A 144,179-nucleotide genomic window follows, 5' to 3' on the forward strand; every position below is an offset into this window, starting at 1 on the left:
AAATAAAACTTTACATAGTTTACTCATAGTTATAGAACAGATATGGCATACGTGCAGAGCAGAGGTATCCAGCCTCAGTTCACAAGTAACCCCAACAGGGTCATTTTTCAGTCCCCCCTCACTCAAGAAGAAGTCTATTAATTAATGTAATTCTATATTTTGAAATATTACCCTTCTGGGAGAACTCGAGAGTAAGAGTTTGGTCACAACAAGAGTAGCTTCTGTTATTGCATGCATTTAGATGAAAGGATTAATCATTGTGAACTGCTCAGCAATGACCACCAGTGATCACCATTTGCAAATTCGAGGCTTGAAATAAAACCTCATTGAAGAGAGCTACAGTTAATTATTAGGCTAGGGCTACTCCATTGCCTGAACTTCAGTTTAGTCCACCAAGAGAGCCATACTTAAAGACCACACAACCAAGACACTTGGAAGTAGACATAGCTTACAACACTTTCAGCAACAGTTGAGTCCAGGATGACCCAGACCAATGGAGAGTGGCCCTCTTGCTGAACAACCACTGCAATCTGCGGATTGTGTGGGCGATTTTCCTGTAGCCCCAGCCTTACAATAAACACATAGAATAATTAGTTATTAAGTGTCTTTCTTTACTTACTCAGGGAAGAAAGAAACCAAGAAAAATAAAATGACTCTTTAATATAATTTATCCTTTTTTTCCACCATCTCGCAATGATCAATCAAGAACAAACAGTAAAAAAATGTGCAGAAACAGCCAGGAATATGTTTGCAAGCATGAAATTAATCTGGCCAGGAAGTCATATAGTACATGCACATACAACACAAGATGCTCATTTCATGAAAGTGAGATTGGTTCATTACTGAGGGTCTCATTTTACGCCAGAAGCAGGAGAGACTACTACCAGAATTTGCATAGAAGAAGTTGCATACAGGAAGAATTCATTACCTTTCACCCAAAAATATATTCTCTTCCTGGATTGTATTACATCTTAGTCCTATAATGAAATAATAAATCTCCTTGTCAGTATAGACATCGGGTAGCAAGTATTGCTGCCCAGTAATTCATTTGGGGCGATAAATAAATGTATGGGAGTCATGCAGGCAAATAATGGATTTAGTCTTGTCCGTAACAAGAATTCAGATTGTGATTCTCATTTTCTAATCTGCAAGAGAAAGAAAAACTAGAATTTGACTTCCTGCTATGGGCAACTGCTTTACTGTTTATGCATTCTCTACCAGCTTTTATCCGTGTGGCAAGGTGGTTCTTGAACACCTTAAGGTTAGATACGTTAACAGGCACAAGAAGCTTGAGCCTAACGCAGGAGAGCTGGAACGTAATCCACAAATAATTTATAATGAAAATGTATATGTAGCACTGTAGTAAATATGTATACTGCCTATGAGTACAAAATAAAAAAAGGGAAAATAAGCAATTAAATAATTAAAAAAAAAAATAAAAACATAATTTGAGACCAATTTTAGAGATCAAATATAATTTTACTTGTGGCCTTCATTTAGTTTTCCTGCAATGACAATGGGCCATATACAGCCACATGACCACTGCACCCAATGACTGATGTCAGCAATAACGTGCCATACATGCTAGCATCACCGCTGAGACCAATGACTGGTTGGAGTGGTTATGTGTATGCATGGCATGTCATTGCTGGAAGAAAAGTAAAAACTGCGGGGAGCAGCAGAGCATCGGTGCTGGAGTAGCAGGGAACTTTACAGGTGAGTAACTTTTAGTTTGTTTTTTATACTATTTTGTGCAGCTGTTCTAAAATCTGATACCTTTTTACATTTTCGTCCTCATGTAAACCGCAACCTTCCATTGCAGTTTGGAAAATAAAAACTGAATTGGGTGCAATTGCCAAAGTCAGCAGTGAGATATTTTTTGTTCTCTGAGAACTTCGTGTGTTTTGTAGAATCTTAAGAGTATATCCACATGGGACATAATTTGTAGCAGATATTACATGCGAATTTCACCCCACTCATTGAAAGAGGTGAAAGCCACAGTGACAATCAGCCACACAAATTGACATTCTGTGAATTTAAAATCAGCATTGCTTGTTATATTCCAAACAGAGTGTAGAAACGTTTTGTTGAAAATCTCATCCGCTTTGCTACTATTGTATAGATTGTGTTATTTCCACACACAAATCAGTTGCTGAAAATTCACGGTGTGTTCATCCTTTGTGGTTGTACTCTACACCAAGGCCTAACCGCTATGGCAAATGCAGAATGGGGCTTGTGCGCCAAAATGAAAGAAAATATTGGTATAATCAGGGTCACAATTTTTGCAAGCTGATGGCTAAAACTGGATTTGATGCGAACACTTATTGACAGCAGCACACCATTCTTACACTTTCTCACGCAGAAATGGAATGTAATTGGAAAAGTAAATGCTTGTAGTATAGAACTCATTGCACTTTTCACTTTCTTTCCTTCATAGTCACATAAGGGTCAGTAAAATAATGTGTAAGGTGAACACAGGTCATGCCATTAAAATGGTCATTTTATGATGATAGAAAGAACAGATAAAAGGACAGAGTTTTCCGTTTTTAGCATGATGGGGTGACATTCATATAAAGCTCAACTACAACTAAAAAAATGCCAAAAAATTAAATAAAAACTAAGACTAAAAGAGGAAAAAAATAAAATAATTCCGATGGAGATGTGCAATTTGGTCTATGCTATAATGATAGAAATGATCAATCCATGTAGATATTAGCAATAATGTCCCAAGAATACTAAGAACAGCTGAGCACTTTAATCTATAGCAGCTATATACCGTAATTACTAGCTTATCCTGTATGACTGATGAATGTTTTCCTTATCTAACACCCACGTGTTACAATTTTCATGCACTGTGAATGAATTAACGTTTTCAAATCCAAAAGTGTATAATAATGGGGCTAGTAGCAGCCAATGTATTTTATTGTATATTTTGTTTCATTCTTGCGGGTTGTAAATGTGTTTCAGAAAATATCTAAATTTAGCAGGGAAGCATGGAAACGAGACTAAGTGTTGCTTGCAGGCATCACATGAAGTGTACGGTTCACCTAATTAGTTTATATTTTTAGCCAAAGCCAGAAAGTTATCTAGAGCAAAAGAATGTCCTTTTACTGTGCATCTTCATGTGCATCAATGGAGTTGCCTGTTTTTTGAGCTGATATATAAAACTGTAGCTTTGTAAAAAAAAATATAATAATAATAATAATAAATTGGGAAAACTGAAGATTTGCTAATTTTTAAATTCATCATTATAATAAAACTCAACAAAAATAGAAAACAAACAACAAAAACCAAATGATACATTTTCTATTTCTAAGGACAGCACGTTCGAAAAAATGTATGTAAATTGTCCAAAGCTTTAACATGACATGATTCATTCATTTCCCATAATAAAATTTGTCAGAGTAGTAAAAATGTAAAAAAATATAGCAAAAAAAGGAAAATAATAGCAACAAGATGTTCAGTTTTATCCTTCTGTCCATAATGTTTGTATGTATTGATCCTCTCTTTAGTGTGTTAGGAACTACAATACATGTGGCTCTTGATCCCCTACATGTGACTTCCCAGTTTTGGGTAGCTATATATATTAGTGGCACCAGGGATATTATAGCATTACTAGAACTTGGTTCAAGGATGAAAATCATGTCACTGGTCATATCTGTTCCAGACTTTTTCTCTTTCAACACTCGATGTGGCTCAACACCCTCTTTCGTATTTGGAACAACGCTCACAACCTACGAAAGATGTTGGACTGCTGGTTTACATGTAAAATCATATAGGACTCTAAAGAGTATTTGTGCATAAAGTGGAGATGTTGTCCATGGCTACAATCAGATTAGAGGCTTCTTCCAGTGCAGATGAGAAAATAAGACCAATAATTTGATTGTTTGCTACTGGCAACTCCTCGGATTTTTGCCTGCGCTAGCTCTCATGACTGGTGAGACCCAACTGAATTGCAAAAACAATTCTAAATCTTCCTTCGTTTTCTTCTCTCCTTCTTCTGTCAACCATGTAAGACATATAAAATTAAACCAACAGTGAACCAACTCCCTTTCATAGCCATCCTTTGTGAATAAGAAACAAAGGGCGAGTTAAAAATACGCACTGGAACCAGTAAATCTTCATCATCATCCCAACAAACATACATTTAGCACCAGGGCCTCTGGCGCGCTCAATTAGAAATGCATCTTTGAAGTATTACTTTGATTTAAAGAGCAGAGTATTCACACAGAAAAGCACCTTCGGAATACTCCTCTCATGGAAAAGAGCCCCTTTCATAGATCCCTCCAATTTATGTAGTGTCTTTAAGGTACTCATCATCATCATCGAATGGCTGGCTAAATTTGTACATTTTCAGATTTTGAAGTCTGGAAGGAAAATATACCTTTTTTTGCATATAACATTAAATATCATTGTTACAGTATATCATGCAAACACATGCTGGCTAGGAAAATGCAATCTTTAAATAGTATTTTTGAACTTTTTTTGTTTTGTTTTATCTTTCTAGTTCCTTTTCCTTGTATTGTTAAATTTCTTGTTGATGCATGATCACACCCGTGGCAGAGAACTGCCTTGCAAATAGTCAAAGTGATGAACACATTCTTCTCATCATTCCAGTGCAATCCACATGTATAGAACCTCAATTTAAAAAATAGAAGTATCCAGTTTTTTTTTTATATATTTTTTTTCAGTTCCTTCTTTCTTCCACGTCTTCTTCTTCATTGCAGCTGATTTTATTCCAGGACCAATTTCTCATAGGCATTAACAATGACCATTGATTTCCATCCCTCGTTGTTTGAATTGATTTTCTCTAATATTTTGTCACACTTTTTTCATTTTTTTAAATTTTTGTTTCTTTTCATTACCTTCTATGTTCTGTAGTTGATGTTTTGTTTTAGTATTTCAATTTTTTTTTTTTTTGAAATTAGTATTATTTGGAAATCATGGTGTTGGAAGGAGATAGTGTACATGGGAGGAAATCAATTAATTCACAGTGACAGCTTCCGCCTGCATATATCGAACAAGGACAGGACTCTCCTTATAATTTTCTGCGTGAGGACAAGAGAAAAAAAAAAAAAAGAGAAGGAGGAAGGAGACAGAAGGGAGTGTAACACAGGTAAAGATAGTGGAAGGGAGGTAAAAAAAAAAGAGAAAAAGAGAGAAAGAAAGGAGAAGTGGACTCAGCTTTCTGACAAAAAAACAAAAACACCAGTCAACAGAGCCATGCACCAAAAATGATTAGATAGGTATGGGAATGTCATCATGTTAAACTACAATATATACATATTTGAATTAATTAGGTATCTTTTAATTCAGGAACATGCAGTCAGGCAGACTTGTTATTGCTTGCAACAGTAGATCATGCACAGAAGTTGTAAGGAGGTGTGAGGGTAGCAAAACACATACGTTCATACTTACACACACTCATACACAGACTCACACACACATATACAAACGCACGGACACACAAAATACACACACATATATATACACATATATATATAGTTAGTATATACATATGTATATATTCACATATACATATATTAATATATGATATATGGCTCATAAAATCCTGAGTATGGTGGTGAGGGGTGATCAGGAAGCACAAAGCAGCGCCATAGGAATAAGATCAAGGTTTAATAAAAAAGGAAAGAAAGGGAAATAAATCAGAAGGACGATCCCCTCCCCCACCAAAAAGATAAAAAAAAGTTAATGTATTGGAGAATCATAAATATAAGTATGTATATATTTAAACAACTTTTCTGTAGGATTGTTAACAAATGTCTTCTGTATGTAATTATATATATATATTAACATTTTTTAAACTTTGCCTTCATATTTCAAGAAGGAAATTCTTAAGAACAATAAATATTCATAGCATTAAAAAAGTTATACCCTTGTATCCCTCTCCTCCCTAAAGAAACCTCCTTTGGCTTGTGCCTCCTTAGCGGAAGAGCATTTCCTACTCCACAACAGTGTCTTCCTGGAGCACAGCTATTCGATTCAGTAGGGGGAGTCATGAAAATTGTTTTGTTTTTGTTTTTTAATTATATAGTTCTCAGCAAAGTGCAAAATGTTTTTGTTTTTTTTTTGTTTTTTGTTCTTTTTCTTTTTTGTCTTTTTTTTCCCTTATATTAAAAGCCAAACTTGATTTTTTTTTAAATATATTTGCATATAATCTATAATTTTTTTTTCATCCTCTTAAAAAATAACACGATTTGTTAAAGTCTCTGTCTTATTTTGTTCTTTTGCCAGTGTTGATGTTTTGTTTTTGTAGTTATTACTAGTTAAGGTTCCCCTTATGAGTTGATTGAGTCCATGCTATAAGATGGAGGGAATGGGAGACCGAGTGCGTCTCACTGCCGATGGTGACCCAAATGGGGTAGAGATAGGAGACAGTCTGAGCGTATTTCCACTCATGCCAGCTATGCTGTTTAGACTCCGGGATTTTTCATAACCTTGATATCCATGAGATAAATAAAAAAGAAAAAAAAAAGATTATGAAGCACAACTTATTTTGCCCAGAATCATGGACAGGGAAACTTCATACAATGAAAAGCTCGAATTGTGGCTACCCAGAAATAAAACAAACCTCATATGTGCCCATTTTCATGTTCAGATTGCATCGATACAGTTTAACAAACATTTTTAGTATATTTCTATAAATATGTGCATAATGTCTGTTTAAGAAAGTTCATCTTTGGCCATGATTATTATACTTATTTGCAGTAAATAAGCACATTTCTAATTTGTTGAATTAGAATTGCAAAACTAAGCAATGTAATACAGTGTATTCTTGCTTCACTTATATTGAATTTATGCACATTTCATTTAGTGCCTGACAGTTTGCATTCTTCCTTGCCATGCATTTTAATACTTATTGATTATTCTAGCCTGAGAATCAACATTGTCAGCAGACCATGATACCTCAACTACCAAAGCCATTCAAACTACAAGGATCTAGATTTTTCTTACAATATGCTCGGGTACAATGTGAATTTTACTTGAGACCTGATACTATATTATTGACTGTCTGTCCAGTAAATATGGTAAATACATGCCTTTTCATTGGTCGTTTTCTGGTATAATGACTGAGACAAGAATCGCTAGCTAATATATGCTCAACATTGCAAAATAAGTCGTTCTCATTTAACATCATTAAATTTCCATTAGAGAAGAGCGAGCATACTTGCTAAGGACAATTGCTCGATCGAGCATTGTCCTTAGTGAGTACCTGCCCGCTCGGAAGAAAAGATTCGGCTGCCGGCGCGGGGGAGCGGTGAGTTGCAGCAGTGAGCAGGGTGGAGCAGGGGGAGAGAGAGATCTCCCCTCCATTCCTCCCCGCTCTCCCCCGCCGCTCACCCACGCCGGCAGCCGAACCTTTTCTTCCGAGCGGGCAGGTACTCGCTAAGGACAATACTCGATCGAGTGATTGTCCTTAGCGAGTATGCTCGCTCATCTCTAATCTCCATGCAATGAAAATGACCTTTGACTCTTCCATATATCATATGAAAGAAAGGTGCACACGACTCTAAGAATTTTCACTGATTATGGGTAAATCACCTGCTTTTATATTGCCACCTTTATTCATGGTACAGAAGGCAATACTAATCATACAATATAATAAGAAAGGGAACTTTAATCACTGACCTAGTCCAGAGTTTACTTCTTTAGGGTCTGTGGTTCAAGGGGTTCAATAAGTTCCTCAACACGGCCACTGTCTTGTGTCCTACATTCTCAAAAACCAAACTTGAGGACTGCAATATGTTTTCGTGCAATATACACTACCTGTCCTACTATACAGTCAGTGTGAGACAAAAGGACTTGCTAGACTCTGTTAGACTCTTCTGATTTTTATCAGTCTTGACATTTGGAGACAGTGTGTGCTCCATCAATTCATTTTAGCTCATTGGGGCTACCAAAAACCTAGAAAAATGATATCAGTCTTCTCTAGGTCTATTGGACCTTAGTAAACCTTGTGGAAGCCAAACTTTAATGGAGTAGACCTGCAGACTTTCTACCAAACCTGGAACTATCCTTTAAAGTAAACCTGCATTATTGGCTAGTTGGGTCTATTGACTAGCAACTAGAGCAGGGAAGAAACGCTATTACAGTAACTGATCTAACTGGACCAGCCATTGTATTCCACTATAATCGAGGCAAGGGTCTTCATTTTTCAGTAATGAAGGAGTTTTATGGCTTTCTTTTCACTTTCTTTTGCACATGATGGGACATATATTTGTCTGCGATACTTCTGAGTAGACACTTTATTGGCAAATTACATACACAGCTCCAAGCACAAACATTTAAGGTAGCGACACAAGCAAGTTACAATGTGACCATTTCCCATTATTAAAATCATTGGGTGACATCTTGAAAGCTGATGCAAAGCAATAATACTGCATGTGGTGGCCTATAAAAGCCAGTCAGATCCAATTGATATGTGCAACTAAAAGTATTTCCTTTGCATAAGCTTTCAGAAATGCACCACCAAATCATAAAAAAAGCCAATTTTCTGTATCGACCTTCAGTTACACGTAGTATTGCTTCCAGAGTAGTAGTTGTAGTTCATGTAAAGTGCAATTGTCATTTCATGAAATGTCTGACTGATCATAGTCATGACAAAAGTTAATGACAATTACACTTTAATTCCAGGTTTTCAGGTTGCTTCCTTACAATCACATTGCCCTACACTGCAGATCTTACCTCTAACGTGTGCCTCTACAGCTGTTGTCAGACTATGACTCCTAGCATGCGTTGACAGCTACAGGCTGTAAGAGCATGTAGTAAATAGTAGTACTGTAGCAGCTGTAGAGCCACAGATTGGAGACCATCGAGTCTAACTATTGTCATGTAAATTTAGTGGAGTTGATTTGCTAAGAGAATGATATTTCCTAGGTTGCTGAGAGCATAGGGCGTGTTATTGACATGTAGCAAACCCCCTTGATAAGCTGTTTTCTGTGACCATGATGTAAATTCTCATCTCTGAAGCATTACAGGGCATCCATTGAAACCAGTGGGCATCCATTGAGTCAACTGACACCCTTCATTTAACTAAATATGCTGTAGATAGACCTATAAAGAACATAAATTTACTCTTTTAAACATATCTACACAAAAAGTTCAGTAAGGGCTCATGCACATGGCCATGCAAACAGACCTTGCACAGCGACATATGAATCCTTACTGGTCAATATTATGGATCTGTAATGTATGGAGGTCTGTGAGGCAGCGAATTTCCCCTGGAAGCAATGTCTCTACAGGAGAATAATTCTGTAATACAACATGTATCTTTGTGTGCCTTCCTATAAAATCGAAAACACAGGGAGGTACAGTATAGGCCCATAGCAAGCTACAGATCCATACATGAGGTTAAAGTTTGTAAATACCCTTTACTTAGGGTACTTTACATGGGATGACTGTCAGGCATGGAAGTACCCAACAGTCGTCCCAACAACTATTGCTTCTGTGCTTTCACACAGGAGGGGTAGGGGTTCAGTGAATGGAGGCAAAGCACACTAGAGATCTCTTACAGTTGCCCGACTCCATTCACTGTGAACAGGCAGTCATTCAAAGATGAGTGAATGCTTGTTTATACTGAGCGAGAAGACGCTTACTATTTGCTAAATTTCAGTAGTTCAAACAAAGTGAATAGTGACTAATGAGCAATTAATCATCAGTACCCTATCGGGTCCCGCTTTTACATGGGATATTTCCACTTTGAATCGCTTATTTGAGCCAATTTTCGGTCAATAATTGGATCATGTAAAAGTACCCTTATCTTCTACTAATTTCCTTCAAAAAAGTGAAAGTTCTGCTGATTCTTTCTTTGAATCTTGAATTAACTGTTATGAGCATACTTCTCAATATTGAAAACCCATTTTTAAGGCATTTTCAGCCCTCCTCGATCTATCCAGGACCACTCATGAATCCTGCCAGAAATGCCCATTTTGTATGTAGGGGTACATTTGCATACATCGACCCCTTGAGGTCTATTTCACGGGACAATCCCTCAAAAAATGAGCTGAATGGAAGGGATAGCAGCTAACAGCTGTCCCATTCAGGGTTTATGAATCAGCATAGTACTTTGGTTGAGATGTCAATATCTAAAGAAACAAGAAGCAGTAATGCTAGTGCCACTACACAGCTCTATATATCATTCAGCCTAACCACACTACTATGAAAGACTAATTATAAAATCTTTAAAAACAGAATAGTTCCCAGGGACTAGTGATGAGTGAACTCTACAAAAGTTCTGTTCAGCTGGTTTGCAAAAATTAGTTTGGTTCGGGCTGATTTAGTTCCAGACCGGAAAAAAACCCATAAAACTGGAGTATGACACTGTCTAAGCCATAAAAGCCCAGTATAACATTCCTAGGTCACCTAGAAATGTATCTAAATACTTTTGAGCTGTTTCTAAGGAAAGGTTAATAAAGAAGAAGAAAATCAAAAAGGAAGAGGAAGAAGAGGAGAAAGGGGAAGAAAAGAAAGAGGAAGAAGAGATTTTATGGGGTTCATTCGAGAAAAAACGCCCAAGGTTTGGGTTCATGCCGAACTGAACTTTTAGAAAGGTTTGACTGTTTCAATTCACTCAACACTTCCAAGGACTATGGAAAATTGTCTTCAGTCACCCAGTCACAGAAATTGCATATAATTATATCCAAGCAGTTCTATTCTCTGTCTGTGACTTTCCACATCCCTGTGTCTTTGTACCCGCTTAAACAAGCGCATAAGGGTAAAGCACCCCTACATCTATGTCTACATGACTGTCCACATTCAACCTGAGAGCTACCAATGCAAACGTCCGCTCTTAAAAAGGTTGATTTAAAAGACTCATTGTTAATTTCTGAATTAATAGCAGAGTGGTCCCCATCCAGGACTGTCTTCTGTAAGCCAAAGAGAAGAGCAGCTGCAAATAGCATATCTATCTCTCTGGTTTCAATGAGCCCTGTGTAATGCTTCGTAGGTCCCGCAGATGAATTGAACACTTGTTTCTAGGTTCCCACATTGGGAAGAAATTTCATAATTGTCTTAGCAAACCAGTCCTGGTGAATTGACCAACTTTACTACCCACAATTAATCCTTCAATGACATCCAAATAATATATTAGCTCCTACTATATATGGTTTTCTCTATGGGTTTGCCTAAAGGGGTTGTATGTGATTAGAACAACACTGCTGTTTTCTTCCACGAACAGTACCTCAAGTGAATGGGTTTAAGCTTTAATACCAGTTGCAGCCTATGGAGTGGCGCTGTTCCTGGAAATATTCAGCAAAGTTTTTTTTAATCACCTAGAGCCCTTGTGCACTGTATTCTTATGAATATTGGTTCAGCCGACAAAAATGACTACCTTCATGGCAAGCAGAAGATAGCCAAGCTTTCAATCTTGGATTAGGTGATAGATTTGCTTAGCGCTACCTCAATAGCCATTATAAAGCATGGAGTATAAGCAGGCATGCAGCAATCTAGCCAAGACACACAGCTAACAACATCATACACACAGTCTAACAAGACATGGACCCAGCAGCAGGGGAATAGTCGAGGTTGATGGATCTTGATCACTTTACTGTGGACACATGCAACTTTCTACTGATAAGAGTTCCAGTGCTTTTTGCTTGTTTTATATCTCAGTGATTGAATACGATCTATGATCATAAGATTTTGGTCCTATGTACTGTATATCCAGTACTGTCTTTTGCATTGTGTGTGTCCATATATCAGTGGTTGCATCAGATTCTGCTGTTTGTTGGTCACGGGTCATGATAAGTATTTGGTTGATGTTCAGCACAGAAAGAAAGCACAATTCTCACAGTAATGACATCTCCGCCAACCTTACCCACTACACTTATTCACTATTAACAGTGGGCACCACACCGCTAGAAGCATGAATTATTTACACTTGTACTGTAGTTATTGGACCTGACTTGCCTCAAAAGTTGGCACTGAATAAATCAGCTTCAAGGTTTTATTAGAGCTAAGAGGGAACAAAATAAAACACACACACATACACACATAAAAAAAAAGAAAAAAAGGACTCAATATCAGAATTTAAAGGAAAAACTATTGTTTGGGTCAAAAAACAAAATATTTAACCGTTATCTCTACATTTAGTCACTTGGTTAAGTTTAGGTTACTTTTGTTTATAAGTAAGGTATTAAATGGATTGCACAAGATTGGAAAAACATAGTAAGTCTTCTTCCGAAAAAAAGCTCCACAGCTGTCCATGGGTTGTGCCTGTTATTGCAGCTTAGCTCCATTGAAGTGAATGGGACTGAGCTGCCATGTCATACACAACCCATAGGCAGGTAGGGCATTGCTTTTGGAAGAAAGGAGCCATGTCTTTTTTTTAATCCTGTAAAACCCCTTTAAGAGGAAACATTTCAATATAGTGAAAGCAGCCATTTTGTGTGCCTTACCAATATTCAAAGGATTGCAACCTTCAAATTTACAATTGATAATATTAGTCCCTTGCTAGTTTATAGAGAATTGCTAGTCTTCATTGTAAAATGAACACAAGTCAGTCACAGCATCAGACCATATGATCCATATATGGGAGCATGCCCAATATCATTTCAGCGCTGGGTGCCAACATGATCACTTCTCAGTGGGTATGTGCAGGGATCGGTCGACTGGGAGTCGTGTATCTCAGGCAGCCAATCAGCACCAGTCTGTGTACATTTATTCCAGCTCCGCCTCATGGAGGACGCTGGTTATACTTCTTGTCATCAGTTGTATCAAGTGGTTGGCTCCTATCCTGCTCCATCAATCAGATAAGTCTGTTTGGTTTATTTGGTTACTCTTGGGTGTTATTACATCTTTCTCCTGACTAGTTTTCTACTGTGGTTCATCCTTTGCTAAGGTTACTGATATTCATTCTTGTTTTATACATGGTTATTTTCAGTAGCAAATAGCATTCCTATCTTCCATCTATGGAGAGTCAGGGATTTCCAAGATTCCTGGGCGAGTCCTCTACTTTTAGGTAGGGTTTCCGCGCATTAGCAGGTTAGGGTCAGATTTCCCATTTCCCCACTTTTTGGTTTTGTTAATCATATTTTTGTTCTCTGCTTTTAAATTGTGGATAGAACCATCCTCTTAAGGACATCAGAATATGTCCGATGCAGATGAGCTAATAATTTCATTCAAGAGATCCTGTAGCTTCTCTCTGCCTAAATCCTGGAGTTCATAACACCCATTGGGTCTACATGCACCAGTGTCATGATCCATATCTCTATCCAGATTATGAATTATCCAGAAAAGGGAGTATTACTTTAGATGGGGAATGGAATGAATTGTGGCACCACTCTGTGCTGCTGTTGCTAATAGAGTCATGTACTGAAGGACACATAAAGAGAGTAAATATGATTTTGGGTATAAGACTGACCCATCTGTGGGCAGAAACTGGAAGTTCAATTAATAACAATGTGGCGCCTATATGGTCTGATGCAGAGTATCTTTCTTATCTCATAGATTAGGCCACAGGCAACAAACAAAAAGTTTTCCTGTAATATTTTAGGATTGCCCTCATGTGGTCTGAATAAATTCAATAACTTTTTGATCTTGCTATTACATATATCCAGCTACCACACAAGAACATTTTAATATCCGAAATGAACATTTTGGAGGAAAATGGGATAAAGCATCACTGAAATGATTTGGGCTTCCAAAAATTGAGGCAAAACAAGTAAGCAAGTAACATTTGTCATGAACCTCCTTACTTAGGGTGTCTGTACTGGGTATCCTATCAACATTGGTCTGGATTGAAGATGCAAATTTTCAAGAACCCCAAGGGGTTCATGTAAGTGACTTTTCCGAAACTACCCTTTACATTGTCCCATGGTAGATGTTGAAGGCTGGCATCAACTTTGATTACCCAATTCTGTTATTCTTGGCCATCACTGTGGATGACTAAATCTGTTACTGCCAGTTGGCAAAAGACTTGGTGGCCTCAACTATTCATTTATGGGAAGATTTTAGGAGCTCAACTTCTTTTTAACATCCCTCTAGTTAATCATGTATATACTTTATGAATTTTAGGTTTTCTGTGTTTTGTACTTATTTGAGCTTATTATTATTAGTTTTATTAGTAAGGACTTGCTAAATAATCGTTTCACAGCCATGTCAGGTGTAAGTCTGGTAATCCTGGTAAGAGTCTTCTCATAAGGGCTTGTTCAGATGTCAGTAGTTTTTGCGCTGCTAGCAGCGCACTGAACACGCTTTTAATAGGAACCAATAAGTTCCTATAGAAGCGTTCACATGGAGGATTGTTAAACTTGTACGTCGGTTCCGAGGTGGGGGCAAAGATAGGAGATGTCCTATATTTCCTGCATGCTTTCCATAAGCCCCTATGGGAGCCTTGAAAGCACGCAGCCTGCACCTCAGAAGGTGTGAACGGGCTACTTCAGGGAGCTTGAAGCAGCCCGTTCACGTGATCTTCACAGCGCTGTTAGAAGCGCTGACAACTACGCTTGTCTGCATGAGCCCTAAAAGACCATCATGTTGAGTGAACAAGATCATCTTATAAAAGTCTGAGTTGCATAGATCCTGATTCTGTTTTTGGGCTTAGTCACACAGGCGCATCCGGGCGCCAATGCGCCCGTCTTCCTGCATGAAGAAGATGGCCACACTGCAGGTACTGACAACTCTGTGCAATGGAGCCGGTCATGTGTTCTTTCTCCGCACCTACAGTGCGGCCGTCTTATCCTGCAGGAAGACGGGCGCATCCGATGCGCCCATGTGACTAAGCCCTTTAGCGGACTTGTGGCCATGTGTGTGTGTAGTTCCTCTACATGGATATAGATGGGCTTTACGGAAATCTATGAGTGAAATTACTAAATACTTTCATTAATTTCAGTAGGAGGTCACTTCTCCACTTATTAGAAACCTACCACCTGTTCACTTTTGGGATAGGAGATGCATCTAGTTTCTGTATTCTAGTGCCTTGACTTGTCCAAGTCCTTGTCCAAAATCTTTTATGGGAAACCTCCTTAATATTAATGTTTCAGGATTTTACTGATGAAATGTTAATTATGATGATAAAATATCCAACATACCATATGTATTTGCGTGTATATATTGATATAAACTATCTGTATGTATATATATAAAATTAGAAGTACAGGGTCATTCAAATATTCAATATACATTCAATATAGTTTGCTGGGCATGTAGCTGCAAGCAAACTATAAAGAAGAGGTACATAAATCCCACATTACTGAAAAGAGGGAGGTTCAAAGTTTTTTATGACATATCATTAAGTTCCATTTTCTGCCACACCGCAGCTCTGTTTCTTGTGGTTTACAGGGAAATGGTGACACCATAGGAGAAATCGCTTAGTTACTAAACGTGAATCCATTTTTCAAGTGCAATGGCAATTCCAGCGTCAATTCCAAAAATAGCCGCCTTGTCAAAAGGAAATTTACGAGTGGCACAGAAAATTTGTTGAACTTGGTTGTATATGCATACGCACCTCAGGAACCATAAAACTGTAAACGAGACACCCAACACTGCGGCAGAAAATGGAACTTACTGGTATGTCTGTAAAAACTTTGAACATTCCTCTTTTCAGGGAAGTACAGGTTGTGTACCTATCTTTTGTAGTTTGTTTGTAATTACACCCCAAATCTGCTCCTTCTTTTTGAATAACCCTGTATATATAGTGTTTATATAATCAATCATAATTGAATGATTGCCATCATCGGCAGTGATCAGTTTCCAATAATAACTTTGATCACGTTTAATAACATTAGAGCCTTAATATTATATATATAAAAGAGAGTTGCAAAAAACAGTGAGCCCTTTAGCATTACTTGGATTTCTCCACTGATTATGAGGAAAGTGTGGTCTATTTGCTATCTAAGTCACAATTATAGATAAATACAGGCTAATAACACATAAACAGTTCTACAGTTCATGTCTTTTATTTAGCACTTTCAGTAAACATCCGCAGTGCAGGAAGAAAAAGGCTGAGCGCTGCCTGTGATTGGCTGAGCGCTCAGCCAATCAGACCAGCTTTTTCTGTAGGCAGGGATTTTTAAATCCCGGGCCATCAGAAAGTGCTCCAGAGCAGTCACGGCATAGAAGATAGAACACGCTCCAGAGCCCGACAGCGGCGGAAGGTGATGTATATATATTTTTTATTTTTTACACCAGCTAGGAATGATTTTCACGGAAGGACTTATATTTCCAGCCCTTCCCTGAAAATCACTGCTGAGGTTGCCTGCATCCTATTGCTTCCAATGGGGCCGGCTGCAGTAGCACTGGCCCAATTGAAAGCAATGGGCATTGAGCTTCAGTCAAGCGCATTTTTAACATGCGTAGAACTGGGTTTTATTTGTGCACATAGGTGCGCAAAACAAAAAGCTCATCTGGCTCAGCCCTTAGAAAACCACCCAACAAAAATGGTGTCCATAGAAAGATACCATAAAGGCAAAACACTGTGGCCCATCTCAAGTTTGCTCATGACCACCTGGATAACTTGATGTTCCACTAAGCTTCTGGTAAGATGTTCTATAAACAGATCAGACAAAGGTAGAACCTTTAGCGTAAATGCACAAATCTGTTTAGAAGAAAAAGAACACTGCACATCAACACCAAAACATAATCCCAACTGTGAAGCCTGGGGCTGCGTTGCTGCCTCAGGGCCTGGGCACCTTGCAATTATTGAGGAAACAATGAATTCTAAGTTGTAGCAAAACATTTTACATGAGAATATTAGGGCAGCACTTCATGACTTCAAGCTGAAGAGATGCTGGGTAATGCTACAAGACAACGATCCAAAGTACAGAAGTAAATCAACTAACGATTGTTTATAAAGAAGATCTATGTTTTTAAAGGGCCAAAGAGTCCTGCATTAACTCTGCTGAGATGTTATGGCCTGACCTAAAGAGGCGCTATATACACAAGGCATCCCAGAAATATTGATGAACTAAAACACATTTGCAGGAAAAAGGCTTCAAAGTTCTTCCTCAAAACAGCACAAATGTTATTTGTTGTAACAGGAAACAACTGATAAAGGTGATATTACTAAAGTGGGATCTAAAGGTTCATTTACTTTTTCTCCCTTCACTGTAGATGTTTACTCAATGAGCTCGATAAAAGGCATGAACAGTACAATCATTTGCGTGTTATTAGCTTAACTAGATTGCCTTTGTCTATAATTGTGACTTGAATAACAATCAGATCAAATTGTATTCGCTCTTAATACAGGAATCTAGTTAACTCCAAAGGGTTCACTTACTTCTTCTTGCAACTGTATATTTTTTAATTTAACTTCACAATGGAATGACGCTTCCAATTAATAGCATTAAGCAACCTTAAAGAGGTGGTATGGGATTAGAAAAACATGGCTGGGATGGCTGGGATCATTGGGCTATGATACCAGACATGAACAAGAGGGATGCTGTATCTGAAAGACAGTTGCCATAGTTTTCAAAATCCATACAACCCACCCTTGCAATTCTTCTGCTTCATTATTAGATTTGCTCAAGTATATTCTAACTATATTTATATTGTGAATTAGCATTTTATAAGATTATTATACCATGTACAAGTACAAGCTATCAGTCACATTTTCCTGTTGGCAGAAATATGTAAAACCCAACTTTAGGATTTTTATCAGGCAACTACAGGCTTCATATTTGATGTGGTTTTATACCAGCAGCTGACTGATTGCACTTGTATAGCCATGTATGAAGTACATGCTGAGCAAAAGTTTCTAACTAAATCTAATTTATATATTATGTTCCTTTGGTTATATAATGGGAAAATTAGTAGGCGCTATAAACGTTTGATATTATTTTACTGCCATTTTCAGAGCTGACGTTTTCCATGAAATGCTGATGAAATTACACCAATGGAGAGGGCTCAAAGTACCTCAAGCTGGTTGCCAATTAGAACATATTAAACTAGTATAATATATATCCTTCCTCATAGAAATAATATGAGAAAGGGTTAGAAATCCAATACCGTTGACCAAATCCTTGTCACAGCAATGATGTCTTAAAGTGAATGTTCACCCTTTAACATCATGTTGTTTTTGGGTGTAACATGTTGGGGCTATTATTACTTTTTTCAAATATTTTTTAGCTGGCGCTCTATTTTTTCTATTATAAAGCACCAAATATCTTCAAAGACATAGAATTAAATGATAAAAATTCTATCCGTCTTCAGCCGTTACTACTGGGGAGCTTTCTGCATTCTAATTTATTCTTAAGCTCAATGTTTAAATGATTGCGTATGCAGAAATCTCTATAGTTCTAGTAATAGCAGCGAGAAGACAGAATTTACCTATATAGTATGTCTATGCAGGAGATTTTGTGTTCCGTTGCGGAGCTCTTACCCGTATATAGATATATTAAGAAATTAGACAGAATTTTAGATTTATGAATTAATGTAAAAAAAAGGTACATTCTTTTCAAAGGTGGACATTCACTTTCAATTGACCACAGTCTTCAAATAATGGTCAGCTCCTCATTAATGTACATATGTGACTTGACTTAGGGATTTGAGAGTGAAACATGATCTCTCTAACGATTTGCCCAGAAAGGATACCTAAGGGTTTCTTAAAGCCCCCATATTCCTCAGATCAGCCTCTAGAGCAGCTGGATCCAATAACATGAATCTATTATGTATGGGTGATGATAGGCATGTGGATTTTCCAGATTTGACCAAATGTGACCAAATCTATTCACTATCCATTCAACTGTAAGACCAAGGGAATGGATCAAACTTTATGTTTTTCATAATTCTCATAATCTGGCATAAAATGTAATTCTTCTTACCTTGATGGCTGTCTATTAGGTCCCCTGATTAAGCATATACATGTACATTGCATTTATTGTAATCATCTGAGATTTAAGTGCTGGTCTCCAGGAGATGCTAGGTGCAGCTTGTCGATGCTATCAAACGAGCTTTGTTTAGATATTATCGAATGGTGACTTAGCCATTGTGTGATGTCAACTTGAATCAAGAAGACAGATGGTGCAATACTGCATCTGTTTCCATCTACCACTTGTCAATAGTGAGGGTTATAAAGGAATGATCTGAACAAGTCAGACTGCATCCAAAGGCTTGGTTGATACTCTGCTTACAAGACAGCTCAACATGCATTGATGTAAAGCCTTTGGGTATCAGATCATTTGATAACCTGAATTTAGTAAATGAAACATGAATAAAATGAAGTAGGATCCATACTTGGCTGGTGGTACATTGTTTATATGGTATCTTAGGAAGCTTAGGCATTTCTGGCCAAGACAAAAATCACCATAAATATGGATCTGGAGCTTATGAGTAGGATTACTTGGTGCATTGCAGAAACAAAAATGAGCAAGGTTTGTAGTTAATGAGGGTGAGAAAAGGGACTCCCCTTTCATGCTACTCACCCCTAAGGCATCATGCATCCTACTGCTTGATCCATGTGGCTGCATTGGCATTGAGGTCATGCAGGAGATCAACGTCTTGTTTGTACCAGTCGTCGTGCTGAGGTGATGGAGTGCAGGCGTTGACAGCTGAAGAGCGAAGGGCGCAGGCAATGACAATGAAACATGGATGGCAATGAAAATAAACAAACAAACAAAAAAAAAGATATGTTTAAATGTAGATGGTTTTATAGAGATGCACTGCCCCCATACTCCCAGCAGGTGTGTCAGCCTGTTTAATAGACCTTACATTCTGTAGGATACAGGAGATCACACCTTTTTATTAGCATTACATAACAATATACAGAAGGACTAGAGCAGCTGTCTTAGACTCGGTAAAGAATTGCTTATAATTAAAAAACATGATGGCATAGAAAGTCCTATAGCTGTACCTCAGTCTTAGTTTTTGGCTAGATTTGAAGATTACTTCAAGCCAACAATCTAAACCTATAGTCAATAGAGTTGTAAGTCAGTGTTCCAAAGGTGCTATGCCCAAACAGCCAAGGATGACTAAGACTCTAATATCTCTCCGACTGCATGTTAGGATAGGTCATCAATGTTTGATAATTAGGGGTCCCACCCATGGTACCGTCACAATGATCAGCACAAAAAAGGGGCATTGGTTACCTAGCTAGACCGCCATAGCCCCTTCATTGCAGTGCTCAGCACAGCAATGTCCATATGAGTGTGGCTCTACTTGGTGATATAACTCAGGCACACAGTCCTGTTCACTTGAAAGGGCTGAGCTGCAGTACGAAACACAATCACACTCATATATACAATGCTGTGCTGGGTCCAGTGAAGGTGCCATTGTCCAGCCTGTTGTCTTTTCGTTGTGCTGATTGGTAGAGCTCCCAGGAGTCGGCCACTTACTGATCATACACCAATGGCCTTTTCATATACCTCTGAAAAACCTGTTTAATACTTCTTTGATGTGAAGGTCAGGCTAAACCAACTATTAGGCGTAGAATTTAGAATATGAAATTGTTAACAAATGACTGTAAGTAAATGGAAGTGTTAATGTAGGCTGCGTTAGTAGGTGACTAATTAGAAGACTCCTCTGTGATTTCAGAGAATGTTAGTATTTCCAGTGAAGAAGGCATTCACTTATGATTGGGCTTCCTTGTGTAACTCTTATTCCAAGTAGCAACATTAAGCATTATCTGTGAGTTCATGTGGTAATCACACATCCTTGTTGGCCATTATTCTGCTCTGGTTATCACATTTAACTGAGCAGTTATACTACAGTATGGCATGGGGGAAAGATTAACACCCTAATATTAAAGTTCAGATTTGCTATCTTGAATCATTTGATTTGGTAGGATTAACTTACTATTGAGCCAGCCCATGAGGCCCATGTTGGCCTCATCCATTATTTTTATGAGTGGTGGGAACCTGTTCAGGAAAGCCCGGTAAACAGAAGGTGCAACGTAAGCAGTTTTGGGTAATCAGCCTCATGGAAAGGAGATGGGGCATGCAAGTATTAAATCCTTATCTCTCAGGTGTTAGAGACATGGTTGGCTGAACCAGCACCAGAAAGGGCTCCCATGTAAATCTTTGCTAATGAGGTCTCTCTTTCTTCTGTGCATATAAATTGTGTGTGTATATAAACTTGCAGTTAAAATTCTTCAGCCTCCATTACAAATTAGGTTGATTTGCCAGATTTACAAAACTTTCAACTTATGCAAATATTCATTCAAACAAGAACATTTGAAATAGTTCAACACAATTAATATTGTGGGTTTCTCTAAATTCAGCACAAAATGCTACTTTTAATGACTTCTGCAGTCTCAGACTTTTTTAATCCCCTCTATTGAATCCCTAATAAGGGCATATATTTGCAAATCAGGAGTTGTCTCGAGCACACCTGATGCAACTAATCAAGGGCTTCATTAGTTCCATCAAGTGTGCTTGAGTTAAAAGACCTCAAATCACCAGACTAGCTAGGGCTTTTTAGACTGTGATGTTTGAGTGCATGTTAGGAATATAGCTGTCAAGAGAGTGGTCCAAAAAGTTAAGGGAAAGGTGAGAGGTGTGGGCAGAATGGCCCATATATTGTGTTAGTATTGGTAATATTTTTCTTTGTAGTGGCCTTTATTCAGAGTCAGTTTGTCCGTATTAATCTCTATGTGATGGTAATATATGTTCATGGTGTGGTCGAATTATTTGGCCTTCTATAGTGCTATTTTTGGTAATGTTGGTCTTGGTATAGTGGGTTTTGTTCAGTGATAGTACCGAGAGAATTATATGGGTCATGATGACTGCAGTGATACTTTGTGTTTTTTTGTTCACCCTCTTTTCTCCTTAGGGAGAGCAACTATATACTATAAACTAAGTGAGGAGACTCAAATGGCCACGCACGCTCCTCTGGGTAATATGCAAATAAGGGAGATGGAATAAATCCTCCACAGTGCCACCTATTGAAAGGCAGCATTCCTTCGAGTCAAAGTGGGACTTTTTATACAAGTCTTAATTAACTTGTATAAAAAGTCCCACTTTGACTCGAAGGAATGCTGCCTTTCAATAGGTGGCACTGTGGAGGATTTATTCCATCTCCCTTATTTGTTCACCCTTACACAATAAATCAATTTAAAAAAAAATTTTTTTAATGATGTACATTTTTAAAAATAAACTTTATTAACATTTATTTTGTTACTTACGTATTCTACCCCAGGCCATCACAAGGCATTAGACCTTTAGACCAGTCTATGATGTTCGTTTACATCACGGAGGCTTAACAGTTGAACATAGGTGGCACCCTAATGTACACATCCAGATCTAATGCACGTTCTGTACTTTGTAGAAAATTTGGTACTGTGAAATATACACATAACTATTTCCCTTTTACTGCCAACATGGCTGCAGCTAGCAGCTTGCTAACCCCTGCCTGGTTTAGTTGTATTTGCCCCACTTGCAGCTGCTTTGGACCCACCTACAGCATGGGGCCACTTTGTAATTTTTTTGCAGGGCCACTTTAGGTTCCCAGTCTACTCCTGTCTGCTGGTAAGATGCATACTAAATGCTGAAGGTCTTAATATCCAAACTCCAAGATATACACCTCTACTGACTCAGAAGGACACGCAAAGTCAACTCCAATATACTGAAACCATATAAATGAGCAACAGAAGTTTTGGGATTCTGTTCTTTGAAATGATCAAACAAAACTAAAACTTTCTGGGCCTACAGATTAGCAGTATGTCTGGAGAAGGAAGAGTGAAGCATGAACTGAAAAGAAAGCCCTGCCTACAGTGAAACATGGATGCTCTGGCTGCATCCTCTGGCACTGGAAACCTGCAATGTGTGAAGAGTAAGACGGATTCAACCAAGTGTCAGGAAATCCTAGGAGAAAAGGACATGCCTTCTGTGAGGATGCTAAAGCTTGGGTGTCATTGACCTTCCAACAGGACAGTGACCCTAAGCACACCTCAGAGTCCACCAAGGTCTGGTTTCAGAAGGAGTCCTGGAAGATTCTGGAGTGACGGTCACAGTCACCTTACTTGAACCCCATAGAAAATCTCTAATAAGATTTGAAGAAGGTGATTGCAGCACACAAACCTAAGAATATTAGTGAACTGGAGGCCATTGCCCATGAGGATCGGGCTGAGATTCGTCAGGATAGCTCTCAGTAGCTTTTGTCTGGCTATGAATCACGTCTACAGCAGGTCGTAACAGCAAAAGTGTGCTCTGCTAAGTACTGAAGACACCTGTTAGAAAGAGGCTGAATAATTCTGAGACTGCAGTAGTCATTAAAAGTGGTATTTTGTGTCGAATTTGCAGAAAACATTAGCTAAATCAGTTTTGTTGAGTTATTTAAATTGTCCTTGTTTAATTGCTCTTTGCAAGCAGCTGTAAGTTTGTCAATTTTGCAAATAAACGTAATTTGCAATGAGGGCTAAATGCTTTTGATTGCAATATATTATATATATATCGTTTAATTGAGGTCATCTTTGAAGCAAAATCGGTAAATCAATCAATGTGGTACATACTATCTTTACATGGTGCTTATACCACATTTATCTATAGGGTAAAGTGGATGGTGAATGGTTAGCAACTGCATGGGCAATAATATGTTTGTTTGGACTCATCGATATGACCATATCCGTAAAACATCGCGGGAGCTGGCAGAGACCGCGAATGGCAGCAAGTGCACTGCGCATGACCGCGTATATCAGTCATGCGCAGTGTGATTTTGTCTTTTTTCTAATTCCCCGCTCTGTTTCATAGCGGGGTTGTGTATGAATCGCCGCCCGTACACAATGTATTGCCTACAGACAGAGTTGTATACGCTGCCCATACAAAAATATAAGGCTCACGCTGCGTGGTATGTGGAGAAATAGAGCATGCTGCGATTTTTTTCCTCGCGGATATATACATGTAGTGTTTATACGCGAATGGGAACAGATCAATGAAAATCCATTTACTTTCATTGACTCTATTCACTGTGTGTCATGCGGCCGTAATACCTGCCGAAATCACAGTCGTATGAATGAGCCTTTTGGTTTATGAATACAGTGGTTGGTATTGCTTATGTTGACATATACCCACAGGACGTAGAGCGTCTCCAACTGTTGCCATTTCGGTTAACCTTGTGTGTTGACATAATGCATAAAACAGGCACCGCCTTCTCTATCATTTCATTAATGACCTGTCCAACACAGAAATGTCTATTTCAATTTAAGACTGATACCTTCTTTAAATATATTGCCCCAAAGCAAAACAATAGCTGCAGTATGCATAGGAGATAAGTAGACGCACACTGACACATATGTACTGTAACTATATGCGGCAGCCCTTTTAGCAGGCAATTCATCAAATACAGGTCACCATAAACTGCAGCTGTACTATGCAAATGTTTTATTATGGGAGGTGATAGGTATTTGATTTCCTTAAAAAACCTGCAATCTTATTATTGTACTAATTCAGAAGCAGTTCTGAAAGTAATTCATTTATATGGTAAGAATTCTGTAAAAAGTGGCTCTAAACTTGAGCCCCCATTTTTACCCTTTGTTCCCCATTCACTAATTTGTCTAAATCAAGGTTGTACAACCTGTGACCCAGGAGCCCTATGCAGCCCCTTATGCCATTCTGTGTGACCCCCAACTACATGGACACAGAAATGCTTATCTGTATGTGGCTTTTCACATGTAGCTTCAATACCAAAGAGAATAGAAGTAGCACACAGGAAAGAGAAAGACAAGTACTAATGGTGTACTGTGTAGCGATCTCTGGTTACTCCATATATCAGGAGAATAGAGTCTCTGGACTCCTGTTTTGCTAGTGTGGCAATGCGAAACTATACATGACCAGCCTGAACAGATCTACCTGCCGATCCTTCTCAAGAAATATCAAAACTCTGCTTCTCCAACCCTTATGTGTTCCTTACCACTGATTCCTAGTTTTTCAATATGCCGACCAACACCTCTCTCTGTTTTCCTATGTGCCAGGTCACTCCTTGCTTAGTCCACCCTCCGTAGGCCACTCCTTTCCTATTTTGTCTACATACAGGCCACTCCTTCTACAGCTTTCCCGTCTGGCACGCCAGTCTTTCCCAGGTCTCCTATGTACCAGGCCGCTTCTCCCTTGGCTTTGCTAAAGCATTGGTGGTTGTAGATACAACTTTACTTTTTTAATCTACCGTATATACCGGCGTATAAGACGACTTTTGAACCCCGAAAAATCTGCTCTGCAGTCGGGGGTCGTCTTATGCGCCGGTAATACAAAAAAAAAAAAGTGTAAAAAAAAAAAATGTTATTACTCACCTCCCACGGCGTTCTGTCGCGCTCCGGCAGGATGTCGCTCGCTCCGGCAGGCTGTCGCTCGCTCCTCGTCCCCGCCGCAGCATAGCTTTCTGAATGCGGGGCTTGAAATCCCCGCTTCCAGAAAGCTAATACACACGCCGGCAGCCATGACAGCATTGAATGGCTGTGATTGGCTAAAGCACACGTGGCTTCAGCCAATCACACTATTCAATGACATCATTGAATGGCTGTGATTGGCTGAAGGCGCACGTGTTAGCAATCACACCCATTCAATGATGTCATTGAATAGTGTGATTGGCTGAAGCCACGTGTGCTTTAGCCAATCACAGCCATTCAATGATGTCATGGCTGCCGGCGTGTGTATTAGCTTTCTGGAAGCGGGGATTTCAAGCCCCACATTCAGAAAGCTATGCTGCGGCGGGGACGAGGAGCGAGCGACAGCCTGCCGGAGCGAGCGACATCCTGCCGGAGCGCGACAGAACGCCGTGGGAGGTGAGTAATAAAATTTTTTTTTTTTCCTCCACTGAATACCGGCGTATAAGGTGACAGTTGGGGGGTCGTCTTATACGCCCCGTCGCCTTATACGCCGGTATATACGGTATGTCTGGAGTGTTCACTTACAAGAAATCATGTCAATGGAATGGAATTTCTCACTAATATGAATGAAAGAATTTTTAACTATGCTTAGCTTGTGAAAATGGAAAAAAAAGTAGAAACCGGTCACATAACTTGTCATCAAAATTGTTGACTATTCCTATTGAAGTTACCTAAGAAACTTTATGATCAGCATAAAAAAATTAACCAGTTAACTTGGAAAGGGGGAAATGGCACCATGAAACTGCCTAATAGAGTAATATTCAAAACTTGTGAAGATACAAAAGATCACAGTACTGCTTGAGTACTGGTCCAGGTTGAAAATAGTCTTTGTCGATTAGCGTCTCGTATGGTAGGACATCAACATACAGGACTCTCACCCAGGCAAACATACAGTAATATGGACACATACTCACTCTATAATCTACAACCAACCCTGGACACACAGTGTCGCAATTGCATACAATACATTATGGTCATGTATGCACTGGTCTCTTGCATGACAGCTCGACCCACCATGCCAGTAACAGCATGACAAGGATATGGGTATGCTGACTAATGTAGCTGCAGTAGTGCTTTTATAAGATTTTGGTACAAGTAGCAAAATCTATTGGGATATGTAGGTAATGACAGTAATAAACTTGTATAGCAATAAAACCTCAGTCAGATATCGGGCCATTATGATCTGTCACATGAGCTGAAAAACAAAAGAGCAACAAAAGACACAAGAGTCGAAGGACATAACATATAACATGAGAACATGGTTGCTACTAGCCTAGCATTTCTAGACTTTCCAACATATAGACATTGAAACAACATCACATATGAGCATGCTGAGATAACATTGGGGTGTCCCATAATGCCTACATTCTTCCATGGATCATGCTTACATACTGGGCTTTGTTTGTACCCCGACCTTCACCCATCACCTCAGGTTCCTAATTCTGGAGAGTTCTGAGGTACAAGAATGTATGACCCAGAGGTGATGTGGTAATTTTTTTGTACTGCTGGAGGAGAGTAACCCTTGATACGGATGTTTTTGTTTCAATTGTATATGGAGTGCACCCATGTTTTCAATTTCTAATATCTTCTTCTTATGGTACAAAAAAAGGTGGTATTGCATTTTCGCATTTGTAGCTGAGCTGCTTCTTGATTTCCCAGACTCCTCAGTATTTTTTCTGACCACCATGGCACATACACAGTTCAATTAAAATAGAGACTAAAATGTACTATTCCTAATAAAGCAGCCTACAAGAAGCAAGATTGCAAGGGAAGACGTGGCTATTTTTTTTTAACTACGGGTAGCTCACATCTACGCATCCCACTTAAAGGAGACTGAGAGTGATCAGAACCAGCAAGATCTAAGTTGAAAGCAGATCAGAGACATTGGTCTTTGCATGGTAGTTTTTTTTTCGGGGCTATCATTTTCAAGCTTTTGCATTGCTGGCTGCAGTTTAGCTGCATAAATGAAAGTGAGCGATGAAGGTGGGGGAAGTATGCATCAGAGGTGAATACCTTTGCGGATGTTGCCGTCTGGAGAATGGGCAAAATCCCCCGTTGACAACAGGAAGCAAGCTCGATCACGATTGTATCTCTCTCTTCCACCAGGGGTGACGGGAGACTTTTCTTCTGGGGAAAGAGCCTGGTCTATTGTTGGGCAATCCTCATTGGCCAGTGCAGCGTTGGCAGCATCTCCGTTCTGCTTGGAGTCTTTAGAAACAAAGTAAAGCAAACAGATACATAACTGATGATAGACCAATGCTATATCTAATGGTCGGGGAAATCTATGTGCCCAGCTGCCTATAAATCATAGTAGTCCATTTAGCACGCAATGCTGTATTATATTATTAGGATATATCATAACAAGAACACTCATAATTGAACAGTCCTGCAACTCTAAAAACACTAAAATCTAAAAAATGCATGGTAAATATAAGCTGTAATGTAACCATTTCTTACACGTGAAAGCCATTATACTGTCACATGTGTTGTAACTTGGCCTACCCGGACACTTTAATGGCAAATCTATCCAGCTAGTTAGTACTACATTTTTCTGCTCCCATATTGTTACAAATAGGCAAATTTGGGCCATTACGAAGGCTTGATGACAATGTCGGAGCCTTAATGGCGACCATACTGGTCTGTAGTCTCCTTCCTCAAAAAAAGATATAACTTAGAGAGGTCTGAATAGAATTCAAGGGCCATTCACTTTAAATTGGTTATCCCCTCTAGAAAACCTCTCTCCCGGCTGATGGGACCCCCAGTGATAACAGCTGATAGGTCATATAGAAAAGGGTTGTTCAAACTGGACAACACCCTTAAATGAAGCTAAACAGCCCTTGTAAAGAGAATTTCACATTGTAATCATTCATTATGAAGTCTTCAAATACATTATTTGTCTGTGCTGTTTGTTAAGAGCTAGTAGAGTAAGTGACACCATTGCACCTTTATGTTCCTCCACGTTCATGTGGAAACTGATTATGGCATTGATAGACTGCAGAAGGACGCCATAGATACACATTGATACGTACCGGTGCCACAGAGAGGGAGATAGTGCCAGGGCTCAACACTGAATGTAAGTACTTAATATTTAATGTTGCAGTTTTGAAGAAGGCAGAGGAAGAACTAGTGATGTACTTGTTGTCTCTCTTACACATTTTTATTATATGTTAATATCATATATTGTGTACTCAGCAATTTTCCTGATATGATGAAAAAGAATAAGGAATCAGAAAAACTCTGTAATCATATACATTTTGCATCAATCCATTGCTTTGTGGTTTTCAAGTTGTCTCTGTCTGTGTACTGTAGGGTTCCTTCACACAGAAATCTCACATATACTGTAACTCCAACAACTTACATGAACCCCATTTTGAATGCATGGCGTTATTACAGTGGCATTGTTGAGTTGGTAAGGAGTGATGATGGAGCCATACAAGACTTACATAGTCGTAGACAAATAATTACTAAGAAAGTACTATGACCTCAAGTTGAGCTATGCGTTAAAAAGGGGCGATACAATATATGTTCTAATCATTAATAACTTCAAAAGGGTTGTTGATCCAGGGATTATTCCGATTTGACAGATTTTTCCCTTAAATGGGGAAAATTGGCTTCTACCTCATTGGGGTTTTTTGCCTTCCTCTGGATCAACATTTGGGGGTAATAGGCTGAACTGGATGGACATAGGTGTTTTCTTGGCCTTATATACTATGTTAGCTTTCTTGTCCTTATCCTTGGAAGGACCATTTCTTTAAGCCTGCATATTCTGCAGAAGTGGATATCTAACAGTTTAGTGTATTATCATAGAATGGTAGAGTTGGAAGGGACCTCCAGAGTCATCGGGTCCAACCCCCTGATCAGTGCAGAATTCACTAAACCATCCCACACAGATATTTGTCCAGCCTTTGTTTAAAGACTTCCATTGAAGGAGAACTCACCACCTCCCGTGGTATCCTGTTCCACTCATTCATCACCCTCACTGTCTAATATCTAATCTGTCTCCTCCCTTTCCGTTTCATCCCATTGCTTCTAGTCTTTCCTTGTGCAAATGAGAATAGGGCTGATCCCTCTGCACTGTGACAGCCCTTCAGATATTTGTAGATGGCTATTAAGTCTACTCTCAGCCTTCTTTTTTGCAAGCTAAACATTCCCAGATCCTTTACCAGTTCCTCATAGGACATGATTTGCAGACCGCTCACCATCTTGGTAACTCTTCTCTGAACTTGCTCCAGTTTGTCTATGTCTTTTTTAAAGTAGGGTGCCCAGAACTGGTCACAGTATTTCAGATGAGGTCTGACTAAGGAAGAGTAGAGGGGGATAATGACCTCACGGGATTTAGACTCCATGCTTCTCTTATTATGTAACAAACAGGGAGTCATAGATTAAGGTATGTTCATATCCACCTGCATTCAGGGATTTTGTATTCCTGTTCCATCATGGAAACAGAATAACGGAATAACATCCAGGTAAGATCTGTTCTATAATGGAACCGACCGGTTCCAGCCAGATACCAATGACTATGCTGGGTTGTACTGGGCTTCTGGCATACCCTTCAGCATTTTCCTGGATGAAGTAATGCAACATGCTATGCTATTTCATCCAGGACTTTTTGACAGACCTGCACTGGAGACTCCAAACGGAATCTCCGATACAAATGTGTAAAGACCTTTCTTTACCTGTTACCAGTTTCTAGATTTTATATTTTCAGTCTAAATTTGAAAATTAAAGTGAGTCTCCTCAGCTGCTGGTCCTTCGCTATGTCTGCTATCCTGGTAGTTACACCTTTAACTGCAGTGTTCTCCAACAACCATTCAGTTCTGTACTGTGGAAGTTCCGTACTATGAAGAGTAATATTAATGGAACACCAAGAACTTAAGGGTTGGGAAACCTTACATTAAGGATTTTTACATCTTGACATTTCAGAGCACCCCTTTACGAGCCATCAGCAACTCTCTCTCTCTTTGAATGGCTGCATGTAATAGTACATTTGCCCTGTAGAGGCTGCTGCAGGGGGTATAAGCAGTTCATGGCAACTTTTCGTAATAGAAGCCATTCTTGTACCAATCAGCTAATTGTGACTTCAGATCTCCTAATAATGGGGATGTCTGTGATAAGACAAGCATTTTCGGGTGATTTCAGATTTAAAAAGAACCCGTCATGTCCTCTCAGCAGTGGGACTGGCTGCATCTTGTCATAGTTGTGTCCTTGCTGATTCTTCCACTGGTTTTATTTTTCTTCTATCCCCATGAACCTCACTCACCCACCATTGCTCAAGTTACTTTGCAAGCCTGACTCTAGTCTACTGTCTTGTGGACAGTCTCTAACGCCAAGTGTTAGCCAAACATCACGCCATCTATTTACACTGGGCAACGGAAACTGCCAACTTGACATGTGACCGGTGTTGGGCTAGAAAAATAACCAGGACTATTGTAGTCAAAAGGGAGAGGGGGCAATGAAAGAAAAATAACACCATAGTAATGAGTAAGGGTGTAATTGTAGATGTGACGAGTTCTTATTAAGGTCGGTCTCACACGGATGGGTCAGATTCCGCATACAGGAGCCCACAGCAGAATCCGGCCCTGTCCACGGCTGGCAACCGCACGCACCTGGTATATCTTGTATTGTGGATGGCCGTGGCGAGCCGCTTTCGAACATGCGCAGTACAAATTCTTAAAAAATCTTTTTCCCTCGCCATTGCTAGGCGATAATGCAGGTACCCGCGACCTATCTGCAATGTCAATTGCGTGTGGGACGCAAGTTGAATTGTTCCCATTGACTTCTATGGAAGCCGTGTGTGAGGAATCTGCACTAAAATAGAACATGCTGCGATTTTATTTCCGCGAGTGAATGTGACATGCGAATCTTCTATTGTTTGAATGTGAGCGGAATGCCGTGGATTGTCCATGCCAGTGATGATCATGGATTCTGCAATTCAAACCCGGTCATATGAGACAAGGCTAAAGCTGTGTGACTTTGTAAATATATTGCATTTCTTAAAATATACTGATCGTGAGTTACATGCTATATTATGGGTAACACATTGTCTCATTGGTTAGCAATGTTGCTTTGCAGCGCTTGGGTCCTGGGTTCAACTCACACCAAGGGCAATATCTGCATGGAGTTGGCATTTTCTCCCCCTCTGAGTGTGCGTTTCCTCTAGGTTCTCTGGCCTCCTACAACCACACTCCAAAAACAAAATGCTATGGCTGGGTTCCCACGGTCTGGAAATCCTGCAGCTTGGCTGGACTGAAAAGCTGCAAGATTTCTGTGGGAGCGCCGCAGCTTCAAAACCTGTGGCATTTCGCCGCGGGTTTTGGAGCGGTTCGGCTGCCGGCATTCCATTGCAGATTTCTCTCCCCATAGAGAGGAGTGAGGCCGCAACGAAAAAAAAAAAGAATTGACATGCTGCGGCTGTCAATTCCACGCCGCATCACCGGTTCTGCCCGGCTTTGCCACAACGGATTGGCCCACCCTGTGTGGACGAGATTTGCAAAATCTCATCCATATGGCTGGCTAATCCCGGCATTAGGAGCCGCAAGCGGATTTGCCGCATGGAATTTCCATAGCAAATCCGGCCCGTGTGAACCCAGCCTGAGGGCTTCGACAGACGAGTGTATTTGCAAATACGCTCACCGCTATGGAATGTATTTGCGCATGAACAAGTCCAAAGTCTATTTTTTTTTTCTTTTTACAGTTCAAACTCTGCGCTATTGCACACGTTAAAAAAAAGCATAAAGATAGGGCAGGACCTATCTTTTCTTGCCCGTATAAAAACTACCAGCGGGAAAGCTAGAGCAAGGCCAAACTTTTCTCATGCGTAGGAATATTGCGCGAGAAACACGCTTGTGAGAACGAAACCATTGAAATCAATGGCTTCGCTTCGTCACATTTTCGCTCACCGAAGCACAGCATATTTGCACATGAATGAGGTTTGAAGAGGTACACAATCCGTGTGTTGTACACGTGTCTACGCATAGTACTGTACTTTTTACGCATGCAAGACCAGCTCACATGCACGTTCGACACCCCCTTTCTGTGGATTTCATAGCTAGACACATCCTTTCCATGGATTTCAAGGCTATTTAAAGCCTAATGAGCTCCAAATGTGTTGTCTTCCCTGTGTTTTATGCAGTGTTGCACACCTCCCCTTGCGTATTTTAGCACCTCCCACAGACTTCTATGGGACTTTTGCTATGCAAAACACAGGAAATTAGAGCAGGTCCTAATTTTTTACGTGTGCGCAAAACACGCTTAAGAGAATGAATCCAATGAGAGCAAATATTTCCTGTAGCCACTAATAAGATATGTGGACCATTCTTCATGACAAATGTTTTTCAGTAGTTTGGGGATGCCTTGTGTGCACAGCTCTCTTCAGGTCATGCCACAGCATCTCAGTAGGGTTAAGGTCAGGGTTCCGAGTTGGCCATTCCGAAATTCAAATTTTCTTTTTTCAACTTTTCTTCAGTTGATTTACTTGTGTGGTTTGGGTCATTGTTGCATCACCAAATGTCTCCTCAGCTTGAGTACAAACAAAAGGTAGGAAGATAGGAATAAACCGTATCATCAGAATTTGATTTGGGGAGATAAAGTCAGTGTGTCTTATAGAGCGATCGTGCTAACTAAATTGCGGTCGCTCAAACAAGCTTGCGATCGTGTGAACAAATGTGCGATCATTCACTAGTTCTCTCACCTATGCATTGCCGCCCCTTACGTACCGCTGATTGGTGGTGAGCGCCGGCAGAAACTGCTGCTGCTCCCCCACCTCCACCAATTGGATCCTTCCCTTCCATGGCACGTACACGAGTGCCACTGTCATGGAGCTCTGGTGTTTCAGAGCTTTGCTGCTCCTTCTGCTCCGTCGCCCGGCACTATCCCCTATACTGTCCCTGGGTGAGTTCAAATTATTTTTTCCCTATTTTCCACCTCTAAAATGTTGGTGCGTCTTATTGTCCGGTGCGGCCTATAGGGCGAAAAATATGGTAGTTCCACCACTGGAATGTACCGAAAGTAGGTGTATGTCCCAGCCCGTGAAATACAGCTGCCACACATAGTGCCCAATGGCTGGTTTGCTCTAAACCAGTGTATCTTATCTGCCTATAGAAATAGAAGCATGCAAAGAATATATGTGTATGATTGAACATCTCCTATAGGGTTCGTGAGCCTACATAGAATTTATTTGTACTTAAGAGACTCCAGAGATACACACGGGGCATATATGGATAAAGAATTTAAGCAACCCTCTGGTTCTGAACAGACAAAGATGGTTGCACTGACTAGCTGATGCACACTGTTCATTAGTAGACAATGGTAGTTTAAGACACTATGTGCTGCTCTGATTGGCCAGTGCTGCTCATGCAGGCAGGGTTGGCCAATCAAAGCAGCATGTGTAGTTTCTCAGACTAATGATGCATACTGCTGTTTTCCCTGAAAATAAGACCTCGCCCAATGATAAGCCCTACCCTGATGCTCTGGGGGTGGGGTTGAAATATAAGTCTTCCCCTGAAAATAAGACCTAGCTACACTACATGAAAAAAAAATACTCACCTCGCAGGTGGCATCCCCGTCCCTCTTGCTGCTCTCCAAGCGCTCTGGCAGTCTTCTATGTCGTCCTCAGCACTGAAAGAGAATTCTCTTCCTGGTAACGTGGGTTGAATACTCTGCCTCCAGCAAAAGAATGCTGTGATTGGCTCAGGACCGCAGCCTGGCGCTCGATGAGCCAATCACAGCCATCCAATGAAGTCATTCACTGAATGGCTGTGATTAGCTCCTCAAGTGACGACTGTGATTGGCTGAGGTTGCGGTCCTGAGCCAATCACAGCATTCTCTTGATGGAGGTGGGGTATTCAACACACGTTACCAGGAAGAGTATGCTCTTACAGCGCTGAGGACGACAAGGAAGATTGCTTCAGCGCCTGCACAGCAGCGAGAGGGACTTGGACGGAGCCAGCGATCTGAGTATTAAGACACCCCCCCTAAAACAAGACACTGTACCTTTTTGAGGCACAAATTAATATAAGACAGTGTCTTATTTTGGAGGAAGCACGGTAATACACAGTGTGCGTCAGGTAGTCAGAGAAGTTAGTGTGGTCATCTGTGTGTGTCCTAGACCAGAGGTTTTTAATATTACAACTTGTTATAATATATGAATGAGATCCTGAGATATGCACCAAGTAAGTATGATGAATTTGGGATTAGGGATGAAGTATATGTATTGCACAGTGTTGGTATATATCTTAGGATCCTGTTCATATATTAGTACAAGTTTTCATATTAACCCCTGGTCTATGGCGGGTGTCTGTCTATGGAGCAGGCTTGGGATTATTGTCTGTATGTTTTTCTTTTCTAAGCAAATGAGATTACCCTTAGGGCGGCTTCAGACGACGGTATGTGCAATTGCGCATGCTTCAGCGCAACATGTTTGCACATTGAGCGACTTTGATTTGCACACATATCGGTGCATAGTACTGCATGTGCGCAAAACAGCTCTGTCATTAATTTAAAAGGCTATTTAGACTAATGTGGCCCAGACGTGTTCTCTTTGTCATAGACTTCTATTGGGCTCTTAGTGTGCAAGTATGCAGGAAAAGAGAGCAGGTCCTTGCTTTTTCTGCACGTGTGAAATTTGCGCAAAATATGGAGATAAGAAAGGGCCTATTGAAATCAATAAGTTTTATTCTCTATTAGAGATGAGCGAGCATACTCGCTAAGGGCAATTGCTCGATCAAGCATTGCCCTTAGCGAGTACCTGTCTACTCGGGAGCAAAGATTCGGCTGCCGGCGGCGGGGGAGAGCGGGGAGGAATGGAGGGGAGATCTCTCTCTCCCTCTCTCCCCCGATTCCCCCTGCTCATGGTCGCAACTCACGTGTCACCCGCACCGGCAGATGAACCTTCGCTCCCGAGCGGGGAGATACTCGCTAAAGACAATGCTCGATCGAGTAATTGTCCTTAGCGAGTATGCTCACTCATCTCTATTCTCTATGTATTGTTTGGACAAATTTTGCGTGCAAATACGGTCACCTGAAGGACCAATTAATAAATAAATCTTACCTCACTAGTTCTATAGTTCATGTCATATACATTATATTCTATGTGTGTTTTATAGAATCTTTTTTGCTCTTTGATTGATTCATTGGTCCTTTATTTTATTTCATTTGATTCTATTCAATATTGAATTATATTTTATATATTATTTAATGCTATTTCTATACATTATGTATCTTTTTATATATTTGTATGTACCCCCCATCTATGCAGTACAACTGTTTTTACTGTAGGTCAGTCATGTACTGTATGTTACCATAACTTCCTTATATGGGTAGACTGGTGCATTCCCTCTTAGAGCTGAACTGTCATTGGGGACTATGTGTGGCAGCTGAGTTCCACAGGCTGGAATGCACACCTATTTCTGCTGGTTATGCCTGCTTCCGAGTTAAACGTATTCCATCTGTGAGCCCACTGACTGTTCCAGGTGGGAAGCTCACCAGGGAGCTGGCAACTTCTCAGATCTTGATCTGCTGGCATTTTGCTCCTCTATATATGTAAGTACTCTTGTAACAGCTTTGATTATATCCTGATGAAGGAGTACAAATTTGGTTCTCCTATATGTGAATAAAAACACATTGTATTCTTCTGCTACAGCATTTATCTGTTTACACTGCCTTCTTGGATCCTGTGGGGGTGAGTTAGGTTTTCTACCTAGGCTCCTGTCACATTCTGGCACTGGATTGGAGTCTCAGGTGGTAGCCAACAAGGGCGGGCAACGTCGCCAGGCAAGCCTGGGGTTGGTACACAGAGAGGGCGATGCAGTACAGAGGATTCAGCAGAGACGTAGTCAGGAACAAGCCAGTGGTTGGTACACAGAGAGGGCGATGCAGTACAGAGGATTCAGCAGAGATGTAGTCAGGAACAAGCCACTAGTTTGTACACAGAACAATCTTCTTTTAAAGGGAGCAGGTAGAGATAGGAGCTGGTTCTCAGGTTAGAGTCCTGACACTCGCACCCTCCTTCCAGGACAGCCTCCAGACGTCCCAGGAACTGGTTTCTTTGCATACCTATAATGGAACTCTCTGGCGAGGTCAGGGGCGTTCCCATTAGTTCTCTTCCCACCCATAACCTTTCCATTGAACCAAGTATTTTAATCTCTTCTATACATTCAAGAGTCCAGAATCCTCTCGACTTTGTACTCCTCCTTTTCTTGGACCTCCACTGGTGAGGGAGGTGGTTGAGTCCTTCTTGAAAAGAGATTTTCTTTGAATGGTTTGAGGAGTGACATGTGAAACACCGGATGGATTCTCAATTCACGAGGCAGATGAAATGCTATTTTGGCCTACCTTTTGCCGTGATTGGGAAAGGCCCAAAAAAAATTTGCCCGAGCTTGAGGTAAGGAACATGGTTTTTAAAATTTTTGATATTTGCTACTTGCCTGTAACTTTCCTGAACCTCCGATAGCACTTTTTTTTACTTCTCCTAAATTCCCTGCAACATTACAAGCCTGTGGGTAACAGTGGGGATGGGACTTGGGACAGGGAGACCAGGATTGAAGATGGGATGTAGCTCATAATTTGCAAAAAAAACAAACTCTGAGAGGTTGAACAATGTCTGACATTTGTTATAGGTGAATTCCACTGTCGGTAGGTAATCCACCCAATCATCCTGGAAGTGGGAAATAAAACATCGGAGATATTGTTCCAAAGTCTGATTTGTTCTTTCGGTCTGACTGTGGGACTGGGGGTGGAAAGCAGAAGATAGATTAATAAGGATGTCAAGGGCCATGCAAAAACTCTTCCAAGATGTAGATGTGAACTTAACTCCACTGTCAGACACTACATCATCAGGGATTTCATATAGTCTGAATATTTCTTTGATCACCAGTTCCACAGTATACCCAACTGTTGGAATTCCTTCGGTGGGAATAAAATGAGCCATCTTTGTAAGCTGGTCTACAACAACAAGGATGATGGTCAACTCTTTTGATGGAGGCAGGTCCACAATAAAGTCATAGATATGGATCCCCAAGGTACAACATAGCATTGGACATCTTTTAAGTTTTTCGGAACAGGCCAATTCACAACCGCCTTAATCTTGCTAGAATCCATACTCAGCCCATGTGGGGAGATGATATACCCCAGAAATTGCATCCGGGTCTCACATTCTCATTTCTCTAATTTGATATAGAGACAGTTCTTTCAGAGTTGCTCCAAGTCCAACCGGATGTGGCTACAATGTTCCTCCAAGTTATCAGAAAAATAAGGATGTCATCGAGGTAGGGCACCACAAATTGATCCAACAGATCCCGAAACATATCATTAATAAAATGTTGAAAGGTGTCAGGAGCATTGGAAAGGCAGAACAGCATGACTAGATATTAAAAATGTTCATATCTTGTTCTGAAAGCAGTCTTCCATTCATCCCGGAGCAGATCCGTATAAGATTATATGCTCCTCTGAGATCCAATTTGGTAAAGATTTTAGCTGCACGGAGCCTCTCCAGCAATTCTGGGATTAAAGTGAGAGGGTAGCGATTTGTAATAGTAATTTTATTTAGTTCACGGTAATCAATGCATCATCAAAGAGTGGAGTCTTTCTTATCAGAATATGTGCGCCCTAGCTGGGGAGGAAGAAGACCAAATGAAGCCTTTTTTAAGATTTTTATCCAAATATTCCTGTAGGACCTTCAACTCTGGTTCTGAAAGATTGTAGATATGCCCAAATGAAATAAAGGTTCCAGGAAGCAGCTTCTTGGGCAGTCATATGGTCAATGAGGGGGCAGTTGGTTGGCTTTCTTCTTGCTGCAGACATCGTTGAATGGCTGGTACTGCGATGGCAACTTCTCATTTGCTAGATGACCACTCTGACTGGAAGCGGATAGCTTTGATCGACAATTCACGCTACAATACTCTAAGGGGAAGGTAGTAGTTCTTGATCCCCAGTTGATGGCAGGGTTGTGAATGGAGAACCAAGGGATTCGTAATATAACTGAAATTTTGAAGAGAAGATGAGATGGAATCTAATCGATGGCCTGGTTCAGTGCGAACTTTTAGCTCAATTGTCTCCTGAGTGACAATTCAATTATCCAGAAGCTAAAGGGGATTCATCCACTATTTCTATATCAACGGGTTCAAGCTTAGCTCTGGTTGCAATATCAAATTCAAGAGCGTACTGACAGTCCATGAAATTCCCTCACGCTCCTGAATAGAACATTGCAGTGCATAGAATTTCACGGCTCACATTAGAGACTTCAATAGGAATAACAAAATGGCGGGATGGGTGATGCCTCTCAGTATCTTCTTGGGTGATAGATGGAACGGCTGACAGAGCAGGATCCGTCTGTTTAGGAACGGCAGGGTTAATTATGGTCTTAGCATGGGCGAGGGCAATGGTCCTCTGGAACTTATTGAGAAAGTTCATAGAATAGTCTCCTGAACCTCCAGAATACAGGTATAAATTATCTAAGCGTCGCCTCTCTTTCTCCCCATGGAGAGGGGTTTGCGGATGGCATCGATCTGCATTAGTTCAGGTAAGGTTCTGCTCTTTGTTGGGTGTTTATGGTGGATTGACTAAACAAATAGGGTGGGTTATTTCCGAAAGCCTGCAACTTCTCCTTTAGACGTTCAGTAAGCCTCTGATCGATTTGAATACTCAGTTGAATAAAGTCTTAAAAATTGTCTGGGGTCTCCACTCTGGCCAGCTCATCTTTAACACATTCCGAAAGTCCTCTTTGGAACTGACTCTGCTGTGCGGTGGGGTTCCACGTGATAGTAATGGCTCAATGACACAACTCTGCTCTATACTCGGTAACCAAACACTGTCCCTGTAGAAGCTTATGCAATTTTTCTTTGGCAGTTGCACAGTGATTGGGGCTATTGAATACTTGATCCATAGCTGTAATAAAGGTGGGGAGGTCATTAAAAAGGTTACTATTATTTTCCACATATGGAGAGGCCTAAGCAAGCACTTCATCTTCTAATAGGTTAATAATGAACATCACCTTTTTTCTGCCATTGATAAACGGAGCAGGTTTAATCTGGAAATAAATGCGACATTGATTCCGAAATCCTCGGTACTGGCAGCGGTCCCCACCAAACTTTGACTGTAAAGGCATGCAAACCTCTGCATCTGAACTGCGCAACTCAAATATCTGTTGCTGAAACATATCTACCTCTCTTTGTAAGGTAGAAACCTTCTGATAGCTGCCACAGAACTCTTGCAGTTCAGTGACTTGTATTTTCAGGATGGCTACTATGGATTCCATGTTTTGGGCACATTTATTCTGTCACATTCTGGCACTGGATTGGAGTCTTAGGTGGTAGCCAGCAAGGGCGGGCAACGTGGTCAGGCAAACTGGAGTACACAGAGAGGGTCATGCAATACAGAGGATTCAGCAAAGACATAGTCAGGAACAAGCCAGTGGTAGGTACACAGAACAATCTTCTTTTAAAGGGAGCAGGTAGAGGTAGGAGCTGGTTTAAAGGCTGAAGGCTCAGAGCACAGGAGTTCTCACGTTCGAGTCCTGATAGCTCCCCTACAGATCAGTGAATATGAATATCTGAATCGAATTCTGATGATACAATGTATACTCTTTATTATTTTAATGATTGATATTACCACTTCTCTCCATTGTTTGTTACTGGTCTAACCAATTTTGGGTGTGCATGGGAAGAGGCTGTTCTCCTAAGTGGAGCTAAGGATCGTGATTTGAAGGCCACATGTGGAATTATTCTGTGGTATATATTTGAAGGCCTTCTAGATCTCTGGGTGTTACCCTCTGCTACTACACACCTGGTGAGTCTCAGTTGGTTCTATTTATCTTCATTTGCTTAACCATTGTGACTGAGCACCACTGATTCTGATTCATTTGTGTCTTTTTCTGTTTTCAGCTTGAGGTCATAGACTACTGCCTCTACATTTACCTATAAAAAGTTTTGATTCCCTCAACAATCTCAAGATGTTCTTACCCTGAGACAGGAAAGCAGCTCCAAATCATGATGTTTCCTCCACCGGGCTTCTCGGTTTGGAGGAGGTTATGGTGATGTTGTGCAGTGTTTTCCTCCAAGTATAATGTTCCAGGTGGTCTGAGGCAAACATCAGAGGGGCCACAATGGTTTATTTGAATAGCAGTGACTTCCTTCTATGAACACCATCTTGTTCCATGTGTTTCTTATAGTGGACACATGAATGGGTTTTTTTCTGATTTGTAGAGTCATCAGTAAGTTTTTGCTGTTACATTTGGGTTCTTTCTCACCTCTTTCAGGACTGCCTGTTGTGCTCTTGGGGTGATTTTAAATGGGTTGTTCGGTTACTTTCCTAAAACTTAACAGCAGGTGCAGCTGTCCGAAAATAACAAATACAGCAATACTTACCCGTCCTCGGCTCCAGTGATCCAGCACTGCAGCCCTGCGGATCATCCAGTCTCTGATGATAGCGGAAGTCAGGTGACCACCACCTGCCAAACAGAGATCTCTTCCTGACATCATGGTGCCCAGGATGCGAGTACTGATGCCAGAAGAATAAGCAAACCACCAAAGCAATTTCTGTACGTACAAGCCTTGAATAAGCAGAAAGCGTTGGGAGATTTCAGCTAAAGCCTGCAGAATTGTGAATGCAGCTCTGTTCTATAATACATGCTGTGTAGATAAGTAATGTAATGTTTTGGCAAACCTAATTAACATTTTATCTACATTAATTAGATATATTATCTGTGAAATGAACATATGCTTGCAATCAGAGGCGTAACTTGAAGATTCTGGGCCCCAATGCAAAACTTGTAACAGGGCCCCCAACTATAACGCTTTATTCATAGTACTGGGCTCCCTATATGGAAAAGAGAGACCATTTGGCCCCTCCTAAAGCTCCTGGGCCCGGGTGCAACCGCATCTCCTGCATCCCCTATAGGTGTGCCCCGGCTTACAATAATCCGAGAGGGAAAATAGTGGATAATGTGTATGCGGCTCCGGTGATGTAAATCCTGGAAAAATTGCCTACCAGTAACAATAGGTTACTGAGTAGTTTCTATATTTAAGTGGGTCCAGGATCTAGGAATGACTTGTAAGTTGAATGGGAAGGTTGCTCCCATACTCCATTAAGGGTTTTTACATTGTTTAATAAGAGTGAAACTTAGGAAAAAGCTGCAGAGTAGTTGTGCAATGGAACAGGAACACTGAATCTGCCATTTGTGTGATTGTATAGGCTGGATGGGCACTATATTGCAGTCCTCGCTGGGAACAAACTCTGCATACTGATAAGCTCACCCTGCCTGACTATGAACTTTTGTTTGACTTACAGGGGTTCTCCTGTTTCTATTTTTATTCGGACAGCTCCATACAATTTGCAGTGGCCCAAGTTGGTACTGCATGCCGAGTCCAATTCACTTTAATAGAACTCAGCCTGCAGTACTATTTTAGACCTCTGTAAAATCTACAGAGCTGCCTGAAAACAACTAAAACTGGGAGAACCCCTTTGAAGAACTTTGTTTCATGTGTTATCTAACATACTGCTGGAGAGAGCTGAGTTAAACTGGACATTTTTGTTTTAATTTGCCCAAGAAACCAAGCTGTTGGATTCAGAAGCTAATCTGTGTCTGTATGGGAACTGTTACCAAGCTATAACCCTTAGGCCGGCTGTCCACGGGTGTTGCAAAGTCCTGTGGCATATCTCCGCCGCGGGAGCTGCCGCCCGGGAGCAGGAGTCACCGCCGAATCTCTGCCGGTCAGCCCTATCTGATAGATAGGCTGGCCGCGGAGAATCGGGGCAATTCGCAGCATGCTGCGAATTGCCCGCTGTGAACAGAGAATTGCAATGATTCTCCGCTCGTGGACAGGTGCCGGCTCTTTCCATAGCAATGCTATGGGAAGCGTCGGCTGGTGTGATTCGCCGGCGGTTTACCGCCAGCGAAATTTTTGTCGTGGACAGGGGGCCTTACACCCTAGGTTGACAGCAGGCTGCTATTCATTGCCAAGTTTTGTACTACTATCTTGCTTAAAAAAAAATAAAACTGTAGAGGAAAGGCTTTATGTTTTCGGCTTTACTGAATACAAAATTGCACTGAAAATGTTAACTTTTTTCTGACCTGGAATTACATATTACTTTGATAAAAGCATGCAGTTAAACTATCAAATGGCAAGAGGATAATTGAAGAGACTTTCAACCATACAACCTATAATTTATTTAAAGATTAGGGAACACTACTATTTAATCATACGTATAATAGGAAAAGTTCCAAGTATTTTGGACTATAAAATACATCATCATTTGCTCCATTATTCTATTGACGATGCAGTCCTGCTGGAGAAATTGAGTTTTGGTCCCAATGCAGCGCGCAAAGAACATGGACTCTTACACTTTGCATTGACCAATTATTCTCTTCCGTTCTGTGTTGATTTCTAAATGTAATTCCAATTTTAGGGTATGGTGGTGCAGGAACAGGGACTGTAATCAGCTCATATGCCAGGGGGCCTACTGGTATCCTTACAACAGAAAAATGATGGGCTCAAATGCTGTAATGTTACAGGCCTCTCACAAACTAAGCCAGAAGCCTGCTGCCCACTGAACACCCTGAAACAGCTATATGTGCATGGTTTTCTAGATTTGTTTCCTATTCCCAATCATTGCTAAGACTTGTTAGAAAGTCACATTGATTGGAAGGAATGGAAGGCTGCAGAGGTATTTTTCCATCTTCCTTGTTTGCATAAATTACCCAGAAGAGCTAGCATGGCCTTATAAGTTTCCTCTCTTGCTTTCTAAGTGTCCCCACACGCCTTTTAGGTGCTCTCCTTGGGGAGGGATAATGCCATCCCCTTACCCACTCACTCCAAGGTGTCTCTACACACTTTTTGGGTGCTCTCCTTAAGAAGACACGACACCCCTCTCAACCATTGAATGCCAGGAGATATCATTACCCCTGTGTTATTGATAAATAATCAATGTTATCTGACATTAGAGGCCCAAGTTCTTTTATGGTCCAATTCCAGGGCTCATATATCAATTTATCTGTGATAGAACAATTATGTCCCAAAACTAGAATTGGTGGGCACTACCCTCTTAAAAAACAGTATTGTAAATAAGAATAATATTCACATCAAAGGTAAAGTATAAACATACAGTATAGTGTACTCCAATACACACCAATCACTTTATGTATTAATAAGTGCCAAAGTAAAACCTCATGCACACAACCATACAGTATTTGGCACATGTGACATAGGTAGAGAATATGGGCCAAGTGACAGCATGTGATGTCCTTTATTGCATCAATGTTCTCTAAAAGCACTTAGGTTAACTTGCAACTTTGTGTTCCACAATATGGTGTGCAATATTGTTCTTGTATTATGGACTGCAATGCACATGATCATGTGCTTGAGGCCTTAAAAAACATGACAAGTAGTCTTTATTGGACAAAAACACAAACTTGTAAAATCTATTAAAAACCAATCAATCAAACAAACAAAAGACACAAATGATAACAAGTTTGGATTGTCCCAACAGAATAGTAGAAGATTTTCGGTTGGGTGCCAAAAGTTCCAAAGAAGACAACCCTATTTGGAGGTGACTTAGCAGCCAATCATTTGCTTTTAGGGTTTACTTTTTATTGGATGAAACACAAATAACTATTAGACCATGTTGATTTATGTCTTGTGTGTACAATAATAACAACAAATATTGTGATGCCATTAATAGTGGATATGTACATAGAGTTACAAGGTAGACCTCAAGATTAGAGATGAGGGAGCATACTCGCTAAGGACAATTACTCGATCGAGCATTGTCCTTAGCGAGTATCTCCCCGCTCGGAAGAAAAGGTTCGGCTGCCGGCGCGGGCGAGAGGTGAGTTGCGGCAGTGAGCAAAGGGGATCGGGGGGGAGAGAGGGAGAGAGAGATCTCCCCGCTCTCCCCCGCCGCTGGCAGCTGAACCTTTTCTTTTGAGCAGGCAGGTACTCGCTAAGGGCAATGCTCGCTTGAGTAATTGCCCTTAGCGAGTATGCTCGCTCATCTCTACTCAAGATCATTTCCTCTGGTGGTTCAAGAATCTCCACATGAGAATGTAATGTTCCATAACACCGGAGTTCAAGAAGAATTATCCAGCAAAAATGAAAAAGACCTACCCAGTGCAATGAATTGATTAATACAAAGTGCAGTGATGATAATAATATAGAAAATTAGAAAAGTATATAACATATTAATTAGGATCTGGCAAGCTAAGTAGACTTGACTGTATCTTATGACCCATATGGCTACCAGGATTTTTTTGTTGAAACAAGTTAAAAATCAAGAAGACATGACCTAAAAAACACCAGGTGGGGATTTTATTAAGACTGATGTTTTGAATGTCAGTCTTAATGCAAAATGTTCTGGAGTAAAGTGTGACAAGTTTATTAAGAGGTGCCAGCCTGTTAACAAACTTCTAGCATTTTTGTCTGTCGATGCGCCAGAAAAGCAAATCTATAAGCATGCATAGATTCAGGTAATTACAGTATCAACTCTAATTTCTGGCATAAATTATAGTAACTCTGTCAGGCCCTTCCCACCCTTCCCCCTAGAATACATCAACTTCTCTTGCGACAAGAGAAATGCAAAATGGGCAAAAGTTAAAAATCATTGTGCTGATGAGGCTTGTGCCAAAATCTTGGACTTTAGTATGCTGGCGTTTAATGAATTCCACTAACAGAGATTTAACCCAACCTCAGTGAGACATGTGCGTGAGTTACATGATGCGACTATTCCAGTAATAGTCATAACATTTGTTTCCTTGAGTTGCATTCCAAAAGAAGTCAACAGAAATATGGAGCAATCAGTGTACATCCATCTTGATCCAACATTGTGCAACCTAATATAAGTGAACAGCATATGACAACTTTAACTTGTAAGTAGAACCATGTAGCTTAAATTATCATATGACATGCAGTCTTGACGTTACATTCAGGGATACACATAGCAGCCAGAGTGTCCCAAAGCTCAAACTGGGCTCCCATTATGGTACTGGGTTTTGCTATACAGAACACAGGGGCCAGGAGTTTGTTTCCTCCTTCTAGGCCTTTTCAAGAGCCAATTGCCTATCCCTTTGCTTCCTACCAATGCAGTTCAACTAGAGAGAGGCCTAAACTGCGCAAGTCCTTGACACCCAACTGAAAAAGAGATAAGACCAAAGATGGCTAGGCCCCTCACTCCAAGAACTCTACAGTGGTTGCAGTAATGGTATGAGGAACATGACAAAGAGTTCATGATCTTGACTTAGCTTGCAAATTCCCTGGATCTTAATCCAATCAACAATTTGTTGGATGTGCTGAAAAAAAATGTCCGATTTATGGAGACCCCACCTCACAACTGAATAGATGTAAGGATCTGCTAGCAACAACACCTTTGTGTCACAGGCCACCTTCAGAGGTCTTGTGGAGTTAAAAATGCCTCATTGGTTCAGCATGGTTTTGGCAACACAAGGGTTTTTACTGTACACAAGATTAGGCAGGTAGTGTAAATGTTATGGCAGATCAATGTATGTCATAGTGTGTATCATTAAGTGGCTTTTTTTGCTTATTTCATATTGCAGATGCTATAATAGTACTAATAAGGCCGCCTGCACGCGGTCGGATTTGCATTGTGGAATCCGGAGCAGCCGTCTACCTCCGGATCTCGCAGCAAATACCGTCAATAGCATGCTATGGAAAAACGATTTTTTTTCTGGCCCACGAGTGGAAATCAATTGCAATTTTCCGCACATGGGGGAAAAATCGCTGCATGCTGTATTCCTCGGTGGATTCTGGGCAGACGGCTTCCATTGAAGTCAATTTTATCATTGCGGAAAGGTCACGGGATACGCCACACGCCAGCTGTCACATCCGCAATACGGATAAGAAGACTATAAACAAGTAAGCGAGGGTCACCAGCAAGGCACAGGGTCGAATTCAGCTGCAGGATGCCGCAGGCGGAATCCGACCTGTCCATATGCATGCGGCCTAAGAGATAAATTAAGCAATCTTTTTAACTTTGACAGAGACTGCTGAGGCCCGGCCAACATGAGGTTAATAAAATCTATTAAAATGTGGTCTGCTTGTGTTTGTCAAGGACTGTGACTTAGATAACAATCTAACTAAACTCATAAAAAACATTAATAGTTGGATTATTCATGCGTGTTATTGAGCACAGTAAAAACCCACTGTTTTGGGAGAAAAGGCAAGTGAACTCTTGAATTTGTTAAAATAGACTCATGAATTTGAATGACCCATAGATCCCCCTTTTTGCAGCAATCACCATCAACAAATGTTTTCCGTAGCTACTAATTAGATTTGCACAACATTAAGAAAGTTTGGACCATTCCTCCCTGCAAATGTGTTTCAGTTCATCAATATTTCTGGCATGCCTTGTTTGCACAGCCCTGTTCAGGTCAGGCCACAACATCTCAATAAGGTTAAGATCAGGACTCTTACTCGATCATTCCAAAACACAATTTTTTCTTGTTTTCAACCATTCTCTAGTTGATTTACTTGTGTGCTATGGGTCATTGTGTAGTTGCATCACCCAACATCTCTTCAGCTTGATTTCATGGATGGCTGCTCTTACATTCTCCTGTAAAATGTGCTGATGCACCATATAATTCATTGTTCCCTTAATGATGGCAATATATCCAAGTACTTAAGCAACAAACAACCCCAAAGCATGATGCTCCCTCCTCCATGCTTCACAGCTAGGATGAGGTTTTTATGTTGGTGTGCAGTGTTCTTTTTTCTCCAAGCATAGTCTTGTGTATTTTTGCTGAAAAGTTCAATTTTTGTCTAATTTGTCCATAGAACATTTTCCTAGAAGCATGGGCAATAATGTTTTGGGTTTACTTCTTTGTAGACAGCAGCAGCTTCATTTATGGTGTCCTTCAATGTACACCATTTTTGTACACTGTTTTTATAATAGTGGACATTACAGTTTGGAGTCTTCTGTAGGTCTCTTGCTGTTACCCTTCAGTAGTTTCTCACCTCTTTCAGCATTGCCGGTCATGGTCTTGGAGTCATCTTAACAGGATATCCACCCTTGGGAGAATAACATCAGTCTTGAATCTTCTCCATTTGTGGATAATTATCCAACCATAGATTGATGTAGTTTAGTATGCTTTTGTAGCCTTTTATGTTTGTATGCGTCTCCTATCACACATCTTCTGAGGTCTTTTGAAAGTTGTTTATACCAAGGCATGGTTCACACTAAGCAATATTTCTTGAGTAGAAAAGATTTGTCAATGACCAGTCTTTTAGTGCCTTTATTTAATGGGTAAAGCACCTGTGAAACCCACATTTGTAATCTCATCTTCTTAATTGAAAAACATGATGCCAATTAGCTCTTGGAGAAGTCATTAACGCTGAAATTCACTTAATTTTTTTTTCTCCCTGCATTGTGGATGTTTACTCTGTGTGCTGAATTAAAGACATGAACAGAACAACTCTTTGTGTTAATAGTTTAGTGAGATTGTGTTTATAATTGTGACTTAGATAACAATTAGACCACATTTTATTAGGATTAAATGCAAAAATGCAGGTAATTCTAAACAACTCGTTTACTTTTTCTTGAAACTGCATTTACACTACTGGTCAAATGTTTAAGAACACCTCGAATTTTCCAGTTATTTTGCACATTAACGAAGTTCAAGTCCAGCAGGTTACATGAAATGGTTCAAAGGTTCAAAAGGAAGTTTAAAAACATAAACATTTTATTAAACTTTAACCGGAACTGCAACAATAGTCTGAATGTATGATTTTAACCAAAGGGTTTTTTTTCAGAGGACACATCAAGTACAGCTGCTCTGCAGAACAGAAAGCAAATTATGTTTGGTAATTGGATGCAAATTATTCCTACTGGTGTCCATTTTTTTTCAGATTATTTTCAAACCCTTTGATTCTACAGTATATAACCAGTGTCGAAACAGACCTTCTAGGGCAGGATTTGGACAGTTTTGCTCTTCAGGACGGAGCGCATTGCTATTATAATAGCAAGAAAAAGGCAATTAACCAAGGAAGACAGACAGACAATTATAACTCTTAGAAGTGTAGAGGCCCATTTGGACACAACGATTATCACTCAAAATTCGCTCAAAAGCCGTCTTTTGAGCGATAATTGTTGTGTCTAAATGTGCCCATCTTTCACTGAAAACCAAAGAACGGTTTTCATTTCTGCTTGAAAACCGTCGTTCAGCTGAACATCTGATAAGCAGGACTGCACGCTGTGTTCTGCCTGCGGAGATCTGATAACAGCTGGTAACATTGTTACAGCTGTTCTCAGTTCTAACCCTCACCAGCAGAAGAGCTGATAAGCAGGACCGCATGCTGCGTCTGCTGTCCATAGTGCTGAATTCTCTACGGGGAGCCCGTGGCTGAACAATAGAGCTAATTACAAAGCTCAGAACTCCTGCTGAGTTCTGTAACAGCTCCCAGAAGCTCATGTGCATGCAAGTGATGCTAATAAACTACTACTAGCAATTAGTGCCTATTAGTACTTTATGCAAAATGATCCCTGATCTTTCAATCTTTTGAAAGATATCTGTGTGTGTAAATGGGCCTTAAGTCTGTCCTACAGATAAATTGCCACAAAAGCCAAAATGGCAGTCAGTGTGGTTTTCTATACCATTAAGAGGCACTTGGAAACTGGAGGAAACTCTGAGAGTAAGAAGTCTTGCAGACCAAAGGTCACTACAAAATTGGATGACAGATGCAGCAAAAAAAGAAAACAAGTTTCCATATCAACTGTGAAGTGAAGACTTCTATCTGCAGGTTTGACAGGTAGAGTATCAGTATGAAAAAACTGCTAAGATTGCAAAATGAAAAAAAAATACTTGCCTGGGCCAAATAGCACCTCCAGTGGTCTACTGAAGAGTAGAAGGTTTTATGCACTGATGAATCAAAATTTTACATCTTTGGTATATCACACAGGGTTTTTGTATGCCTTTGAGTAGGTGTAAGGATAGTTCCTGAGTGTGTGACACCAACTGTCAAATATAGAGGTGGAAGGGTGGTGGTCTGGGGCTCTTTTGCTGGATCCAGAGTTGTCGACTTGCACAGAGTGACTAAGATACTGAACAAAAAGGGCTGCCACAGCATTTTGATGGACCATACAATATCCTCTGATGTATGCCTAGTTGGTCAGGGGTTCATAATACAGCAAGACAATGATCCAAATCATACTTCTAACTTATGTCAGAACTACTTAAGAAGACAAGAAGCAGCTGGTAAACTTCAAAGAATGAAATGGCCTGCACAGTCTCCAGACTTAAACCCCATTGAGTTGTTAAGGATGAACTGGACAGATGGGTGAAAGCAAAGCAACCTACAAGTGCAGCACATTTGTGGGAACTTCTGCAACAATGTTGGGAAACCATTTCTGAACAATATCTGAATGCATTTGTAGAAAGAATACCTCAATGGTGTAAAGCTGTTATATCAGCTGGAGGGGGCAACCTTAAACATCGAAAATCTAGAATTAATTGGGTGAAACAAAGTTAAGCCATATTATCTTTATTGTATCTTAACTTGTTTACTTGTTCTATGCTTTAATTTCAAAGTATATTTGAGGCATTAAACTGTGTAAAAATGAATAACAACTGGAAAAAATGAGATATTCTAAAACTTTTGACCCGTAAGTAGTGTAGATGATGCCTAGGTCAGGCTACTATGCATTAAATTTAATTTACCATTAGTCGTGGATTAAAAGCCGACTTGCATTATACGCTGTGCTCACCCATGGGCTGATCACCTTCCGAGATGTTGTTGTTTGATACATATTTGAGGAGAATAATTTGTGGTTGCAACTATACTAACTTAAAGGTGGTTTCACATTTTTGTCATTTTCTTTCAGTGAAATACACCTGGCTAGATGTTAGATGTTGGCCAGTAGGGATTGATGAAACGAACTACAGATAGTGTGCTTTTTTTGTGGCATTTTTCCTCACTCTTGGTGCATTGTTTGGCTCCATGTTTTTTTCAAAACACACCATTCCCTAGGTGTGACATTTTTTCACACATTTAGGGCGGCTTAAGACAACTGTATATCGGCCGTGTTTTCACGCCCAGCCGATATACGGTGTCCCTCTCTGCTGGGGAAGGAGGCTGGAAGAGCCGGGAGCAGTGCTCTGAGCTCCCTCCCCCTCTCTGCCCCATGCCACTATTTGCTAAGTTCCGGAACTTAGCTCCGCCCTGACCCGCCCCCTCCCACTAAATAAGGCCTTTAGCCATAGACTTCTCTATATGGAGAAAAAAGCCTAAACAAAAACACCCAAGTGTATAAAAAAGGAAAAAAATATCACTGAAAAAGCTTGTCGAAAAAAGATAAGATACATTTGTTTTAACGTGCTAGAAAAAACAATGCACAAAAAATGTTTAAGGCTGGCAGCACATGAACGTAATTCACTGTGTGTCACCCACATGTGACCTTTGTACGGTATGCAGCAAGTACGCAATGACATTGCATACTTGCTACGGGCCGCCGATTGCCATACGCTGTCTTGGCATGTATGCACATGTAATACATGCCAAGATTGAACATGCCGCAATCTTTACTGCACGCTTATTTCACTTATGTGTGATCAGCAGCATGGAAGTCTATGGCAGACTGGTATATTATATTCCATGCACAAAACGTGGAATATGCTGTACCAATATGGTCGTGTAAGGGTGCCATCAGGCTATATTCGTAAGCTTGGAATCTGCCATTTCAAAAACCATCGCAGAAATCCACAGCAATATACCCAGGATCTGTATACAGATTTAGGCCCTTTTAATATGCAAATCCACCTCTGGATTCAATGCAGAATACTTGAAGAAGTGACGTCACCTCTTTTTTCTCTGCATGAGGATTTCAAAACCGTGTGCAGAAAAAAATCGGTGCTGTATAGACTACGATGTGGATTCCCATTAAAATTAATGGGTCGCAGAAATGTCACAGATCTGATGTAGAATGACACGGCAAGAAAATGCAGTGTGCAGTGCTAATTGTCTGGACATGTGTGCCGCTCCACTGATGCTGAATTGCAAATGTTTCTGTTAAATGAAAATTACAAATAAAGAATAAAAAAAAAAAAAGAAAATGCAGTGCGAATATACCCTAAGGCCTCATATCCACGGGGAAAATCAGGCCCGACGCGGATTCTTCATGCAGAATCCCGCAGCGGGTCCCTCCTTTCCCGCAGACATGAGGCTAAAAAGTAAGCATTGCTGACGTTGCGGATCTGCCCTCCGTCATGACCGGATCTTCTTTCTTCGGCCCGGTGGATGTGCTCGGCACGCCGGCAGCATGCCGTGCACTCCATTTTGTTTTTGAACTCCTGCTCTCTGGCGCGGAAATTCAGCTGCGGGTGTGCGGCGGATCCGGACGGCTTCCATAGGCTTCAATAGAAGCCTGCGGGAGACCCGCACTAAAATGGAGCATGCTGTGGGTGTTTTCCCTCACATGCAATCCGCACCTCAAGGGAAAATGACATCCGCAGGTATTTAACTACCTGCAGGTGTCCAATGCATCCCCATGGCACGCGGATCATGCGTGCGTGTGACGCGCTGCGGATCTGTCCCCGTGGACATGAGGCCTAAGGCCGCTTTCACACAGCCAAGGAAATCGTGCGGCACAAATCTCACACGAATATGAACCCCATTCTTTTGAATGGGCTCATATACATGAGTGATTTTTCTTCCCACATCACATGTTTGTTCATAATAGGTTTTATTTTAGGAGTCCAAAACAAAGTATAGACTACAGACTTCAACCTGCAGCAAAATGTTTATACAAGGTAAATCGTAATTAAATTGGGATGGCTATTTACACTATTGTCTCAGTATTTTCCTATTGGCTAAACTCCATGTATTAATCCTGAGTATCCTGCAGATTTACATATCATGTAGCCATGGAGTCATTCTTCAGTTTGAAGAGTAAAACGATGTACAAAACGTTTGTCTATAATGAACAAAAGAAAAGCAAAGTGCCATATATTGTGGTATATTGTGCTGCAATTTAGGGCTCCTTCAAACGGACCTATTTGCACGCATTTTTGCGAGCGTAAAACATATGCACACAATGCGTAGAGAATAGCATCTATTGATGTCAGTGTGTTCTTTTATATTACCATTATTTGGTTCTTTCAGAGATCTTGGAGAACTAACCACAGATTTTCTATGGATGTAGTCTTGCCCAAATTCTCCATTGTCTTTTCATGTAATCACTGACAGACTTGATGATGTTGAGATCAGGACTCTGTGAGGACCATATAATCACTTCCATTAGTTCTGATGGCATTGACTGTATGTTTGGGATCGTTGTTCTGAGGCAGAATAAATTTGAAGCCCTGATGGTACTGTATGGTGGATAAGTATCTGTCTGTATTTCCCAGCATTGAGGACACCGTTAATCTTGACCAAATCACAAACACCTTTTGCTGAAATGCAGCCACAAACTTGCAAGGAACCTCAACCATACTTCACTGTTGCTTGCAGTCACTCACTAGTGTAATGTTCTCCAGTACTTTAGTGAACAAACTACCTTCTACTGCAGTCAAATACGACCCTAATTCAAAAAAGTTGGGACGCTGGGTAAAATGTAAAGAAATGTAAAGAAAAAATGCAATGATTTGGAAATCTCATATAACCATATTTTATTAACAATAGAACATAGAACACATATCAGAAGGCGAAAGTGAGTCATTTTTCCATTTCATTAAAAAACATTAATTCACTTAGAAATTGATGGCAGCAACACATCTCACAAAATTGGGTCACATGGCTGTATAAAAGAGTATGTTAGAGAGGCAGAGTCTCTGAGAAGCAAAGACGGTCAGAGGTTCACGAATCTGTGAAAAACTGCTTCTAAACATTTTGGAACAATTTCAGAAAAATGTTCCTCAACATAAAAGTGTGAAGACTTTGAGTATTCCACCATCTGCAGTATGTAATATCATCAAAAGTGTCAGAGAATCTGGAGAAATTCATGTGCACAAGGGACAAGGCCGACAGTCAATACTGGATGTTTGAGATCTAGGGGCTCTCAGGCGGCACTGCATTAAAAACAGGCATAATTCTGTAATGCAAATCACTGCATAGGCTCAAGAATACTTCCAGAAATCATTGTCTGTGCAATCCACAAATGCAAGTTAAAGCTGTATCATACATCGAAGAAACCGTATATCAACACAATCCAGAAATGCTGGCTTCTTCTCTGGGCCAAAGCTCATTTAAAATAGACTGAGGCAAAATTGAAAACTGTTCAGTGGTCAGATGAATCAAAATTTGAAATTATTTTTATAACCTACGGACGCTGTGTCCTGCAGACTCAAGAGGAGAAGGATTATCCAGCTTGTTATCAGACCACAGTTCAAACGCCGGTATCTCTGGTGGTATGGAGTTGCATTAGTGCCTATGGCATGGGCAGCTTACACATTGTGAAAGTCACTATCAATGTTGAGCAGTATATGGACGTATACAACATATGCTCCCATCCAGACGCCTTTTTCAGGGAAGGTCTTGCATATTTCAGCAAGACAATGCTAAACCACATACTACATCTATCACAACAGCAGGGCTTCGCAGAAGAAGAGTCCGGGTGCTGAACTGACCGCCTGCAGTCCAGACCTTTCACCAATAGAAAACATTTGGTACATTATGAAACAAAAGATCCAGCAAAGACGTCCCAGGACTGTTGAGCAGCAAGAATCCTACTTCAGACAAGAATGGGACAACATTCCTCTCCCAAAACTCCAGTAATTGGTCTCCTCACTTCCCAGACGTTTACAGATGTTGTAAAAAGAAGAGGGGATGGTAGACATGGCCCTGGCCCAACTTTTTTGAGATGTGCCACTGCCATCAATATCTAAATTAGTTATTTTTTTTAAAATAATTGTGAATAAAATATGGTTATATGAGATTTTCAAATCTTTGCATTCTTTTTTCTTTACATTTCTTAACATTTTACGCAGCTTCCCAAATTTCTTGGAAATGGGGTTGTCTTTCAAATTTTGACTCATCAGTCCAGAGCACCTGGTGCAATTTTTCTGCTCCCCAGTTTCTATATTTTCTTGCATAGTTGAGTTGCTTGGCTTAGTTTCTACATCTAAGATATTTTGGTTGCAATTCATCCCCGAAGACAACCCCTGGGCAGACATCTCGAAACAGTAGATGGATGTACCTGGGTCCAAGGGGCATTGCTAAAGGCTCATGGGCCCGGGTGCAAAAGTCTATCTTGGGGTCCCCCAACTTCTCTTAACCCCTTAACACAGAGGCGTAACTTGAAGCTCCTGGGCCCCAATGCAAAACCTGTAACAGGGCCCCTAACTATAATGCTTTCTTCATAGTACTGGGCTCCCTATATGGAGAGGAGAGGCCTTATGGGCCCCCTAAGGCTCCTGGGCCTGGGTGCAACCACATCCCCTGCATTCCTATAGTTATGCCTGTACTGGGTCCCATTAGTTTCTTCGAGTTCTGAGTTGATGGCACTGCTTGGCATCTGCTGATTTTGAAGGGAAGTCAGTATGATGTCTTTTATCTCAGTGCTCAACATTGCCATTTCTTTGTGCTCTTTCAAAAAAGCTTGAACACGACATTTTGAAACTCCATACTGCTTTGAAATCTTTGCTTGAGAGAGACCTTGCTGATGCGGTATAACTTGTGCCTTGTTGCTATACTCAATCTTGCCATGGTGTATGATCTGTGTCATGAAGCTGTCTTCAACAATCTCACCTGTGTAGCAGAGTTTGGCTGTTTTTGACCCAGTTTTAAGCCTCCTATACAGCTGTTTCAGGTAATAACTGTGTTTTCATTATGAAAATGATTATTATCAACTCTTTGGTATAATTGGTTTATCATACACCTCACTATAATCCCACAAAATCCCTGACTGTGTGCAAGTCTACCTAAGAGAATTTATGCTGTTTTATAGGCAAAAGGTGGCCAAACCAAATATTGATTTGATTTAGATTTCTCTTTTCTTTTTTGTTAATTGTCAAAAATAAACTATTAACACTACTTTTTTTGAAAGCATTCTTACTTTTCAGCTTTTTTCCACACCTGCTTAAAGGTTTTGTACAGCACTTGTAGCCCATGGCAATATGATGCCTGATGTTCTTTCTCTCCTTTTAGCTTTCTACAGCATATTCTATGTATTAATAGAGAACATAAATTGGGGTCTTCCTTCTAAGAACCCTGCAATACAACTGTAAGGCACATGATCATGTTATGCCATAGACATGACACCTAACTAGAGATGAGCGAGCATACTCGATCAAGCATTGTCCTTAGCGAGTCTCTCCCCGCTCGGCAGAGAAGGTTCGGCTGCCGGCGGGGGTGACAGGTGAGTTGCGTCCATGAGCATGGGCAAGCGGGGGGGAGAGAGGGAGAGAGAGATCTCCCCTCCGCTCCTCCCCCCCGCTCTCCCCCGCCACCGGCAGCCGAACCTTCTCTGCCGAGCGGGCAGGTACTCGCTAAGGGCAATGCTCGATCGAGCAATTGCCCTTAGTGAGTATGCTCGCTCATCTCTACACCTAACCAATCAGGACCAAACCTTAGTAAGATTCAGAATTTCTTCAGTGCTTCTCCATAAGTCATAGTTAGAAATGGTATTAGAACATTTCAGTTATAGAAGAATATAGACTGAGCCAATTAGTTGCTAACACTTTGGTGCCAGCTTTATTATAATTGAAGGAGAAAAGTCCTACTAATTACCTCTAATAGCTTGGAGGTAGAAAGCCTAAATGTTGAACCTTCATGTGCACTATGGGCAAGAATCAAAACTAATATTTATATACATGTGTTAATACTTAGTGGGGCCTCCCTTGGCCCTAATACCACCGGATAATCTCCATGGCATACTTTCTACTAATGTCTGATACACTTCAGTTGGTATTCCCATCCATTCACCCTGTAAACATCAGGTGACTTCTCTCAAAGAATATGCATTAGCCTTGCTTAGCAATGGAGGAGCATACTATAGATGGACAAATCATGCTACTCCATCTTCAAATAAGATGGATGCACCTGGGTGTAGAGTATGTCTAGGCATGCCTTTTGCCTGAGTGTGTTGTGCCAACAGTTAATCACGGCAGAGGTTCTGTTATGGTTCGGAGATGTTTTATGTGGCATAGTCTCCGTCCATTGGTTGTAGTGGCAAGTACCATGAATACAGAGTTGTACCTTGACATTCTAGACAATAATTCAGCTGCCAACAATGTGACAATACTCTGGAAATTGTCAGCAATACGTCCAACAAGACAACGCACCTTGTCACAAGTCCAACTCTGTTTTATGTTGGGTTACGAATATGGCTGAACCCCACTGAACATCTCTGAAAGGAACTGGACCATCTCGGTCGGGAAACATGAACAGAGTCCATCTTCTTTGAGAGAACTTGCCATATGTTTGAAGGATGAAAGAAGGAAATACCAGATCAAGTGTAGCAGACGTTAGTAGAAGCCACGGAGAGCATCCAATATCATTAGGCCAAAGCAGGCCCCACTAAGTATTAACATATGTAAATAAATACTACTTGTGATTCCTGCTCAGGTTTCCAACTCGCTTTAGTAGCATAATGCAGAATTCTGCTATTTATGATTTTACCCAAGAGTTGCAAATGGTCAATAGTTCCTGCTTCGTATGTTGATATTTTCGAGCCTAGAATTCAGTCACCTCTCAGCTCAATCCCCAAATACATCTATGGGACTGACAACCTCTACAGTCATTACTGTGCGTAATTCATGGGGTTGTCACAAACTAGTTTCTGCCCTATGAGTGTAGAAATACGCGTTTCACCTGTCAAACAGCTGGTCCAATCTAAGAAGGGTGGCAATGCTCTGAGAGTTTGTAAGAAAGGACAGAGAAACACCCAAAAATATAGTGTGATTTTTATTTTTACATCCTGGAGTCAGCGGGTCTTTCATGCTACAAGATCCCTTTTGCAGTTCATTTGGCTCTGAAACATTTTGTTGAATCTTTGATATTCACAGCCGGTACGCCGATGATTTATCATTGTCTTCTAACATTGTTTTGAGAAAATTCTCATCATCAGGCAAACGTGTCTTTCGGCTCCGGCTTCTCTCATCATCTGTGGGTTTTCACTGTCACTCACAGTTAAAGCCCCAGGTCGAGCCCTCCATAGATACTGTTGCTACGTCGGACAGGTCCGTTCACAGCAGCAGTTATGTAGTACGGCATAAGATCTTCCCTGCAGGTTATTACTGCGGCATTTTCACACTCCTGTCTAATTAACTCCCTGGTTCCTCTGAAAGCCACACAGCAGGGCCGGAGATACTTTGGCAGAAGATATGTGGATGCTAAGCTGTTTCTTCAGAAAAATAATCTTTCAGAAAAATCATGCAGCACGAAAGACAATAGCCGAGTCTGTCCACTCCATCCGGTGCTAGATCTGCTCTAGAGAAGCGGTCAGCTGTCTTGTCAAACCCAGCAAATGTTTCCAGTCAAATGCATTTATTTCTGTCCTGGAAACGGGATGTCTTTGTTTTGATGTAATGGCATCCAACACTTAGAATATCGATTGTACAACATTATTACATGCAGGAGCGCGTAGCTGGTGAGACACCGAGATGGTGCGTAGAATAGAACGGCAGGTGGGGGATGGGATTATAGTGTTTGCGGAAATGCAGTATGTTCAGTCTTCACCTGGAGCTCATGGATCTTACAGCTGAGCACCTGTGACATAATGTGCTCCACGGATGGAACTTATGTACATGTTTATAATATAATATACATTGCAGGGTGTAGGATCTGTACACTGCAACAATAAAGTATTGCAGTACATCCATTACATGCTGTTAGAGGGACTAGGTTTTTACAAAAATACAGTCTAAGGGGTTCGACAGACGAACATATGCGCAAATACGCTTGCCACAACAGAGATTATTTGCGCGTGAACAAGGGTGGTATGTTGGGTTACACCCTTCCCCTTACTTTTTTAAACCTGCCATAGGCACCCATGTGCACAAAAAAGACCCTGCTTCATGCATGTTAAAAATGAACGAAGATACGTTCCCATTGCTTTTAATGGGGACAGCGCTACTGCAGCCAGCCCCATTGAAAGCAATGGGATGCAGGCAACCTCCGCAGTGATTTTCTGGGAAGGGCTTGAAATATAAGTCTTGTCGCTTGGTCCCCAGCACTGCTCTAAAGCACTTTCTACAGGCCAGGGATTTAAAAATCCCTGTCTCCAGAAAGTGTTGAATTCAATGAATGGCTGAGCGCTGCCTGTGATTGGCTGAGCGCTCAGCCAATCAGACCAATACTTTCTGGAGGCCAGCAGAAAGTGCTTTAGAGCAGTGTCGGGGACCAAGTGACAAGACGTGTCAGAACCCCGACAGTGGTGGAAGGTGATGTACAGATATATATTTTTTTTCTGCAGCTAGGGATTATTTTCAGGGAAGGGTTTATATTTCAAGCCCTTCTCCGAAAATCACTGTTGGGGTTGCCTGCATTACATTGCTTTCAATGGGGCTGCTCTAGCACTCGCCCCATTGAAGGCAATAGAAGAACATTGCGATCCTCAGCTGTGGCAGGGGATTCTTTTGTCCCCGTGGGGAGTCCCATTATCACTGAACACTGTGGCAGTGCTGTCACAGTGTTCAGTGATGAAGGGACTCCCCGAAAGGAATCTTTATGCATAGCATGAACCTATGCGGTGCACGTATGTCCTATCATTTGCAGGTGCAAAGATGGACATGTGAACACATTATAGGGAACCAATGCTTCTATTAGACGCACTTTTTTTGTGCACATAGTCGCGGTCAAGAAAACGCTCGTCTGACTTCGCGTATAGGGTGGCTTCAGATGATCCTAAGTGCAAAAATGCCCTTGATAGCTTGATTTTTTGCACTGAGAAGGGCGCGCTATTGTGTGCGGCGTAGCGCATTTTATTGTACTTACTGTGCTGCCGGGGACCGTTCACATTGATACGAATAAGGGAGATGGAACAATACCTCTGCAGCGCCACCTATTGCAAGGCAGCATTCCTGCAAGTCAATGTTAGACTCTTAGACACACACATGCCACGAATGAAACGGCTGTGCAGCCTGATTAGTCCTCATTGTTATCGATTTCCCCCCCACAAAATTGCGCAGTTCATTGGGCAATTTCACAAGGTTTGGACACACATTTCTGCACCCCCATAGACTCCGATGGTGCCTTAGGTGTGCAAATAAATGCAAAAATAGAGCATGTGTGTGCAAAAGTGAAAGCGTGAATAAACCCATTGAAAATAATAGGTTTTGTGAGCGCAAAAATGTGTAAAATACTGTTGCCTATATGTTTCGGGCCCAAGCTATTTTGCGTCTTCAGGAACAGATACAGCTTAGCAGGTTCCAATATATATTAGTTAAACGGCTGTAACCTTTTTTCTCTGTTGGGCCATGAATGTGATTTTTAAGGCTTGGTTTTCCATTACCAGCACTGCTTTCTTTTCTTAGCATTTGTATACACACAGGCTCAGACTGGCCCACAGGGGTTCGCCCTACCCTACCTACACATGGGTGGGAGCGAGTCGTGCCTGACATACTCAGGCGCAAGGAGCATCGAAGAGTATGCGGAAACTCTGTCTGTGTGCTATGGGTGTGGGAGACCGCACATCTGCATGTTCTATTCTCATGCGAGTCTCACATGAAAATAGAACATGCTGCAATTTTTCCGTCTCGCAGCATAACTGCAAGAGAAAAATCGCCCATGTAAGTACCACCCATTATTTGTAATGGGTGTATTTGCATGTGAGTTTCGTATGTCTCGCAATGTACAAAATTTGCATGATTTTTTTGCCCACGTGAATGCACCCTTAGAGATTTAAAAATATGAGGGCAATTTATTATGGCTGGCATTAAAAAAGCCGGCCTTGTAGTATTTCCCCTGGCTCAGCATGCGCCCAATGCATGAAGAGGTGTATATATTAGCCGCATCTCGGCACCTCCGTGTGCCTACACTGAAATGTATGCTAGATCCCACCTGTTATACATAAATGTGTTGCTCTGTAACAGCCAGGCCCCTCCCGACACACCCTGCCCACTTTTAGCAAAAGTGGAAAGGGCAGCACAAAGACAAAAAGTCAAGAAATTTTGCGCAAATCACCACTTCTGCAAAAATCTACAGTTTTGTGGCGTAAAAGCTTTTATAAATGTCCCCCTATGTTTTTTTTTTAATATTCTAGTTAATTTTTGAGGGCAATCATAGACTTACTCTAAAAAAGGCTTTATGTGTATTCATCATTGTACACCATTAATTTTAACCCCTTCATGACATGGCCTATTTTGGCGTTGAGGACCAAGCGATTTTTTGGTATTTTTCCATCTCCATTTTTCAAAAGCCATAACTTTTTTATTTTTCCGTGGACGCGGCCGTATAAGGGCTTGTTTTTTGCGTGGCGAACTGTAGTTTTTATCGATGCCAATTTTGGGTACATAGACTATATTGTAAATTTTTTATTTTTTTTTTAATGATAGCAGAGAGAGAAAACGCATCAATTCTGCCATAGATTTTTTTATTTTTTTTTACACCGTTAATCATGCAGCATAAATGAGACTTTCCATTTTTTCTGCAGACCGGTACGGTTACAACGATACCAAAATTCTAACATTTTTTTTAGGTTTTCCCACTTTTCTGCAATAAAAACCCTTTTTTTGGAAATCTTTTTTCTATTCTAAATTGCTGCATTCAAAGTCACGTAACTTTTTTATTTTTTGATGTACAGAGCTCTATGAGGGCTTATATGAGGGCTTATTTTTTGCGAGACGAGCTGTAGATTTTATTGGTACCATTTTAGCATACATACGACTTTTTTGATCACTTTTATTGCATTTTTAGTGAGGCAAAATGCTAAAAATGAGCATTTTGCCTCAGTTTTTTAACTTTTTTTTTAGCGTTTTTTTCGGTGCACAATCAAAAGCATGTGCAACTTATTGTACGCATCGTTACGGACGCGACAATACCAAATATGTGGGGTTTTATTTTTTTTTTACCTTTTTTTATGCTAATCTGAGAAAAAGCATAAAAAATGTTTTTTTTACTCTTTTTTTTTACATTTTTTTAAATTCATTTTTTAAATCTTTCTTTTTTTCACACTGTTTGTGTCCCTCTGAGGGACTTTAACCACTGCCCTGATGATCGCTGTCATAAGGCATGGCAGAGCTACTGCTCTCCCATGCCTTATCGCTCATACAGCGATCTCAGGCATAGGCAATACAGGACGCCAGTGTCTGGCGTCCTGTTGCCATGGTGACAGGCCGGGCTCTCGCGATGACATCGCGAGTTCCGGCCGGAGACACAGAGGGAGCCGCGCTCCCGCTGTGAACTCTTCCCCTGCCGCGATCTACTTAGATCGCGGCAGGGAAGGGGTTAAAAGTGGCGGGCGCATCTCCGATGTCCCCCCGCTGTTGCAACGAGACGCTGGCTGTGACTGACAGCCGGCTCCCGCTGCGGGATAGCGCTGGATCATATGTGATCCCGCGCTATCTCCAGGACGTAAGTTTACGCCCTGTTGCGGGAAGTACCCCGCTCCCAGGACGTAAATTTACGCCCTGCAGCGGGAATGGGTTAATATGTTACATGTCTATTTTTTCAGTATTTGTGTCAGGGCAAGTGTGACAACAATGCCTGGTGGTGGTGGGGGGTCTTTTATTGCGTTCCCTAATGCGCATTTTTTAATATAATTTAGGCATTGTTGACATAGAGCTTGTTTTTTTATTGTTCAGCTCCATCATTGGAAGAAAACAATGACAGATACAGATATCCAAACTGAGGTCTGTGATCCCGCCCAACATTTAATTAGACAAAATGGTGCAGCATGCTTGTGCTATACTATATTGTACTGGATCCGCATCGGGGACTCTGAATGGAGTCTCTGACAGAGATGTGATCACAGCATTATTTTAGAAGTTTTTCTACTATTTTTCATTTTCATGGCTTGTCCTTCAAAGACAACTATTTTTTATACTATAGTCTTCATCTGTAACTAAAGCTGTTTCTGGTTAAATCAGCCTTGTAATAGTATCTATTGTCACTGATAGGTCTGTGCTGGGGCTGATTAAATACAGCAGCAGCTTCCTTCTACTAGGATCCCAGTGATCATATGATAAATCACATGACCACTGGGCCCAGTCGTTGTGTATGTGACAATAGAGAAGACTGAAGTAGTGAAAACTGCTTCTGTCTTCTCTGCAGGATGCTTGGCAGTCTTCTGACTAGCCGAGACCTGACCCTCAGCTGCCTCAAACCCTCTACATATACATACTATGGCACAGGCTTTTGGCTCCTAGTCCACTTGCCACAAGTATATGCAGGGTGGGCGTCAAGTAATTAAACAATATGGCTAAAACTTCAGATTACTTTTAGGCATAGTTGTTAATTTTTCCGATTTGCTTTCAGGGATTACACCCCCATTGGAACAGACAGCTTCTCATTTGTAGTGTACCAAAAGCCAATATAAGAAAGCGGACCCCTAGAAACAGTTAGCCAAAGAGTGCCCTATAAACAGTAGCAACCAGAGAATGCCTTGTGATTAACCAGCATTGGGCCTTCTCTCTTCAAGGGGCAAAGAGCAACTGCTGGTCTTCCTCTGTGGTAGACATGGCCTTGATGTTGGCACTTCCAATCCTCTTACCATCTATGGTGAATGAATAAACTCCTTCAAAGAATAAATCTCCTAACATCCATCATCCAGAATACGCATACACCTAATTAGCATGTCTTATGGCCTTGGTATAGTACACTAAGTGAGACTTGGAATCTAAGGAGTGCTTTTATAAAACTGCAAGAGCTAGGTAGGCGATTTACTCCCTGCTTTGAGTTTTACTCATGACTGCACAAAGCAAAAAGTCTATATCCAGGGGCTGGTGGAAAATAACCACTTAAGGAGGAAAGAAACACCAACTACTTGCTTTAAAATCTGAAGTGTGAGTCCTGATTCCTACATACGGAGGTAGTAAATGGTTACTTATCTTAGAATGAATCAGGTCTGACATTTCGGTTTCACCTAAGTAGAAGTTGCAATCAGGCACTGGCGGCACGAGTGCTACTTGTCCACATGCAGTATACAGAGGGCACAGAACAGTTTATTGTAATGGCAGTCAGTACTCTACTCTCACGCTGTAGCATGGAGTTAAGCAGGCAGTGAAAGGAACTGGAAAGTCAGCTGCAGATTTTATCACAACGGGGCTTAACTGATTCCTTAAATCTCAGGTGAAACTACACTGATATACTAGGAAACTGCAAAAATAGCAATTCCATAATATACTTTTATTATTATAATTACTCCTGTTATAATACAGATCACTGCAAAATGTATATAAGCATCACATTCTGATGCCAGAGCCTGGCAATTATACAGAGATGAGCGGTACTTCACAGGCACTACCTATGTCTTCCTGCAGAATAAGACTGTCACAGATTAGTTTTTTGTAGGAAATTTCTTCTTTATCAGAATTTGGGGAAATGGCAGGATGAAGACTTTTTGTAGATTGGGAAAAGGTTAGTTATGTGCTGAAAAAGTGAGCAGCCAAAGATGTCTGTGGTTGCAAACTTTGCAAAGACGAGTAGTAGTTGGCATGGTGGTCTGGTTCCGATGGAAAAGATGGGAAAAGTGAGCAACTACAGTGAGAAGATGTCACTTGTTAGTCATTGGATATTACTATACTGCAATCGCTTATACCAGTGTTTCCAGAACTACAGTCCTTATGACCCCCCCAACAGGCCATGATATAAGGATATTTATAAAGAGAACACCTGCTGCAATGTCTGAGGCACTGACCCTAATGACATCATCTGTGTAATACTGAGTAAATCCTGACAACTGGTATCTACCACTATATGGTCACTGTATGATGGTAATACTGGCCTTTGCATAAGCTCTATGATTAGGATGTGCCTCTGCAGTTGTAAAGCATGTATTACCTAGGTTGGGAGCCTGCGTGGGATGTTTTGCGCCGCCCCCTGCCCGCTTTATTAACCCCCGTTAGCTACACCTGTAGAGCTGATTGTCTGAACCACTGTCACTATAGCAGGCTTGATATCATCAATGGTCAGGAAATGGGAGTGCTGGCTTCATTCCCATTGAAATCAATGGGAGAGCCACGTCTCTAATACACTTCCTGTTCCTCTTATGGTCAGGACAGGACATCCGATCCTATATTATTATCTTAAAGATAATAATATGGTTGAGACCCTGAAGCAGTATAGGCCTAAACATGTACACACCATCAAACACAGGTGGAGCCCAAGAGATTGGGCTGCATTATACAGCTTAGAATGACTGGTCTTGACCATAAAGAGGAGCAGGAGGTGTAAACAGAAGCGTGGTTCTCCCATTGATTTCAAGGGGCGTAAAGCTGGTGCTCCCACTTTTCGCCCTGACCACTGATGATGACGTCTGGCTTGCTGCATTTCATCTGGCTGGATGATCAGCTGATAAACAAGGATCCATTGATCAACTACTGATGACTTATCCAGAGGATATGTCATTAGTTGAAAAAGCCCGGAATACTCCTTTAAACACTCAAATATTTCAGATACAGGAATTCTGCTCTGGGGAACCTCTGAGATAAGTGCATCCACATCTACAGGAGTACATTTCCTAGATGTAACATTTGGAACAGCTGCAAATAGGGAAGATGGAACAATACCTCTGCAGTGCTACAGAGTGGAAGGCAGCATTCCTGCCAGTCAATGTCAGACTCTTTAGACAAGCCTTATATCAATGACTGGGAATTGAAAACCAAGCCAGAATACCATACACAGACAGCTGTTTTGAGGGTTTTTTTTCTCATCAGTGTGCAGCAGGTTTCTGGCGTGGCCAGTGAGAGGCCTATAGATGTTGGTGATGAATGATATCCTTTCTCCTTAAGGGGAGCACCTAGAAGGTGAGGAAACTTATAAGGCCATTCATGCTCCTCTGGGAAATATGCAAATAGGGAAGATAGAACAAAACCTCTGCAGAACCACCTATTGGAAAGACAGCATTCCTGCAAGTCAATGTCAGACTCTTTAGACAAGCTTTATAACAATGACTGGGAATTGAAAACGAAGCCAGAATACCATACACAGACAGATGTTTCAGGGTTTTTACCCCTCCTCAGTGTGTAGGTTTCTGGCTTGGCTAATGAGAGACCTATTAACGTGGATCAGGATTAGAAAAGTCACTGTAAGTTTGCAGCAAGTAGAGGTACAAATACTGTATTACCAATCCTAAGAATGATATTGCTCAGTTCCTCTGTTAACAAAAGTTTTAGTGGACTCAGAATCTTCTATAAAATTCAATAGAAAGCGACTTTGCATGAGCAGCCTATCTACATGTAACTAGTATGTGGACATGACAGAAACAAGCTCCTTTCCATTGTGCGGAGTGTGTAGACCGGAGGTAACATTAATAAACCATGCATAATTCTATGTTTATGTTTAATACAGTTGAGTGACCATGTCGGACATACATTGTCATGTGTCCTATGATGTTGACTTAGTAATATCATATTTGGTTACAACACTCTACACACTATGCCATCATTATTCTAATAACATCTACCATCAAAATGTGAGATGAGATTCTCAAGTCGAACTAATTATGGTTCCAATTGCCTTATTACAGTTTAGTTTACTATCAAGTGGGCACATCCTTGACATTGCTTTGGGATCCTGTGAATTCTAATCATGTCTCTGTGATGTTGGATGACAGCATAGCCTAGGATAACGGTGGATCATGACTGTTCCTGACACAATGGTGGATTGTATTAGCAGAATTAACAAAAGAGCTGCAGGCGCTGATTTACATTGAGTCATTCTGGTCATTAGTTTTTCCTGAGGCATGTACTAGTGATTGACTCTAGCACCATTGTGTTTTTGAAAAGAGCTATTTGAGTGGCAACCCCGTTCTAATACGGTCAGTGTGAATGTTGTGCAATCACCTTCTTTATGTAACACACCACATTTATATTTACCTTTATTGGAATGCAACTCAAAAAAGTCTCATGTTGTAAAGTCTGATATACTGTAGAACACTTTTGATCAAAAGAAGCATTTTATTTCTGGCCAGTCATCAACCCAGTCACTGTAATGGGTCAAAACATTGCAGCATGTATGAGAAGATGTGGATTTATAAGGTGGAGAATATCTCAGTATAACCGCTAGGGTCAGTAATGCAAGTAGATGCCTTTGTATAAGGACTTATAGGCATCTATAAATGTCTCTTCTGTTTAATCAAGGGTTTGGCAGATGAACAGAGTAAAGACAGATTTTTCCACAAGGAGAATGAATACAGAGAGAAAAAAATAGAACATGCTCTACTTTCTTGGTTTGTCCCTGTTCTGTCATCTACTACGGTAAAGCTGCCTACTTCATTTGGAGATAAATTAACTGAAGAAGATGAGGATTTAAAGAAATATATATATATAAAAAACTATGTATAAATATATCAGGGGTCAATACAGAGAAATCTTCAATCGTCTGTTTATACCCCGGACTGTGACTGTAACAAGGGGGCATCCTCTACGTCTAGAGGAAAGAAGGTTTCTACACGGACATGGAAGGGGGTTCTTTACTGTAAGAGCAGTGAGACTATGGAACTCCATCCCCGAGGATGTGGTGATGGCGACTCGATAAAAGAATAGAAGAGGGTCATGGACGCCTTTCTTGAGCGATACAATATTATATGTTATAATCATTAATAACTTCAGAATGGTTGTTGATTCAGGGATTATTCCGATTGCCAGAATGGAGTCAGGAAGGTTTTTTTCATCCTAAATAGGAAAAATTGGCCTCTACCTCATTAAGTTTTTTTTTGTCTTCCCCTGGATCAACTTTGGGGGGTTAGAGCCTGAAATGGATGGACATGTGTCTTTTTTCTTACATTCTATATTACTATATGAATTGATATGGGGAGTCTAAGTATCCATGCGCAAGGCAAAGTATTGTGCATGGATTCTGAAAAGCAGCACACAGAGTCCTTATGGGTCCATACCATGGAGCTGTAGGCAGTCTGCATGCTGCCATATAGTATTTGCACAAGGCACCATATTCTCCCATAGAAATAATGCTTCTACGATAAAATACCTCTATAATACCACACGTAATGGAAGATACCACAATTTATACTCTCCAATTCCTCTTGAATACATAAGAAATAAACATGTGAGTGTTCCCGTAAAAAAGAACAAGCAGAAAACTCAACTATTGGTGCTGGTGAGACATCCTCTTCTCTATGATCACTCCTAGACTGGACACACTTCAGATAAATACACCATATGAAAAAAACGGAAACCAGGAAATGTAATATTTTTTATGATGTCTATCATCGCTGCATTTACCTTTTAAAGCGTATCGTGGGTAAAATCCGTCATCACCTATCATTTAAACAGGTGATAAATGATAAATCAATGGGCGTAAGAAGGCTTGGACCCTCACTGTTCACCAGAAGAGTCCTCTAGTCATAAGACCATGGCTAGGAAGAGTTTGAATGGATCATTGTGGTTATTTGTCAGTGGTGTAGACTTTGAATGAAGTGGTAAAGCACATGCTCTACTGCTGTTCCAGTCAGAGTGGCTAGGGGGGAACCAGGGTTCTTACCAGGGGCGTAAGTATAGAGGATGCAGGGGATGCAGTTGCACCCGAGCCCAGGAGCCTTAGGGGGCCCATAAGGCCTCTTTTCTCCATATAGGGAGCCCAGTACTATGAATAAAGCATTATAGTTGGGGGCCCTGTTACAGGTTTTGCATTGGGGCCCAGAAGTTTCAGGTTATGTCTCTGCGCAGCATGGTTTAGGTATGGGTATGGGTATAGGTACAGATACAGATAGAGGGGGGGGGGGGGCAGCTCACGTTTTGCATCAGGGCCCCTGAGCCTTTACTTAAGCCCCTGGTTCTTACTTATGGTGATTGTAGAGGTCCCAACAGTTGGGCTTCCATCGATCTGGCATTTATCACCTAGCCAGTGGTTCAATGGTAAGTGATACCTCTACAAGTATAACATTTAATCTATTATTTCAACAATGCATTATTGGACTCAAAAACATATCAGTCATTTGTTTCAGAGAAAACGTACTTTAAATAACATTTAGCATCCTGTTACTCTTGGGTACCTTTGGGTTCCATGGTGGCCTCCATCGTATTGATAGGAGGAATAGCACTGCATGCAGTAGTATTTTTCCCATCAAACCTGAATCTGTGACGGAGGCTCCGAACTTAACCTCTGACGCAGATTTCGCTTACAGAAACCATTACAGTAAAGATATATTCTCTGAATGTAACCTGAATAAAAACATCCAATGTTAACAATACTGTCTGTTTTCAGGGGATGAGAAGGGGTGCATGAAAAGTACACATTGCAAAGTGACTCCTTCTTTATTTTATGACTTCAAAATGTTATTGTGTCAAGTCTTCTAGAGTAGAATATGATGTTTCCAGCAGCTTCCCTTCTCCCATTTAAGACATCCAAATGTTCTAGTGTGCATGTAGAAAGTGGTTCTAATGAAACCACCACTTTAAGGATACGTTCACACATAGAGTAATTGGGGCGGAAATATGCACCAAAATCCGTGTTAGAAAAATGCATCAAAATCTGCACCATCGGGCGGATTTGGGTACACACATGCACCAAAAGCTCCAGTGCAGATTTTGCGGTTGATTTGGTGCGGATCTGCACCACAATCCACTACACGTGAAAGTACCCTGAGACAGATCATGTTATTTTAGTTTGTAGAAGCATTTTACCTTAAAATAAAAAAAAATCATTTATACATAAACAGCAGTAAGTCCTACATTTGTTAACTTTTGTAGAAATTACTTTCCAGCCATGTTCTCAATAATATATTTTCTGGGATACTGGGTGACAAGCATTATAGCTGCCCTTAGGAAGATTGTCACCAAGCTTCCAACAATACAGGAGAGGAAAATTTGTCAATTTGGAGTCTTGAAACAACAAAAATGGTAACTTCATTGGTTGTCATATAGACTGTCTGCAAAGAGATGTAGCCTGAAGCTCCTTGGATGTGAAATGGAATCTGCAACATTGCCATATTACATGCAATTTGAAATATTGTTGTCCTCATACATTGCATTGGGCTACGAGAAACCCCTCAGATATAAGAGCTAGTGATGAGTGAATGTTTGAAAAGTTCTGTTTGGCTGGATCGTCGAATTTAGCAAAAATTCCAAAAGTCCAAATTAGTTTGAACCGAATCAGAACTTCACTAATGCCTCTAAAACTAATGTATAACACTGTCTAAAAGCCATAAAAGCCCTATATAACACTCTTACGTCACCTAGGAGTGTATCTAAGTACTTCTGAACTGTTTTTAAGGCAATATTAGGAAAGAAAAAGAAGAAAAAAGTAAGATCAAAAAAGAAAGAGGAAGAAATAGAAGAAGGAAAAAGAAGGAAAAAAAATATTTTTCCTTTTTCCTATTTCCTTCTTCCTGATTTTCCTTCTTTTTCTTCCTTCTTTTTATCCTTCTGTTTCCTTCTCCTGTTTTCCTTCTCCTTCTTTTAAAAAGAAGAAAGGAAAAGAAGAAGGAGAATTGTAGCGGGTTTAGCCGAGCTAAACCACCTGTGGTTTGGATTTGCACCGAACTTAACTTTTGGCGAAGTTCAACCCAAAACAGGGTTCAACTATTTGATTTAGCTAAACACTAATCAGAGCCAAGGTTCAACTACAATTTCTGAGCTTGCTATGGTTGTGTCCATAAAAATGGATCTAACTAAGCAGCAGCTGAACATTGTTTTAGCAACAGAAGAGGATAATTGAACAAGTAGTCTACTACTGTACCTGCAGACCATCAATAAGCGGTTTAGTTGCTATTGATGGTCTATAACTGGAAAGGTTAGTCACATTCACATGCCAATGGCTAAAAGGTACAAATACTTACTGATCGCTTGTCCCACGACAGCTTCCTTACATTATGCAACATAAACTATTTCTTCACATGAAATTTAATTTCATTCATTCATTCCTCTTTCCTCTTACCTGCTCTGTTGATCTCTATGATTTCCTCCTGAGCTAAGGGGCAGGCATCTCCTGTTGCACTTCTATGAGGAGACTGCATGTCTGGTTTACAGTAATTAGGTGATCCAGGTTGAGGAGCCCGTGGAATATGTTTGTTCTTTTTCTTTGGTAGCTTCTGCTTAGCCATTGCTAGGGAGTAGTACATTCCAAAATTGTTGACAATGACCGGGACTGGCATAGCAATTGTTAGCACACCTGCCAATGCACAAAGGGCACCCACTAACATACCCGACCAAGTCACTGGGTACATGTCACCATACCCCAAAGTTGTCATTGTTACCACAGCCCACCAGAACCCTATGGGGATATTTTTGAAGTTGGTATGTGCACTGCCAGTAATGTCACCAGGCTCAGCCCCGATCCTTTCCGCATAGTATATCATAGTGGCAAAGATTAAAACCCCAAGTGCCAAAAATATGATAAGAAGGAGAAACTCATTTGTACTGGCTCGCAGAGTGTGGCCAAGAACTCTGAGACCAACAAAATGACGAGTGAGCTTAAAGATTCTCAGGATCCTAACAAATCGGACAACACGAAGGAAACCTAGAACATCCTTGGCTGCTTTGGAAGACAGGCCACTCAAGCCAACCTCCAGGTAGAAAGGTAAAATAGCCACAAAGTCTATAATGTTTAAGCTGCTCTTAATGAATTCCATTTTATCAGGGCAGAACAAAACACGCATAAAAAACTCAAAAGTGAACCATATCACGCACATGCCTTCTACATAAGTGAGGAAAGGTTCAGTCTCCACTTCTAATATAATCTCCGTCTTGGTGACGTTGTTTTGTGTGGTGGTTTCAGTCTTGTTGATGACGTCATTGAATGCCTCATGGGTCTCAAGGCAAAACGTTGTAATGGAGATGAGAATGAAGAACAGGGAAGCAAAGGCGATATACTGCCAAACAAACAAGAGAATACAGTTATACAAAAGACATAGACACAACACATAATATATAACACAAAAGTCTGAACAACTACGTAATATGTAACAAGTCAACCACAGCTACATGAGATTTTATTGGCAACAGCTGTGTTCATTGTATTTCATGACTATCTATAAGTTGGTTGTGCTTTCCCGTTGGCACTTCAATAAAGAAATAATGCATATTAATCCTCATGTTAGGGCTTGATATGTATCACTTTGATAAATTATGATCAGTTGGTCTAAAGTGGAGTTCAAACAACATGGCTGATGTGTAGTTGCAATATCCAGGAGAAGTTCTAGATCTATAATGCTCCTTACTGGGTGGAATTTTCCATCAGGCTTGCAGCTCCTACTTCTCCATACGTACCAATGCAGTAACAGCAGGATGTCTAACTGTCTACTTGTGCTCACAGTTGGTCATTTTATTTTAGATTAGCAAAGAATCTCTTTTGATGGGCTTTGATGACATTTCAGATCCAGGATTTAACAATCAATGTCTATGGTTTTCCCTCTGGTTGCTCCAGCCCCAAATAATAATGCTGATTTTGCCCAAAATGTCTAATAACCTAAAATGGAATATCTTTACCATTTAAATGCCGCACTGTTACAGTATTACCAGATCCATCGTTCTGAACCATGTCTTGTTCATCTCATACAGTACATGGACATGTGTCTATGCAGCCAATTGCTGGATGCGATAGTGCCATAAATGGTTTCACCACTGTTGTTGATTAGTAATCAGTGAACTTTTGAAATTGTGGTTCAGCCCTGCTTGCGGAATTTCAGCAAAAAGTTAGGGTTCAGTCTGAATTACTTTGAACCAAACTGGCACTTCACCAATACCCCTAAAACTGGTGTGTAACATTGAAGACTTTTGAGCTGTTTTTAAGGCTCCTTCTCTTTTCTGCCATGTGACAAACAGCATTTTAGTGGGTGCAGCCAAGACGAACGGCCCAAGGCTTGGGTTTGCGCCCAAACCGAACTTTTTGCAAAATTTGAGCTGAAACAGGGTTTAACTGTTTCAGCTCACTCAAGATTAATTATAACAATGTACAACATGTGAAAAACAAGACATGCTGGGGGAACCACAGCACCGGAGGCAAAGGAGCTGGACAGAATATAAATAGTAAGCTTTCGCCATTTGGTTATTTTTAGATTTTGATGCTAAATTAGCGTCATTCTTAACGCTTAGAAAGCTCCTTAAAATAAACTGGATGTGTATAAATTATATGGACCTAATGCATCTGATAGCTGAGAGTGTGCTGCAACTTTAGGGCTTCTTCAGGTGGACGTATTTGCACACGTTTTTGCGCACGAAAAATATACGCGTGCAATATATAAAGAATAGAACCCACTGATGTCAATAGGTTCTTTCACATGAAGAATTTTTTTTCCGTGCATTTTGGTCACATGCCCAATTTTCTGCGCATTTGCATGGCAAGGGTCCACATAGAAGTCTATGGAAGGTGTGCAAATCTGCAATACACTGCGCAATTCCGTAATCTGGACCTTATTCTGCTAAAAAACCTTTTAAATCAGGGTGAGGGGTGTCACGCGTGCATGTGAACATGCCCTGCATGTGCAAAAAATTACAATTTAATGCGCCGCTATGAGCACAAATTAACCTAGTTCAATGCACAAATATGTTGCGCTGAGGCAAGCGTTTTTCAGATACATTCGTCTGAAGAAGCCCTTAATCTGTGTAGACATTCCACTGTGAGTTAAACAGGCTGGACTGCAAAAAGGGTGGCTTCAGATGACCATTTGCGCAGTAGCGCACTCTTCAGCGCAACGTATTTGCGCAGTGAATGAGTTTTGATGAAGTAGATTTGCGCACTGTACTTTTTGTGTACGGAGGGCCAGTTCAAATTTTTAACCTAATGAGGTTCAGATGTGTTCTTCTTTCCATAGAATTGTGCGGGTATTGAGTGTGCATTTGCGCACCTCCCATAGACACTTGTGCAAATACTCAGGACTAGAGAGCAGGGCCTATTCTTTTCCGTGCACGCAAAATCCGAAGATGAGAACGAACCCATTGAAATCATAGGGTTCTGTTCTCTGCATATTGTGCGGGCAAATTTTGCACTCGCAAAATACGATTGTCGTAGAAATTTGTACTACTGCTTATGAAGTATTGTCTAAACTGAATATAATCAGCTGTGAGCTATATTGGGTTTTCAGACATAAATAAGAACATTTTTCATTCACTGACAGCAAGCAGTGGTCTTGAAAATGGCGAAGAATTGTAACAAGATATATAAGAACGTTGCAGATTTATTCCAACCCTTGAATAATCTACTACAGCTTTCATAACCTCATAATACGGTATCAGCATTATAAGAAATCCGGTATCTCAGGTATAAATCTACATGATGCTGAGAAACTTCTAAAAGAATTCCGCAAGCGCAAGCAGTAAAATACAATTTCAGCCGCACTCACCCAAACAGATTTGCCGCGGTACGTGAATAAGAGCCTGAATACATTTTCAATGAATGTAATGAATGCGAGCACTCGCACCCTGACAAAACAGTCAAAACACGGATAAATAAAGAGGTTCTTATTGCTGATTATAGGCCTTCTACATTGAGTAATTTTTCCTTTTTGACTACATGAATAAAGTATGTAATCTGTTCTGTCTCATTATACCCAGTTTGATTAGGGTAAGAAATGCCGCACCTATCCGTTCAGCTCTGAAATGTGAATTTTTGGGGGTGTATATTCAATACTGCTACACTTCATTTACATGTATATTTGCATATTCCATATCACAACTGTAAACTTGTATACAGAAAATGTATAATAGCTTGTGCAAAGAAAAAAAAAGGAGGGATTGTCGAAGGCAACCATAGCTGTAACCTGATTGGTTGGAAGCAGCAATGTTTTTATGAAATTACTTATTAAATTTGTTGAGTAGTCAAAAATGAAAGAGGACCGATCAGCTCTCATGACATGTTTATTTCAGGCTTCGTTCACATCCCTCTTGGAGGTTCTGACGGTGTGCTACAATGTAGCAGAGCATCGGAAAGTTGTAACAACGAGCAAATACTCATAAAATACATTTTCCTATAAAATAATCATTCGGAAGCATCTTTTCTTAAAACTTTGAATTTTGCCTTCTCTCCTGGAGTTATTTCTCATGGAAATGTATAAATCAATTGACAACCGGGTGCTATCATTCCCCTAGTCAGTGTTCCTATACACTCTGGCACTATATCATCAGCATTGACAGTGTTGGAATATGTAGATCTCATGGACTAATCAGGGACTACTCTCCTACTCTTTCAGCAGGACTAGTCTTACAGGCGCTGTCTTAATGCTTCCTGGGAAAAGGTATGCAAATGAGAACTGCTCCAAAAGCAAAAAACTGCCTCTCAAGTGTCACCTATAGGTATCTACCCTGAATGTCAATGTCTGTCCTGTAAAAGAGTCTTGAAACATGACTAAGGATATTGGATGAGGAGTAGAGATGAGCGAGCGTACTCGGTTCGGGTGTTTTTGCACTCGAGCACCGCTTTTTCCGAGTAACTGACTACTCGGACGAAAAGATTCGGGGGGCGCCGGGGCTGAGCGGGGGGTTGCAGAGGGGAAGAGAGAGCTCCCCCTGTTCCCCACTGCTACCCCCCGCTCCACCACGCTGCCCCCCGGCGCCCCCCGAATCTTTTCGTCCAAGTAGTCAGTTACTCGGAAAAAGCGGTGCTCGAGTGCAAAAACACCCGAACCGAGTACGCTCGCTCATCTTTAATGAGGAGGAAAACAGGGGGTTGACCATGCTAATTTAGCATTTTTTGGTATCTGTAGCATTTATTAATACTCTTCCTGATAATAGATTGTGCTTATTAAGGCATGTAACGTCATAAAGGAGGTGAGTCCCATGCTTAGGACCTCCCATGAGTCAGAATGGAGAGCCGCTCTGCATGAGCATCTCCCATTCTAGCGAACTTGCAGTCCTTGCATTACATGGATGTCCAATCATGGAAATGGCTGTATTTTAAGTTAAATCCAACTGAGGCTGCGGTGCAAGATCAGCCGATTCCCCCTGGGCTGCATTTTAAATTTTTGATGAAACAACCCATTTAAATCAAGTGGGTTGTACAATATAATATTCTTAAAAGCAATGGCATACATAGAGCACAAGGGGCGCCGTAAAGACATTGTACCAGAATTACAACTTATCCCTTGTGGATAACTTGCTGATCAGTGGCAGTCTCACTGCTCAGATCCCCATTGATCCCAAGAACAGTCCCGTGTACTCCGTCCTCTTCACTACCGGCTTACTGCACCTCCTGCAATGATGTGGAGACTGAATGGAGCATCAATCCCACAACGGGACTGCCAGAGATAGCTGAGTGACAAGGACTTGGGTACTTCCATCAGCCCCATTGAAATGAATTGAGCGGCAGTTACGAATGCTTGGCCAGCGCTCCATCCATTCTGACGTCACTGGAGAGTGGTGAAGCGACCCTGCATGGACAAATAGACAAGGGACACCTATTCTCAAGATCGGTAAGACCCCCACCGATTAGCAAGTTATCCCCTATTCTGGTACAATCTATTTAAGCTTCCTTTTGGTGGGGTTATACCAACAGACCCACCCCATCGAGACAGAACAGCCTGTCCCGCTTCTTTCTTGTCCTTTATACTGTAGGAAAGAAGATTGGACATAACTTGTCTATTTTTTTATCCCACTACAAATGTTAATGTAACTGTAGAACCTGGGGAAGGTTGTACATACTGTACCCCTTGGAAACTAGGGATGGGGCCAGCTCCTTCATACAGCTGTTGCATGAACTTCCTTTCCAGTATGTAGGCGCTTGTGTCAAGCTTTTATCCATTTAATTAACAACATCTTTGCAATTCTCGACATACACATAACTCACAATTCTTGCTACTGGAGTTTCTCTCTTTTCTTGCATGGTTGTGTTATCCTGAAACTGGTGCTACCTATGCATGGTTCTTGCTGGCTGCATGTGATAGGGACCTAAAACTGGAGTGCTTAGTAGGCTCATAGCTATAGGGGATATAGAGGTGACAGTTGTGTCCACGCTCAAGTGCCTGGGATGACACATAAGCCCCTCTGGCAGTTTACAACATCAGTATTATAAATGCTGGACAACCCAAAATATAGGTATAGATACTAAGTATATGCTGTGAGTGCTGTGGATTTTAGGTTCATCACTGTGGATATGAATAATCAATATACTTTATTAGCATAATCATTTGCTGCTCAGGAGAAACCATATTTGTAGACTCCTCGTCTTGTAGTCATTCCTTCTCCATAATTAGTTTCATGTATGCAATGTAAAGGGAAGCTGCAATCTGGATAGTCGAATGTTTCGCAGTTCATTTATTTGGCCGTTAATATGAAAGTCTGGATGGGATTGTTTTCAATTAGTTAACGCTGCTGTTTAAAGGAAAGCACAAGAGGCTTTTTTGGGCTTTCCCAAGAGACTCGCCTTGTATTCTGCCAGGAAAAAAAGTGTAAGAATCAAAACAGATCAATGACAACCAATGTCCTGGGCCTTCAAGAAAACCCAAACGTAGAGATCAAATTCTAACATTATGTACTGCAGTGATTGGCTGCACAAACAACCTCATTTGTGGGGCGCGGCAAACTCTTGGAATGCTACTTGTGCTTGCCGTTTAGTACTTCAATCCGGAATAAAATGATTTTCAAAATGAATGCAACATGAACATTTGAAAAATTGGAAACAGACACTTTTATGCAGGGTTTAAAAAGTACATTCAAAAATATCCAAAAAGTTTAAAATACAATTTAAGACAAAATTGTTCCTTTTTTAGAGCGTTTTTAATTTTTATTACACATAGAAGCCAATACTTCATTTAATTTTTTGAACAGCACAGGATAATTGAAAGCGGAAGTCTTACAGCTATATAAACCCTTCCATCACAGACTGAGTTTATACATATGAGATGTTTTTTCACTTCTGTGACTTCTTATGTTGAGCAGGCTGGTAAATAGGTAAATGCTGAAAATTAGTTTTTATTATGTAATATCCAAATAATATTTCCCAACTTGTGTCTCCTTCCTGGACCTGTATATCCAATGACAGGACCAGTGAGATCATGGAAAACTTTCCCAATGCATGCAGTTGGTATGGGGTCCTTTAAGAGAAAGGGGTCAACCCTGATTGGTTCCATTTCATTTATTAACAGGTGGCAAGAAACTGTGCAGAACTCTACATTGGTGACAAAGCAGAGGATGGGGGACAGGCCCAAAGGATCTAAAGGGGTAATGGCGACAAAGCAGAGGATGGGGGGGCTGGCCCAAAGGGTTTAAAGGGGAAAATAAATATTATGCCCTTGCATATGGGGTGGCAAAGTCAAGCACAATGAAAAGGGACTCATTTTGATCTTTGCTATGGGCCTTTTCACATCTGTGTATGCCATAGAGACATACTGTACATTTCCCTGTAAGCAAATGTAGTATTGCATGCCGGCCATTCAAATCATTGACCTTCAACGTAACACATGGACAGTCCAGGGACATGGCAGCAAGAGTCTCACTTTGTTAGAGACAGTCTAATCTAGCTCCTAATGGGGCATGACATGCATTCATGGCTAACATAGGAAGAGGTGGGTGGGGAGGGGGGTTCCCAGAACCTGAAGTGGGGAGGGTTTTTGAAAAATCATCCTACTTGAGCTAAATGGGCCTTTTCTATAAAAGGCCCACCACTTTAATCCTGAATGACCCTTTAAAGGTGCGAACTTTATTTACTATGGTGTCTTTCAATGAGTTTTCAATCAAGCCTAGTTGATGCAGGAACTGCCTTCCCCCATAATTATATGTGTATATTTTAACATAACTAATGTGAGGAATTGTGATACAGAGAAGATGTTTCTCAAAAAAGGTCATCATTGAAGAGCACAAATGTACTGAGAAACTGCTTCATTATCCAGCCCTGTATCTCTGATCTTAGCAGATTGGATTGTAGAGTTGCAGTCTGCTACATTTTGATAACCAAGCATCCATCATTTTATGCCAAGTGGCAGTTCTGCTCGAATAAGCACTTTTTGCAGCTTCATATAATTATTCCATGATCTTATATAACATTTATCCAACATCACTGTTCAGATGCCTGCGCTGCAGTTAAAGCCACAAAAATATATGCATAATCTGGAGTTTAGACATTTTACATTCTCATTATAATATACTGTGAGGAGATGTTGCAGAGCTGATTTTAGAGCTTCATTGATAGTTGATTGTAGCTTTCACATAATATAGTAGGTTTATCTACAGTTCTATATAAGACCACAGAGAACATATTGTGATATTCCAGTGAGCTATGCCAAATTACAAACGCAACACTACTTCTTGCAAATATATACCTTCTAGAGAAAGCCTTGACCAATCGCATTCCTTGTTCGAAGAAAAGAAGTAGATTGTCCGTTTAGGCTGCATTCACATGGCCGAATGAAACTTGTGCCTGAGATTCTTGGCACAACTCATGTCAAACTGCATATGGAAACCCCATCCATGTGCAGGAAAGTGGACATTACATGTCCTACTATCATCCGTGAATCGGACCAGAATAGGACATGCTGCAATTTTTTTTATACAGACCATTCGTCTATTAAAAAGTTGCTTGTCTGAATAGCCCTATTCGTTTTAATGGGTCGGATAGAACTTGGATGAAAATAACTGCCTGTGTGAAAGGGCCTTTGTTCTGAGTGCCTATGGGGGTACCAACTCATGCCCCCATTATCTTATATACGTATCTTAGCCATATGCTGGGAGAGGTAAAATGACTGCTAATATATATCTGAGAGATGGAATCCCCCCAAAAATATTAAAACTAAGTGAACCCTTGAAAATAGTATTAACCAAAGCCCCTGGTTTGCAATGGTGTCCTCTACATCCCAGTTGCTGAGTAGATCCTCAGAGGGGTGATGTACTTTCCTCCAATCAGGCAGACGTATAGCTCATTACGTACTGTTCTTTGGCCTCAGCTGATGGTACTGCAGTGGAAACCCTGCATGTACATAAAACTGGGACTCAAGGAGGTTGCTGGTGGGATCCAATGCTCTTCAGGTAGGTCATATTCTGGCTCAATCATAGGCTGTGGTTGGAGCATTGTCTCTTGGGAATGAGTATTCCCCTGGAATAGACAGGGCTTCAGCATTTTTGGTGTAAGATTCAATGATGTGCACCAGAAGTCTTTGTTTGTACTTCATACACAGGGCTCTACTCGCCTAATTTTCCTTTAGGCTATTTCTCTCGGACCAGTACTAGATCTCCAGGCTGCAGCAGGATCTCTTGCACTGGAGTTCTAGCTATATGTGTCTTCTCTTCAAGACTTTGTCCTCTGAGCCACCATATTGTTTGCAATCGATGCCAGTGCTTGCACACTCAAGATGTAAACATTCTTTAGGTTATATCTTCAGGTTGCTCAAGATTAAAAATAACAATTTCTATTACAGTTTACCCCAAAAGCAGCATACATGGGGTATAACCCATGGTATTGTAGACCTGATTGTTGTAAGCGCACACAAGCTCAGGGAAGTATTCAGGTCATCTCATCTTCTCATCGCCCTCGCATTTGTAGCAAAGTCCTGTTAAAGCATTCACATGCTCCAATTCCCTGTGCATGGTTCAGGGTAGTCCAGGATTTTTCGATAGATGAGAGTAGCTTAAAAATTTAAGCCCATGCCTTGATGGGTTAGATCGGTTTTGGCACTATAAGGGGGGCACATTATAGGTCAGATGGTTTAAACCCGTTGAGAACATGGGCAATTTGAGTTTTTTTGCTTTTTCATCCTTTCCTTTCAAGAGCCATAATTTATTTTTTTGTTGATCTAGCCATATGATGTCTTGTTTTTTGCGGGATGTATTTTTTGATGGAATTTTTATTTTTTTGGTATATTATTGAAAAAAATTTCAGCCTTATTTTGGTCCCCTAGTGGGACCTGATCATACGATCTCTTGACCACGTCTACAGTACAATGTAATACTTCTGTATTGCAGTGTATAGTGCCTTGGCTGTCATTTCATGGCTCCCTGTTACAGGCAGGATATAATAGATGTAACAGAATGACAGACCTAGAGGACTTCACTGTATCTCAAGCTGCTATGACAATTGAAAGCCACCTCATGATCATGTCACAGGAAAGCTGAGGCTTTTTTACATCGTCTCTCCATTTTTACAGGCTCAAAAGTAATTGAACAGTTGACTGGTGAACAGTTTCATGGTCCTTTGTGACCCATTGCCTCATTATTTCATGACAAATATAGAGAGATAAAAGGTCTGAAACTGATTCCAAGTGTCGAATTTATGTTTGGTAGCTGTTCATGATACAGAGAAGTGTTCATGCAAGAGAAGGATGCCACCTTTAGGGACTTTTCACATGAGATGAAATATTCCACAACAGCATTGCGGAATATGCCTTCCCGGAATTCTGCACCAAAATCTGCACTGCTAGCTGTGGATTCAGATGCGGTATTGCCAGCAGGATTCTGGTATTTCCAATTGGATTTTGGTGCTGAATATTCTGCAGGAGGGCATAGTCTACAACGTTGTTGCAGAATATTCCGTCTCATGTGAAATGTCCCTTAAGTAGAAAGAAACAACTTATCAGAGACACAGCAGAAATTTTAGGAGTGACCAACTGAACAATTTGGTATATTTTTATGGCTCCTGCACACTGGGGATGAAATCGCGCAATTTCCCAGCGCTACGAGGCTGCGAGAAATCACAAAATTATGAAGCCAATTGCTTCCAATGGCTCACTTCACATGTGCGATGTTTTAATGCTGGCGTTACAACGTGAAAACAAAGTCGCAGCATGCCAATTATTTTCTTAATCTCACCCATTGCTTCAAATGGGGCTGGCGGCAGCAGCACCGGCCGCACTGAAAGCAGTGGGAGAGGATTGCAATCCTCTGCTGCAGCTGTGACAGCAGCGGCAGGGGATTTCTTCATCTCCGCGGGGAGTCTCCTTATCACTGAACACCCTGCCGCTGCTGTCACAGTGTAGAGTGATGAGGGAACTCTCCATGGGGATGAAGGAGATCACGATGTTCTCACTATATTTTCAATGGGGCTGTAGGTACTGCTGCCACCGGCCCCATTGAGAGCAAAGTTACACCCCTGGATGTGACAGCATCCAGGGATTTTACATCCAAGGAATTCCCTGCTGCAGCTGTCAGCAACGGATCGCGATCTTCTCCCATTGCTTTCAATTGAGCCAGCGCTGCTGCCGACCCATTGAAAGCAATGGGATGAAGGGATTCCTTGCAGTGCTGAGAGGCTGTTTTCATAGGACATGCCTCGCATCCAGGGGTTTAGAAGGTTTACCAGTGTGCAGGAACCCTTAAAAAGAAGGAACGCATCGGTGAGCTCAGCCACACCAGACGTGGATGCTCGCAGAATTCTTTCCTTGGCAAAAAAACCTTCCCAGCATCTAGCCAAGTCAATCACACTTTCAATAAGGTAGACAGATCAAAGTCTCTAATTAAGAGATGCCATTAATGTAGATGCAGAGGGTTTATCTGAAGATTCAAACCACTAGTAACACTCAAGAACAGAGAGGATGGATAAAACTAGAAAACATCTTTAAAAAAGCCACCCAGTTCTGGAACAGGATTCCTTGGACAGATGAAACCAAAATTACCTTGTTCTAGAATGATGGGAAGAGAACAGCATGAAAAAGGAAGGTAAGAGCTCATGATCGGAATGATACCACATCATCATCCATCCATCACACATGCTGGAGGCAATGTTACGGCATCGGCATGGGTGATGCCAGTGGAGCTGGGACACTGGTGTATATTGATGATGACTGTGGATAGATGTAGCAGGATGAAGTCTGAGTTGCACAGACATATAGTTTCGGCTTAGATTAAACCAAATGCTACATAAATTATAATGTAGTGCTTCATAGTATAGATGGACAATGACCCAAAACATACCACAAACGCAATTCAAGAACTTCTTAAGGCAAAGAGATGGAAAATTCTTCAGTGGCTTAGTCAATTATCTGACTTCAATCTTATTGAGCAGCTTGTCACTTACTGAAGACAATACTAAAACCACAAACAAGCAGCAACTGATGACAGCTGTGTTAAAGGCCTGGCAAAGCATCTGGAGGAAGGAAATTTCGTATTTGTTGATGTCCACATGTTCCCGACTTCAGGCAGTCATTAACGATCAAGTATTTGCACCCAGGTATTATATTTGTAATTATAGTTTGTCCAATTACTTTTGAGTTTGTGAAAATGGAGGGACTATGTAAAATAGTCTGTAATCCTTAAACAGTTTGTTAAACCCCTTGAATTACAGCTGACAGCCTACACTTCAGTTGCATCTTGATGCTTTGTTTCTAATCCACTGCAGTTGTGTACAGAGACTAAATCACACATCACATCTTGAAAACCCACTGTGCTTTGAAATCTTTGCCTGGGAGAGACCTTGCTGATACAGTATAACTACTTTGTGTCTTTTTGCTGTGCTCAGTCTTGCCATGGTGTATAACTTGTGACATGAAACTGTCTTCCATAACCTCGCCTTTGTAGCACAATTAGGCTCTCACTAAGTTCTATGTCTCCTGTACAGTTGTTCGTGCTTCAGTTAATGATTTTGTTTCAACCTACATATGCAAATAGTTTTTTTTTTTACATATGAATATGATGTTACCTATTCGCTATAATTGGTTAATCATACACCTGACTATAATCCTACAAAATTCCTGATTTTGTGCAACTGTATCTACTGGTAGAAGAACTGATGGTGTTTCTAAGGCAAAAGATGGTCACACCAAATATTGATTTAGTTTAGATTTCCTTCTTGGTCATTTACTTTGCATTTTGTTAATTAACAAAAATAAACTATTAACCCTTCTAATAAAATATTAACCCTTCTGAAAGCATTTTTGGTTAGCAGTAGAGATGAGCGAGCCTACTCGCTAAGACAAATTACTCGAGCGAGTATTGCCATTTTCGAGTACATGCCCGCTCGTCCCAAAAGATTCGGGGCTGGCGGGGAAGAGCTGGGAGGAACGAGGGGGAAATATCTCTTTCTCTCCCCCCCCGCTCCCCCATGCTCACTCCTGCAACTCACCGCTCACCCCTGCCGGCCCCCGAATCTTTTGGGACGAGCTGGCATGTACTCGAAAATGGCAATACTCGCTTGAGTAATTTACCTTAGCGAGTACGCTCGCCCATTTCTAGTTAGCAGTCTTTTTTCCACACCTGCCTAAAACCTTTGCACAGTACTGTGTGTGTATATATATGCATATGTATATATGTGTGTGTGTGTGTATGTATATATATATATATAGTCGTGTATATATGTGTTTACATCCGTGTTCGGAAATAAACTCTATGCTCACACTTATTAAGGGTCCCACATTCCCATATTTTACTGTGGAGTCCCTTAATCACTTGTTGTGCCTCTGACATGGGGTTCATAGTGTATTGAGCTATTTGGTGTGCTGCTGTGAATGAAGACAATTAGTTTAGTGATTACAGATAATTTATGTACTTCATAATATTCTAAAAAGCCAAATCAGGTTTATAATGAATTGTCTGGCCGCATTATCATGAATATTAGATTAACCCACAAAATGCCTGATTCTACTATGTGCAATATCAGTCCCATTCTAACACGTTTTCATTCTTGCTCTACCCAGCTCCTTCTATCTCACAGACTCTGGTTATTATGCTGCAACTTGTTACTTTCTGTGTGGTCACTATCACAAAGCACCATATTTTTTTGGTTAAGGAGGATTTTGCTACTTTGAGTGAAAATGTCATATTTTACTAGTGAGTGGGAAACCAGCACAGAGCTGACATTACATCGGATGATTAATCCTTTTAATAAAAAGCTGTACCAGGAGGCCCCATAGATGTAGCCTCTGATGTAGCATTTCTTACTGATGAGGAATGTAAAGTAGCTTTTTTCAGTCTCCCCCCCCCCCCCCCCCCACAATTCCATTTATTCCAACATATTTCACAAATAGGAACTATAGCACTATTAATCCTGAGCCTCCTGGTTCATCATTAGACTCTCAGAATGACAGAACTGCCAGAATTACTGTCATGCACAGACAGAACTGTAAGGGCTCCTTCACACGGGCGCTGCGATCTTCGGCTGCCTGCATCGCGGCCAAAAATCACATGAACAACAACTGCATCTCCTGTTTTCATGCCCATTCAGATGGCCGGGCTGTGGCGTATATATATGCCGCAGCCCGGAATAACGGGCTCTGCTAAATGCCCTCCTCCTCTCCGCCCCTTGCCAGCTGTGAGCCAAAGGAGGAGGCAGGATGGGGCGGGAGCTAGTGTGCTAAATTCCCTCCCCCTCCCTCACAAGCCTATGGGAGCTGCTGGCAAGAAGAATAGGAGGGACTTTAGCAACGCAACCCACTGCTAAACTCCCCCCCACCTCCCTTTTCCTGCAGCTCTCATAGGCTCCCATAGGAGTCTATGGGACCAGCTGGCGTATTCCGGAAAAAGATAGGTCAAGACCTATCTTTTCAGGCCAACATAAAAGCAGTCATGTGGAATGCGCTCTGTATGCGCAATCTTATCTGAACAAATGCATTGGAATCCAATGTTTCAGATGGATGCAATATTCGGCCAGCATTTTATCACGGCAACATAGCCATGATAAAACGCTCATGTGAAGGCAGCCTAAGAAAGGAAAATTAGCAGAATAGTTTTGTTTAGCAATGTAGATGGATTTACCATTCAGGATCTGTGGAAAGCTGTATGACAAGCAGTGTGTGTACGGTAATGGCTGCAATGATTGGTCATCACTCAGCATCTATTACTCATAATAGATAGAAACTAAATAAGTTGATTATTATTAAATGGGTTATTCGGTGAAATATGCTTACCCCCATCCAGTGCAGGTCCAGTGGTACCAGCACCTCCACTTCTAACTTGATTTCAACCTTTTGTTGTCTGTGATGTCATTGCAAAGAGCTGGTTGAATGGCTTAGGCTGTTTCACATGTGTGTTGGGGTTCGGTTTCTTGCTCTGTTCAGGGATCCGTCTTATGTCTGAACCACACAGCACCGAATGGACACCATTGACTATAATGGGGTCTGTATGATTTCCACTTGGCTGCATGGAATTTTATTGGATGATAAAGCTCTTCATGCATGACTCTTTTTTTCTGGTATGTCATGTTGGATCTGTGGTGGAACCTCCAAAGGTTCCAGCGCAGATGTGAAAGCGGCCTTATTTAAATAGCTAAACCAGCCACCTTTTCCACCACAGCCGATGCAGGGGCAAAGAAGGCTGGCTTAGTTACTGAAATGAGCCAGTCTGCAGCCCCCTGCAATGACATCAATGACAATGAGAGGTCCCTACTAGAGATGAGCGAGCATACTCGCTAAGGACAATTACTCGAGCGAGCATTGTCCTTAGCGAGTACTTGGCCGCTCGGAAGAAAAGGTTCAGGTGCCGGCAGGGGGTGGGGAGCGACGGGGGACAGCGGGGGGGACGGAGGGGAGATCTCTCCCTCTCCCCCCCCCCCCCCCCCCCCCCCGCTCAACCCTGCTCACTCCGGCAACTCACCACTCACCCGCGCCGGCACCCGAACCTTTTCTTCCGAGTGGGCAGGTACTCGCTAAGGACAATGCTCGCTCGAGCAATTGTCCTTAGCGAGTATGGTCACTCATCTCTAGTCCCTACTATGTGACCCAGTCTTAGAAGTGCCCCAGAAGTGGAGGCACTATCACTGTTGGACCCAGACTGGATTGTGGTAAGTATATCTCTCCAGATTACCCGATTACCCTTTGAATATTAGTGGGACTCAGGGACTGCTCATATCAAGAATGACAGTCCAGCGAGAACCTTTATGTTTGTATTACAGACCTGTATGCACTCCATAGGACGCTGCATGGTGCCTCTGTGATGTGTTAGGATTTCACAATTTTTTTCTTATAGATTTAATTTCAATCCTTGATAATAAAATCTTAAAACTTCCATGCATCCCTGGAGACCCATTTGAATACAGTATGAGCCTATAGCAGACTATGGGTGTCATATTTTGGATCTATGGAACATAAATTCCGTTATACAACAGTGTGCCTTAAAGCATAACTGAGTTTTCAACACGTCTTCTAAACTACACCAGGTTCTACTTACCCTCTCAACTGCTGCTATTTGCACCCTGTTTGATGTCTGTAAGTTCTGATTTTCAGGCGATCTTCCCTATTTTTATTCTACCCTACTGTTTGCAATCCATTTGCAAGCCTAGCATTCTTTCAGTAGCTCACTGTCCTGCACTTCCTTGCCTTGGCTTCCAGTGCTGCATTGCACAGTCTGTGGTCCAATCAGCAAGGGGACAGTATCTGAATGTCCACCCCTCTGCTCTCCCAGGACGATTCAGGTATTTTAGCCAAATGGTGAGTAAACCCAATATAATACATGTATACACACACAGACACACACACACACACCCAGGAGAGGCAGAGAATGTGGAGATCATTATCACAGTGTCTGCAGATCTGTCAGCCTGCAGCCTATGAGTGCAAAGAAGTGCCCCTATGAAGATAGCCCCTCCCCTGTTGTTATGGAAATGTACCTATTACTAAGGAAGCTCTGTACCTAATGACAGAGTGGACTGCAGAGAAGCTGGAAGGGAGACCTCAAACGTGATTTACAGTGGTAAACAAGCAAAATGTTTAATGCAAGTATATTACAGAAATTATATCAGAAGCTAGTAAATAAGCATAAGTTGTCTGATAACTTAGTTCCCCTTTAAACAGGGGCTGAGTTGGAGAAGATGAAATCTTCATTGGAAAGGTTGCTTCATTTTAAGATACTGCAGATTCACACATAGAATAGCTTAATTTCAGTAGGGAAAATGGGTATGTAAACTTCCAGGTGCGGATTCTGCATGGAATCGACGGCATGAAGCGACACCTTACTACTTTTCTTCCGCTTGTGCATTTGCCATATAAACTTTGGCGTGGAATTTCATTAGAATGAATTGTACACTTACTGAATAGGGGTTCACCATGGATTTGAGATTAATCTGCATGAATTCCACAGCAAATCCATGGCAAATTATGTAGTGTGAACATAGTCTAAGGATCCACCCTCCATGTTTACAGAACATGTACACGTCCACTTTTCATTGCATGCTAATCTTTGTTGTTATCATTGTATACACAGGACACATCATCAATAAGATCTCATACGTTATTTGCAGATCATCTTATAAGAAATAGACCTCGGTGACAAGTGCTCCAAAGTCACCTACAAATGGGTTGCTTCCTGCCAGAGTTGTGGGGCGCATTATTGTGTCAGAGCCTGGGCTAATTGATGCATCCTCTAGTTCTCTGGAAGGCTAATCCAACCCTAATTAGGTCAATTTCTTTCATTTTGCAACTTTTTGAGGTGTTTTCATTGATGTAGTAAAATAAAGTTGTGGGTGTAAACTATACATGTTCTTGTATGTCTGGCAATGCCAGAAATTTCAGTCCTGGATGTTGAGCTTCATTCTTGTCAAGGTAGGTTGGAGCTAGCACTATGAATGTACTACAATGCAGCAAAGCTTTACTTGCCAGTTGTAGCAGGGGTTAAAGCAACCCTCCGGTCCTGGACAAATAAAGATGGTTGCACCACTTCCCTGATTACCTGTTGCAATTGAGCATTAGTATGCATTCGTAGTCTAAGACACTACATGCTGCTCCTAGTGGCCAGTGCTACTCACATGGACAATACTGGCCAACCAAAGCAGGTTTAGTGTCTTACACTGATTGGTGCATACTGATACACATTGTACATTTGGCAGTCAGAGAAGCTGGTGTGGCCATCTTCATTTTTCCAGAGCCAGAGGGTCACTTTAAGCTGTGATTGGCAAACCTCCTGAAGATATCTATGCAGCAAAATATATAGCATTATTTTTATTTATCATGATGCCTCAGATCATGAAATGGCAAAGGGGCTTCCCTAAAAGGTTAAAATGTTGCTATGAGATGAACTGAAAATGTGTCAACAACTGCACCAAAATTACTGCGTGCACCAAAATTTGTGCCAAAATTTTCCATAGCTGAATTGAGCATGGGAACTTTCTAGAAGGAGGATGTCCTAATATAAAAAGGAACACTTTTGAGTTGTGTGTAAGCTGTGCAGAGGAGCAAGGGCTGCTGCTGAAGAGAAGCTGCACCAGGATGGGAGAGGAACACAGCCTAAGACAGAGAGGGGTTGAGAGACCTGCTTTGTACATTGCTGAGAGCCAAGCGGAAGAGAGCATCCACACCATGGCGCTGACCTGGATGGGGCAACTGAACTGTAATAAGAACAGACAAGCCAGTGTCAGTAGCAGCAAGGATTCTCACACCCACAGAACTGTAAGTGAGGCTGGCCTCAGAAAAAAAACACTAGCTGTGCACACCAAGTAATGGGTTAAACTCTTGTTAGTCAGCAATCCTGCTGCAGAATAAAAGCGCTTATACTAAGGACAGTGCACTGTTGCTGAATTTCATGGACCTAAGTTCATGGACTTTTATTCAAAGGGACATAGCGCATGCATAAGGGAGCTGACCTTTCTAAGACACTGTTAACCCTTAAAGGGAAAGCTATATATTCTATTCTATAACCTGTGTTTCTCTGAGATGGCATCGAGTGTTCGTCTTATCAGTCACAAAGTCTAACTATTGTTACAAATTGCTTGCAAGGTATCATTATTTCTGTGTTTTTTTCAGCTAGCAGCAGTTAGGGCCAAGTGACTTGAAGGTAAAAGTCAAATTGCTTAATCATTATTGTTATATTATCGATCATTCCTATTTTTGTGTTTCAATAAATAATGTATATCTTGGTTATTCCATTTGCTGCATTGTATCCTGAATCCTGCGTCACAATACCATCACCTGCGACAAAGTGACACTTTGAACTGCTACTAAATGGTCTCTGAGATCTAATCTTCGTTCACACAACCCTGTGCTATATAACGGACACTGAAAACCTTGTAATATGTATCCTCTAGTATGAAGAAGGACGTATTTCAGATTATAATCCCATTTTATGGCTGCAGTTCAATAAACTGTTATGTTAAAAATATTTACTAATCAACTATTTCTGTTTCTTCTTTCTGTTCCTATACTAGCTCAATGTACTGCAGGTCTACAGCAGCAAGTGACGTAAGCTCCTTAGCCCAGCATGTCCTGATAGCAACTGACTGCGATCCCTGAGCCACTGCTGTGCAGTATGCTGCACCAAATACTTTTACGTATAACCGAGGATTGCAACCTATGAATTGCACTACAGATCAAAGCATGCCCCCCATGTAAGATGCAGATCTCCCCCGGAATACAGGGACTCTTAATTCTTCTGCAGCTACAGGTTGTCCTAGCATAAAATACAGCACTGCTGCATTAAAGTACATAATGACCTAGGCAATGTCACATACTATGCTGGCAAGACTAAAGCTGGACTCTGTAAATCAAACCATTCTCACTAATATATGACTAAAGTTTTCCATAGTAATTACTCATCTATTACCCCAGACCACTTGTGCAGCATTAGTGGGAATGATGCACTGCAGTATATGCATTGCAGGTAATATTTCTCAGACTGCAGTAAGACCTAGGATGGAAAAAAACTCCTACAAAGAGATGAGACTGGGATGAAATGCGGCAGTTTGCATAGAAATGGCTAGTAGTTGTGATGAAGCCTCTAATCAGCATAGTCCTAAATCCATTAAAATGCAGCATTAACCGTATCTACACTCTTCATACACACATTTCCCATCTTATATTCCTGCAGCAGAAGGAAGGGAAAGATTAGCTCGGTGGCATTAGCTGCAATAACAGCAAAAACTGATTTGATGCCCAGTGGGAAGCCTGTGTTAGTTGTGCATTAAATATTACAGAATAAATTGTAAGCTCCATAGGGAGAGACTTTGTTCTCTTAAAGAGACAGTAGCACTGATTTATAGAAGAATGGGGCAGCACAATTCTGATGCCCAGGTGGTAATCTAACTAATGCCCAAATGCCTGGCATCAATGTTAAAGCTCAATCTGTAGCTTAAACTGAACTTTCCTAGCTGAATTCTTTATATATCTTTAAATGGATTGTACCAATATAGACTTTATTACCTATCTACAGCGTTGATGATAAATGTATGATCAGTAGGAGTCTCACCACTGAGAACCCCACCAATCCCAAGAACAGGGGTCTTTTGTCCCCCTCTTCTCATCAATGAATGGAGCGCTGGCTGCACATGCAAAGTGCTTGGCTATCTCCATCAGCCCTATTAAAATGAATGGTAGCGACACCGCGGCCATAGCTCCAATCAAGTCTCCTCCTCACTGCAGGGGTGCAGTGAGGCTGCAGTGAGGAGGACGGGGGAAATGGGACCCATCCTACGGATAAGTGATAGAAGTCTATCTTGGTAGGAACACTTCAAGGGTAAATTCACACGGTGCAGAAAAAACGTAGCAGAAATGTTTACTATTAGGGCTCAGTCATGCCGATGCGCCCGTGTGACTGACCCCTTACTGCAGGAAGAAGACGGCCGTACTTCAGGATGGACGACCCCCCGCAGCACCAAAGAAAGAACACATGACCGGTAATGAAGCCTGTCACATGTTCTTTCCTCCGACGCTGCAGAGAGATGTCCGTCCTGAAGTGCAGCCGTCTTCTTCCTGCAGTAACACGGGCACCAATACACCTGTGTGACTAAGCCCTTAAGGCTTAAACGCCCTAATAGTAAACATTTCACGCCCGCAAAAACCTCCACAAACTTGTTCATCTGTTTCACATCTACATAAACATTGCTGATTTTCTGCTCTAACTGTATTGTAACTCTGTATTGCAGTTTTGCTGCATTTCTGCTGCAGAATTTCCTGCAACGTGTGAACACACCCTAAGGGCAGAAACACATGGACATATCTGCAACTACACTGGCCGCTATGGAGTGTAGTTGCGCATGTACCGGGGTTTTTCTTTTTCTCAAGCCATTCAAACTCCGCACTGTAGCATGTGAGTTTGAAAAGAACAGCGGGAAGATAAGTCCTGCCCTATCTTTCCTGCAAGTACTTTATTAGCGGAATACCGCTAATAAAAAAAAGGACCATTGAAATCAATTAGAGATGAGCGAACACCAAAATGTTCGGGTGTTCGTTATTCGTAACGAACTTCCCGTGATGCTCGAGGGTTCGTTTCGAACAACGAACCCCATTGAAGTCAATGGGCGACCAGAACATTTTTGTATTTCGCCGATGCTCGCTAAGGTTTTCATGTGTGAAAATCTGGGCAATTCAGGAAAGTGATGGGAATGACACAGTGACGGATAGGGCAGGCGAGGGGCTACATGTTGGGCTGCATCTCAAGTTCCCAGGTCCCACTATTAAGCCACAATACCGGCAAGAGTGGGCCCCCCCCCTCCCAACAACTTTTACTTCTGAAAAGCCCTCATTAGCATGGCATACCTTTGCTAAGCACCACACTACCTCCAACAAAGCACAATCACTGCCTGCATGACACTCCACTGACACTTCTCCTGGGTTACATGCTGCCCAACCGCCCCCCCTCCCCCCCACAGCGCACACCAAAGTGTCCCTGCGCAGCCTTCAGCTGCCCTCATGCCACACCACGCTCATGTCTATTTAGAATTGCGTCTGCCATGACGAGGGACCGCAGGCACACACTGCAGAGGTTGGCACGGCTAGGCAGCGACCCTCTTTAAAAGTGGCGGAGCGATAGCCCACAATGCTGTACAGAAGCAATGAGAAATAGAATCCTGTGCCACCGCCATCAGGAGCTGCACACGTGGGCATAGCAATGGGGAACCTATGTGCCACACACTATTCATTCTGTCAAGGTGTCTGCATGCCCCAGTCAGACCGGGCTTTTTAATTCATAGACACAGGCAGGTACAACTCCCTATTGTGAAGTCCCTGTCGACCCACAGCATGGGTGGCTCCCTGGAACCCACTGGCGGTACACAGAAATATCCCATTGCATTGCCCAACACAGCTGAGGTAGTAATGTCGTGCTTAATGCAGGTGGGCTTCGGCCCACACTGCATGCCCCAGTCTGACTGGGGTTCTTTATAAGTGTACAGATGTAGTAAAAACTCCGTGTGCACCTACAGCATGGGTGGGTGCCAGGAAGCCACCGGCGGTACATAGAAATATCCCATTGCATTGCCCAACACAGCTGAGGTAGTAATGTCGTGCGTAATACAGGTGGGCTTCGGCCCACACTGCATGCCCCAGTCAGACGGGTTCTTTAGAAGTGTACAGAAGTATTAAAAACTCAGTGTGCACCTACAGCATGGGTGGCTCCCTGGAACCCACCGGCGGTACACAAAAATATCCCATTGCATTGCCCAACACAGCTGAGGTAGTAATGTCGTGCGTAATGCAGGTGGGCTTCGGCCCACACTGCATGCCCCAGTCAGACTGGGGTTCTTTACAAGTGGACACATGTAGGTTTAACTCCCTGTGGACCCACTGCCTGGGTGGGTGCCAGGAAGCCACCGGCGGTACATAGAAATATCCCATTGCATTGCCCAACACAGCTGAGGTAGTAATGTCGTGCGTAATACAGGTGGGCTTCGGCCCACACTGCATGCCCCAGTCAGACGGGTTCTTTAGAAGTGTACAGAAGTATTAAAAACTCAGTGTGCACCTACAGCATGGGTGGCTCCCTGGAACCCACCGGCGGTACACAAAAATATCCCATTGCATTGCCCAACACAGCTGAGGTAGTAATGTCGTGCGTAATGCAGGTGGGCTTCGGCCCACACTGCATGCCCCAGTCAGACTGGGGTTCTTTACAAGTGGACACATGTAGGTTTAACTCCCTGTGGACCCACTGCCTGGGTGGGTGCCAGGAAGCCACCGGCGGTACATAGAAATATCCCATTGCATTGCCCAACACAGCTGAGGTAGTAATGTCGTGCGTAATACAGGTGGGCTTCGGCCCACACTGCATGCCCCAGTCAGACGGGTTCTTTAGAAGTGTACAGAAGTATTAAAAACTCAGTGTGCACCTACAGCATGGGTGGCTCCCTGGAACCCACCGGCGGTACACAAAAATATCCCATTGCATTGCCCAACACAGCTGAGGTAGTAATGTCGTGCGTAATGCAGGTGGGCTTCGGCCCACACTGCATGCCCCAGTCAGACTGGGGTTCTTTACAAGTGGACACATGTAGGTTTAACTCCCTGTGGACCCACTGCCTGGGTGGGTGCCAGGAAGCCACCGGCGGTACATAGAAATATCCCATTGCATTGCCCAACACAGCTGAGGTAGTAATGTCGTGCGTAATACAGGTGGGCTTCGGCCCACACTGCATGCCCCAGTCAGACGGGTTCTTTAGAAGTGTACAGAAGTATTAAAAACTCAGTGTGCACCTACAGCATGGGTGGCTCCCTGGAACCCACCGGCGGTACACAAAAATATCCCATTGCATTGCCCAACACAGCTGAGGTAGTAATGTCGTGCGTAATGCAGGTGGGCTTCGGCCCACACTGCATGCCCCAGTCAGACTGGGGTTCTTTACAAGTGGACACATGTAGGTTTAACTCCCTGTGGACCCACTGCCTGGGTGGGTGCCAGGAAGCCACCGGCGGTACATAGAAATATCCCATTGCATTGCCCAACACAGCTGAGGTAGTAATGTCGTGCGTAATACAGGTGGGCTTCGGCCCACACTGCATGCCCCAGTCAGACGGGTTCTTTAGAAGTGTACAGAAGTATTAAAAACTCAGTGTGCACCTACAGCATGGGTGGCTCCCTGGAACCCACCGGCGGTACACAAAAATATCCCATTGCATTGCCCAACACAGCTGAGGTAACGTCAGCTGTAATGCAGGTGGGCTAAAAATTAATTTGATTACACTGTAGGCGAGGGCCCACAAAAATTGCTGTATCAACAGTACTAATGTACATCCCAAAAATTGGCCATGGCCAGCCAAGAGGGCAGGTGAAACCCATTAATCGCTTTGGTTAATGTGGCTTAAGTGGTAACTAGGCCTGGAGGCAGCCCAGTGTAACGAAAAATTGGTTCAAGTTAAAGTTCCAATGCTTTTAAGCGCATTGAAACTTATAAAAATTGTTCAGAAAAATTATTTGAGTGAGCCTTGTGGCCCTAAGAAAAATTGCCCGTTCAGCGTGATTACGTGAGGTTTCAGGAGGAGGAGCAGGAGGAGGAGGAGGAGGAATATTAGACACAGATTGATGAAGCAGAAATGTCCCCGTTTTGGATGGTGAGAGAGAACGTAGCTTCCATCCGCGGGTGCAGCCTACGTATTGCTTACGTATCGCTGCTGTCCGCTGGTGGAGAACAGAAGTCTGGCGAAATCCAGCCTTTGTTCATCTTGATGAGTGTTAGCCTGTCGGCACTGTCGGTTGACAAGCGGCTACGCTTATCTGTGATGATTCCCCCAGCCGCACTAAACACCCTCTCCGACAACACGCTAGCCGCAGGACAAGCAAGCACCTCAAGGGCATACAGGGCTAGTTCAGGCCACGTGTCCAGCTTCGACACCCAGTAGTTGTAGGGGGCAGAGGCGTCACCAAGGATGGTCGTGCGATCCGCTACGTACTCCCTCACCATCCTTTTGCAGTGCTCCCGCCGACTCAGCCGTGACTGGGGAGCGGTGACACAGTCTTGGTGGGGAGCCATAAAGCTGGCCAGGCCCTTAAAGACTGTTGCACTGCCTGGGATGTACATGCTGCTCGATCTACGCACATCCCCTGCAACATGGCCCTCGGAACTGCGCCTTCTGCCACTAGCGCTGTCGGCTGGGAATTTTACCATCAGCTTGTCCGCAAGGGTCCTGTGGTATAGCAACACTCTCGAACCCCTTTCCTCTTCGGGAATGAGAGTGGGCAGGTTCTCCTTATACCGTGGATCGAGCAGTGTGTACACCCAGTAATCCGTAGTGGCCAGAATGCGTGCAACGCGAGGGTCACGAGAAAGGCATCCTAACATGAAGTCAGCCATGTGTGCCAGGGTACCTGTACGCAACACATGGCTGTCTTCACTAGGAAGATCACTTTCAGGATCCTCCTCCTCCTCCTCCTCCTCAGGCCATACACGCTGAAAGGATGACAGGCAATCAGCCGGTGTACCGTCAGCAGCGGGCCAAGCTGTCTCTTCCCCCTCCTCCTCATGCTCCTCCTCCTCCTCCTGTACGCGCTGAGAAATAGACAGGAGGGTGCCCTGACTATCCAGCGGCATACTGTCTTCCCCCGCCCCCGTTTCCGAGCGCAAAGCAGCTGCCTTTATGGTTTGCAGGGAATTTCTCAAGATGCATAGCAGAGGAATGGTGACGCTAATGATTGTAGCATCGCCGCTCACCACCTGGGTAGACTCCTCAAAATTACCAAGGACATGGCAGATGTCTGCCAACCAGGCCCACTCTTCTGAAAGGAATTGAGGAGGCTGACTCCCACTGCGCCGCCCATGTTGGAGTTGGTATTCGACTATAGCTCTCCGTTGTTCATAGAGCCTGGCCAACATGTGGAGCGTAGAGTTCCACCGTGTGGGCACGTCGCACAGCAGTCGGTGCACTGGCAGCTTAAAGTGATGTTGCAGGGTGCGCAGGGTGGCAGCGTCCGTGTGGGACTTGCGGAAATGTGCGCAGAGCCGGCGCGCCTTTACGAGCAGGTCTGACAAGCGTGGGTAGCTTTTCAGAAACCGCTGAACCACCAAATTAAAGACGTGGGCCAGGCATGGCACGTGCGTGAGGCTGCCAAGCTGCAGAGCCGCCACCAGGTTACGGCCGTTGTCACACACGACCATGCCCGGTTGGAGGCTCAGCGGCGCAAGCCAGCGGTCGGTCTGCTGTGTCAGACCCTGCAGCAGTTCGTGGGCCGTGTGCCTCTTATCGCCTAAGCTGAGTAGTTTCAGCACGGCCTGCTGACGCTTGCCCACCGCTGTGCTGCCACACCGCGCGACACCGACTGCTGGCGACATGCTGCTGCTAACACATCTTGATTGTGAGACAGAGGAGGAGGAGGAGGAGGAGGGTGCTTTAGTGGAGGAAGCATACACCTCCGCAGATACCAGCACCGAGCTGGGGCCCGCAATTCTGGGGGTGGGTAGGACGTGAGCGGTCCCAGGCTCTGACTCTGTCCCAGCCTCCACTAAATTCACCCAATGTGCCGTCAGGGAGATGTAGTGGCCCTGCCCGCCTGTGCTTGTCCACGTGTCCGTAGTTAAGTGGACCGTGGCAGTAACCGCGTTGGTGAGGGCGCGCACAATGTTGCGGGAGACGTGGTCGTGCAGGGCTGGGACGGCACATCGGGAAAAGTAGTGGCGACTGGGAACTGAGTAGCGCGGGGCCGCCGCCTCCATGATACTTTTGAAGGACTCCGTTTCCACAACCCTATACGGCAGCATCTCAAGGCTGATGAATTTTGCGATGCGGACGGTTAACGTTTGAGCGTGCGGGTGCGTGGCGGCGTACTTGCGCTTGCGCTCGAACACTTGCGCAAGCGACGGCTGAACGGTGCGCTGAACTACACTGCTGGATGGGGCCGAGGACAGCGGAGATGAGGGTGTGGGTGCAGGCCATGAGGCGGTAGTGCCTGTGTCCTGAGAGGGGGGTTGCATCTCAGTGGCAGGTTGGGGCACAGGGGGAGAGGCAGGGGTGCAAACCGGAGACGGTGAACGGCCTTTGTCCCACCTTGCGGGGTGCTTGGCCATCATATGTCTGCGCATGGTGGTGGTGGTGAGGCTGTTGGTGTTGGCTCCCCGGCTGAGCTTTGCGCGACAAAGGTTGCACACCACTGTTCGTCGGTCGTCAGGCGTCTCTGTGAAAAACTGCCAGACCTTAGAGCACCTCGGCCTACGCAGGGTGGCATGGCGCGAGGGGGCGCTTTGGGAAACACTTGGTGGATTATTCGGTCTGGCCCTGCCTCTACCCCTGGCCACCGCACTGCCTCTTGCAACCTGCCCTGCTGATGCCCTTGACTCCCCCTCTGAAGACCTGTCCTCCTGAGTAAGCGTTGCACACCAGGTGGGGTCAGTCACCTCATCGTCCTGCTGCTCTTCCTCCGAATCCTCTGTGCGCTGCTCCCTGGGACTTACTGCCCTTACTACTACCTCACTGCAAGACAACTGTGTCTGATCGTCATCGTCCTCCTCACCCACAGAAAGTTGTTGAGACAGTTGGCGGAAGTCCCCAGCCTCTTCCCCCGGACCCCGGGAACTTTCGAATGGTTGGGCATCAGTGACGATAAACTCCTCTGGTGGGAGAGGAACCGCTGCTGCCCAATCTAAGCAGGGGCCCGAGAACAGTTCCTGGGAGTGTTCCCGCTCCTGAGCAGGTGTCATTGTAGTGGACTGAGGAGGCTGGGAGGAAGGAGGAGCAGCAGACAGAGGATTCGGATTGGCAGCAGTGGACGGCGCAGAACTGCGGGTAGACGATAGGTTGCTCGAAGCACTTTCTGCCATCCAGGACAGGACCTGCTCACACTGCTCATTTTCTAATAACCGTCTCCCGCGTGGACCCATTAATTGGGCGATGAATGTGGGGACGCCAGAAACGTGCCTCTCTCCTAATCGCGCAGCAGACAGCTGCGACACACCTGGATCAGGAGCTTGGCCTGTGCCCACACCCTCACTTGGCCCTCCGCGTCCTCGGCCACGTCCACGTCCACGTCCTCTAGGCTTACCCCTACCCCTCAGCATGCTGTATTACCAGTGATTAGATTTCCCAGGCAGGAAATAAATTGGCGCAAGACTGCAGGCCAAATATAATTTTTGCCCTTTTTGGAAAACGAAAGGCCCCACTGCCTCTAGTGAATGAATTATCTAAGTTTAATAACTGTGCTGTGTCCCTGCTTATGTGTCACAGAACGTGAGGGTAGCAGAGTTATTATAACTCTTGGAGAGCAGGTATTTTTTTTTCCCAATTAAGGAAAGCAAATGGCGAACCCAGCAGTAAAGCGTAGCTGGCTGCGTATGATTTAGCAATGTTTTTCACGCAGCTCACACGTCTACACAGGCGTAAGGACGGACACAGGCTGGACAAATAGATTTCTTTTCAGTTTTTTCCCACCAACAGGCAGCACTGCGTATATTCAATGAACCTGCGAAGTTTAATAACTGCGCTGTGTCCCTGCTTATGTGTCACAGAACGTGAGGGTAGCAGAGTTATTATAACTCTTGGAGAGCAGGTATTTTTTTTCCCAATTAAGGAAAGCAAATGGCGAACCCAGCAGTAAAGCGTAGCTGGCTGCGTATGATTTAGCAATGTTTTTCACGCAGCTCACACGTCTACACAGGCGTAAGGACGGACACAGGCTGGACAAATAGATTTGTTTTCAGTTTTTTCCCACCAACAGGCAGCACTGCGTATATTCAATGAACCTGCGAAGTTTAATAACTGCGCTGTGTCCCTGCTTATGTGTCACAGAACGTGAGGGTAGCAGAGTTATTATAACTCTTGGAGAGCAGGTATTTTTTTCCCCAATTAAGGAAAGCAAATGGCGAACCCAGCAGTAAAGCGTAGCTGGCTGCGTATGATTTAGCAATGTTTTTCACGCAGCTCACACGTCTACACAGGCGTAAGGACGGACACAGGCTGGACAAATAGATTTCTTTTCAGTTTTTTCCCACCAACAGGCAGCACTGCGTATATTCAATGAACCTGCGAAGTTTAATAACTGCGCTGTGTCCCTGCTTATGTGTCACAGAACGTGAGGGTAGCAGAGTTATTATAACTCTTGGAGAGCAGGTATTTTTTTTCCCAATTAAGGAAAGCAAATGGCGAACCCAGCAGTAAAGCGTAGCTGGCTGCGTATGATTTAGCAATGTTTTTCACGCAGCTCACACGTCTCCACAGGCGTAAGGACGGACACAGGCTGGACAAATAGATTTGTTTTCAGTTTTTTCCCACCAACAGGCAGCACTGCGTATATTCAATGAACCTGCGAAGTTTAATAACTGCGCTGTGTCCCTGCTTATGTGTCACAGAACGTGAGGGTAGCAGAGTTATTATAACTCTTGGAGAGCAGGTATTTTTTTCCCCAATTAAGGAAAGCAAATGGCGAACCCAGCAGTAAAGCGTAGCTGGCTGCGTATGATTTAGCAATGTTTTTCACGCAGCTCACACGTCTACACAGGCGTAAGGACGGACACAGGCTGGACAAATAGATTTCTTTTCAGTTTTTTCCCACCAACAGGCAGCACTGCGTATATTCTATGAATAATAACTGTGTTGTGGCCCTGCCTATACAATTCTTTCCCTGCAGTATCAATGGAGGGTGCAATGCTCTGCAGAGGCGATTTTGAGAAGCCCAAAAAAAATGCAGCACAGCCAACAGCAGCCTGGACAGTACTGCACACGGATAAATATGGCCCTAGAAAGGACCGTTGAGGTTCTTGAAGGCTACACTCACTCCTAACACTCTCCCTGCCTATGCAGCACTTCTGTCCCTAATGCCAGGTGCAACGGTCTGCAGAGGCGATTTTGAGAAAGAAAAAAAAATCCCACTGCTAACAGCAGCCAACACACAGCTATCAGTGGCCCTAATAAGGACCTTTGGGGGGTCTTGAAGCCTACACTAACTACCAATTCTTTCCCTACAGCAGCTCCGGTATAAACAGCACTGTCCCTCATCTAACTCACACCGCATCTGAGGCGAGCCGCGGGAGGGGCCGACTTTTATATTAGGCGAACACCTGATCTCGCCAGCCACTCACAGCAGGGGGGTGGTATAGGGCTTAAACGTTGCAGGGGGAAGTTGTAATGCCTTCCCTGTCTTTCAATTGGCCAGAAAAGCGCGCTAACGTCTCAGGGAAGGAAGTGAAAGTAACCAGAACACCGCATGGTGTTCGTCACGAATAACGAACATCCCGAACACCCTAATATTCGCACGAATATCAAGCTCGGACGAACGCGTTCGCTCATCTCTAAAATCAATGGTTTCGTTACATCCTGTTATGCAGCCGTGATTATCTTAGTCGCATAATGGGACAAAATCATGTAATCTGAAGAAGCCCCTAGAAAGGAATTCATATACGCCAGTCAGCCATAACGTTAAAACCTCTGAGAGGGGAAGTGAATAATATTGACAATGTGTATCACATGACAATGGCATCTGTCAAGGGGTGGGATATATTAGAGAGCAAGTAAATAGTCTGTTGTTGATGTGTTAAAAGCAGTAAAATGGACAAGTGTAAGTATCTAAGTAACCTTGACAAAACCAAAATGTGATGGCTTCAAAACTGGTTCAAGGCTTCCCCAAAATAGCAGATCTTATGGAGTGTTCCCCGTATGCTTGGATATTACCTACTAAAGAACAACTGGTAAACCAGTGGCAGGGTCAAGGATACTCAAGACTCATTAATACAGATAGGGGGTGAAGGCTAAATTGTCTGGTCCGATCCCACAAAAGAGCTACTGTGATAGAAAGAGGCTGATGCTGACCTTTGCCCACCTTCAAAAACATCTACAATGGGCATGTGAGCATCAGAACTGAAGCATAGAGAAATGGAAGAAGGTGGCCTGCTCAGATTAATCATATTCTCTTTTATATCATACTGGCACCCAAATGTAGCGCATCACTTACTTGGGTAAACAGATGACACCAGGATGCATAATAGTAAGAAGACAGGCCAGTGGAGGCAGTGTGATGCTCTGGGCTATTTTCTGCTGGGAAATTTGGGGTTGCGACATTCATGTGGATGTTACTTTGACATGTACAGTACCACTATCAGGCACTTCTTCTTGACAGCACAATCAAAAAAAACGGCATAAAACATGAAATTAAAACTGCATAAGCATTATATTTACTAACAGCATAAAAAAGCAAGGTTATTAGTGCATATTGTGATCAAAATATGTGACCCTATCTGCCACATCAAGACAACTTCATGTAGATGGGACTCTACCCTTCAGGGAATACATTTGGAGGCTTAGACTGAAAGAGAGGTTAGCCTGTCACTGTAGGGTTCCATCTAAATGAGGTTGCCTTGACACAGCACACATTTTGATCAAAATATGTGCCAGGACTCTTGCATTCTTATGTGGCTGGTAATACAACAGTTATGCAATTTTATTTCACATAGTGTGTATGAGTGCTATTGCCATGTGTTTTTGCTTGTACTGCATTGTTGCAGCCATGGTGTAGATGCACTTGTTCTTTCAGTTCCTTTATAGGAAGTGCAAACAGAATTTGTTTTTTGGTGCACACTTTCATGGCATGGCAGTGGCCTCTTTCAGAAGGAGAATGCGCCCTACCAAATTGCAAAAATTGTTCTGGAATGCTTTGAGGAACTTGACAAAGAGTTGTTTTTGCCTCTGAATTACCCAGATTTCAATCCAATTGAGCATCTGTGAAATTTTATGGAAAGGCAAGTCCAATCCACAGAGGTTCCATCTTGCAACTTACAAGACTTTAATGATCTGATGATCTTACTTTGGTAACAGATACCACAGGACATCTTCACAGGTCTTGTGGAGTCCATGCCTTGATGGGTCAGAGATGTTTTAGTGGCACAAGGACCACCTACATAATATTAGGCATGTGGGTTTAATGTTGTGGTTGATCAGTGTACAGTATGTATGAAATGAATTTGGATGGACTATAAGCTGCAGGTTTACCTACTGTATATATCTGAGGCACTTCAGGGTGTTGTGTTTCTAACATCAAGCTAGCATTTTATGCACTAAGGACATTTTTGCTGGTTTATTTTGGTAATGCCCTATGTGGGCCTTTGTGTATTTTTTGTGTTTATAGATTGCTGCTAGATATGAAATGAGTCACTGAACATGAGAGATGCCTTCCATAGAAGTAATAAAAGAACTGCAATGTACTGTATTGTAAATCTACTAAATGCTGCTCCATGACATTAAGGCCAAAGGGGTACCCGAGAATGACATGGAAAAAGTGGCCAACACTGCATCCACCAGCTTACTCAGGACATATACGTTCTTCAGAGACCTATGACAAATACCATCCAATGGCATCTGTCAGCCATAGCATCCAACTGTAATGTTTCCTAAGTAGAATTTTTTTTTTTGCAGCAGAAGCCTTCTATATAAGAGAGAGCATTTTACTGGCCAGGGTCAAAAACACACTCTTCTGGCCTACGTCAGGTGAATGTGGGCCTATAAGTACGTTTAATGTATACGCTGGAAGCTTTTCCCAGCCTGTAAGTTAAACATAGTGTACAAGAACAGTATGTGCTAAACCTACCATATAAGTGCTGACTGCACTTATAGATATATATCTGGAGGACAAGATGATCGGACTCGGACTCATGGATTTTGGCCATGTAATACGAGCAGAGTCGTTAGAAAAATCTATAATGCTTGGACAGATCAGTGGCAAAAGAAGACCCGACTGCCTAAGGACACGATGGCCGATACTGTCCGAGCGGATACTGACATGGATGTCACACATCTGAAAGAAGAGGCGCAAAACCGAAAAACATGGTGGGAGCTCGCCTTTAGGCTCGCCGAGGGTCGTGAACGGCTAAACGGCTAACAAAAACAACAACACAGATATCTATATATACATACCAGTATATATATATTTTTTATCAGATATCATCAGAAAATAATTCATAGTGCTGCAAAGAATTCAAACACACTGCAAATATGACAGTAGAATTCCGTATCTGTCTATGCAGTATGGCCTCATGTCCACAGGCGGGTTGGATTCTGTGCGGAGAATCCCGCCCGGAATCCCCCTGTGCCCACAGCTGGTGAGCCCTGCGTATCTGTGTCTTGCAGGCTGCGGCGCCTGCGCGGACCTCGTTACTTCCGGATTCTCTGTACTGTGCATGGTCCTCACGGCTCGCCCTCGGATATGCACAATACAGATAAAAATCTCCTACTTTCCCGTGGGATTCGTGGCCTGTCCGCAGTGTCAGGTACTGGTGTGCCGCGGATCGAACGGCTTCCATTGACTTCACTAGAAGCCATCAGTGCGGGACCTGCACTGAAATGAAGCATACTGCAATTTGTTTCCCGGACCAGAAGGAAATGTGTGGATTCCGCAATTCAAATCCGCCCGTGGACATTGGACCTATAAGACACATGATCAAGTTCAGCAGGTGAATGTCTGTGCATAGGCACACATGGGATATTTGATTTCCTTGTGCCTTTCCTGCTTCATTATTTTGTAACTCTACTCTGAAAATGAAGTGACACTATGACTTTGCATATTGTTACTTTGTGTAATTTTTTTTTAATATATTAGTGTAGGCAGGCCAAAGGTGAAAACATGCTTGAGAAGAGAGAGATATATGTACATGAGTATGGGTGTGACTATATGGGGTAACAGTAGCCTTAGGGGTCCAATAAGGTCTCTATTTCCCATATCAGTACTATTTTTAAAACATTATAGTTGCGTGCCCTGTTACAGATTTTGCCTTGACACCCAGCAGTTACAAATCGCCTCCACCCTCATTTAAAAGGATAAATAGCGGGTAAGCACAGTGTTTTTTTTGCACAAGCGAAACGCACACACAAAAGAAGAACCAGAGAATTAGCCCATTGAAATCAATGGGTTCTATTTGCTGCGTATTGCATACGCAAAAATTGCCTGTGTGTGGCCGCCATTAATGTGTTGAGTTAAAATAGGGTCTGTTTAGACCTGACAATTTGTTGTTTGAACAAGCGATTTAAACTGAACGATTAGTGAATGAACCAGCGATGATTTTTTTGCTAGCATAAAATTAATGATAGATAGGATGGATGGATACGCGATAGATATTAGATAGATAGATAGATAGATAGATAGATAGATAGATAGATAGATAGATAGATATGAGATAGATAGATATGAGATAGATAGATAGATAGATAGATATGAGATAGATAGATATGAGATAGATAGATGAATACATTGATAGATAGATAGATAGATAGATAGATAGATAGATAGATAGATAGATAGATAGATAGATGAATACATTGATAGATAGATATGAGATAGATAGATAGATAGATATTAGATAGATATATGGATATTAGATAGATAGATTGATTATGAGAGATGAAGATGAAATACATAAGTAGAAATCAAATTTGGCAGGTGAAAAACAGGTGAGTGTTATATTGTATATCTTTGCTGTGCAAACATCCTCTTGCAAACATCCTTGTACATCCATGTAACCTTTCTGTTTATGCAAATCTACAAAGTGATTCTCAGTGATCTGTAAAATGCTCATTCAGTAATTGTGTTTCATATCTCCACTTATATTTTCGATGTTTGGCTCCAATCTTGGATCTGAACAACAAAAATCCCAGAACCACCAAGCATTACCAAATAAGCCCCATTGACTATTATGAGCTCTATTGGCTTCCGGTATAATGAGTGGAATTTCCCCAACAAAATAAAACTTTAAAGGAAACTGTCACCAACGTACAAGCACCATAAACTGAGTGCTAGGTGTGGAATCCGGAGAGCCTCTTTTCATCCTCACCCTGTCCCCTATTCCTGCTGTGTCCCCCAGCGAAGTCAGTGCATGAACAGCAAGCATCACTCTTTTCAGAAGGCTGTGCATGCACACTCCCATAGAGCTTGCACAGCCATCTGAGAAGAGTGATGCTCGCTGTGCACGCTCTGTCTTTGCTGGGGGACACTGAAGGAATGGGGGAGAGCTGAGTGAGTATGAGACACTGCTCCCCAGATTCCACATCACCTAATCTATGGAGTTTATAAACTGGTGACAGATTCCCTTAAAGTCTACTTGCACACAGCCTTTTTTTTTCCTTTCGATTTTCAGAACAAAAAATCAGTCCAATAATGGGATGGAAACAGGAGGACCCATTGATTTAGATGGGTGTATGACATGGTCTTGCTTTTACTTGGACTGATGATCCGAGTAAACAGAAATCGTAACAAGGCCTATTCTTTCAGAAGAGAAAAGCACATCAATGTTTAGTGTTCAGCACATCGGACAGCACACAGACAAGATGTTCGAGTACTGTCCGATGTGAGTTGCTTCCGAGAAATTTCGGCACAACTTGGGCGCCAGTGTTCAAGTAGTTTAACTCAGACATGAAGTTGGATACCACAGAATACAAAGCGTCTTTGTTTCTTCATTAAACAGAAGGGACATATTCAGACCTCTATCCCTGCAGTGAAGCTTCATCTTTGTATCTATTGTCAACAAAATATTAAAGGTAATAGGACAGCAAGGCAGCACAGATGTAAAGGGACCACCACTGATAATTTGGTAGTATATTAGGCAGCCACCTGCATCCATTCAAGCCTGACCTACAGGGATTACTGAATGATGGAGGCATGGACAGACAGGAATTTATTATAAATACTAAGATCATATGTACCAAAATTAGACACCCCTAAACTGCTAACCTGACATTTTACATGTATGGATATTATATCAACTGTAGGCAAAGCAAAACACCTTTATCTGCACCACTTCTTGCAAGAAGTCTAGATCTATCCATCTACCTCTATTATGTCTATCTATCTACATTATATCTATCTAATCCATCTATCTCAAATGTATCTATCTTATATCTATCTACATTATAGCTATCTAATCCATCTATCTATTTCACATCTATCCATCTCATATCTATCTACATTATATCTATCTAATCTATCTATCCCTATTATATCTATCTAGCTCTATTATATCTATTTATCTCTAATCTATCTATCCCTATTATATCTATGTATCTCTAATCTATCGATCTATATATCACTATTTTATTCATTATATCTATCTAATATCTATCTACATTATAGCTATCTAATCCATCTATCTATCTTGTATATATTTATATTATATCTATCTATCTATCTCTCTATCCCTATTATATCTATTTATCTATCTTTCTATCTCTATTATATCTATCTAGCTCTATTATATCTGGCTAGCTAGCTATCTCTAATCTATCTATCTCTTTATTCTATCTATCTACATTATATCTATCTAATCCATCTACAGTATCTATCTATTATATCTATCTATCTATATATCTATCTATCTATCTATCCATCATCTCATATCTATCTAGCTATTCATCTATCTCATATCTATCTATCTATCTATCTATCTATCTATCTATCTATCTATCTATCTCATATCTATCTATTTATCTATCTCATATCTCCCTATCTATTTATATTATATCTATCTATCTCTATTATATCTATTTAATTCATCTATCTATCTCATATCTATCTATCTATCTATCTATCTATCTATCCATCATCTCATATCTATCTAGGTATCCATCCATGTCATATCTATCTATTTATCTATTCTACTTATCTATCACTATTCTATCTATATATCTATCCCATATCTATCTATCTATCTATCTATCTATCTATCTATCTATCTCTATTATATCTATCTAATTCATCTATCTATCTATCTCATATCTATCTATCTATCTCATATCTATCTATCTCATATCTATCTATCTATCTCATATCTATCTATCCCATATCTATCTATCTATCTATCTATCTATCTATCTATCTATCTATCTATCTATCTATGTCCTATTTATCTATCTATCTAATATCTATCTATCTATCTATCTATCTATCTATCTATCTATCTATCTATCTATCTATCTATCTATGTCCTATTTATCTATCTATCTATCTATCTATCTATCTATCTATCTATCTAATATCTATCTATCTATGTCCTATTTATCTATCTATTTATATTATATCTATCTATCTCTATTACATCTATCTAATTCATCTATCTATCTGCGCAGTGACTCCTTGCTGCATATGAGATCCCCCTCTATCTATATGAAGGACTATGACAGCAATCCCGAGAATTTCTACACAGTTATAAGGAGACACAATCATTCCCATGATGACATAACATACCTCTAGGCTGATGCTAAAAATAAAAGCAGAGACAAAAAGGGAATCTTTAATTAGGGCGAATAGGAAGCTTTAATTTTTATGAGTTATGAAAATCTGTGCCATACCCAAGTCATTATATTTTGCAGGTAACAGTTTGATCATATTAACTTGCAAAAAAGAAAATATTTTTTAATTAAAAATCATTAAAACCGGATTGAATATTCAAGGGCCATCTAATTAATGAAGACTACAGAAGCTTGCCTTCTACCCAGCGTCAGTATGTAGGCAAGTTTTACTTAAGGCCAAATTGTGTCCTGATTCATAATTAATGCTTTACATCCACAGTCACCCATCTTTCTGATAACAGTCTCAAGCTAAGTTTTGGCAAATTAAACTCCCAAGCATAAATGAGCATAAAAAAGATGGAAGGTGATAAAGTGATTTACGAAAAGAAAGATACAGAATGGATTGCATCTGCACTGAAATCATATATGTACATTTATATGACACATGTATAGGAAAATCCCGGTCTGTATTTTTCTACAAGTACTGCTATACAAAAGATCTGTAAATCTCTTCAGAGTGATGTAAATACTACATGTCCGTAGCTTCCATTAAATGGGATTTCCAAAAATAAAAAATTGATGACCTCTTTTAAAGGGGTAATCTAGGCAGCGCCCACTGGGATACACTGGGGTCAGAGAGGAATCACTGCTCCGACCTCTGCGTAGCGCCTCTTGTACGTTAATGCAAGCGCAGTGCTCATTGAAATCAATGGGACCCCAGCCTGCAATTACAAGTGGGTCAGAGCAGTGCTTCCACTCCTACTCTGGTGTATCCCAGCAGGCACTTCTTGGATAACCCCTTTAACGTTAGGTCATTAATGTCATATCAGGAAGTGTCTGACTCCCAGCATCCCCTCCGATCAGCTCTTTGAAGAGCCTGTGCTGAGGTGAGTGCTGCAGCCTTTTCTCTGGCCTGTTCAGTCACATCCATTGGTCACATGGCCATTCTGCAGCTCGGTTTTATTCAGCTGACTGCAACACTAAGTAGGCACCACCACTACAAAATGTATGGTGTTGTGCCTGGTATACAGTGAAGAGTCCACAGTGCCCACTTCAATGGCCCAATGCTGCAGTACTCACAACGGCCACTACGAACAGTACAGCGTTATGAGTATGAACAGAATTGTATTCACATGCAAAAATTGAACAGGCTGCAGCACTTGCTGATCAGTGGGGGTCCTGGATAGCAGATTCCCACTGATCAGATATTGATATCTTAGCTATTTAATTAGCTTCCCATGATATTGGCTCTAGACAAGTGAATGCACTGAGAAGGTAGAACCCAATGGCAAAGTTAAAGTAGGTCCTCTTCTGCTACAAAGGACCAACAGACAATACAGAGATCTCTCCCATCATCTATTTATACCCAGGACTCTGACTATAACAAGAGGGCGCCTTCTACATCTAGAGGAAAGAAGGTTTCATCACCAACATAGAAGGGGGTTCTTTACTGTAAGAGCAGTAAGACTATGGAGCTCTCTGCCTGAGGATGTGGGGATGGTGAACTCACTAAAAGAGTACAAGAGTGGCCTGGATGTCTATAGTGATATAACAATATTACATGTCATAGTCACTGATTACTTAAGAAGGGTTGTTGATCGGGGGATTTTTCTAATTGCCAGGTTGGAGTCAAGAAGGAATTTTTCCCTTAAAATGAGGAAAATTGGCTCCTTCCTCATGAGGTTTTTTGCCTTCATCTGGATCAACATTAATAGGCTGAACTGGATGAACGTGTGTTTTTTTTCCAGCCTTACATGCTATGTTACAATGTTACTACCTATGTCAGTGTTCATATCTACAACCCCCACATTGTACCACCATACCTGAGCTTAAAACTGCTATGGAGTTTTCTATTAAAAATGCAACACTGTGGCAAATTTTAAGTTAGAAGCGCAAGAAGAGAAGACTGTTACCAAAATGCCTCTCGGTTCAAATACTGATTCTAGAGATAGTAACCTGCACCAGCACGTCAGCCATTCTACTCAAGCAAAAAAGAAGAATTTGGTGGCCTTCCTCTTTGGCAAGTACAAAATATATACTAGAACCAGGGGCGTAACTATAGGGGGTGCAGGGGATGTGGTTGCACTCGGGCCCAGGAGCCTTAGGGGGCCCATAAGGCCTCTCTTCTCCATATAGGGAGCCCAGTACTATGAATAAAGCATTATTGTTAGGTGCCCTGTTACAGGTTTTGCATTGGGGCCCAGAAGCTTCAAGTTATGTCTCTGTGCAGCATGGTTTAGGTATGGGTATGGTTACAGATAGAGGGGGGCCCCAGCTCACGTTTTGCATCAGGGCCCCTGAGCCTTTAGTTAAGCCCCTGACTAGAACAGTGGTTTCCGATCTATGTCTCACCATTTTTTGCAAACCTACAACTTCTGAAGGTCAGAACTGTCAGGGCATGCTGGGAATTACATTTTGTAGCAACTGTACAGCTATTAGTTGGGGATCATTACCCTAGAGTGTGGGTGGAGGAAATAGGAAGATTGTGAACTCCAATGATGACAGAGAGTGATATAGATGCGTTCTATGTACAGCATTGCAGAGTACGTTGGCAGTATGTAAAGTGCGGGTAAGTCTTGAATTTATATTGAGATCTTTTCTCCTACCTTGAACCCCTGATGCTCAACTATGATGTCTAGATTTGGCATCCTTCATAAATGCCAGGCTTGGAGATGTTGTAAGAGATACTGCAATGCTGTAAAATGCACTACTACAGTACACCAAAGACAAGATATATAGTAGTGTGTAAAAGGTTTGGGCTGGTGTGGAAATATGCAGCAAAGTAAGATTTTGTTTTTCAAAAATAGAAGGCGTTTGGACTCAAAATTTATCCTGCAGCAGGACAACAATCCCAAACATACAGCCGATGTTGTTAACAACTATCTTCTGCGTAAAGAAGAACAAGGAGTCCTGGAAGTGATGAGTCCTGATCTCATCATTATGAAGTTTGGCTAGGATCAGATGAAGGATTTAAGCAAGCATACATCCACAGAACATCTATGGCTACTTCTCCAAGATGTTTGGAACAACCTCCCCGCTGAGTTCCTTGAAAACTGTGTGCAAGTATACCTAGAAGAATTGCGTCTGTTTTGAAGGAAAAAATGGTCACAGGGAATATAAATTTGGTTACATTTCTCTCTTGCTCATTTACTTTGCTTTTTGTGAATTGTCCAAAAAACTGTTAACACTTACACTTTGAAAGCATTCTTACTTTGCAGTATTTTCCCCAAAACTTGCCTAAAACTTTTACACAGTACTGTATATCCCAAGAGTATATGCAGATATTCACTGTCTATGTACTGAATTACGAAATGGCAATGATATCGAATGTGTTAAAGAACATGTACCCCATTCATGAGGTATATGGATACTACATTTCTAAAGGGTAACAACCACCTATAGAAATCACATTATCAGTCATTGCCAATAGCAACTAATCACAATGCAGAAAGAAAGCTGAGCTCTGATTGGTTGCTATGGGCATAAAGACCTGTTTTTCTGTTAGATAGGTTTGATAAATGATGCTGCTTATTGTTTCAGAATATACTGAAATATTCAATTGATTGTCAATTGATCAGCCTTTGTTTTAAAACATACCTCAAGTTATACCTGCGACTGTGTCTCCAGACAGAAGGGATTACCTTAAAGGGGCGGTCCGAGACCCATAAGTGGCATTTATTGAACTAGTACTAGACCACTTACATTTTTCTAATAAGCTTACTATTAAAATGAAGTCCCGTTCCACCGATCCACTGGATGGTCACGTGCCTGAGCTGTGAAATTTAGCGAAATTCTGCTGACATCACATATTGAGCCCAGGAGGCTTTGCAGCTCGGTGTGCATGCGCCGATGTTCTTCTCAGGCCCTGTGCAGTTCACCCGCAGTGATGCAGCTGCTGACATACAGTACATGTTCACACCGAGCCGCAATGGCTCCTGGGCTGTGCATGTGGCACCAGCAGAAATCTGACAGCTAGGGCATGGGACCATCCAGCAGATCAGCAGAACGGGACATCTTTCTAATACTAAGTATATTACGAAAATGGTAGTATTAACCCTTTCCAATCCACTGTCTGACCTCTGAAGACATTATGATTTAAGGCTGTACAGCTCCGATGTTGGAAGACATCCGCCGGGGTTCTCTTACTGTATATTGCCAGCCTCTCTGCTGTTGAAGCCTATCAAACGTGTAACCTCATGCAGTACTGGCTTTAGCCAGCAGATAGCGCCGTTTTATAACAGCAGAAAAAGAGTAAGCCCCCTAAGAAAACCAGAATACAAATTGAATTTGAATTTGTCCTACTACAATAAATACAACTTATGGGTCTCAGACAACCCCTTTAATGAAACCTAAAATGTAGTTCAATAATGTGCATTGCTGTAGCTCTGTCCTACTCATAATGTGCAACCCATTGCATTTAGATGAAACCCTAAGAACACAGTCCTAGGACGACAGACGTCAAACTGCAAAGTTGCTGTCCGGTCCGAGCCAAATCCATTGCACATGACTGTGGTTTATCAATCCACAATATGATGCTTATAGACTACTATGAAGCTATACAATACCTCCAAGGTCCTCTTATCACAAAATCATGCCAAGTTCTATTGTGTGCTGTATTATGGAGGTGTTCTCCTATAGAACCAATGTACCATATAGCAGCACACACAGTGAAATAAGCAACTGTTGCGCTTCACTGGGGATCCATATGCAAATCTACCAGGAGATCCACCATATTTGGGTCCCCAGTGAAATGCAGCAATGTGGATAGACTCGGCACTGCTCTCTTTCCCAAGCAACATATTGAGTAAGTCTGTAATCCAAATGCATAGTATTGTATGCTGCAGTTAAGGGTCCGCATACATGGCTTTGCCTTGTGCATGAACCTACAGGTCAGCATGAGACTGAATGTAATAAATTCTATTGTCCTTTTTCATGCCAATCAGATTAATATGTAATTAGCAGATAACGAATGTAAAAATGTCAGTGCTGCAGGTATGGCCGAAGGAACTGTGCTGAAGCCTGAATTTTCAGGTTGTGCATGTTGTAAAGCTTGACGCATACGGTCTTGTGTACACCGAAGGTATGCAACTTGATGTCTTGAGTACTATGGTAATAATACTGTCTTATGTACTGAGAAATAATGGAGTACTTTCCCATTTAGTAAATTAATATGATCATTTTTTTCTGTGGGCTGGTAAAATTACGTCGATACCAAAATTGATTTCTTTTAGGTTTTTCCACTTTTGCATAATAAAAACCCCATTTTAGGGATTTTATTTTTTTAGATCATTGCATTCAAAGTCCCTTAACTTTTTTTTTCCATGGATGGAGCTCTGTGAGGGCTTGTTTTTTGCGTGAAGAGCTGTAGTTTTTATTGGTACCATTTTGGGGTATATATGGCTTTTGAATCACTTTTTATTGTGTTTTTTTGGCAGGCAAAATGAACAAAATAAGCTTTTTGCCTCCGTATATTTGGGTTCTTTTTTATGGTTTTTGTAGTGCAGGATAAATAGTGTGTGCAATTTATTGTACAGGTGATTACAGATATGACGATACAAAATATTTTTAATTTTTCTTTACAAAAGTGTGCAAAAGAGGGTTTTTTTATTGCTTTATTTTTTATGTCTTGAATAGAGATGAGCGAGTATACTCGCTAAAGGCAATTGCTCGAGCGAGCATTGCTTTTAGCGAGTACCTGCCCGCTCGAGACGAAAGGTTCGGGTGCCGGTGTGGGGGAGCGGTGAGTAGCGGCAGTCAGCAGGAGGGAGCGGTGGAGAGAGATCTCCCCTCCCTTTCCGCCCCGCTCTCCCCCGCAGCTCCCTGCCCGCCGCCGGCAGCCGATCCTTTCGTCTCGAGCGGGGGAGATACTCGCTAAAGGCAATGCTCGCTCGAGCAATTGCCTTTAGCGATAATACTCGCTCATGTCTAGTCTTGAATCATAAAAGCTCTGATCGCTATCATAATGCATTGCACTACTTCTGCTCACAATAGCGATCACAGACCATGGCAGACCCGGACACCAGTCTATGTGGTCTGGTTGCCACAGCAATCCATTGGCCCTCCATGCTTGCATGGTGGAGAACCTGCGACGTCACAGAGGGAGCGTGCTCCCTCTGTGAACCCTTTACATGCTGTAATGTACATTGATGATGACAAGCAAAATGTTAAGTGCAGGGATCGATGTCCTCAGTCACAGCAGGCTCCTGCCACAGGATGATGTGGGCTCTCTTCTGAGCCTGTGCCACCTACAAAATGTAAGTTTATGTCCTGTTGAGTTAAGTACTACCCTGCCAGGACGTAAAGTTATATCTTGTGGTGTTAAGGGGTCAAATATGTTGTCCAATCTGCAGGCATGATGTAATAGAGCAGAAGGAGTTGAGCAGACCGATATATAGTTTTTGTGGGGAAATTTTCAGTGGAACTTGTATTTTATTCATTTATATCTCTGCCCATTCTGAGCTGAACAGTCCAATGGGCGGAGCTATCAGTGATTGCCAGCTATCCCTGTGTGTACAGTCATATACAGATATCTGCCAATCACTGATAGGACCACCCACTGGACTGTTCAGCTCAGAATGAGCAGGGATATAAATGAATTAAATACAAGTTATACTTTCCCCATAAAACTATATACAATCAGCTTGGCTCCTTCTGCTCTATAACATCATGCCTGCAGTTTGGACAGTGTGTTCCAGTGACTGATTTTCTTTAAATCAATGGGTAATCTGTGTAATGCATCGACACACCAGGTCCTCCAAAGCAAGAAATGATTGTTTACCCAATCTCCTAAAGGGGGGACACTTGTTCATTGTGCAGTATTAATGGACTTTATGAACCTCACCCCCTCCTTTAAAGGGTTTGCTCTAAACAAAATTGTGAGATGATGATCAGATGTGTCTTAAAGGTTAAATCGCTGCGGTTGCAAAGCTGAGATCCCCACTGACCATTAGAGACTCCATATGGAAATTAATGGGAGTTATAGAAATTTAAGGGAGAAGTTTCTGCAACTTATTTAATAAAATGTACTGATTAGAGATGAGCAAGTATACTCGCTAAGGCACATTACTCGAGCAAGTAGTGCCTTAGCCGAGTATCTCCCCGCTCGTCTCTAAAGATTCGGGGGCCGGCGGGGAGCGGCGGGGAGGAACGGAGGGGAGATCTCTCTCTCCCTCTCTTCCCCCCGCTGCCCCCTGCTCCCGGCCGCAACTCACCTGTCACCGGCGCCGACCCCGAATATTTTGGGACGAGCGGGGAGATACTCGGCTAAGGCACTACTCGCTCGAGTAATGTGCCTTAGCGAGTATACTCACTCATCTCTAGTACTGATCACATGTGCACTGAGGGTTTGTAGAGGTCCCAGCTGCTAAACCCCCACCCACTAATCAAACTCATGTACATATTTTACTGACTTACCATAAGGGTCTTTTTGATTTTTTGGGGGAAATCTCTTGAAGTTTGGATTAAATTAATTATGTTTTTCAAGTGAACTCTTACAGATTGAAGGCTTCTCACAGGAAAGCTCTGAGGCCTATGTGCACTGGATAAAAGAGAATGCAGTGAAACCTCTACAGTGAAAAAAACCCTCTGAAATTGCAGTGAAGGATTGTCTTTTAGAGGGTGGCCTCAAAATAGTGAAAAACATTTAGTCTTAACCATTGTTGGTATCACTGCATACACTGAAGTTCTGATAATCCAACAAAATATATCACAGTATATCACATGTAATTGTTGCATGTCTGTGTTCTCCCATACTTCAAAACGCTGCAGAATACGCCCGTGCTATACAAATAAAGATTATTATTATTATTATTATTAAATTGCTGAATTATAGGAAATGTCGCAGCAAAGGAAACCGTACAGTTAAATTGGTACTGACAACCTGAAATTTATCAGGGGGAAACATTGGACCCTGACCAGAAGGTCTGAAGGCAATGGAACAGAAATGATCAAAATAATTATTTTGATGAGGAAATCCCCTCCATATATATCACAATGTACTATCTGTGGTTTTGGACTCTCTTCATAGCACCATATTTTGCCTTTTTATCTTAGGCTACGGTATCTGCGACAGCAAGAAGTTTGCAGCACTGATTCTTTCGATTAAAAACACCATAACCCCCAACACAAAATGGGCAAACCACAATTAGAGGCATAACCTAAAGCTGCTGGGTCCCAGTGTGAAGCCTTGCACTGTGCCCCCAACGACAAAGCTTCATTTATAGTACTGGTCTCCTTATATGAGGAAGAGAACTAGTGGGTCCTGGGTTTGCGTATAACCGAACCCTCTGTACCCCCTATAGTTACATCCCACTCAGTGGGATCTATCAGAATGAATTAGAATCCATTCAAAACTGGATTGGTCATAGCAGTTTACGCCATAGTGGTATCGTGAACATATGGTAGAACTGCAGATAAACTTAGTGAATAAACCCGTTATCATGGTGCACAACATCTACAGTTCAATGGCAAATTCAGCTCAGTCACATCTGCCATCCTTTGATGTGAGTACTAGCAGGACATGATTGGTATATGACACTACACAACCCTGTCTCTGTATGACCTAAGTCTATGAACACAGTAATAAGGACCCCTGTGGCTCACACAATAGAAGCTTCCTTTGCATCCTGAAATAACAATGTTCCTTGTGGAGTTGACGTGTGGGAATGTGATATGTACAATAGCGCCTATATATAATTTATTACAGTGGTGCAAGTGAATACAATATATTCAGGGCCACAAAAACCCATCCCTATCCTCCCTATCCACAATCAATACTGCTGCCTTAGATAAATTCCTAGAGGCTGTTCCACTTCCTAGAGGCAATTTTCTCCCAGAGCTTTCTGACAATTGAACCCTGGACAATTAAATACCTTGTATTTGGGGATGCTGCAAATGCGAACAACCTTGTTTTTAAAGAAGGGGACCTTGATGTAGTCCTAGTTATACTTTATAAAACAATAAATAGGCTTGCACTGAATCCTCACCCCCACCCCCAATAGTTAAAATCTGCCGCATGTGCCTGCAATATGCTATAGTAATGCAAATAGCATGGTAATGACCTGCAAACACCAAAATTACTATTCCAATGATATTCTCTATCTCTTTGATTTTTGTCATTTTTTTCTCTAGAATATCTAAGATATGTTTCATTTTAATACACAGATGAAGCAGAGCTGAAAATGTAATTTCATTCTCTGAGACTGGGTGTTACATAGCAAAAACTTAAGATAATTTAGTAGGGATTACTTGTAGTACTAAGTAAATTAGAAGGAAATTTAACGCATTGCTACATCTGAAATATGTAAGAGTAATGATGGAATAGATAGATAGATAGATTAGATAGATAGATAGATAGATAGATAGATAGATAGATAGATATTAGATAGATAGATGATAAATAGATAGATATGAGATAGATTGATAGATAATTAGAGAGATAGATAGATATTAGATAAATAGATAGATAGATATGAGATAGATAGATAGATAGATATGAGATAGATGATAGATATTAGATAGATAGATAGATGATAGATAGATAGGAGCTAGATAGATATTAGATAGATAGATATTAGATAGATAGATGTTAGATAGATATTAGATGGATAGATAGATATTAGATGGATAGATAGATAGATATCCAGATATTCCAGATATTAGATATAGAATTCATAGCATTGAAATGAATTACAAAGTTTGCTGGTTGGTCTTCTTTTGTGCATGGTGATAACTCACTGAGTTAAGACAATGCAGGTTTACCTGCAGTCCTAAATGCTGCAAACACATTGTGCCGTGCCAAATGACAATCTCGTAATTGGAAGCGGACAAATTCAGCTCTGCTACGTCTATAATTTAAAACATTCTTTTATCAGAGGACTCCTGAAACTTTATAATAGAATTAAGGATGTGCCATTTCTACTGATGCATCTATCATCCTTTCCGAGGTGAAGGGCTCTTGGGCTAACATGGATAACCTTAAAAGGAGCTGCATTTGCAGAGCCTGTGAATTGTAGCACTGCAGTTTTGCTCCAGCACCGCGGACAGCTCACAGACGCATTGCTGAGCAGCTCCCAAGCTGGGAGATAACCACTAACACATTCCTTGTCTTAGAGACAGTAAGATCAGGCCTTAAAGGGGCACTACACCTGAACTACTTAGAGTATATTATTAAAGGGCTGCTGACATCATTAATCCCTAAGTATGCAATGTTCCAGGAGGGTCATCATGGTGTTCTTCAGGACTTCAAGACTTCTTGCCACTAAGCCCAAGACAGCTACAACAGTCAATCCCTTAATGGGAACCAAAGACTGTAATCATGTAAATGCGATAGATTTTGGATTTAATGCCCCTTTAGTCATCAAATGTCAACACGTATGTAAACGCTGTGTGCTGTTTGGGTCACACAAGCATACGCCAAGATGTAAAAACACAAAAACCTCATTTTAATGACAGTAAATGTGCACTAAGCACTACACACCAACTGATTTACAGAGAATTCCATGCATGTATGTGTCCTTGAATGCGAATCCATGAAATAGGTCGCCAGTGCTTCTGGGCATTGATTACATACTAACATGTTTTATTAAAGCCCACTTCTATTACCCTTCAATTTTTTGTTCTTAAATTGTGATTTAATCTTATGCCCTTAAATGCGTTTTTAATTCCTCTGCCAGATGATTATTTATGCCTAGTGCTATGGACTTTAATCATTTCACGGTTTACAGTACAAGACAATAGATAATTAATCTGAAGAGAAAGCTGAAGGAGGGGGTTGGGGGGAATCTGCAGAGTTAGCTGAAATTCTTGCTGCAGTTTCTCACTTCTTTGAAAGAAGCACACACCCTAGTGTTAACAGCTAGGAATTACATCCCTTCTCTCCATTTCTTTTACAGCATTACTTCTACTACAAAGCAGTTATAATGAACTAGGTAGATGCACAGCTGACCTTTTATATCATTCTGCAGGCAAATATGATTTGCAGAATATTATTATTAAAAATGGATTCCCATATGGCAAGGTATACGGCATCATAAATTGCTTAGTACAGTCCAGCTGACATGGGTGAGAATAGGTCACTATGTTTCTTTCAATAAGGAAGATGCATTGCAATATAGTCCCTTAATCTTGTGGTTATTTGATCACATTAGAGTAGTTTTTAAATGTCTGGCTCTGCTTCAAGAAAAGGTCACAAATCTAATTGTCAGAGGAAATATAACCATGGCCCAGTTGTGTTTTACAATAAACTCAACAAAAACTGAGATTAATAGAGACAAAATAATCCAACTGCTTTCCTTAATACATAGGCCAGCCTGCGTTTCATATACTTGCTATATACCTGATAAAAGCCAAATGCAGTTCTACAACCTGAAGTCTTGCCATTAGATATCAGTGCTCTGGCAGATAGCTATTTATTGGGATTTTATTGCATGTGGACCCTTTTACAGATGCTTTTAGTCTGCACTGCAGTGCAGTTCCCATCATAACCTCCCCCTCCTCAGCTTCTTAGTAGTATCTACAATGTACTTTGCTGCTGCAATTCATGCACATATTCCTATATCTCCCTTCCAATCTGATGCACTGCTAAATATTGACAGTCAAGCATCACTTATTGCACTGATCATGCATTAAAGCTGCAGGAGTCAAGAGTAATGTATAGATTAATTAGGAAACTTTGATATATTGCATATTACAATGAACAGCGCCATCTACTGTACATAGATAGAACTGTATATTTAGCAGAGAGACCGTTGTGTGCATCACTCAGATACAATGTTGCATGTAATGAACGTCAACAAATCACTCGGCTCCTTCCACACTAGCATTTGCCTCCTTTGAGCCTTTCCGTTTCTCTGTTCCGTTTTTAGAGCGGAGGAACGGAAGTAAAACTGAAATAAAATGTTTCTGCTTTTTCCCCATTTATTTCAATGGGGTTTCAAAAAAAATGGCATGCTTTCAGTTTGCTTCAGTTCCATTTTGCTTCAGTTTTTTTTTTACCAAAGCAAATAGTGTAGCAGATCAGTAATTATATGCAATATCATTAGTATATACAACGGAGTGGGATACATTACCCTGGCAGCTTTGGAAGAGTAAGGGTCCTCAAAGAGAGCCCAAACTTTTGGCTGGCATTTCTTCCACCAGCTCAGCTTTCTCCCATCTTCTTGAAGGCAAAGTCTTTTGAGATCCCCATCTTCCTCCTCCTCGGTGGGCTCAGGCGCCTCAAAGCTATCCAGCGCTTCCTCAGCATCTCTGTGCTGCCTATAGTTCATCCAGCAGCAAGCCTCCACATCTGTCTCATCAATCCCCCAAAAAGCCAGTTCTTCCTCATAGAGAGGTCCGCAGACATCTGCAGGGCAATGTAGCTTGCCAGTCCTATAGTAGTTCAAGACAGAGGCGAAGACTTGAGGATGCCTATCGAAGAAGAATTCATCAGTCTTGGGGTCATAGTCAAAGTTGCTGAAGGCATCAGGCTCCGTGAGCCAGGAAAGTCTGGTTCCTGGCAAGGTTTTAAGGGTACTCCTGTAGGTCTCATGCCTGATGCCACCAACATTAATGACAATCTTGTCGCTGTCCTCGTTTTTGCCCATATCTCCTTTCAAACATGACTTGGTAGGAGGCTTGTTACCAGACTTGCGCCCGCGGAAGGAGGAAACACAAACTGAGCTGATCATAAGTGCCCTGGATGCTTTTTTTCTTTTTCCTTTTTTTTTTTCTGGAGAAATCCGCAAGTAGAGATCAGGTTTCACTAGGACATCGAATCGTGTGGCTTCAATGTGGAAGCGTCATCACCCTCAGCTTCAGCACCAACACAATCCAACCACCCCCCTCTCTTTCTCTCTCTCTCTGCACCCCCCTCCCCAAAAAGAAGAGACTTAGTACTGAAAGCTGCAAGAAGGGTCCAGCTATAGTCAGTTCTTCATATAGACTCTCTATAGAAAAATAGATGTGTCTGTAGATAGCTTTTAGGGGTCTACAGAGGGTCTACTGCTAGCATTGAAGTTGGAAGACTAAGGAAGGACATTGGATGGATACTTTGTTCACAGATGGATTTGCTTCTGCTGGAAATCTGTAACAGGAAACAGGTTCATTTTATTACTATGATATATTCCAACCATACTATCATACTATCATCATCATCATTCTCATTGAGATCCTCATTTCATTTCCCCATATACATGCCTGCCTGGCTCAGAAGACCGGACCTCTGCACTTGATCCTCTTTGCAGGTAGCACAATAGGAGCTTGTTATAGCTGTACGGATGGTCCGAATGGACTTTCATGGTATTCCTTTGTAATCTATCATGATACTTGTACTTTATTTGTTCACCAAAGTTTGTTGCATGATCAATAATCCTATAAATACTACATTTAAAAGTCGCTGTTTAGGGTTTAATTGCATGTGGATGATTAAGCTTGCTGCGATTTGATATTTATTTGTGCACCTTCCAACTATGCTATATAGTATGACTATCATGTGGTCTGTTATAAGATATGAGAATTATTAGGAACCTGAATCTATTCATAGGTATGTTCTATTGTGCAGATTTTACCACTGACACTGTCTTTGGTGCCCCCTCCAATATTAGGACTGCAAGGTAGTAAAATGCTGACTGAGCTTTTTTTCTAGTATGATCAATATGCTGCACACTAACAAGGTAAGTGATCCTGTGGCTCTTCACTATAATAACATGATTTTAAAGATAAGCTCTTGTATATCATGTGCTGCTGCACGCAGCTCCTGTGTAAGTGTGTTTTCTGCTGATGCAAGGGAAACCTATCATAGTATGTGATTGTACAAGTCATGGAGCTAACTGCCTGTGCGGTGGAGGTACTGTACTTTGCATACATATTGTCTTCATTGAGATGATACAAGGAGCACAGGCTATCCTCCCCTTGTTATCTATCTATTTATCTATCATATATAACATATTTATTTACAGTATCTGTTTATTTATTTATCTATCTATTTATCATATATAACATATTTATTTACAGTATCTATCTCATATTTACATATCTCATATCTATATCATCTATATCTCATATCTATCTAGCTCATATCTATATCATTTCATATTGATATATCTTATATCTATCTATCTATCTATCTATCTATCTATCTATCTATCTATCTATCTATCTATCTATCTATCGCATATCTATCTAGCTCATATCTATCTCATATCTTTTTATCAATTTATCTTTCTATCATCTATCCATTTTATCTAACATATTTTTACAGTATCTATCTATCTATCTATCTATCTATCTCATATCTATCTCCTATCTATCTATCTATCTATCTATCTATCTATCTCATATCTATCTATCTCCTATCTATCTATTTCATCTCTGTCTATCTCATATCTATCTATCTATCTATTTATCTCACATCTATCTTTCTATCTACGGTATGTAGCTAGCTACCTATCATATATCTAGCTATAGTATCCATTTCTTTCATGAAAGATACGATATGGATATATAGTATTTAGCGTATAATTTATCTAGTCTTGATTTATATAGCCTAGATAGTCTTCAAGATTTGAATTAACTAAGGATTTTCTTATCAATCTATAATCTTGATATAAAGAAGCATATATAGCCTTAATTATGACAATTTATTAGTCCTATTTAACTGTATAGTCCTCTCTTAGTTGTAGATGGATTATCTATCTATCTATCTATCCATCTATTCATCTATCAGCAGTGCACACACTCAGTGTTTTGCACTCTCCATCCTTCATTCATTCTTGCTCCAAGCACATCATCTCTTCTGTACTGTAATTCTGATTAACTTGATGCTTTTGCAGCATCAGGACCTCAAGGGGAGCTGTAGGTTACACAGAGAGGAGCCTGCAGAGAAAATATCCCCACACTTGCCCTTGCTCTGCTGTTCAGTGAATGATTCGCCCTTTACCATCGTTGCACAATATTCCCTTTTTATTGGTAGTATTATGACTAGCATTGTCATTGAATGCACCTGCCCTGTGATATAGCGTCTGGCTATGATTAGCGCGATTGTGTGATATCCTGATTTCCACTGGGCACTTGAATCATGTTCTCTGCATCTCTGCTACCCTTTCCAGAAGACTAGCTCCTGTAGGAGAATGGGGGATGGGATGGATTATGTTTAGTTAGCTGTCCTGCACTTACAGTGCAGGCACTGCGGTAAGGAAAATGATTGCTAAAGAGAAATGGCCATTGTTGTGACAGAGAGGATGATGGTATAGGGAATGCCGAGAGGAGAAAAGAAGCCACTGGTAAGGGGGATAGACAGCTGCATGATCAGACATGGAGGCTGCAGAGGTTCCTTGCAGCATCCTCTCTCCTGGAGGTTCCTACTCCACAGTGTCCATGATTATCAGTATGTATGTGCTCTAAATAAGACAGATCACAATGGAATAAGGAGTCCAGGGGGGTTTCAGCAAAAATCAATTAGTCATTAGTCTTGAGTCTTGAATGCCTGCACACTGCAATATCTATCTGTCTGTGAATCAATCTATTTATCTCTGCAAATATCTGATTCATATACCCCTATCTATCTATCTATCTATCCATCTATCTATCTATCTATCTATCCATCTATCTATCTATCTATCTATCTATCTATCTCAAATCTATCTGTCTGTCTATCTAGCTATCTATCCATCTATCTATTTATCTATCTATCTCAAATCTATCTGTGTGTCTATCTAGCTATCTATCTGTCTATCTAGCTATCTATCTACCTGTCTATCTAGCTATCTATCTAGAGTTACATGATTACTAAGTTATCCATTTGCTCACTGCTTGTATTTTTTTCTACTCTGCAGTAGTAGTATCAGACACCTCCAGCTCTTTCCAGCAAATCACTACTTGCCTCTTTCAATATATAAAGAATATTATTGGTCGTTTCTATGGTGTCTACATTTTTCTTATCTAAGCACATAATCTCCATGAGTGTGTAGCTGCCTTTACTTATAGCATGTTCCCTACCAATGGTATCATTATGCCCCCACCCCCCTCCTACATAAGCCACCAGACCTGTCACCATGCCTGTCACCTCCATCCCCTGCCCTATAGCCCACCATGGTATTTGCAGCTTTTCATTTCCCCCTAGAGCGATTTAATGATTAAGGTAATGTAAGCATGCAAAACTTTTGTCAAGTTTAAAACATTCCACCATCAACTACACTGGATGCACAAAGTGAATAACAAAGCTCCTGCTGTACTATGGGCCTGTGGAAAGTCACCCAGCCATCTCCTGTCCTCCTAGGATAATTGTAAGATGGTCTAAATATTGCACAATGCAACATAACATCACAAGACTGTGTTTAATCAATGCTGCTGCCTGGTCCAATACGTTACTAGAATACAAAAGTAGCCTTGGACCCAGCTTCTCCTCCAATCTCTGCCTTTAATGTATACAAACGTTCTGTGCATTGTCCCCTACCATGCACAAGACTGGTTTCCTGCAAGGGCAATGGGTCAAATGGTAACTGCTTCATCTGGTCTCATCATTAATGGTCTTTGGAAGGTTAACACTGATCCCCCCTCCCCTACGTGTGCTGCATCGACTGCTTTAATAGTTAAAAGAATAACATGTCCTCCAGGTTATAAGGATGCTAAAATCACTGCACTATATATAAGCAAGTAAAGACATAGCAGCAGCAGGTGCATCCACATAGCTGTATACTCATCCCTATCTACAAGTAGCTTGAGCCTCAACAACTCTGTGGAAATCAGCTATCAAGCCAATGGTTAATTCTGTATGGTCAAGGATAGCTCTACACTGAATATAAATGACAGCTGCAGTCTGCTTATAAGGTATGTACGTAAAGAGCAATTACCCCATACACCCTAAATAATAATCTAAATGCAGAACTCCCCAGCCCCATTCACATGGTTTACTGCATCATTCCCCCAATCTCCCCCTCTTAAGGTAGAAATAGCCGACATGCAGTACTTACTTGGAAATGGGCACCTAAATCTGTTTAAGCTTTCAAACAGGTCCTTTGCTTAAGTTGCACCTTATAAAAATATGACATTCTTCTATACAACCTGTAAAATATATTGTGTTCTCTTTATGGTTACCCCCCACAGGAAGATGTAGCAAGATTAGCAGCTAATGTTGCCCCCAGCACAGGCTTTGTGAATGAAAATTGAAGAAAAACCAGGAATTCTATAGAGGAAAAGGAATCATCATCTTGATTGCAGAAGGGATTAATATTGTTGCCTTGCCTGGCCTGCTGGTACCGCCGTGTCAAAAAGAATGGGAGGTTTCAAAAAAAAAAAAAAAAAAAAAAGGAAAAAAAAGGAGAATGGTTTGAGCCTGTGTGTATCTCTCCCCAGCTTGCAAGATGCAGAATGGGGTTGTGCCCAGTCTACTGCAGACTGTGTTATGACATCATCACCTCATTAAGGTGGATTATCAATCTTCAACCTTTTCTTTAATTCTACATTCCAAACCTGATGAAGGTTGAGGTAGGAATTATGTTTTTAGGATTATATACAGACAAGTGCCAGGGGATTACAAGCAAACACACATAGCAGCAGTGTAGAGACTCCAGCGTGCTGCACCTGTAGCAGTTTTTGCATGAAATCCTGAAGCGTGGCTTCTTGGGTAATGCAGAAATAGCAAAATGAGGGAACTGATTATGTTCCCCCCTTGCCATCAGATTTTGATACATTGTGAATGATAGTATTAGGGCTTTATTGATAACCTAGGATACATTGTTACAGAAGTGATTACTGTGGAGGAGCCACCTTAAGGCAATTGCAAAGAAATGCTGTAGAGTTGTGATAGGATCCTATTAAGAATCACATAGGTGTGATGTATGGGATGCATGACATGTACTGGGGATCCTGTATGTGGAGCTGGAAGCCTGCTGAATAGAGGTAATCACATGTACTAATCATTGTGGGATCTCGGGTATATTCTGTATTACAGGGCTATTATATTTAGTGATAGGGTATCCTACCTTCACTAAGACCCAGAAGAGCACACCAAGGCTTACATCACATTGGTTACTTTACATGAATCATTGATATGATACAGAGACAATCATTTCGATCGCAAGCTCCTGGGGTCGGGGAATTTTCACCAGATTGTAAGTCACTGCTGAATATCTTATTACTACTTGCCTATTGTATGAGGTGCTGACTCAAGACAAGGGTTCAGCCTTTTACAATCAGTGTTGTCTGATTGTGTATTGGATTTATTAACATGAACTATGTAAAATGCTATTCTTCATCCTCAGACCTGTATATGATGTGTTTGCAAGCTGGCTGGAGGAATGAGCATGGAGACGTTAGTGCTGGGAGGTTTTCTACTGCACTTCAGCAGGTAAGTGGTTAACCTGGCATAGTCTGCAGCTTGGATCCCTGTGAAGGGGTAATAGTCTGCTGATCCTCAAACAGGGTTTATAGGATGATAATCATAATGAAAGCAGATGTATATCCTGGTGTGAGGAGTAAGACTGTGAAGTCAGCTGGAATCCAAAGTGTAGGGTTGGAATGACTTCTTTTTATGGGCATTTCTCAAGCAGGGCAAAGCTCCAAGGTGTCTTGACTGTCATGGGATGGAACCACAAAATCCCATTTATGAGAGTTACATTGCAATGGTATGAGATTCTTCTTTGAGAAGGTAAAAAAAAAAAAAAACTTCAGTGGGAGTTTTAAATGACATCACTTGGGCAACCTTCTATTTTTTGGTGGGTGTGAAAAACTGATTACACTTGGATGACACTTGTGCGTTACTAATGCATAAACGAACAGAAATTGCTGCAAAAAAGCAGTTTTTCACTAACCAAAATTGTACTTCCGTGTGTGAATTACGCCTAAGATAGTGGAGGATATTGCCTTCCGACCAGATCAATATATTGTGAAGTTGTGTTATTGTGAACATGTAAATTTTATGTGAAATGCTTATAACGCGTGATAGATTAGAGGCCTTTAAGGTCGCCCTCACATGAGCGGATTTGCATTGCGGAATCCGTCAAAACGTGATTTTCTCTACATGAGTGGAAATCGATTGTGATTTTCTGCTCATGGAGTAGAAATCGCAGCATGCTGTGATTCTGCATGGCTTCTATGCGGACAGCTTTCATTGAAGTCAATGATAGCCGTCTGCCCTGCAACCCTTTTGCAATCATCATTGTGGAAAGGCCGCAGGGTCTGTGTCATCGCCTAGCGACAGCGCGTCATAATCTGCACTGCGCATGTGCGCTGGCCGTCACATATGCAGCACAGATTAGAAGACAGCGGTCAGATATGCTGGGGTCACCGGCATGCAGAATCCGACTCGGCCGTGTGCAGGCGCCTATGTAGTTATATTTGCATGGGCAATGTTTTCCCCTCATCCAGGCTTGCCCGTTGGAAGGGATGACCCCCATCTGCCATGCTTATGGAAGGTGTTTATGTGCACATGTAGTGCGTTGCCGGGGTCTTCTCACCAGGATGTGCTATCAAAGGTTGAGTGTGTGCGCTAAGTCTCAAAACAGGTAATGTGGCGAATCAGACCCCAGACTTGGGTGAGCCCATGAGCAGTCAACGGATGGCATGAGACCACTGAAGACGACAATTTCGGGTGGTAATAGGCTCTGTTTGATGGGAAGCAAGAGTCTCCCTAGGAGGACTGAGCTGTATGTAGTGACCAAAGTGAGGTCTGGACTTTTATTATATGTACTCCTATAGCAGGAAGGTGTCTGCGACTCTTATTGAGACCCATCAAGGCAAGGCCATTATTGCCACTACAACCCTATATCTTAGAGCCTCTCCAGGCGAAGATAACCTGCTGGACTTTTGCTGTTTGTAATATAAAGTATTTGTACTCTCCTGTGGAGTGATCCAGAATTGCCTATAAGTAAAGAGTTCAAGTTGAAATGCACTTTTTTGTCCGAGTGTTCTTTCAGTTGGGCTAACATTTTATGTAACGAACAGCGCAAGAGACTGGAAAGCGTAACAGGCCATGCCTGCATTATAAGATTACATTGGCTGCGCGTTATGTACACATGGTTTCATGCTGCCTCATAAGAATACCTAACACACAATATCGTATTGCAATCTAATGCGGTCACATTAATCCCATAATCATGCACATTGGCCCTGCTGCCCATAGCAATAAATAGGACAGCAGTTTTCATGTCTTATAGAATGAAAGCAGCAATTGGTTGTTTGGGGCAACAAATCCAGTTTTTCAGCTACACAGTCTCCCCCATTGGGAAGATTTATCTATACACACAGTACAGATTCACAGATTATACAGATTATATGCAGTGTACACATTTACTATATAGATCTATCTTTATGCATTATACCAGACTTCTGATATAAAAGTTGAAACTATGGCTTTTGGGCCAAGCACTAATGCGAAATGGGAAAAATTGAGCTTCGGTCATGTACTAACATTTTTGCTACTTTTCTACTTAGATACTGTCTAATATTGTTGTCAACCTATGGGAGATTAATCACATTGCATGAGAGGGGGATTCTGGTGCATCGCTCATATGTATCCCAGAATTAATTAGTCTCCCTTGTGTGCAATAGTTTACTGAGATCTAATGCAATGTGATAATTGCATTTGCTCTATCACTGTAGACATCTACCCTATTACAGCAGGAATGTTATGAGAAATTCCACAGTCCATGCCTGCTGCTCCTTAAACAGAATATAGGCCGTCATAAATGGCAGCCTGTATTCTGGTAGCAGCAATGGAGAATTTCAATTCCACGGTGAGCCTATGATTTAGTCTGTGATATTGGAAATGTATTTATTTTTGACAATACATGTTTTAGCTATATGTCTATATATTATAATAAACCTGTGATTATCATTGCTGTTCGTGGGAATTAATATGTTCAGGCACTTTAGCTCTTTACTCAGTTTCTTCTACCTGATATTCCACTTCTTGGAATGGGTACATAGTTGCAGTGGATGGGTTAGGTGGTATGGTTGATATCTCATATAGCTATGTTCTTGTTCAAAACATGCTACAAGCCAACCTGCTATACGCTTAGTTGCTTATAAGGAAGCAATTAAGTCCAACCAAGGACATGCTTTCCTTGCCAGAGATGTAACTGTTATGTCCTCCACTGATGGGCAATCAAGGACAACTCAAAAACAGAGATCAAGAGTCAATTCGAGACAACAATGATCACTGGAAACCCTTATATAAAAGGAGAAGATCTTCATCTAGAACACCCAAGACTCCCTATTTTCAGCAGCGCCATGTTCTACCGAATGGGCTTAGATGGAGGTGTTCCTCACGGCTGGAGATGGCAGAAGTGGTTTTCTGCATTTCAGCATTCTGTGCCATAAGGACAGCCACTTTAGGTAAGTGCATTCCTACACAATATCACTGATCTTACCAAGGTGTCCTTCCCATGGAGCGCTCCCTCTTCTTGCACTAGACTAAACAAGATAGTTCATAGCTTCATGATACATTTAACAAACCAGCCATATACTGTATTTACAGAAGAAGCAATGGTTTAATTAAGACCAAGTGTGTCTTCCATTCCATCGTGGTTCAGTGTTAGTGTCCTTACATATGTTCATTGATATCTTTGATACATATCTGCAACAGCACTGCTGGCATCACATTCATAGCATAAAGTCACTAATTACAAGTATACTGATTTACACCCATTACCAGCATTGGTCTCACTCTTCCGTTCATGAGCTGTTGTAGTTGGCATGCATTGCATAATGCCAATGGGTCCCTTTTGTGTTTCACTGTTCTTCCTTTTTCATATAAAACCTTGATCTGTGCTAAAATGGTGGTGTAGTTTTACCTAAAAATCTATGTAAAAGCACTGATAACACAACATGCCAAATGACTAAGGGCTCGTTCACATCTGCATTAGGTATTTCCGTTTGAATTCTGTCTGGCTGTTATGCTTCCAGAGCAGAAAAATGGGATACAAATTGAAATAAGAGTTTCCAATTTTTCCCTGTTTTTTCAGTGGGTTTTCAAAAAACCAGACTGCTTTCCATTTCACTCCATTCTATTATGGTTCTGTTTTTCAATGCTACAAATAGCACAGTCTTCTGTGCTATTTGCCCCGTTAAAAAAAACAAACATCCATTTGAATTCTGTTCTACTGCGCCAAAAACAGATCAGCCAGATGGAATTCAAATAGATGAACCCAACGCAGCTTGGCAACATCTGTATATAGTCTACTAATTCTTGCATTCAGGAATCAGAAATGGCAACTATTGACCATACGACAATGTGTAGCTCAGACACCCGCATAGCAGTGACAACATTGGTCTCATTGCAAAGTTAAAGTACATTGGTGATTTTGACTTTCAGATTTACAGGGGTTGTCCATTTTGACCAATCCTTTAATGTGAGACGGGTGCCTTAGTGACAGATTGAACATGAAACATTTATTGGCCTCAATGTAATGCAAGGATGCTACTGTTCCTCTAGCAATGGAAAGATAGTACTCTTGCGGCTCTGTTAATTTTAAATATTACTCTATGGCAATTTAGCTAAATAATTTGGATCTGAAAGCATGGGATGTTTTATCATATAAGGCCAAGAAGATTCTTGATGCTTAATTGAATCTGTTGTCAGCTATACACTGCAGCTCTAGATATAAAGTACACCCTGCTAATGCTTCCTCTAGTTATAAAGTACACCCTGCTAATGCTTCGTCTACTCTGTAAGTGCCTTTAACAGGTTGTCTCATGTAGACAACCCCTCCCTTCCATATGTCTTTTTAGGGCATTTAGATGGCATAGAGAAGGTTCCTCTACTCAGGATGCCCTTCTGTTAACCAGAGCAGAAAGAAAGTGTGACAACAGAAGTGGGGAGGGACAAAGAAGGCTCACAAAGGAGCCTAGAGCTGACTCTGGAATAAAGGATAGAACTGCAAAGTCATTTCCCCTATTCATTTATGATTCCAAACTTGAGTAATTGTAAAGGGATTTTCTTCTGTTATTGAACAAAGCCTTATAACAGTACAGCTATAGAGCCCGAACAACTTCCGAACAACACGTAGACTCCAGCTATTCCCTTTTTTTATGTTTTCTTATTAAATAAAATACATTTTAAATTCTTTACTATATCAAACTTTAGCCCAAAATTTTATCTCAATTCCGTCTTTTTCTGACAATACTGGAAAACTGTATTCTTTTCTATATCGTATTCTTCACATAGCCAGACCAATGGTTTTAGACCATTTTGTCACAGAGCTACACAAATGTTATCAACTCCGGGGTTGCCAACATGATTTTTTATTCTTTCTTGATAACTTACTCAAAATTCAAGACAGACAACATTTTTTACAGACACATTAATGAACCACAAAGTGATATCTGTGCAACTCAGAATGGGGATCTAAATTCAGAATTTACTGTGACTTGCAAAACAATGATAATCATAGTCACAACAACCTGCACATTGGAGGAAATATATTAAAATCGGCATTTCAAATATTAATATTATTCTCGTTGACACACAATGTGCCTAATATATCAGGCCCATCTCTGCTCATCTGTCTACATTGAAGTGTACGCCAGGTGCCATTTGATGTACATTTCTGGTATCATTTATGCCAGTTTCTGGTGTAAATTACGCATAAGTGTGTCAGTCCATTGCCTTCTCTCAATAAGCTATGTCGTTTTTTTTAGGAAAGTGGCGTAGACTGGTATACAGGAAAAAAAGTGACTACATTTTGGTGCAAACAAGGCTTCTGCAAAATTTTGCAACTTTGTAGCACCAGAATCTCGCATAAAAATCTTTCTAAATTTCCATCAAACTCCTCCAGCTTCAAAAAAAACATTGGACACATCAAATTTTTTAAGTACATTGGAAAAAAGTGTCCTATTTTTACAGACTCTCCAGGAATTTATGAACAGTTGGCAGCTCTGCCACCTCCTCTTCTTCTAGAAACTCTAACCCACTGTTTGCCCCAAAGGAATATGCAGGTGCGGCTCCCAGTGATTTTAGTGAGCACTGCAGCTGCAGTTACAAGTGCCAGCCACTACACAGGGGTCAGAGCAATATCTTCCGTTCCAACGTCAGTATATAGTGGCGCTGTTAGTGGGTGCCCAATCAGCTGATCGGCCGGCGCCCCGCTGTATGGTATAGATAGCGCTGTCAACTAATATTGAAACCTAGAAGCTTACAGACCACCAACGCCTCTTGAATTATACAGCAGGTTAAGCAGTCTAAATGCCAAACAGTCCATTTTGGACCCCAACTATAATCTCAGGATTACCATTGCAGTGCTAGTTACGATTGTGCACCGTCGTGCATCTTAATTGCCACCAGTCATTTCTAAGCTGCTTTAGTTTTGTGAAGTTAGATGACAAGGGTGCATTATATTGACGTGAAGGGTTATTGTAGTCATAGACATATTGCCAGGAACACACACTGAAAACAAGGACATTTTGACCTGTTTGAGGAACCATTTATTAAATGGAGCTCTTCAGAGCATTAGATTAGAGCTGCAAAAATAGCAACTGATTTAATACATTTACTATGTGGTTTCATGCATTTTGCTTTTCTTTGGTTTATTTGGAAAATGACGTTTTCACTTCTTCTTCTTTACTGTACAATATAACTAAATAAGGGACTGTTTACACTGTATTTAGGCTCAGTTAACTATTTCTGTTTTTCTGTTCTGTTTGAGGAGCAGAGAAATGGAAATAAAAAAAACGGAATTCAACGCTTCCATTTTTTTACATATTGATTTAATGGGTTTTTTTTTAATAAAAATTTCCTTTTATTTCCATTTGTTTCCATTTTGTTTCATTTTCACTTTTCTAACGTGTGGCACTGGGTGTGAAGGCATAAGAAATGTAGTCCTAAGCTCTCGCCCACAATCTGAAGGTTGCAAGTTCAATCCCCACGTGGTTCAGGTAGCCGGCTCAAGGTTGACTCAGCCTTCCATCCTTCCGAGGTCGGTAAAATGAGTACCCAGCTTGGTGGTGGGTAATAAATAAATTACCTGAAAGCGCTGCGGAATAAGTTGGTGCTATACAAATAACAAGGGTTATTATTTTTATTTAATCTTGACTGACACATGTCAGTATAATAGATGTATGATGTAATATAATGATGTATTATGAAATATGTATTTTTGGAAATTTAGACTGTTTAAAATTGTTTTTTATTAAAAATTTCTGATTGTTTGATTTCCTATGCTTGTATTGTTTTCCCAGGCACTGAAGACTGGAGGTCTGAAATCTTACCAAAATCCATCAGTCAGAGTGAACTGACTGACTCCTCCCTTAGCCTGCTCCCCTATTGTGAACATGCATACCCTGCCTTTCCATTGAGTGCTGTGGGATGGGGGATGAGATTGAGGTGACAGAGCAGAGAAAACTGCTATTACAGAGGGCTGTAACTCACTCTTGGTGAATGTTCTGCTCTTATCAGCAGTGACGGGGAATGGTACTCAGAGAGAAGATGAGATAGACCAAGAGATAGCTATTTAGTATTGACTGAGTGTGGCTATGCTACACAGCATCTGAAAGAGGAGAGCATAGGGGGAGCTGAACTTGTGCATGTTCATGAAACAGACCAGCTAATCAGTGCTGGGAACACCCCCCAGCTAAAAGCTTGAATGTAGGAAAGCCTGCAAACCAAGTATGATGCTTTCTAAATGCATGAGAAGGAAACTCAATGCAAAAAAAAGATAAGTACATCACTTTTTTTTCTGCAGGGACTTAGTAAAATATGTGTGTATTGATTTTTCATATGCAAAGGTTTCCATAGCCTCTAATGGGTTGCATAATATTAGGAAAGGGTTCACTCTTTTTGCAGATACAGTGCTACTCCTGTGTTCCATGTTACCCTACCATAATAGCATTCCCATAGCAATTTGACCATATTCCACCAGGCTTACATATATCATCAATTTACAATTGTTTGTTGTTACACATTCTTCTTTAAACTTTTCACCTGTGATTCACATTTATGCATGTAATCTTACAGTAAACACTTCACAGCAAGACAGGAGGTTTCTTTCTCATTCTTTACACCAGTATTTTGTAGAGTACAATGCCTTCTAATCATACACACAGACTGCTCACATGATCTCTATCTAATAAACTCATAGCATTCAGCCTGCTCTGTGTGGGTGTTTTGGGCCATTGTTCAAATTCTTTTATGTGTTCCTCATTCGGAATGTCAAGATCTCAGCTGAAACATATTACCGGTATATATTTTCATAAATTCACAAGGAATCCAGTCATTACAGTTGCTCACAATCAGCCACTGTTTTCCATTAATGGTCACATCAGCACTTCAGGTGGGAGGTGATATAATCTAAATACAGCTACAGCAGGTTTATTATAACACTCCAGCACCAAATGAAGAAACTCCCACATGTGATACTTCATCAGCCCAGTAGTTGCCATGGGTTGGCGGTATTATAAGATCGCCTATGAATGAAATTTCCTCAACAGAAATTCATACCAGACTGGTAATTCAGAGCTCAAAGAATAGAAGCAGAAAGGCAGCTGAGTGTGATGGCTGTGATATCTAAAGCAAAATCCAGTTTCTAATACTAAGCTAGAGCTAGCCCTGTCCAATACAATACTGTAGCAGAGCTTGATTATAGGGAAGACACATGGGACTTATACCTTTTTCAGCTTGGGGACCTATGGAACGTCCATCACCCTTCCTTCCTTCCCAAGTAAGTTCTTTTTATCTGCTCCCTATCCTGCCATACTCTTTGTAGACCTGGCTGTCACTATTTATGTAAATAGTACAGCCACTACTTATCCTTAGGACCTTCACCTCTTAGGAAAACAGAGGTTGTTTGATAATTCTTCAGTAAACCTATACAACTAGGAAGATATAGAGGTGGCCAAGAATCCATGCATGTGGTTCTCTCCATTGAAGTTGTTGGCTTGGCTGTCTCTATAACTCCTATAGACTAGTAGAACATGCTATGTAATATATGGTTACAATAGTGGATCAAGTGCAGTCTGAGTCCCAGAGGAGGAACGGGCCCTCACCTATGTTTTCATCCAGAGATCTCCACCACTCTTAATTTCGGGGTGTCCACATGACTTGGATCATGTACTGTTTCCACATATCGTTTGCATTTGCCATAGATACACGACAAGTGGCTCTATAGTCACTTGCTAATGATTTTTAGAGCACAGTGCCAGAATACTCTAGGAAAAGCTAATTACATTAATATGAATGTTTATGTTATCTTGGTTACTGTCATAACAATGGTAGACTCATGGTATGAAGAACACCATACGAACACCAAGTTGACATGTTTCCATATGGTCATGATTATGGACTCAAACTGAGTTGGAAACACGTCAACTTGTTTTTATGGTTTGCATACTAATGAAGCAAGAAGCTTGCATTTTACCTTCGCCGCTGAAGCCTACCAGTGTTACAGCATATCTTCACCTGGGGACCGACCCAACGTTTACTCCTCCTTGCATTGATTTCTGAAGGTGAAGTGTGTGCAACCTCCTATATAAGTGGCGGTGAGCTGATTTGTTTCTTTCCTTATCTATACCTTTTGGTTACTGTGCCTATGTAGAATAGAGAACCTAAGTGAGATCATGTAATGCTATAACTAAGGCGGTATGTAACAATGAAATAACATGGGTTTCTACTAGGATCATCTAGGATTGTATATACCGTATATATCACATTGTGATGTCAGGACCTGTTGACTATGCTGAGATAAGGGACTGTAAATAGAGACTACTTATCTCTTCATTTGTAGAAAGCACAGGAAGTTCCTTCACCTGAAAGGACTAACATATGAAGCTGTTTATGTCTTTAATCTCCTTAAGGACCAGGATGTTTTTAGCGACTTTACCCATGTGGTAGTTTTAAGGCCCTATTTTTTCTTTCTTCAGCTACCAAAATTATTTTTGTATTTTTGTTGGGTTTTTTTGCCATGACATATAGGGCTATTTTTTTATATCTTTTTTTTCCACTGAATTTTTTTCCGTTTTTTTGTTCTATTATGGGTAAAAAGCTAAAAAAAAAGATTTTTTTTTTACATTTATAGTTGTTTATATTTAAAAATAGTATATTTACGTTAAAATAAAATACAATAATGATTTCCCCATTTTGTTTTGGACGTTTTGATATATAATTTGTATAGTCTGTATAGATTGCAGGGTAGATATGGCAACGGTTTAGGTTGGTGTCGGCATCGGGTCCTTTTCTCTTTTTTATATGTATTTTTATATATATATTTTTTTTACTTATTTTTATAACTATTTTTTTAACATCTATGTCCCCCATGATGTCATGAGACATCTTCAGGACATTCATATTGTCTTTATTTTTTTTTATTTCACACTTTTCCACTGTGACTGGGCCATCCATATGGGCAGCAATAGTCACTGGCAGAGCTGATCTAGGTCTGTTAAGACCTTGCAGCTCTGCCGTGCCAGTGGGCACCCGGCGATGACGTATAAAGAGAGTTCCACTTTCTCATATCACAACATATTGCTCATTGAGAGCTATGTAGCACACAAACAGAACGCAGAAGCAGTTAAAACCTGCTTCTGCCTTCTCCTCCGGATCCTCAGCTGTCTCTGAAAACAATGAGGGACCTTTAAATTAATCAATCAGTGATTGACAGCACACTCATCTTTTTTGTTTAAAAAGAGGTCCTGCAGCAGCTGAAGTGTATATTATAATGAATAATGTGCCTCCTTCTATAAATTATTCATAATTTCAGAAGCCACAACAAAACTTTGTGATCGGTATAAAAACACTTCACCTGCAACCTTGGACTTTGCCCACTTTACAGGACTTCTGACAAGGGATGACCATCCCTCTTAATACAATACACAATAAATTATGAAATATTGAGAAATCTGTTATATCAAGTAAGGATCAATCAATTGTGAAAGCATCTAAATGTATATAATTGACATGATAGTAGATATGACCGCATGGCCTCTATGCAAAGGGCAGACTAGATGGACCAACTGGTTTTAGATTTTCTATGCTTTTATGTTTTCTTAATAGGTTCTACACATAGATTGGTGCCCGAGATGATTCCTGTTGAAAGACAACTCTTTTTTGGGATCCATAGTTATCCATCTTCTTGTTTTTCAAGGAATAGGCTCTTAAAGGGGTTGTCTGAGAGTTTAAGAAATTAAACTGACAGCAGGAAATGTTCTAAAATAAAAAAAGTTAAATAAGCAGTCATTACTCACCTCTTAAATCCCCACCGCTCCAGAGCCGATGCTCCATTGTTCCCTGATGGTCGTTGTTTATTTTCATGGAATGAGGGCATGTTGCATTTCCATATAACTGCTTCTCTACATGGCTGGCCTCAGCACTGATGCCAGCCTATACAGCATATGATGGCTGAGGCCAGTCATTGGCTGCAGTAGTCTTGTGGATGTATGGCGTGAGCAGTGGAGAGCACTGGAGGTGGTAGAGCAGCAGGGGATTTAAAGTGACTCTCCAGTTTTGGGACAAAATTCTGTCCTGGGACTGAAGGAGGAGGGGAGTATGTGACTTGCAATTGTTCTTTTTTGCAGCCCCTCTAATCTGCCAGTTCAGGGTCTTGTTTTCGGCCATCCAAGAAGGCAGACACAAACTTCATACTACATAGTGCTAGACTACCAATGCAGTATCCCTTTTGTCTGATTGGCTAGAGCTACTCAGGCGATCAGCCCTGGCCAATCAGAGAGTAGTGCATAGTGTGGCTGAAAACCGGGCCCTGAGCAGATTCGAGGGGTGGCATAGAAGAACAACTACAAAAAATATACCCCTCCTGCCCCTTCTATACCAAAGCCCAATTTTGTCTTGAAACTGGTGACCTTAACAGGTAAGTAATGTTAGTTTTTGTCTTATAACATTTCCTCCTGCCAGTATAATTCCTTTCAAACTCAACCACTCTAAGGAGCGCAGAACATTCATGTTTCCATTTCTTAGTGCAGAGTATGAAGAATAACAAAAGTTGTCAATGAAAAGCCTTAATAAATGTATCTTAAATTCTGTTCTTTTTGAATGAATAAAAGAGATTAGAAAGTGTTACCTCATGCTAAGTGAACAACTATAACTGACCTACATACAGTAGAGGGAAATCAGTACAAAATCAGTAAAAAGGGCCCCATACCTACTATGTGCCATTTATAGTACTGGCATTTTCGTATGTGTCAGATGTGCTACTGCTACCTCTGCACCCCCATAGCTAAGCCCCTATGTTCAGATGAATGAGAGCCTGTGCTTATTAGCAGGGCCCACCTCTTTCATGTCCATATGCCCTATTAGAATATATGAACACGGGGTTTGTGCTATTGCCATAACCCTTATTAAGTGGAATCTTGTCTCTTAACAGGCCAAATGACTATACAGACCACACATGCTATGTCTGCTAACCCCTCATAAACATGCACATTGTGCTGGATTGAGTGAGTGAGTCTAGTATATTTTTCGCATTGGCTGTTCATACATTAGCGAATCTGCAAAACCATTGGATCAGTTCATAAATCTCGTAATTATTTATGGAGTCAAAATGGCATCTTCTTCACTAGAGCTGAGGCTGGAGGACAGGACAGGGAGGACAGCTCTGCTTCATCCTATGGCAAGCCCTGCTACCTCATTCTGTCACACAGGGTTTTTGTCACTTTCTTACTCACCGTAATCTAATTGAATCTGCTTAGCAACTACACCGACCTCAGATATGCAGAACATGGGAGCACATTTCCACAAATGAGTCCAGCAGACAGGCGCACATGAGTCCATTTGATCAGTGTGTGCTTTACTGGGCTGTGAAATCAGGTAGATTATAATACGAGGTTAGAACATAGGGGATGCTACCTACTGCATATTACAGATTTATAAACTGTACCGTGTAATTAAATAGCATGAAATATTAAGATTGAATATGAATAGAACATGCGGCAAATAAACTTAATTACCATGCATTGAGGAAATGTTGATGCAAATATAATGTGTTCAAGTAAATATTTCTAAAGTCTCCAAACTTTTGGGGAGTAGGAAAAACATTGCACTAGTCTTCAGTAACTGTCCCAAAGTTCACCAAGCAAAGATGGTACGAGTATGTGTGGCATGGTACTGGGTACAACTTCCATGCCCTGCGGCCTTCACCAATAGGGGTATCTGCAGCACCTAATCACCGCGTAGAACAGACTACGCTAAATATGATCAGGTCATGTAACATTTCTAACAAGGTGATGGTTGAGGTATTATATGGGCACTGGTTCTTGAGTACTTTATAGCCTATTATTTTTTAAACTAGGGAGCACATTTATAAAAGGTTTTACACCACTTTCTGGCCTAAAAATATGTATTTACACAAAAATTGGAGACTTTTCTACTTTTGCATCAACCTGGCCACTTTCCCAAGAAATGGGGGGTAGTGGGGTGTGTCAGTAGAGGCGTGACTGCCGGTGACCGACATTTATGTATAAGAATCTGGCATAAATTATATCAGAAATGTACAACAGGTCAGATCTGGTGTACATCTCTGAGAAGGCCCACTGAGGTACTAGGGATGCTCTCAATAAGTAAAGGGGGTGCTAGCTGCTGATAGCCCATCCCCAGATGCCTTCCCCGCATTGCCATACACCGCGGCGGTGAAGAATATTTGCTATAGATAATACAGCAGAAGACTGAAGCGGCAAAAGTACTGTATGAGATAAAATCCCTGGCCAGGGTGGGGGTAAAATGGACTCATAGGAATGTGTTAGTGTAAAGGGTTAATATGGCACTAGTAAATTTGAGCAGGGCCTTGCAGGGATTAAGGATGTTATGTGAAGTGTTAATGCTGATGAGAAATGTAATGATGTAACATAGTAACATAGTGTGTGAGGCCGGAAAAAAGACACATGTCCATCCAGTTCAGCCTATTACCCCCCAATGTTGATCCAGAAGAAGGCGAAAAACCTACCTACGAGGCGTATGAAGTTGTCGCCTTTGGCATAATGGTGATGATGTACTGAGCAGTCACACCGCAAGTAATGAGATGTAAAATTACGCAGAGAAAATATGAGGAACGCCATGTGTCTGGCTGCTGCCAGGAAGAACTGTAGAGGAACACAACATATATCGGGGAAAGACATCACATGAAGAGAAGTGTTGTCACTTTCAGAGTACTATGTTTATGTGACTCGTTTATTACGTAACGTTAAAATCCACAAACCTTCCTATGGAGCACAAAACTGTTTATTATGCAATTGCTCAGTAAAGCTGTCTTTATACTTAAAAAATCTGCCGCCTCTCTCCGTCTGTCATCGGCGCGCCATCCTGAACCTATGTTGCACCACCACCCACGTGACAAATACATGAAGAGGCGTGCACTGGGGGAAATCATACTATGCCTGGCGTCGCAGGTGCAGGGCTTAGGAAATTTCCCCTATGTATGTTGCATTAAATTTGGCAGAAAACTGTGGCATTATACAAATATTTGGGACGTTTTATAGCAAAAATGGGATAGACCCGTACATGTGTTACTCCAGCAGGAATAGGCTGCACCCAGGGGGCAAGAAAAGAAGAGCCCACCAAGCTGGCCCCCAACAGATGCTTAGGATCCCCTGGCCCCTGCTTATACAAACTCCAGCGCTGGTAGCACTTTACAGTATCTTCATTGCATAGACAGTCATACAGGACGGACCTCCAGCGCTGCGCTCTATAAACATAAGCACGCTCTTCCTTGCGAGGAGCAAGGTTATGGTGTATCGCGTGCAGCAACTGAGGTGCGTTCAGTTCTGAGCACGTATATAATGAAGATATTGGCTCTACTCACAGAGGGGTCTTACTAGTACATATACTCACAGAGGGGAAGTCCTATATTAATTTAAGGGGACACAAAGTGGTCCTACTAGTAATTGTGCTCATAGAGGAGGTGCCCTATTTTAATTGTAAAGCGCCACAACGGGGATACTACCTATTATTAATTGGGGTCACTGCTATTAATTGGGGACACAGAGGGGGCATTATTACATCATGGGACCACAGCGTGGGGGTCAATATTACTTAGTGGGGCTACAGCAAGGACACAATGACAACATGGCAGAGGATACTTTTACTTAGTGGGACCATAGTGGGGGGCACGATGATTATAGGGAGAACTGAGAAGAGTATGACCAGCCACACCGTTTGTTTCTACTCTTAGGATGCTGTGTACTTTCCCCCAGGCTAAGATCTGCAGGCCCACACCTGTACTCCAACTCCTGCCCAGTCTTGATCTGGTCTGATTGTAGGATGAATCATTAGACTGTCCCTGTAATAGCTTTGTACACAAGATAGAGATATGGAATTAAGGGGGAAGTCTCACCAATAGATGTTATTCCCTATCCACAGCATAGAGGATAACTCGCTGATCAGCAGGGGGACAACTGCTGGGACCAACAGTGATCAGATGTACGGGAGTTCTGAAGGTCCCCAAATGAATAGACTGATAGTCACACATTCATACCACCACGCCATTTATTTTAATGGAACTGCTGGAACTGTCGGGGTTCAAGCCCTCAGCTATCCCCAACAATCCCATTGAAATGGATGATGTGACAACACATGTTTGACTGCTGGTCTGTTCATTTGAGGACTTTTAGGACCCCTGTTCTTGTAATCTGTAGGGTTCCCAATTCTCGGACCCCCACTAATCATCTAGTTATCCTCTATCCTGTAGTTCTGTGAAAACAGAATCACGTCTGTTAGTAGACAATCCATTAAAATGATGTTTGCACCATCAGACGGAGCTTATGGGCTTACTTCATACGCTTTATACATTAAATTCAATGATAAGACAGTAAGATCCTCATCAGCACAATATTTTAATCCCATTCATATAAAGAAAACAAATGGATCCCAAGGTGGACATTTACTTTAAGATTCCATATTTTCATATTCCTCCACCTTTAAATCTTCCTTCAATATCTGTAAAGGAATGCAGTTTGTCTTCTTGTTAGAAGCAAATATTTGCTTCTCTTCTTCTCCCGTTCTTTGATCTTAGGAATATTTGTAGTTTTACCAATTACACGGGAGACAAGGTGTATTATTAATACGCTGTAGCATTTCTGTCTGTGATCAAATATGGAGCCTTTGAACTAAACTGAACACTTAGTAAAGCAAATCATTGTTCATAAGAATGAAAAAAGTAATAGGGAAATCAGTTTTCAGCCCTTTCTATGAATTTACTTGTACTGTATCCTACAGTCTGATGTGGGAATATGAGGTGTGCTGGTCCTTTAATTAATACATGGCTTAATGCGGGCCTGTTAATGCATAAAAATTCTTTAAAGGAGTTGTACCGAAATATATAGTTATCCCCTCTCCACAGGAGAGGGGATAACTTTATGGTCAGTGGCGTCCAACCACTGGGACCCCCACTGATCCTGAGAATGGGGTCTTAATGGTCAGTGGTGGTCGCTTCAAAATCATCAATGAATGTTTGGCATTTCCATATTAATGATTCTCACAACTGGCAGAGAAGACTTGCCTTCCAGCCAAGTAGGGAGCACCATTTTTCTCTAGCATCTGCGCCAGTTGTGTTCTAGCTATTGTAAATATAAATGTTGCTATAAGTGGCATTCACAGATCCTGCAGCTCATGACAATGATTTTAATGGTGGCAGAATCAATGAAGATCAGCAATAAACATATGGCCTCATTTGTCAAAAGAGTCCAACCGACCTTGTTAAACAAGAGTTTGGATCTATTGGCTGGAGAGAGTGTCATTCAGGGGCCATAATGAAGTATTGGAATAGAAAACACAAAAACCATATGTATATGGAGCCAGTATTTGGACACTGCATGTTTTTCAGAAAAAGTGCTTTATTATTCTATTTAGTAACATGTTGGCCCTCCCTTGCTTGTATTACAGTGGCAACATGGCATGGCATACTTTCCACAAGTCCTCTGTAAGTCTGGGCACGAATAGCTCATCATTCCTTGTGCAAGGCTGTGAGAAGAGATTATTGTGAGGATGGGCGTGGGTGGCGGTGTCATACCCGTCGCTCCAGTTCGTCCCACAATCCTGCCTTTGCTGTGGAGCGGCACACTGCCCCCTGCTGGTGTGATGGTCTGGGGGGGGCATCGCATACGACAGTCAGTCACTCCTAGTAGTAGTATGAGGGACTGCAACACCCCAGAGGGGTACCCTGGACACTTGACCAACGTGGAGAGCTGGAAGGGTTAAGTGTTGGCTTGTCACGCCGGCACTTACCAGACTCTCTTCTCTGAGAGATGACATGTAGCCAAGGCCAGAGCTGCATTGCAGGCCACCTTCGACACCCCTAGGATAGGGCATGCCAATAAATGGGATGATGGGGGTAGTAGTTATCACACGTGACGCCACCGTTCCCACACTTGTGTACAGTACCTCGGGTCCCCAGGAATGGTTAGGGCCTGGTATGAATTTTACTTGATAGACTTTGGCAAACAATTATTCACAGTAATGCAGGTACAATTTCTTTACAGAGAAAACAGAAGAGAGATCAGGGAGGAGACACAGGATGACACCGGTCCTACAGCCTGCGTTATCTGTCAGGTACCGCTCCTGGATGAGGAGCACTGCAAAGGAGGAAAGTGGGTAGGGGTCACTTCACAAACACCCTGGCAGTAATTATTTACTTAAAGGATTAGCTCTGACACCCCGAACTAAAGACATGTGGGTGTGACTTGTAGCATTCTAACTTTGGACGGTCGCACAGGAACAAACTAGAGGTTTAGAATTAGTGCCTTTACAATGAATTTCTCTATACAGAATTACTTATGAATGCTCTCTCTTATGGGTTTTAGGACTCACTCCACTCACATTTAGATTTCAGTTGCTATGGGATATCTCTCCTTTTCCTCCATCTTCACCTACATGGAAGCTGAAGGTGCTTCCATGTGGCTCTGTGTTAAGTCAGAAACCAGCACTAGGATTGAAGAGAGAACTCCTTTCCCGCTCTCTAGCACTCCTGTTTATACCTTCACTCACACCACTTGACATGACAGACTGATACATTTACAGGCAGGCAATGATTTTATTAGAGTTAACCTCTCAAGCGCCGCAGCTGTGCAACACACATACTGGATATGACAAGACAGGCTTGCACAGTGCATCTACATAAGAAAAACATGCATCACAATTATGGAGGGGACCAGGATGATATTCTGGAACACTACAGGACAATGACAGTTCAGTGATACATTCAGGACATCCTGCAGCCACATGTGTTCCTCTCATGGTAGGACTTCCATTAGGCATTTTCCAGTAGGATAATGCTAGGTCGCACACAGCGAGGTTATCACAGGAATGTCTCCACAACATTGCCACACTTCTGTGATTGCCTGGTCATTAGACGTATCCCAGAAGAACATATCTGGAACTATTTGGGACACCAACTTTGACAGCCTATGGGTGTGCACAATCTACACATTTACAGCAAATCTGGATATAGAACCTGTATGCCCGTCTATATAACTGTGGTAGCTGGGATTTGGATTTGAAAGAGTTAATGTAAGTAAGATGGGGGTGTAGTAAAAAGGAGTGCAGATACTTATTTTAGGGCAGGAGATGAGACATCAATTGTAGAGTTAAACAGTATATTGTGCCTGTGTATTACTGTAGTGAAATGTAACCAGTTTATTTTTATATAACGAAAAAAATGTTTTTGCGTGGATTGTATAAGAAAGTATGTTTCCTTTTGTTGGGGATTCAGTCTTTTGGAAACGATTCCAACTGAACACATATATGTACCAGTACAATAAAGTGTCTAGCTTTCTGAAGAAACAGCCTGGGTATCATTGGACCCTACAACATCTTGCATCCAAGCTAAAAGCAGTACAACAGGGTACTAGAGCCTCCATGCCCGCCCGTATCAAATCTTTTATCCAAGCTAGAGGCGGTACAACAGGGTACTAGAGCCTCCATGCCCACCCATATGACCTCTTGTATCCAAGCTAGAGAGTGAGACAGTACAACAGGGTACTAGAGCCTCCATGCCAGTGTAGTGGCTCAGAGGAATCAAGTGAAGCCTGAACTCAAAGCAAGTCTGAGCTCATGTCAGGTCTAGGTTAACGGAGGCGGGATCTTGTCAAGCAGCACCTGGGGGAAAACAGGGAAAGTTGTGGAGTCGGCTGCAGGAGTGCCTTGTTCCACCCTACCAGAAGAGATCTGACTTAGAGCAGACCCCGCACAACTTCCAGGAGGACGGGCCTTGTAACCATGGCAGTACAACAGGATACTAGAGTCTCCATGCCCGCCCGTATCACATCTTGTATCCAAGCTAAAGGCGGTACA

General features: G+C 41.5%; 1 protein-coding gene across 6 annotated transcripts; it reads right to left on the minus strand.

Moving 5' to 3' along the window:
* Positions 1-6,203: 6,203 nt before the first annotated feature.
* Positions 6,204-119,652, minus strand: LOC136631407 (potassium voltage-gated channel subfamily C member 1-like). 6 transcript variants are annotated; one of them, XM_066605692.1, is made up of 6 exons: positions 119,053-119,652; positions 70,195-71,128; positions 36,033-36,046; positions 29,209-29,224; positions 27,284-27,415; positions 6,204-6,458 (listed from the first exon to the last, which is right to left on the minus strand). In XM_066605692.1, exons 1-6 carry the CDS (start codon positions 119,650-119,652, stop codon positions 6,322-6,324), a joined length of 1,833 nt encoding a protein of 610 aa, XP_066461789.1. In that variant the 3' UTR covers positions 6,204-6,321. The 6 variants fall into 6 exon arrangements, with proteins under 6 accessions (XP_066461789.1, XP_066461787.1, XP_066461788.1 ...); XM_066605690.1 differs by lacking the exons at positions 29,209-29,224; positions 36,033-36,046 and adding an exon at positions 17,654-17,659 and having other exon boundaries at positions 27,284-27,478; XM_066605691.1 differs by lacking the exons at positions 29,209-29,224; positions 36,033-36,046 and adding an exon at positions 33,033-33,053.
* Positions 119,653-144,179: the final 24,527 nt, after the last annotated feature.

This window comes from Eleutherodactylus coqui, chromosome 6 (genome assembly GCF_035609145.1).
Source record: "Eleutherodactylus coqui strain aEleCoq1 chromosome 6, aEleCoq1.hap1, whole genome shotgun sequence".
Classification (NCBI taxonomy): domain Eukaryota; kingdom Metazoa; phylum Chordata; class Amphibia; order Anura; family Eleutherodactylidae; genus Eleutherodactylus; species Eleutherodactylus coqui.

What these genes read in the sequence shown, in the direction of transcription:
- LOC136631407 (XM_066605690.1), bottom strand. Translation starts at nt 119,652, where the DNA reads ATGATCAGCTCAGTTTGTGTTTCCTCCTTCCGCGGGCGCAAGTCTGGT. An exon ending in ACTCTTCCAAAGCTGCCAGG is followed by an intron (nt 71,129 to 119,052) that starts GTAATGTATCCC and finishes TTTGTTTGGCAG; the next exon opens with TATATCGCCTTTGCTTCCCT. An exon ending in CATAGAGATCAACAGAGCAG is followed by an intron (nt 27,479 to 70,194) that starts GTAAGAGGAAAG and finishes TTGTTTCTAAAG; the next exon opens with ACTCCAAGCAGAACGGAGAT.